The sequence below is a fragment of the Dermacentor andersoni genome, chromosome 1 (genome assembly GCF_023375885.2).
Source record: "Dermacentor andersoni chromosome 1, qqDerAnde1_hic_scaffold, whole genome shotgun sequence".
Classification (NCBI taxonomy): domain Eukaryota; kingdom Metazoa; phylum Arthropoda; class Arachnida; order Ixodida; family Ixodidae; genus Dermacentor; species Dermacentor andersoni.
In genome coordinates this window covers 398,099,003-398,220,898 of record NC_092814.1, presented here as the reverse complement: position 1 = coordinate 398,220,898, position 121,896 = coordinate 398,099,003, and the positions used below count along the sequence as shown (strand labels likewise).

At 46.1% G+C, this 121,896-nt stretch overlaps 2 protein-coding genes and 1 long non-coding RNA gene across 3 annotated transcripts; 1 reads left to right on the top strand and 2 right to left on the bottom strand.

Annotated features, from left to right (window-relative positions):
* Positions 1-2,829: 2,829 nt before the first annotated feature.
* LOC126518587 (splicing factor C9orf78) lies at positions 2,830-115,032 on the bottom strand. Its single transcript, XM_050168364.3, has 9 exons — positions 114,773-115,032; positions 96,532-96,646; positions 89,755-89,816; positions 59,305-59,388; positions 58,097-58,165; positions 35,292-35,423; positions 14,954-15,087; positions 10,597-10,734; positions 2,830-3,033 (listed from the first exon to the last, which is right to left on the bottom strand). The coding sequence occupies exons 1-9, from the start codon at positions 114,901-114,903 to the stop codon at positions 2,936-2,938; spliced, it is 963 nt and encodes a 320-aa protein (XP_050024321.1). The 5' UTR covers positions 114,904-115,032; the 3' UTR covers positions 2,830-2,935.
* LOC129381771 (uncharacterized) lies at positions 15,094-26,127 on the bottom strand. The gene is made up of 4 exons (XR_008609893.2): positions 25,908-26,127; positions 23,156-23,322; positions 22,466-22,628; positions 15,094-18,802 (listed from the first exon to the last, which is right to left on the bottom strand). It is a non-coding gene; the product is annotated as an uncharacterized lncRNA (long non-coding RNA).
* Positions 73,882-74,435, top strand: LOC126518589 (tigger transposable element-derived protein 6-like). The gene has a single exon (XM_050168367.3). It carries the CDS (start codon positions 73,902-73,904, stop codon positions 74,433-74,435), a length of 534 nt encoding a protein of 177 aa, XP_050024324.2. The 5' UTR covers positions 73,882-73,901.
* Positions 115,033-121,896: the final 6,864 nt, after the last annotated feature.

The following is a 121,896-nucleotide window of genomic DNA, read 5'->3' as shown; positions in this document are numbered from 1 at the left end:
CACGTTCACAGTCACAGTACTCAGTCGCACTCGCACTCACCTCCACTAACACTCACTGGCACTCAGCCGCACTCGTACTCCCCTCCGCCACACTCGCTGGCACGCACACTCGCACTCACCTCCGCTCACACTCACTGGCACTCACTCACACTCACCTCCACTCACACTCACTGGCACTCAGCCGCACTCACCTCCGCTCACTCACTCGCACTCACTTCCACTCACACTCACTGGCACTCAGTCGCACTTGCACTCACCTCCACCCACACTCACTGGCACTTGCACTCACCTCCACTCACACTCACACCTTTGAAATGAGTGCGAGTGAGTGTGACTGAGTGCACTCATGCGTGAGTGCGCCAACCTATGATCACAAGTGTTGTGCTCGCCAGTTTCTTCAAAAGTGTCAAGAAGGAAGGATTGTTCGACTCCATTGTTACAGGAGACGAAACGTGGGTGTTTCATTTCACTCCCGAAACGAAGCAAAAATCCAAACAGTGGCATCATCCAGAGCCACCATTTGCAAAGAAGTTCAAACAAACTCCTTCTGCTGGCAAAGACACAGCCAGCGCTTTTTGGGATCGTAAGGGGATACTGCTGATTGATTTCATGGAATGTGGGACAACAATCAACTCAGACAGTTATTGTGCAACACTAATAAAACTCAGGTGAGCTATCCAGAACTGCCAGCGAGGACAACTGGCAGCCGGTGTAACGCTTCTTCATGACAATGCCCAACCTCACGTCTCCCGTCAAACCCAGGAACTTTTGACAAACTTTGGGTAGACTGTCATGCCCCACCCGTCAAGAAGATAAGTGCAGTGCAGACCTCGCGCCTATTGGTTATCACTTGTTCCCCAAAGGGGCACGCAGTCTTCAGGGTCTTCCTCAGGCATATACATGAACCACCTAGTTATACCTCAATAACTCTGGAACTAATAAACACATCTTCACGAAAGTTTGCAGTTCCTCATAGTGTGGTGGTGTGAATGTACCCTGACAGTTTCATCCAGATATCTAAACAAATAAAAAAGTTCGATCTCCAGGGTAGCCTCTCCCCTTAAAGGAACATTTGAGTGGCCAACACTTCCGGAGCAACGATGAAGTCAAAGAAGTGAAACACTTCCTCAACGGGTTGGCGGCGGAGTTCTACGACATTGGGATACAGAAATTGGTGCACCGTCTACAAAAATGTGTAGAAAAAACTGGCGATTATGTAGAAAAATAGAACAATGTTTAATCTTTCCAATGATGTAAATTTCTATGAGAATAAACAATGTTGTCTATTTCTAAAATTGATGGGAACCTTATTTCTGGATCAACCCTCGTATGTGTTAGTCTACGTCATGAGCCAAAGAAAATGGCAGGATGTTCAGAACAGACTCTAGGCAAAGGCAATTGGTCAAGGTGATTCGCTGACACATGTATACATGTTTGAGAGACACTTGCTGCCACAGCCTTGACTTGTCACTGACCATGAATATGTGGTAGCATGCCATTTCTGCACTAGTTTGCAACAGTCAAAAAAGAAGCATGTGTTCCAGTTTCACAATGCAAGCAGTAGAAAGATGTATACAGTCAAACCTGTTTATAACAAAATCGACAGTCTTGCGAAAAGTGATCATTATATCAGTAGCATGTTATACATGGAGTCGCCTTTACAAACGCGCAAAAGTTAACTGCATTGCAGTTACAATTCGGTAGCACTTTGGTCCGAAAACCAGATTTGCAGCGTCATTTTTGTTCTCGGTGCATTCCCCCACCTAGCCGCAAACTTCCATTAGAAAAGTTCATCTAAAGAATGAAATGTGGCGTTACATAGCTCTTTCAAAGCAGCACCTTGTTCCGATCACCCGTCATTTTGAAACTGCAAGCATAACCACCATTTTTTATTCAAGAGCTTGCGATATATTTTACTACCAGCGGGACATTTACTATATTCTGCACAAGAAAGTGAAGTGTTATAGCTGGCCGGAAGCGTCAACTATGGAAACTACTGCGGGGTGCTCTCATTCTGTGAAGGTCTCGGACATCATGGTCTTGGCATTACGACTGCCCGTCAGACAAAAGAAATTCAATGTTCGAAAGGTACAATGTCACCGCGTACCGTTATCAGCAATTGGCAACGTGTAAACGAAATGCTGCTGAACTGTGATCTCCTAATAACGGTGCAGTGAGCGCCGATCCTTTGCAACATTGTGTGGTGGCAGCGTGTGGTGCAGCGTCCAACTCAGGTCGCGTCAACAGGAGTGCTTGAGTGGCTGTTGTTCCCATAGTGGAAGCACAGAAATGGTCGTTCCAGATTGTTGAAGCAGGCGCAATGCTGGTGGTGCTACAAAACAAGAGTGACGTCGTCGTAGCATCCAATATGGAACCAGGGCATGGACCGGTGCATGCCATGCAGTCTATGCTGGAACGCTTCCTCCCTGCGTGCCTTGACAGTGTGCGACCTTCTTTACCGCTTGAGAAATCGGTGCGTGGCAGTCGCTCACTCATCTTGAAGGTCGTATCATTATCGCGGTTGGAGCACGCGCTGCCGCGCACCAAGTTGGTCATGCTGCCATGCTATGGTACTTGGTGTGTGCCTTCCGTGACCAGGTTCGAAGCGATCATTGTAAGAGTATAGCAAATCAAAACTGTTTGTTATTATCTGAAAGCAGTTTCAATAGGCAGGGTCAGAAAATCGTAAATGCACTGAAATATGGCCATCATAAACTATAGATTGTTACATCTGGGATCATTATGGATTCAACTGTATAGATTTTAATGCAGGGCTCCTCTAGGCGTGAAGAGGCCTGGTTTGAGTTCACAAGAGACGTGAAACAAGAATGAGACTGAATGTAGGGTTTATATCGATACCTATTTACACAATGATAACTAAGCAATGTGCCTAGAAAAATGTGCTAATTCTGTGTCTCTTATCTGAAGTGGGCAGTTAGTAGCGTCTGAACTGCTTCTTGAACTTTTCAAAGTGGAAGTCATCGGTGGCCTTTTCATCGTCATTTCCTCTTGACCTGGACGATCCTTTGCCCCCTGCATGGTGAACAAAAGTGCATTGTATATGTATTTTTAATGCAAGACAGAAGCTAGACAGAAGCTAGACAGTGACTAGCAGAAGACACATCGACGTCTATGAGCAACTGCATACTTGGCACAGTGCCCAGCACGACATCTTTGAAGTGACTAGTGCAAGATGCGTCAACGTCTGTGAGCGACGGCCTTTTTGACATGGCACATATTAGCACGAAGCAGAAGGCCCCACCAAAAAGTTCTTTAAAGGAACAAGCATCTCATCAGAAAACAGAGCAATGCACACACGCAGCACTGATTCGCTAATGTCGAACTTCAACATAACGAACATGGAAATAACACATTAGCAAATATAACAAAGTAAATTTAAAATCTTTCCCGCCAAAATCAGCATGACCACCAGCACATGCTTCTAATGAATACTGAATATAACAAAGGTGTTTTCTGGCTGGATGTGGCTTCGCTATAACGAGATTCGACTAGATGGGCTTACGGTAAGTTGCGATCCAGTACTGCCACCGAATGCAGTAGCTTGTTCTAGCAGAATGTCTGATCAAATTGCCCTGATTTCAATGTTGGTGAAACAGTGTGCAGGCTGTCACAGCAAACTTCCATTAATATGCAGATGGAAACAGGACAAGTTAAAAGCCTTCTTGCACTGGTTGTCTTCTATAAGATTACAATTTAGTTGAGATTACTTACAGAACGGAAATTAAAATGACGATTATAGGGGTCATTTATCTCAACAAGCACTATAAACCAATTACGAAAAAATCCACTTCGGTTTCTAGCATTCCTTTTTTTGGTTTTCTTCTTTTTATTGTTCAACAGAAAACACTAACAATTTTTATACCTATACTTCATACTTGTTTACATGACTGAAAAATCACGAAAAAATAATCAAAACTGCTAACAATTCGTAAATTAGTTCCAACCATGAAAAACAGACCAGTCACATTCTTTTGCTAATTATCACAACAAAATGTATCAAAAGTGGTGTTGCACGAAGAAGATGACCATATTACAAAAAGTCTCACTTGCTCAGAATTTCTCAGGCCAACAGTATCATGCTAGAATGCCGTGTGACTTCTTCCAGCATATCATTAAGCCCACCGCATCTGTGAGCGACCACATTCTTGGCTTAGTACCCAGCACGACATCTTTGAAGTGACCAGCGCAAGACTCATCTGAGTCTGTGAGTGACTGCATTCTTGGTTTAGCGCCCAGCACGACATCTTTGAAGTGAATAGTGCAAGACGCATCAACGTCTATGAGCGACGGCATTCTAGGCATGGTACACGGCACAACTTTTCTGGAGTGACTAGCGCAAGGTGCGTCGGCATCTGTGAGCGACTGCATTTTTGGCCCAGTGTCCAGCACAGAATTTTTGAAGTGACTAGTGCAAGACGCATCGTCGTCTGTGAGCAACGGCATTCTTGGCATAGTACCCAGCTCGACATCTTTGGAGTGAATACTGCAAGACCAATCGGTGTCTGTGAGCGACTGCATTCCTGGCCTAATGCCCAGCACAACATCTTTGAAGTGACTAGCAGAAGACACATCGACGTCTTTGAGCGACTGCATACTTGGCGCAGTGCCCAGCACGACATATTTGAAGTGACTAGCGCAAGATGCGTCAACGTCTGTGAGTGACGGCATTCTCTGCATAGTGCTCAGCACGACATCTTTGAACTGACTAGCACAAGATGAATCGACGTCTGTGAGCGACGGCATTCTTGGCATGGTGCCCAGCTCAACATCTTTGGAGTGACTAGTCCAAGACGTGTCAGCGCCTGTGTGACGGCAGTCTTGGCCTAGTGCCCAGCACGCCATCTCTGAAGTGACTAGCACAAAATGCGTCCACATCTATGAACGACGCCATTTTTAGCACGGCACCGAGCACGACACCTTTGAAGTGACTATTGCAAGACGCATCGATGCCTGTGATCGATGGCATTCTTGCCATTCCATCTTTACATAGTGGAATGCTTGTAAATTTTTTCACTCCTTTTGGATGGCGCTAGTTATAAGCATCTCATGGGGTGTGGAGGCCAGTTTTCTCATCGATTCGGTGCCTAAGCGATTAACTCGAGTTCAGTTGCAACCATGCATTCAACGATCATGCGCGTCGCTGTTGCTTCATTAGTTTAACCTTCTTTGACTGATCCAGGAAAGGGACTTGGTTTGTGGTCAGCTGGTCTGTATGCTCGTGGAACGAGTTGTGGCCGGAGAAAACGCCAGTTGCATTTAACTTCTCCTTTTGCTTCATTATTTCCTCGAATGACGGCTCGCAGCGACGCTGCCTGATCTTTGGAACCATATACCTGGGATATGGGTTAGATCAGATGGAAATAAAATAATGCCAAACAGTGTCCATCATCAGACCCTGCAGTAACCGTTAAACTCATAGGCAATACCCGTTACCTCGTCTGGCTTTTCCCTAATTGTACAGCACTTTTTCGGCAAAATTGGCAACTGGAAACAAGAGTCGCAACGAGTTGAGAAATTAAGCGATCTACTAAGGCAGAGGGCCAAGGCAACAGCCAAACAGGAAGGAAAAGCGAAAATTAACAAATTCAACCGCTCTTTGTGAAAATATTTATGGATCATCATCATCAGCCTGTTTTATGCCCACTGCAGGACGAAGGCCTCTCCCTGCGATCTCCAATTACCCCTGTCCTGCGGTAACCGATTCTAACTAGCGCCCGCGAATTTCCTAATTTCATCACTCCACCTAGTCTTCTGCTGTCCTCGACTGCGTTTCCCTTCTCTTAGAACCCATTCTGTAACCTTAATGGTCCAACGGTTATCTAACCAGTGCATTACATGACCTGCCCAGCTTCACTTTTCCCTTGATGTCAATCAGAATTTCACCTATACCCGTTTGCTCTCTGATCCAAACCGCTCTCTTTCTGTCTCTTAATGTTATGCCTAGCAATCTTCGTTCCATCGCTCTTTGCACGGCCCTTCACTTGTTCTCAAGCTTCTTTGTCAGTCTCCAAGTCTCTGCCTCATATGTCAGCACTGGTAAAATGCACTGATTGTACACTTTCCTATTTAGTGATAATGGTAAGTTTCCAGTGAGGAGCTGACAATGTCTGCCATATGCGATCCAACCTATTTTTATTCTTCTATGGATTTCCTTCTCATGATCAGGGTTCCCTGTGATTAGTTGACCTAGGTAAACGTACTCCTTCATAGACTCTGGAGGCTGACTGGCGATCCTGAACTCTTGTTCACTTGCCCGGCTATTCATCATTATCTTTGTCTTCTGCATATTAATCTTCAACCCCACTCTTACACTCTCTCGGTTTAGGTCCTTAACCATTTGTTGTAACTCGTCTGCATTGTTGCTGAACAGAACAATGTCATCGGCAAATCAAAGGTTGCCGAGATATTCGCCGTCGATGCTTACTCCTAAGCCTTCCCAGTTTCATAGCTTGAGTACTTCTCCCAAGCACGCAGTGAATAACATTGGAGAGATTGTGTCTCCCTGTCTGACCCCTTTCTTTATAGGTATCTTCCTGCTTTTCTTATGTGGAATTAAGGTAGCTGTAGAACTTCTGTAGATATTTTCCAAGGTATCTACATAACTGTTCTGTACTCCTTGATTATGTAATGCCTCTATGACTGCTCGTATCTCTACTGAATCATACGCTTTTCCGTAATCTATGAAAGCCATATAGAGTGGCTTATTGTGTTCTGCGGATTTCTCGATAACCTGATTAATGACATGGATATGGTCCATTGTAGAATATCCCTTCCTGAAGCCAGCTTGTTCCCTTGGTTGACTAAATTCCAGTGTTGACCTTATTCTGTTGCAGATTATTTTGGTAAATATTTTATATGTTACTGGGAGTAAGCTAATGGGTCTATAATTTTTCAATTCTTTAACACCTCCCTTTTTGTGGATCAGTATAATGTTTGCATTCTTCCAGTTTTCTGGGACCCTTGCGATAGACACTTCGTATAAAGAGTCGCCAGTTTTCCAAGCATTATGTCTCCTGTCTATGTCAGTGTATCAACATCTTTTTATTTAAAAAGGAAGTAGAGAAAATGCTGCCGGAAGTAGAAAATAAATTCATGTGTTTTGAATGACGCTTCTACAGTTATCACTCAAGCCGCCTGACGTAGCTACTTCTATGCTGTGCAAATGTGGGTGTTTTTCTGACCTTCCGCGGTGGGCGCAGTACGTCTAGAACCACAGCGCCCTGCGCTCTACGGGGTTGTACGGGACTGGTGACCATGCATTGTTACGCAACTTCCGAAATAATAACACGAGTCTGCTTTGGCATTTAACTTGGTAGAGCAGTAACCGTATGACTACCACACCAACAAATGAGCCTGGATGGCCGGAAAACTCTTTTCCGAGTGGCTCATCAAACTCAACGACCAAATGAGGAGGGATGACTGAAGAATTCTACTGGTTGTTGACAACTGCTCTGCTCACATTGTGAATGTTCGCTTGATGTACGTTCGCTTGGAGTTTCTGCTGCCAAACAACACGTCCTTGCTGCAACCCCTAAACCAGGGCATTAGAAAGAGTGTGAAAGCAGAATTCCGTAAGCGCCTTGTGCAGCCAACTGCAATCAATATTCATCAGGCGGCGGAAGCGCTCAAAGGAGCTTGGCGAAACTGGAAGGTGTCCACCATAAGCAACTGCTGGCGAAAAGCAGGGCTTGTCAAAGCATCTGCGCAGCTTGAAGATGATCTGGAGGTGACTGACAACAATTCAGGAGACCTGTGGACCCAGGTTGCGGAACCGCTGCCCACCATCTCTTTCTTCAATGACTCTGTGCAGAGCGACAGCGCAGCACTAACGGCGGCGGACCTGACAACCCAAGAGGTTGTTAACTGTGTTCCCGACGTCTCCAGTGACGATGACAACCCGAAGGAAGATGATTGGGTCACCGAACACAGATGAGATCGTATCGAACATTGATGTTTTAGTGCACATGAACAAAGTCCGCAGTTTCATCGCTCGGTGCAATGACGTACCCGATAAGGCAATGCGCAAAGTGGAATATGTAGATGCATTCCTAATTGGTCATGCATGCTGCACGCGCCAGAAGAAAATCACCAGATTTCTTCAAATAAAGTAGCTTTGAAGTGAGTGAAATATTTTTATTTGAGAGTATACTTGTCTGCACCCGCATCTACTGCCAAGGTGCGTCATTTTCATTCCTAGGTTTGTCCACTGGCTTATAACCGCAAGTTTTTCATTACAACAATATTTTAAAATAACGAATGATTTTCTGCAGTCCCACGTCATTCGTTATATCGAGATTTGACTGTACTTTTAAAACAAAGCTACTGTTTAAGAGGGTACGGTTCAATGAGGCTTTACTGTACCGCTATTTCTGCTTGACTCTGTGGCCATAGCATACAGTTGTGCAGTTGGAGCTGTAAATTATAGTACAGCGCGCTGCAAGGTGCCAAAAATTTCAGTCGTTGTTATACATTATGTCTATAAAGCCAGTGGTGGTTCCGCGAGGCTGTCCAAATAATCAAGCATGTTTGAATTATCGCTGTCAAATAATCAGTCGTTGACTGTATTCGGTATACTCAAAGACCCAGCCAAGGTTGGTGCCTTGACACACGCAGCTGCTCCATGCCGCACAGCTTCCGTCAGTGCAATGTTCATCCAGGTCGACTGAACCGAGCGAAACAATTCCCATAGGTGACACGGACAGAGGGAATGGCAACAAAACTAACATGTATGGAAAGTGCCAAAGCACGTGCAAAGTGGGATTGATTAGCCACCAAAGGCATGCAGATGGTATCGGATATGCGTGTTCAAGCATGCAGTTTGGACTACGAACTGGTGTGTGAATGTGTGAATTTGCAGAGCTTTCCGTTTACACACGGGCACACAGATGAACTTGTACATGTGCCCATGGTAGTTGCCACGCCGTTGTCTATGGACTCAAATGGCGCTCCAACAGCTGTCAAACCACCCGTCGTGGTTGCTTAGTGGCTATGGTGTTCGGCTGCTTAGCACGAGGTCGTGGGATCGAATCCCTGCTACAGCGGCCATATGTCGATGGGGGCGAAATGCGAAAACGGCCATGTACTTAGATTTAGGCGCTTGTTAAAGAACCCCAGGTGGTCCACATTTCTGAGGTCCCCTACTACGGCGGGCCTCATAATCAGATTGTGGTTTCGGCATGTAAAACCTCATGAGTAAAAAAAAGCTGTCGAACCAGTACACAGTAACCTGGGTTTTGGTTGTTCGTGAGGCACCTGTATGGACGTATTAGCGGCAAGCTTTCCGCGATGGTTTGCAGCCCACATAAGTCGGCAGTGAATTTGTGTCACGAGCAAACAGCCTAGGCATTTCGGCCTAATCAGTACTGCTTTGGTGGGTGTTGGCGACTATAGTTATATTTTGGTGCCAAATCAACACAAGTCTATTAAAGCAGCAGCATGACACTTGGAAAACCGACAAACCACCCTGCCACCGAAAGTGATTGTACGAGATGGTACCAACGTTGTTCACGGCTGCCATCTTTGCGACACACAGTACAGATGGTGGCTACTCATTCCGGATATTGCTTGTAACCATACATCGGTCTCTTCTCGTATCGAGCGAAACGTCACATGAATAGTTTTGAATTTACATAGGGTGCAAATATGTTGTGTGACTATAGTGCACTGACTGTCTCGCTACAGACGCATTTTCATGGACTGCAGGTAGATGCAGATGGAGTAGGGGCCATTGTGTGTACCTGCCATGGCCCTCCTGATTTCAGGACCTTCGACAGGCAGCAAACAATGATTGGCCTGTGCTGTGCACACGATTGAACGGTGAGGTCGAGGCACGTGATGTGTGGTCTGTCGCGCACGTTGGCCTTATAACGGGCTGCTGATAACCCACAGAAGCCACCAGCGATAAAGATGAAAAACCCCTTTTGTTTCTTTGGAGAAAGACCAAAGAGTACAACTTTCTAAGCAATAAAAAATTGTCATAAGGCATAGTATAGCCCACTAAATTGGAAATATTTAGGACACAAAGCTTCACTATTTCTTCAGCTTCATGGGTAAAAAGCACTTGATTGTGTTCAACAGACATTCTATTGATAAAAAAGTTCCAGGCCTTCATTATGAAATGAATCGTAATTAATGCTGGCATACAAATGTGGTGTTCCCTTTTGTAACAGTAGGCCAATCTCAATTTCAATGTTACTGATAGCTAGCAAATTTCTTGCCATGCAGTGAGCAGACTCACGAGCATAAGCAGCATGTGCTTTCTATCTTGTACAAAATTTGTAAGCATTACCTCGTTGTGTTAATTTTTCTGATATTCGATGCTCGGTTAGAAATCTACTGTTGAGTATTCGCACACTGCTAGTTATAAATGGTTTGACCTGTAGTCCTGCTTCCATGAAAATGGTCTGCAGAGAGCCAATTCTCTCACTGCCAAATGTAATATACCACATCTGCCAATTGGTCTTGATGGCAGTCATTGCTACAATGTGACCCTCAAGCAGGCAGCGCAGTGGGCTTCATCTTCTGGCATGCAAAACAACTGATGCAAATATCTGCAATTCGAGAAACATTCCGTACCTCTGCCCTGGCGGCCTGGAATCTGGTCGGCAACTCCTTCAGCTTCCGCAATGACTACAACCGGCTTTGGGGGTGGCGGCTCTTTCTCACGAACAGGGCGCCGCATGTGCCGCGACCGGCTGCCATCGTCAATGTTGACTGTATGAAACAAGGAAATCATGACAGATGGGCCACCAAACCCCAGAAGTACACATGGCTGCTAAATTGACATCTTAAACAAATGGACAGCACCTGAAGAATCCTCAAGTGAGGCCTTCCAGCATAGGCTGCACATTTCTTTTGTACATTACTCGCTTGTCTAGTGAAAGGAAGTCCGAAATATAAACCCTCCTACTACAGTATAATCTCTTTAAAGGGACTTGAGGTCAACAGGACTTGTGTTCACTGAGAAACACCCTCTTAATACTGCTAGATATGTTAAGTCAATGTAGCAGCTAGTTTTTCCCGTGGTTTGGGTGGAGAGCTACCACAGGTTGACTTGGGTTTGCCAGATTTACTTTGGTAGGGGCCTCAGAAAAGTATCAAAGCAAGAACATGGCTGCTCCAGTTGCTGGCACACACATTCGTGCAAGGCAGATGCTTATATTTGGTCACCTATGGGGGGAGAGTGCCACAAAGGTCTGTACACCAGCTGTGATTAAGTATCTATCAAAATTTTGATTCCTTGAGCCACCACTATTTAAGGATGTATTTCTGGATAGAAGACAGTGTTGCAAAAATACATTTCAGATCCTGCCTCTCTCAAAAAATCCTTTAGAGCTTCAAGAAGGTGGCTGCTTGGGCTGGTTGGTGCAACGTTCTTCAGACAAGGAAAAATCCTTTGTGCTCAAATTGTAGCAAGGAAGGCATAATGAGGTGACAGAGCTTGCTTCTGTGGTTCTGTTCACGGAGATAATGTTTATTCGCATTTGAAAGTTTTTTTGCATTACACAAATATAACACCAACCAATTTAGAACCTCTTGTTCTGTTTAAGCAAATTCTATATAAATTCAAATCACGACATAACGAACATCAATTTACCGAAATTTGTGATGTTACAAACTATTTTCATTTCCCAATTTTAGTTCCATTAAAAACAGTGTATTTTTTTTCCAGTTTTATGAAGTAATTTCGTGACGTGGTTTCGAGTTAGCAAAGTTTTCGGTCATTTCATGCATGTACTTGGAGCCTGTATTGCTAGTAAGTATAGCAAAAGTATAAAAATGTCAGTCGAAGCTATTTCAAGCGTCCTTACGCATGACAAGTTTGAGCAACAAAAATGCTGTAAAAGTAGGAGCGCCAGGATGCAGTAGGCAGGAAGCCCCGCTGTCGCACTGGTAAACCATCTGCAATGGCCGCTGGGGCACACGGCAGCTTGCAAGCGTACCACGAGAGCCGACGCTGTGCAAGAGGGCTGAACGCATCGTGGCCGAGCAGGCGCTAGAGGAGGGGCAGGATCACCATCTGCCCTATGAAGGCCATGTGGCACATCTTGGAGGTGATTGGCAAGTACAAAGCAAAAGCCACGATTGTTGGTGCACCTTGTGTTCCCACGAGTCTAGTGTCGACAGTCCCGTAATGTCAAGCGTTCACGACACGGTGTGAAGCGTTGGCTCACATTGTGACAGCGAGTTTGTGGTCCTTAAGTGAGATCTCTTAATGTTTGCCTAAGCACATGTGACACCGATAAAACTACAAACCTTACTTCATGTTGTCTCTTTGCTATCACCATCAATGCTCCACCTTTCTGGCAAAACTGTGACTTGTTTTTTCATTTTGCTCAAGACGAATATCAGTATCCTTTTACACCTCTGTTTTTAATTTTTGGGTGCCAGCTGGGGGGCAACAAGCGTGGTCAGCCATGGGGTTCAAGATTTACAGTGGTGCACAATGCAACATGCAAATCTCAGACATCGCGAGCCACACCAACACTCCTGGCACCATCTGCACCGTGTACACTGGTGCTCATAATCACGCTATTTATGGCCCGAACTTCTTGCAATTTGTTTCTAAGTGCTTACAAGATACTATCTACCAGGAATGCAGTGGGAATTTGTGAAGCTGTTTTTACTGCTGAAACGTTAAAACCTAAAATTAACGAAATGCATGATTTAACAAAGTTCTTCGTTGCAAGTACAACTATGTTATATCGAGGTTTAAGTCTACCAAGATTCTACTGTTTTGATAATCAGCTGGGGCTAGTCGAAGCAGAGAGACACAGCACCTGTTAGGGGAGAACACATGGATTGATCACCCACTGGTGCAAGAGATTTTATTGGAGTGATAACACACAGAAGCTACAGGTGAATATGCTGTTCAAAAAATGTTTCATCCATAAAAACCTTGAGAGTGAAAACACTGGTTTGCAATACCATGAGACTACTGCCTCCAATTGCAATAATAGCAATTGCAAGGATAGTTGAAGAGCAGTACTTGGGACTGGTTGTATTACTTGGGCTCCGTATGATAATTACAGCGTTATAGTTACATTGTATTCAGTAAAAAATACTAGAGGAATATTTTGTGTCTGTACTCCTTTACTCTTGCACCTATCGTCTTAGCAGCAATCCCAGACATTTGTCAGAGGTGGGTTGAACATGTTATTGTGCGTTTTCATACTTGTAAAGGTACAGTCAGCCAATTCTTTAACAGTACCGTGCGAGCGTCGACTGGTCGGACGGTCAGCACCTTCTAATGGCACGAAGCGATGAGATCAGCAAGAGTAGCGCATGCACACAACTTCACTCAAAGTTTCATCTGCTAGGCTCTTCCCACAGACATGACACTGCCCCTGTTGCAATTAACTAAGTGGAAGCTTCCCTGCTTATCGGAGGCAGCAAGTACGCGTGAACCCGGACGCGTCTTTGTATAACATATGCTGCTGTAGTCCACATGAACTGTAAGATAAAGAACAAAGCACGCAAAGAAAGGAGAAATAGCTAATGCAGCATGTTTTTCTAAGAATAATGATTTTAGTTTCAAACTTCTAGCACATTCCTTGGTGCACATGTTTAAAATCAGATTCTCGCAGACATGTCTTGCGGCTTAGTAGGCCTTGGCATCGGTTCTTCACAATTAGATGCTGTTCCACAGCTTGAACTAGCATGAAGAAAAAAATCATGGTTTGTAAAAAAAAGTTAGTGATGTTTCACTGCGTGAATGCGGGTTAGATGCAAGCAGATGGGTGCTGTTGTGGAGTTTCTAAGCTATGCCGTCTTGCCTGACACACCCGCATTGTCGCAAGCGGCCTAGCACGTTCATCGGTAGACTCCTAGGCACAGGCTAGTCCTAGGAACGGCTAGCCCGTGCCTTTTGCTGGTCTCCTTCAGCTTGTGCCAGGCGCTTGCCGGTGACTTCGGGGTCGGTTGACTAGCACTCGGCTTGCCACCACTTAGGTTGCTGTTCCGTGCTTCTTGCTCGGCCTCTCGATTGCCAGATGAACCCGGTACATTCATAGCGCAAGCAGAGTCCGCAGCAACTGTCAATGGAAGTGAACCCAGCACACCTCCACCCACCCTCTTTCTCTGCGGCGCTCTGCCTCGTTCCGCCCCCTCCGCCGTGCACTCCTCCTCTCCACCTCCAGAAGCCATCCTCCTCCAGCGCTCGCCTCCTTCTCGCAGCTCGGCAACCTCCAACTTAATCTCACAGATTTCACAGATAGGGCATGTGTGTAAAAACACATTTAGTAAAGCTAGAACTCTCCTTCCAACTGAACAACACCAGCCATACTCCACAGCAGTGAATCATACAGCGCAGGCACAAGGTTCCCATCACTTTTTAGCCAGGGGAAAGCAATATGTGCATGATAGTTGCAGCATGATATTTGACGTATTGGCACTGCATCTTACAACGGGCCAAAGCTAGTGCCACGTTTGGAGCTAGATCGAAAAGTTGATAATCCCCTTTTGCGCTACTCTTCATTGCCCCTATGATATAGTTGCACTGCAGCCTTACATGTTTTGTTAATTATTTTCCTGTGCATGCGCACTAGAGCAGCACATGCCAATAAAAAAAAAAAAAGGAGATGCAAGCCAGGGGCACGAGCTCTTATTTCCAATAAGCCGGGAAGCTTGCACCGAATTAGTTGTGCCAGGGGTTATACATGCTGGTAGGAAGAGCCTAGCAGACGAAACTTGCACTTCAAGTGAACTTGGTACACATGTACTATTCTTACTGATCTCGTCGCTTCATGCCGTTAGGGGAGACTGGCTATTTGGCCAGTCGACACTCTTGCAGTACCGTTAAAAAATCAGTCATCTGTACATATCCAGGCTTAAGTCTTGACACTGGAATGACCCCCTGGTGACAAAATTCTTTCTCCACAGCCAGGTTTACTACACTTACTTGCAAGCTAAGGGCTGAAATGGGAAAACTCACATCGGTTGTGCTGGACAAAGTTGACGGCCATGTTGGTGGGCACAAATGATGTCTCGCGCTCCTTCCGGGCCATCCGATCCCGAATCAGCTTCAGCTTGGCCTCTTCAGTTGCCTCAATGTTGCGGATGCGCTCCCTGCATGTTCCCCATAGGGACCAAGCAGCTCTTTCACAATGAACTTATTGCGCTGTGAGCAACCTGCTTGCATGAGAAATAACTCTTGTAAATTCTGAAAATGCTTTTTCTATGCCATCTATGGATTTTGTAGTGCCCATTATGTTGTCATTTTCAATTTCCCCAATTTTTCCAGGTTTTCCCTGACAGTTGTGACAAAAATTATCTGGCAGTTTATAATCTCTGGAGTTTTCAGCACAATAAAGAAATGGTGGTTTATAGCTAACCAAGTTACTGCCAGTGCATAACTCTGAACCAGCAAGAGATTAGTCAGTTGAAATGCACAATCAGATTCGATTGAATTCTATCTGGCCTTTGTGCCATAAAATGCTATACATCATCAGACTGAATGATGTGTTTTGTAAGGCTGACAAGGGCTTGGACAAGTTGACCATTAATGGCAAAATGAGCACAGCATGGAAGAGACAAAAAATAAACATGGCACTTATTAGCGCTGTGTTTCATGCTTGTTCCAGCCACAAGGCCAGATTCACGCTCACAAAACCAGCAAAAAACACAATTTGCGGACTGCATAGATTTGGTTGAGGCCATCATTTCCTTCTGCCGCACCACTATGTTAACTGTAACCTGTGGGTAGCAGTGTCCTCGATTCAAAGCAGAGGTGAAAAGCCCCAATTACTTCCCTGAAAATTCCAAGTTTTCCCTGATGGTATAACCCTGATTTTTATCCTGATGGTATAACCCTGATTTTTATGCACATGCCTCCTCCAACTTCAATTGTGGCCAGTACCTCTTGGCTATGCTCATCCTGCTGCTGTTTATTGTGAGAGCACTAGAATGAATTTATCGGGTTTTACCCCCCCCCCCCCGCTTCCTAGTGGGGGCTACTAAGTTGGCCTGTCAACAAGGTGTGCGCGATCCGGGTCCTCACTAATATGCAATCACTGCCCTTTACCCAACACATTTTGTCATATGCGAAGAAGACGACAATGCCACTCGGTGAGAGTGAACAAGTGACGCTAGAAGCATGTGAAGTGGGTGAGAAAAAAATGAGGAGAAAAGGAGGCGAAGGTGGCTGGGCTGTGGATGAGGAGCAGTGCAGACACATCTCCAGCTGTGCTCTGGAGACGGGAAACGACAGCTTCGAGGACCACGGACTGGTGAGGGGATGTCCAAGAGTTGGCCGGCGACAGCTCTAGGGCCTGAGCCCCGACGATATCGCCGTGGCAGTGCTCCATGGCGCCAGTCAAACCCCACACTGTTATAACCAGCGACTATCCCGTGCCACGGTGGGGCAATCACCTGGTCACGTCAGCAGCACAATGGCCGACTGGCCTAGACCGAGTCCTGTGCCATGCAGGTCTGAGGACCACACCCATACCACGTCGGAACCATGCAGGCCAATGTCATATGCCACACTGGACCTCCGTCTGACACCACTGGTGACGGTCAGAACGTTCGGTTTCTTGTGACTTCGTGTTACTTGTTTAGTTGACCGGAGGGACAGTATATAGCCAAGGGCTAGTTTGGTTCTACGTATATAGTAGCTAGTTTTATGAATTTCTCTTGTGTGAATATGATTTAAGCTATGCGAGCTTACTTTGCTGCTCGGTTTACTTCATTAGAATTGTTTTTGGGAATAAATGTTTTTAATGCATTTGCATTGTGTCTCTGTTTATTACTGGAACACTGAAATTCGTGACACACTTACATCCTGCAAAATACAAGGCTGGGTCAGCACAGAGTAAAAAAAAAAAAAAAAAAAGTCTTTATTTTCCAGCTTTCTAGATCCACAGCCTACTACTGTGTTTACCGAAGAAAGTAATAATTAATTATTCGTAATCAATTCCTTTCTCCAAAGCCAACCAATGTGCAGTGAAATATCAATACAATGAATCTCATGAGAATGGCAAAAATTATTCGATAGTTTAAACATTGTCACAGCCAAAACATGCACATTGAAGTAAAAAATTTAATCCAACAAAAGAAATTGCCTACATTTGCAAGCAGTACATCCACTAATTAGTTTATGCTGGTGAATGGCAAAAACAAAGTGGAAGGACTCCCCACGAAAGAGAATTCAAGTGAAATCATCTCTGCCAGGAGCGCACATGTTCACACAAACCCGACATTCCTTAAACATCACACGAGCGTGTGCCCAGCTGTACTTTATTCGCATCGTACTGACAGTGTGTCATCAGCAAGACTGCATGCCACAGCAGCGCGGAGCACGTTCCACCTGCAGCAAAATGAAATGCGGCAGTGCAATGCAGAAGCAAATCAGTGATCCTTGAGTGCATGCTGACAAGACTTCTCTGATGTAACCTGAGCTATCATGCATGCTACGCTTAAAGCTCGCTGATAACGCTGGCTGCTGTCAGCAAAGCAGGGAGCAAGCACTTACATAATTGTTTCCCATAATCTGCACATCTGCCATTTCACACTGTCACCAAACATTATCTACAATAAGTTGTCTCAGGAACTTGAATTACTCGCATACTTTGCTGACCTGATGATCAAGCTCAGGTTTAAGTCACCTGTTCCCCAATATTCAAGGTTATCGTGACTGTGACTGGCACAAAGGCACACATAAAGAGCAAATTTGCACATGTGGCCATTGCTGTCAAACAACTGTAGGTGATAACAGGACTGGTAGGGATTTGAAATCACAGCCGGATTGTACTACTAGTGGTGGCTGTAGACACATGGGCACACACACAGCCTTCCAGCCTCATAAGCCACAGATGTCCAATATTTCAGGCTACAAGTTCTTTACATTCACGTGCCACAAAGAATGGGTGAAATTTCACCCATTATTTTGCAATGCAGTCACTCACTGATTTTTTGGATGCCTGATTTTAAGCAGAGCTTTCTTTGCCAACATTCCCCTGGTTGGCCTGGCTGCCTGGCTGTTGGTTTGGTGGATATATTTATGGATATATATACAGTCGCCGACTGCTAACTCGGAATCAACAGAAACTGCAGCCGCTGTCGATGCAATCATGAAGGCACACGGCCAATGCACGCACCGTGTCAAAGTGAAACTACCATTTGCTGCAACAACTGTGGACGAAAGCGCAGTCGCTATCAATGCAATAATGGATGGTAACTATGCAGTTTCGAAGGCACACAAACAGAGTCAAAATGAACCTTTGTCTCCTACCTGTCCCCCTTTATTCATGCTCCTTACTTAGCGCCCAAAACATGTTTAGCAAGAAACTACTGTTTGGCGTAAATGCTGCAGAAGAAACTGTGGCCACTATAGACGTGATCTTGGATGGGGACCTTGCAGTTTTGAAGGCTCGTGGCCGACGCGCGCACCAAGTCAGAATGCAACTACTGTTTGCCGCTATTGCTGTGGACGACTCGGTCACGGATGCTGACTATGCAGTTATTCAATTCAGCTTTATTCAACATCTGTCTGATGTTTGGAGCATGGACAAAAAGCCTGAAAAGACTCGACTGGGTTCGTGCACTAGAGCATGGCATACAGTGGTATCAATTCCACACATGTACAGGCACGGTCACTGCTAGTAGGAACACGAATCCCATGGCATTGCGCAGTGACATGCACCTCATGAAGTCTTGCGGTGGAGGCGCAATCCAAGCAATTGGCAAAAAGCCCAGGGAGTTGTCGTGAGTCACCTGCCAAGACTTCGTGTTCGTGGCGCTCTGCGGCCACGGGCTGCCGTGTTCCCACTAGCAGTGCCCGCGCCTGTACAGGAGAAAATCAATATGCAGGAAATGCAAAAACTACAAAACAGTGCAAATAAGGGGCAAAATGTGCATAAAGAAAATCCATAAAATATACAAACAAACTACTGCAAGAAAGTTCACTGGACCAGAAAAAAAATAAGATAGAGAAAACACAAAAGAATGGAGAGTTATATGCTTCGTAGCTCATTCAAGGAGATCAATTCTACCGCTGTGCCACTTTTGGCCAGCTCATTTAAAAAAGTTAGTAATGCGTACCTTGGCATTTTCTCACCATAGGTTGTGCAGCATTTATCAACTTTCCAAGTTTTGGGATGGCATGTGTGGTGTGTCGGGGAATTTTTGTTTCGACCTCATCAGTGATTTCAGAACGCAATTTTTCTTATTTGTACTTAAATTAGGTTGCCGAAGTACTAGTCTGAAATTGTACATACATTGTACATTAACAATCTTAAGTTTATTGAACCTGTCCTCTGTGTGACTTAGGTAAGGAGCTTTAAAAACTAGCTGCAATGAACACTTCTGAAGTGAAACAAGTTTCCTCACACTTTTCTTTTGTTGTTGTTTGCCAAACTAGTGCACCACAGTTTAGTGTGGAAGAAAATAGAGCATTGTACAAAATATTGTGAACCGAAAGAGGGAACATAAAGCAATGTCGATGCACAAGACCAATTACTTTGGACAGCTTTTTTTGACAGGTAATTAATGTGGGCATTCCAGGACAAAATTTTGGAGAAAATTACGACAAGTGTTTTAAAACCTTCTACAACTTCTATTTCAAAATCGTTTAGCAATAGTCGGGGGAGTTAGCAGGATTTGTTTAGTGGTTGAAACAAAACTGTCTTAGTTTTACTAATGTTTAGCTTTAATTAATTATTTGTAGTCCACAAGTGAATGTGATGAAGTGTATAATTTGCCAAAGAAGATGGGCACGTGACATCCGAGCCAGCAAGAAATAGGCTAGTATTGTCAGCGTATAATATATGCTTGCTCATATGGTCAATGTTGTTAATGTAATGAACAAAGAGAAAAGAACCCAACAAGATTTCCCGTGGAACACCTAAAATAGTAGGCTTGACTGAAGAAGAGTGACCATTAATCATAACAAACTGCAACCGAGGCTGTAGGTGCAATGAAATGAGTGACAGAGCTTTCCCTCAAATGCCATAGTGCTCAAAGTTTTTAATATGTATGTTGTGATTAATACGACCGAATGCTTTTGTGAAATTTAAAAAAAAAAATGCTGAGGATCAAGCTCTGACTTTCAGACATTTCAAGTATCTTTTTTGCATGAGCAATGCCAGCTCGGTATATTTATCTTTTCTGAAGTTGCACTGCAACTCAGCGTGTTGTAGCGATCAGTAAATGAAATTAAACACATTAAAATAATTTTTTAAAGAGCTTTTGAAAAGATTGGTAGAATGGAGTTAGGATGGTAGTTCGTAAGATCATTCCTATCACCTTTTGTGTAAATCGCTGCAATTTTTGCACGATGAATTTTACAGGGAAATACTCCACCTGAAAGGTAATTGTTAATTATATGCATTAAGCAATGCACAATCAAGTCAATAACGAATTTTAATGGTTTTATTTGCAGATCCATCATAACTATGGCCGTGCTGTTTTTTAAACTAGTGTATGTTGTAACAACTTCTGATTCAGATCCTGGCCGCAGAAACATACTAGTATGCTCACAGCGTGGCTGCATGCACGAAAGGCTGCCACCTCCAGACGATAATGGGAGATCAGAAAGAAACGAATCGTTAAATGCATTTGCTAGTTCTGCTCCAGAAATCTTCACATTGTCTTTCAATATCCTTGTAATAGGTTCAGTACTTCTCCCAAACATTGTATTTACTTTGCACCACATGTCTCCAGAGTGCTGATATGAAGAAATTAAGTAGTTATAAAGGTATCTGTTTCTAGCAGCCCAAAGTTCTTTAGTGACATGATTTTTATGTTTTCTGACAGCACTAAGCACATGACGACATCTAGTTTTAATGAATGTTTTGTACAGCTGTTCACGTTTTCTTACTAGGTGCAAAATGTCAGTCATTAGCCTATGAGCTTTCTTTGGCCTGCAAATTTTTTTTTTTTGCAGAAAGCGTGAATTGCAGATAGATGTAAACATTTCTAAGAACCTGTCGTAGGCAATTTCTGGATTACGTTCAGTCAGAACATCATCCCAGTTTACATGTGCAATATATTAACGAAAAGTGGTTAATGTGAAAGAGTTCATTAATCTGTATGAAAAGTGTACAGTAAAACCTTGCTAAACCATAACCACTTAAACAGTAGTTTTGCTTTAAAAGTAGTAAAATCAAATGCCCAATTTAGCGGCCATTGAACATAATACATTTTGTATCTGCACAAACCGTACCAGCTTACTGCGCACTCACCAGTTAACACGTAGTGTTTCCACTTTTCGTCGCACAATCACAGTGGTGCACTGTTCCCCTCGGGCGGCCCAGCCCAATAACAAGCCTCAGGGATTGGAACAACGGCCTCCGAGTACCCTCTGCGTTTGCGCGTGAAGCCACATCAACATCAACATAATTTCGGCGCCGTGCAAGAAACTGTTGTGGCGTCGTGCAAACTAGGACTTGCATCAGCCGAAGCTTGGATAAAAAACACCGGGTGCTCATCATAGAAGAAAAATTGGACATCGTTCGTGCTATCGAACATGGCATGAAGAAGTAGGAACTGGCATGCGACAGGGATCTACCGTTGATAACGGTGTGTGGCATTTGTAATACAAAGAAGTTGCTAAGCAGCACCACTGCGACTGCGAGAAGATGCCCAGCTACGAGGTTCGACTTTTCGTCATCGTCGCCTCCATTGTTACCGAAGTGTCGCCTAATGACAGTGATGAGGACGGCATACAAAGCAACAGCACGGGCGATTCAGTCCCGACAGTAGCAGAAGCTGCGTGTTACGTTAGCCAATCGCCGCGGCAAGAACAGCACTTCTGCTGCACTACCGCACCCGTGCACGGAGAACCTGCAACATCAATGAGGAATCTGCAGCGCGAGCATTTGCGGACAAGCGGGGGTGGGCTGAAAAGGTGGCTTGCAGCTTTAGTAAGTTTGAGGCCACTGCCATCGCTGCTAGGCCGCCTCGGCACCAAACGAAAATAACAGACTTTTGTCGTGTGAAGAGAATAAATACTGCACGCTTTTGGCCTTTCATCGCACTTTCTCTGGGTTACGTTTTTGACTGGTAAGCGGGTGATCTCATGCTATTTCGGTTAAGCAGTACTACCGTTTCGTACGAACTTTTTCCGAGCTCCAGCCAACTATGGTTTAATGAGGTTTCACTGTACTACTGGTGTAGAGTGGTCAATAGCTTTAGAAGATTCACTTACAGAAATAAATATTAGAAGATGGTCACTGAGGCAATAGTTAATGACGCCAGAGTGCAGACAGCGCAAATCAAGATTTGTGATGAAGAGATCAAGATGCATTTCTGTGGTAGTTGCCAGCCTCGTTGGTGAAGTTATTACATTTTGGCGATTGTATATATCTAAGAAAGACTCAGACAGCTTTATTAGGATTACAGTTGAACCTCGTAACAACAAAAACAGTGAAATTCGCCTTTGCGAGAATTTTGTTGTTGCAAAATGAGACAGCACAGATAGGTAATGCGTCGCAGAATGAAACTTTACCATCAAAATTCTGTTAGCCTACTTTGGCAAGCTTGCTCGAGGACATAGAACCGCACTGCCGAGGAGCAACAGCGGTTCACACTTGCAGCAGCATTTCTCCAGCGCATGCTGTCGCCTGCAGGCGCTGACACACCCGGTGCCGAGCGCGAAAGTGATTGTATACCTGAAAGCAATCGATCGAAATTATGACCCCTTCCAAAAATCTACATCCAGTGCCGAAACCGCATGCGATGCCTGCCGCGTGGCACCAAAACCAGCGTTCTTGAAGCAAGGAATGCGTGTTCCCGGACGATTGCTCAAATGCGGCCCGATGCGTGGATGCTCGGACTGCCACTGCAAGTGCCATAAACAATTCCGTATTGATGGGACGTGGATTTACTTGTCTTTGCGGCCTTTTTCTCACCGAGGCGCACATTACGCACTGCACTAAGTGTGCAAAAAAAGTCGCAACATGTCGGTAGAAACATGCATGCCGCTTCAAACAGGAGATCAACAAACTAGATGGCAGCCATGATGTGTTTCCAACACATGCAATCACTTCCGGCACTTGCTTGTTTTTGTAAACAAAAATGGCAGTGCCCACGCAAGTGTAATGTAGTGGTATTTTTCACAATTTTAGTGCAAACAAATCACATTTGAGCACATTTCAGCGCCTGCTAGCTCTGTGCGAGTAGTAATATACGGGCTTACGTTCCAGCAAATTTCGTTGATGCGGGATTGTAGTACAGCGACATGTCGTTGTCGAGAGGTATGAAAAGAATGGAACCCTATGGGCGTTCGCCGGGGATACGAAAATATTTCGTTGTCATGAGAATTTCGTTGTTGCAGGATTTCGTTATTGCAGGTTTCGACTGTATCTGCAAGTAAACCAATATTAAAATTGCCACCTAAAATTATTTTATATTTACAATAATTTTCAAATTCCAGGAGAATTCTAAAGAGCTAAAAAAGGAGGAAACGTCACCGTGAGGTGGGCTTTAGAAGACACAGAATAAAGATTTCTATGAGTTGATAACAAGTGCTTCATAGTGAGGAGCAGAACAATAAAATTCAGAAAGTAATTCTCACAGCACTTCATCATCATCATCAGCATGGTTATGCCCATTGCAGGGCAAAGGCCTCTCCCATACTTCTCCAACTACCCCGGTCACGTACTAATTGTGGCCATGTTGTCCCTGCAAACTTCTTAATCTCATCCGCCCACCTAACTTTCTGCCGCCCCCTGCAACGCTTCCCTTCCCCTGGAATCCAGTCCGTAACCCTTAATGACCATCAGTTATCTTCCCTCCTCATTACATGTCCTGCCCATACCCATTTCTTTTTCTTGATTTCAACTAAGATGTCATTAACTCGCGTCTGTTCCCTCACCCAATCTGCTCTTTTCTTATCCCTTAACGTTACACCCATCATTCTTCTTTCCATAGCTCGTTGCGTCATCCTCAATTTCAGTAGAATCATTTTCGTGAGCGTCCAGGTTTCTGCCCCGTATGTGAGTACTGGTAAGACACAGCTGTTATACACTTTTCTCTTGAGGGATAATGGCAACCTGATGTTCATGATCTGAGAATGCCTGCCAAACGCACCCAAGCCTATTCTTATTCTTCTGATTATTTCAGCCTCCTGCTCCGGATCTGCAGTCACTACCTGCCTTAAGTAGATGTATTGCCTTACCACTTCCAGTGCCTCGCTACCTATTGTAAACTGCTGTTCTCTTCCGAGACTGTTAAACCTTACTTTAGTTTTCTGCAGATTAATTTTTAGACCCACCCTTCTGCTTTGCCTCTCCAGGTCAGTGAGCATGCATTGCAATTGATCCCCTGAGTTACTAAGCAAGGCAATATCATCAGCGAATCGCAAGTTACTAAGGTATTCTCCATTAACTCTTATCCCCAATTCTTCCCAATCCAGGTCTCTGAATACCTCCTGTAAACACGCTGTGAATAGCATTGGAGAGATCGTATCTCCCTGCCTGACGCCTTTCTTTATGGAGGACTACGGTGGCTGTAGAGCCGCTATAGATATCTTTCAGTATTTTTACATATGGCTCGTCTACACCTTGATTCCGTAATGCGTCCATGACTGCTGAGGTTTCGACTGAATCAAACGCTTTCTCGTAATCAATGAAGGCTATATATAAGGGTTGGTTATATTCCACACATTTCTCTATCACCTGATTGATAGTGTGAATATGGTATATTGTTGAGTAGCCTTTACGGCATCCTGCCTGGTTCTTTGGTTGACAGAAGTCTAAGGTGTTCCTAGTTCTATTTGCGATTACCTTAGTAAATATTTTGTAGGAAATGGACAGTAAGCTGATCGGTCTATAATTTTTCAAGTCTTTGGCGTCCCCTTTCTTATGGATTAGGATTATGTTAGCGTTCTTCCAAGATTCCGGTACGCTCGAGGTCATGAGGCATTGCGTATACAGGGTGGCCAGTTTTTCTAGAACAATCTGCCCACCATCCTTCAACAAATCTGCTGTTATGATCCTCCCCAGCTGCCTTCCCCTTTTGCATAGCTCCCAAGGCTTTCTTTACTTCTTCCGGCGTTACTTGTGGGATTTCAAATTCCTCTAGATTGTTCTCTCTTCCATTATCGTTGTGGGTGCCACTGGTACTGTATAAATCTCTATAGAACTCCTCAGCCACTTGAACTATCTCATCCATATTAGTAATGATATTGCTGGCTTTGTCTCTTAATGCATACATCTGATTCTTGCCTATTCCTAGTTTCTTCTTCACTGCTTTTAGGCTTCCTCCGTTCCTGAGAGCATGTTCAGTTCTATCCATATTATACTTCCTTATGTCAGCTGTCTTATGCTTGTTGATTATCTTCGAAAGTTCTGCCAATTCAATTCTAGCTGTAGGGTTAGAGGCGTTTCTTGATCAGATCTTTCGTCTCCTGCGATAGCTTACTGGCTTCCTGTCTAACGGAGTTACCACCGACTTCTATTGCGCACTCCTTAATGATGTCCATAAGATTGTCGTTAATTGCTTCAACACTAAGGTCCTCTTCCTGAGTTAAAGCAGAATACCTGTTCTGTAGCTTGATCAGGAATTCCTCTAGTTTCCCTCTTACTGCTAACTCATTGATTGGCTTCTTATGTACCAGTTTCTTCCGTTCCCTCCTCAAGTCTAGGCTAATTCAAGTTCTTACCATCCTATGGTCATTGCAGCGCACCTTGCCGAGCACGTCCACATATTGTATGATGCCGGGGTTAGCGCAGAGTATAAGGTCTATTTCATTTCTAGGCTGTCCCGCTTGCGGAAGTAGGTATTCATTATCCGCATATTATTCTGTTCTGCAAACTCTACTAATAACTCTCCCCTGCTATTCCTAGTGCCTATGCCATATTCCCCCACTGCATTGTCTCCAGCCTGCTTCTTGCCTACCCTGGCATTGAAGTCGCCCATCAGTATAGTATATCTTGTTTTGACCTTACCCATCGCCGATTCCACGTCTTCATAGAAGCTTTCGACGTCCTGGTCATCATGACTGGATGTAGGGGCGTAGACCTGTACGACCTTCAATTTGTACCTCTTGTTAAGTTTTACAACAAGACCTGCCACCCTCTCGCTAATGCTATAGAATTCCTGTATGTTATCAGCTATATCCTTATTAATCAGGAATCCGACTCCTAGTTCTCGTCTCTCCGCTAAGCCGCGGTAACACAGTACATGCCCGCTTTTTAGCACTGTATATGCTTCTTTTGTCCTCCTAACCTCACTGAGCCCTATTATATCCCATTTACTACCCTCTAATTCCTCCAATAGCACTGCTAGACTCGCCTCACTAGATAGCGTTCTAACGTTAAACGTTGCCAGGTTCAGATTCCAATGGCGGCCTGTCCGGAGCCAGGTATTCTTAGCACCCTCTGCAGCGTCACAGATCTGACCGCCGCCGTGGTCAGTTGCTTCGCGGCTGCTGGGGACTGAGGGCCGGGGTTTGATTGTTCTATTCATATAGTAGGTTGTGGCCAAGTACTGCACCAGGGTGGCCAATCCTGCTCTGGTGAGGGAGTGCGTTACCAGTTCTGGTCACCGGGATCAGGCCACACTCCAGGCCTGTTTATGCAATTTTATCAACACGCGGATTTTTTTAAAATCTGGTGCAAAATTGTGCAGCACCGGGATTCTAACCACGCTTGTAATAGTGGTTAACAAAGTAAGACTTATACCTGTATATTTCAAACACATCCTCTTCACAAGTAAACTACATTTCCGTAAACATCACAATATCAAACACAAATTTTAACCTCGCTAAAGAAACATTTAATGTCGTCATACTTATTGTGACTGGATATCAAGTATTAAGATGCACACAGTTGCAGTACTGCGGAAATTCAGGTGGACAACCCACTTATTGCCAGATTTTGACGTCGGAAAAGGGCCGGGCAGATCGAGACCAACTTGAAAGAATGGTTCTGAGGGCACATTGATAGGGTGAAGGTGTCCAGGAGGCAGCACAGCAGGTTTTTTGCAGTGCTGACAGAGCACACAGGCTGCAATGTAGTGGAGCACAAAGTGGTACAGGCCTGGCCAGCAGAAGTGGTGCCGTACGCGGTTGTAAGTACGCGAAACGCCGAGGTGGCCTGCAGTAGGGGCGTCATGCAGCTGCTCAAGAACTGATGTTTGGAGATGGCGTGGTACAAGGAGTGAAAATTCTGGTCCTTCAGGGTGTAAGCTGCGACAGTAGAGAATGTTGTTGTGGAGCACGAACATGGGCAGCGTGGGCTCCGAATGTCCAGAATCGAGACGATCAATGAGAACATGTAAGCAGTCATCACGCCGTTGTTCAGTGCAGATGTTGCACAGATTAGAAATGGCTAGATTGCAAGAGTCGGTGTCATGCGCATCATATTCAAGCCGGTCGACAGGATCACGGGAGAGGCAGTCGGCGTCCTTGTGCAAACGGCCTGACTCGCATGAAACAGCAAATGAATATTCTTGGAGCCATAGCGCCCATCTACCCAATCATGCAGTGGGGTCTTTAACCCTTTGACGGTCAATGACGTAAATATACGGAGCCGTGAACAAGTCCGAAAATGGTCGATGCCGTGTATTTACAGTGCCGTCTGTACGTTTAAAAAGTGCGCCAATTTCTTAACTTTTTCTTTTTTGTCATGTGCTGCCACTATGTAGGGATACACGGAATTTTTTTCGCGCGCCTCCCTCTCTCGGTTTTCGTTGCATGGTTTGTTTTAGCGCTTGTTTGCTCCCACGCGTCTATATACTACCGCTCGTGCGTTGGGGTGTGCGCGGGCGGCTGTTTGGATTTTGTTTCGTGGGCGGTTTTGTCTTTTTGCGCTTGCGAAACTGATGGCTATTTCGTTCCTAATCGCTGAAAGGGCGACCACTTGTTTCTCGCTCGTTTAGCGCTCACAGGAGTGCGCATAGGAAAGATGCCGCTGTACATGCGTTTCCGTTTCTTTTCTTTTTTTTAAGACTCGCGAAAACTAATTGCCCTAGCTGGTTGGCGATAACATGAAGATTAGCAGAAGTTTGTCACACGTGTTGCTTTTCTTGATGGGCACACAACCAAATATTTTTCTTGAGTGCGCGCACCTACGCAGTTCGATTACGCTATGGACGTACATATTAGTGTAAGAGCAGGTACATTTGAGGCTTGCGAAATATTCTCGTGTGCGGATTTTCAAAGCCTTGGACTATGTGCATAAAAATGCATCAAATTTTTAATTCTGATAAGTTTATTTCCTTTTTTTATTGTTATTAATGAATGAAGAGTGCATATATACCAACGCAAAATATTTTTTTCTCACTTTACGGTCACCCTAGAAAAATTATGGTAACTTTTTTTCAAAATAAGTCCCTAGAAAGAATCGGAATCTGTTATAAAAAAAATCGACCCTGGGCGGTCGCATATGGTGAAAAAAATCGACCCTCAAAGGGTTAAGTGAGCAGAGCCAGCACTAGGCGTGGTGATCGGTAACCACGGAAAATGTGTGGCGGTACAAGTAGGGGTGGAATTAGGCAACTGCCCAAACTAAAGCCAGGCACTCCCGTTCGGTAATTGAAAAATTCTTCTCGCCGGGTCACAGGAGGCAGCTGGCATATGCAATTACGCACTCTGCGTTATGCTGCCATTGAACAAATACAGCCCCAATTCCATGGCCACTGGCATCCGTGTGAAGTTCAGTGGCGGCAGATGGATCATAATGAGCCAGCCCTGAGGGAGCCGTGAGCAAGTGTACGAGGGCAGAGAAGGCTTTGGTTTGAGCAAGTCTCCATGTGAAAGCAATGTCCTTGTTAAATAAGTTGGTGAGTGGGCATGCGGTTTCGATGAAATTCTTGATAAGATGACGGAAATATGAGCATAGCCCAGCAAAGCTTCTTACGTCTGCAGTGGAAGACAGAACAGGAAAGTTCTGGACAGCGCAAATCTTATCAAGATCGGGTTGAACACCAGTAGCACTGACGAAATGGCAAAGAATGGTAATTTGACAACGTCGAAAGTGGCATTTGGATGAGCTCAATTGCAGGCCGGCGTGTCAGAAAACAGCAATAGCCAAAGATGTGTTAGATGCCTCGTGAAAGTTGGTGAAAAGACTATGACATTGCCTAGATAACACAGAGAGGTGGACCATTTATAGCCGTTAAGTGAGGAGTCCATCATTCTTTTGAAAGTTGCCGGGGCATTACAAAGGCTGAATGGCGTAACCTTGAATTGGTAGAGGCCATCAGGTGTTACGAGGGCAGTTTTCTCACGGTCCATGTCATCTACTGAGACTTGCCAATAGCCTGATTGGAGGTCTATCGATGAAAAGTACTTGGCTCCACGCAAGCAGTCCAAGGCGTGATCAATCCACAGCAAAGGGTAGACATCCTTGCGTGTGATTTTGTTGAGGTGTCTGTAATCCACACCAAAGCACCAACTGCTGTCCTTCATCCTGACAAGGACAACAGGGGATGCCAATGGAGTGCAAGAAGGCTCGATAACACCTTTATCAACATCTTATCGAATTCTTATTGTATCACTTGTCGTTCAGCATGTGAGACACGGTACAGCCTGTGGCATATCGGATTGCCGTCTCTGGTGTTAATACGATGGTTGACCCCCAATGTCTGGGCTAAAGGGCAGCCGTCCAGGTAAAAAATGTCGTGGTATGTTTCCAAGAGATCGCAGAGGTCAGCAGCTTGTGCTGGAAGGCAATCAGGTGCAACCATCTTGCTAAGTTTGTCTGTGAGAGTAGGTGAATCTGAGGTTCCTGTAGAAGGCGACGGAATTTGTGCATCAAGAGCTAGTATCTCGCAATCGTTCACATGAAAGATGTCGCCCAAAGATATCCCTCTGGGAAGAATTTGAATCGAGCAGTTAAAATTAAGGAGAGGGAGCGAAGTCTGATTGCCTGTAACTGTGAGTACAGAGTGGAGAACAGCCAAATTTCTTTTAAGCAGTATGTCAGCAGTGGGACATAGTACCGTATTTACTCGCATAATGATCGCACTTCTTTGTCAGAAAAAATTGACGCGAATTCAGGGGTGCGATCATAACGCGGGTTAAATTTCCCGCGAAAAAAAAAAAAATTTTTTTTCGTCCCCCGTTTGCTGCGGGATGCGGGTGCAGGACACCAAAACAAAAATGGCGGCCGGCTGAGCAAGCCGAAAGCGCCGAACGCAATTTTTTTTTCTTCTCGTGAGTACATTACATGCATTGAAACAGTTTTTTCCGTATCAGTAATGAATAATATCATTATTATCGGCAAGTTTGCGGCAATAACGTAGCCATGTCCACTTTGAGGGGGCAGAAACAGATGGGCGCGCTTAGCTGCCAGTGACATAGAAACACATGGCAAGCATGCTGCGGAAACTGCGGCATCTGTCTTCACTACTATCCTAATACCGCACGTTTGCGCTAAGGGTGGGTGAATATCTTAGCTGTGTTACAAGCGTTGGCGTATGAATAAGGTACACTTTTAACGTATCAGTGTAAACGTGGCTACTATTGTTGCCGCTAGCGATTTGTTGCTTGCCCACGAGTGCAGATGAGAAGAATCAAACGGCGCCTTTTTTGTTGTTGACCACAACCATTATAAAGCCTACACATAATAAAGGAAAGTTTGGTTGTACCTCTTTTTGTCATGGAAGTGCGGAAAGTGATGAAAGTAATGAAATGAGGCATCTACTTATGAGTGTTTGGCGCGTGCAGACCGCCTGGTTCGTCTTGAATAGTCGTTCGCGTAGCATTCAACAGATGGCAAGCGCAATCATTATTAGCTAGACTTGGCACACGACATATCGCTGCGGCAAGTTCGGGGTGCGATCATTACGCGGGAAATAAAAAAAATCGAATTTTGACAACAAAATTTAGGGGTGCGATCATTACGCGAGTGCGATCAATGTGCGAGTAAATACGGTACATAGATGCCATCAGGAACAAAGGGGAACGACAGTAGAGTGACGTACGTATTGGATTAAAGGGACCCTAAAACGATTTTGACGATTTTGTACAAACATACCGAGTCATTAGAGTAGGCTCTTCTGATCATTAATTGACGTATCTAAGTGCTCCGTGTATTTATTATAAGGTTTTAAAAATATACATTGCTGCTGATCGCAGCATATCGCTCGGGTGAATTTTAAGCCACCCCTACCCATTTGACGTCATTTACTCCAATGACGTTAGTAGGGCGAGCTATCCGATTGGCTGGCCAGGGCATGTCATCAATAACTTTTCCAACTTTATGGTGAACAAATGTTGTTCATAATAGTTGGAATGTTAGTTAATTTGTTTCTATAAAAGGAAAGTAACAGAAAGAGAATGTACAAGAACCATTTCTCACTACACTTAAGCACTTCCGGCACACAGCAAGCGTCCTCCGCTTGTGTTACAACATGCTCCATTTTGACGAGAGCTCCGCGATCAGAGTCGGTCTCAGTCTTTTTGCAAACACCATGATTTGACTTTGTTGCATTGTGGGCTGCAAACGTAGCGACTAGCAATATGTCAAGCTGCGACATCGTGTCCCTCTGCAAGGCAGCAGACGAGCGGACTGGCTGCAGCGCATTGGACTGCCGCTATCAGATCGGCGCCAGGATTTGCGCGTTTGCGGCCATCACTTTACAACAGAGGATTACTACCGCAATAGCGTTTCGTGAGTCCGGTATTCGGGTAAAGGCAAGCGCAAGAGGACAGGGCCAGGCCATCTGACTGTGCCGTTACACGGGATGAGCAGAAGCGCAAATGTGAACGGTCTGCACAGTGCAGCCACCAGGTGGCACAGACCTCAACCAAACACAGCAGCAGTAACGAAATGCATTCTTCTTTGCTGCTGGTGTAAATTTTTCAGAGAAGTGTAATCATCAACACATTGTTTTTGTAAATGTTTATAATGTTTTACACTTGGTTAGAGCAATATTAGCGCTTCGTTTGGCTGGTTAAGCTTTGCGCCACAGGTGGCTGGACAGTGCAGACTAATCAGGCTGCTCACGTATGTCTATGCTAAAGTTCCTTCATCCGCTTGAGTTTATGCCTCCAGCCATTCGTCGAAACACCCAGCTCGCCTGTGGTTACCGGAATACCAAACACGTTAGGCGCTGCGACAGAATGCTCGCAATGCATGCTGCTTCGATAGATTTCATTTGGGGTCGACTGCCAAGCAACTGGCAGAGAGTTGGGAGAGGCTTCGCGCACTCCCTTCTAGAGAACCGGAAGTCGACGACCCGACGTGCCATCATGATGCAGAGCCAGTGAAGGCGGAGTTTAGCCCCGATCACTTGGCGAACGGGTTGAGGAGAAAATGCATGACTATGGAGGAGGGTAACTTATAATCAATTGTCTGTAGCTCTCTTAATATGAGATGCTTCACACAAATTGTGGTGCAAATGATGAACTTTAACTGTACCCTATGCGTCTACAAAATTTGTCCACACCGTTTCAGGGGCCTTTTAAAGCGACAGGCGGACGTCTTCGGGAAAGCATAACCCTGCTTGTGTGACTGGTGGACGATAGCAGCCATGGGGCAGTTCAAGCTGAATGGCACCAGATGCGTAATCAAAGAGGGCTGAATGGGACGATAAAAAGTCTAAGCTAAGTACACTTAAACCTCAATATAATGAACTTTAACATAACGAAATTCTCGATATAACAAGGTATTTAACTTTTCCTAACCTCTCCTCATAGAACACCATGTATTTAGAAGCTCAATAAAACGAAGTATGTTTGTACACGATTACAATATAATGAAATTTCGCTTCCGCCGCAAAGGAATGCAAAGACAATAAATGGAAACTTCCGTGGACGCAGATTGTCAAATCGCTGAACTACAAGCGGCTGCTTACAAGCACACTTCTCAAATCATGCGCTGCACGACCAGAGCAACCGCTGAAGTGGAGCCGCATCATGTTCTGTATAAAGTCCAAAAGCGATATGATCCTATAGCGCCTTGCACACTTTGTGCTGAAAGGTGTGAGTGAAAGTGTGCGAGGCTGAGATGTGTGAGGCGAGCAGCAAGCGATGTGTTCAAAGACCAGTGCAAGAAAGCAGGCACACACCAAGTCGGTGCGCCTGCACCAAGCCACACCGAATCAATTCAGAAGAAAGAAAAGCAGCGACAAGCGATTCAGAGGAAAGGAAAGCAGCGACAAGTGATTGTATAAAAGCGTAGTGCAATAACCAGACGCACACAAATCTGCGCTCGAAAAAGCGATCGTGTAAAAGCCTAGTGCAGAAACTAGGCGCACATTAATCTGCACTCGAAAAAGTGCGTGCAAGCACGTAGCGAGCCGCGCCAATCCAATCCAGAAGCCAGAGGAGGGGGGGGGGGGGGGGTAATGTGTGACACTAAGCTCAGTGTTACCCTCATCTGCACTCATGGGCACGCAAGAAATTGAGAGAGGCAACGATAGTAGCCACGTTTACACTGATATATTAGAAGTGTACCCTATTCATACGCCGACGCTTGCAACACCGCTAAGATATTCGCCCACCCTTAGCGGAAACGTGCCGTATTAGGATAGTAGTGAAGACAGATGCCGCAGTTTCCGCAGCATGCCGGCCATGTGTATCTATGTCACTGGCAGCTAAGTGTGCCCCTCTGTTTCTGTCCCCTCAAAGTGGACACGGCTACATTATTGCTGCAAACTTGCCAATATTAACAATATTATTCATTACTGATATGGAAGAAACTGTTTCAGTGCACGTAATGTACTCACAAGAAGAAAAAAAAAAAAATAGTGTTTGGCGCCTTCGGCTTGCTCCGCCGGCCGCCATATTTGTTTTGGTGTCCCACACTACACACAGCGGCAGCCGCCTATTTGTTGACCTGTTGTCATCCCGCAGCAAATGAGGATGAAAAAATTTTTTTTCTTTTCCCGGGAAATTTAACCCCCGCAATGATCGCACCCCTGAATTTGCGTAAACTTTTTTGACAAAAAAGTGCGATCATTATGTGAGTAAACACGGTAATATAGAGTCGAATCTCAATAATTCAAACTCGAATGGACCCGAACATTTGTTCAAATTAAAAGGACTTGTTTTTGAAGTATTCGTCCACCATAGCACAATGCACGAACGGTGCAAGTTGTGAAACATCGTGGCACACAAGCACACGGCGAGTGAGGGCCACAAAACTGCCCCCGCCAGCCAATGCTCGCTTCCTGACACGGCAGAAAATGAAACTTCAAGGAGCGGGCTAAACTGGAACCAGGCCGGCGAGGCTGGCGGCGCCAGCGCGGCAGCGGGCACCCTCGGAGACCGTTGAAGATACGACGGAGGGCGAGGAGAGGCGAGAGGGAAGCGGATTTGCTTTCCTGCCAGCTTGCTGGATGGCGCTAATTACCTCTACCACCTACTAGCAGAGTTGCCGAGGCCGGACTGGGCCTCCACTGCTGCTTCCCTTTACATGCTCTCGTTTTTTTCCTTCGCCTGCTGACAGATCAGCGCTGTGTTTACGTTCTTCGTCCCGAGTTCATGTGAGTAATGTCTTATCAAGATGACGAAGTCGTTGCCGCTGATCATAATCATGTTGGTGTGCTCCCTTCTGCTGCGGTGTCGCCTTCGCATGCTTGTATTCGGGGTCTGTCTTGTCGTACAGAATCGGATATGGTGCATTGTCTCCAACAACCTTTCCACCGGGACGTCTCAGTTTAGAAGTGTCATTGTAAAAAAAATAGGCGTGAACGAGACCAACCAAGCCAGCCAAAACAAGCGCGAGCGAGAGCCGACACGAACAGATAATAGTGCGAAACAAGCGGCCCAGCTGAACCAGACATGAGTACGAATAGAGCGGTCGGGCGGGTCCGCATGATACCAGTTTCCCGCACTTAGGTCACTGTAGAGGCTACTCTTATTGGTCCCCTCCTCTTATGGCTCGCTTGCTGTGGCGGCGAGCTATGATAAATCAGCCCAGGACTGATCCCTCCCATGGCATGCATTTTGCAGCTAGTGTGGCTGCGGCATTACAACACAATGCAGAAATGGCGACCTCACCATTTGAGAGAGGATAAAACTTCTACGTTTTTTTTCCCCTGCATGCGGCGTTGATGGGTTTCTCCTAAGCCTCACCTCTATGGCGGGGTTAGAGCAATGCTGGTCGGAGGCACTGCCGCGTGATTTGGCGTGCTGCTGAGAGCATTGCCAGAGAGCTGTATGTTCAAATTAACCATCGCAAATGCTTAAGCGTTAAAATTACTGGGCGTTTTCACCCACTGGAATACACATGACTTTGACAGCATCACGGCGGCAGTTCAAATAAACTGGAAGTTCGAATTGAGCGTGTGTGAATTTACGAGATATGACTGTATTTGTGGAAAAATTAGCAAAAAAAAAAAAAAGATTGAGAAACTAAACAGTTTCCAAGGGCACTCACTCAATACCAAGGTCAACTTCCGGGATGCCCGAAAGCATCTGATTTGACAGCATCTCTTCGGACTTCTTGGACGTTGACTTGCGCAGGTGCTCAGGCACATGGAAGAGCACATCCTTTTCATCCACAGGTTTCCTGCACGTGCAAACAGTTATGCAACAGTATTCACAAAGGGCCCCATGGCTAATATTTTTAGAGTATTATGTTGCAAAAGTACACTTGAGCCAAGAGGCAATGAAAAGAGGGCAGTGTGTTTTGAAAGTATACAATCCAAAGTGGTGCTGTAATACAAATAAGTCAAACATGAGCCAATACCTAGCGGCCCAAGCTGGTAGACAACTTGGGCCACTGGGTAAGAGGATAGATGGATACGCTCAAAGCGACCGAAGTAAGCAAAGAATGCTAATAGCATTAAAATGAACAAGTTTCAGCCGGAACTGAACCTAGGTAACCCACGCACGAGTTGAGTATCTTGCCACTCAGCCACCTAATGTCAACCTAAAGTCAATCTTCTTAATACAGTGCGAAACTGAATGCAGCTACAGAATGACTACATATTTGCACCTATTCAGTGCTTGGGCAAGTTCTTCGGGGCTCTTTCTCCCAGTGACTTTCACCTTTCCTAGCAAATGTTGTGAGGCAGAGACAAAAGAAAAAAAGATACATATCCAGCAGCACTGAGTTGCTCTAACTGTGCATTAAAACTAGCTTACATATGATGAGCACATGACTTCACCATAGCGGAATTCAGGCACAACATATATTGTTCATGTGTTTGCATTAAAGCTTCAGTTAACACATGGCACCAGTGATCATCTCTTCTTTTTCGTCCGTGTCTAGTTGTTGCACTGACGAATCATTATTGCATTCCAACTCCTTCAGTTCTCGCTACTTGTGCAGTACATTTTTCATTTCATTTATTTTCACCTTAAAGGCCCGGAGGCATTACATAAGGGAGGGCTTTAATCCTTGTAACAATGTTAGAAGAAATGTACAGAACAGTAAAGAACAACAATAAACAAATACAACTCAGGAACAATTGTGAAAAAGAAGGGAACATCGTGTTAGAGTAAGGGTTGGTGGAATCGGCAATTAAGCAGTGTGGTTATTTAACATTTCGCGGAACGTTTTACAGTCAGTGCATGTCACCATATCTTCTGGAAGATGGTTCCAATGGGTTATAGCGTCGGGAAAGAATGAAGTGTTCATGGCAGATGATCGGGTGTTAATGTTTGCTATGGGACGACTGTGGCTTAAGCGAGAGGATGTATGTAAGGGTGAATTTAACAGGGAATGCCTGAAGTGTGGATGGTAATAAAAGGTGTGAAGCAAGCAGAGACCAGAGATGATGCGGCGGGAAGCAAGTGATGGTAGTTCAAGTGTACGTTTTAGTGCGGTTATGCTGGTATCACGAGAGTAATTGGAAGTTATAAACCGAGCAGCGCGATTTTGTATTGCTTCTATGTCATAGGTTAGATATGATTGGGAAGAGTGCCAGATAGATGACGCATATTCTAACTGCGGACGTACGAATGTTAGATATGCTAGCTTTTTTATTTCTGGTGATGCGGCTTTTAGGTTGCGTTTTAAGTATCCAAGGGTGAGGGAAGCATTAGAACAGATGGTGTCAATGTGAGTTGCCCATGATAGTGTTGATGTCATGTGAACGCCGAGATATTTGTAAGACGGGGCATGATTGATAGGAGCTGAATTTATTGTGTAGGTGTGACTGGTTAAGCTGTGGTTGCGGGTGAATGACAGAGCTTTGCATTTAGTAAGGTTAAGCGGCATGAACCATTTCTCGCACCATACTGCGATGGAATCGAGATCCTGTTGTAGAGCGGCGATTTCAATCGAGCCTTTTATTGGGGAATATAGGACACAGTCATGCGCGAAAAGACGTAATTTGTTCTTAATGTTAGCAGGTAAGTCATTGATGTAGATGAGGAAAAGTAGAGGCAATAAACCAGCGCCCTGTGGCACACCCGATGTTACGCTGCTAAGAGATGAATTATGGTTATTTGCAGAGGTAAACTGTGTGCGCCCTTTTAAGAAGTGTTCAAGCCAGGTAAGCAAGCTATTTGGGATTCCGATAGATGCAAGTTTTTGAAGTAGGTGATTGTGGGAAATGCGGTCGAATCCTTTTGAGTAATCCAAGAAAATGGCATCAATCTGCAAATGAAGGTCCATGAAATGTAGAATGTCATGGGTGAACTCGGCGAGTTGGGTCTCGCATGAAAATAGTTTTCTGAAGCCGTGCTGGTGAGGGTAAAAGAAGTTGATAGATTCCAGGTGAGACATTAGGTTGGATGAGATTATATGTTCTAGAAGTTTAGACGGAATGCTGGTCAGAGAAATTGGTCGATAATTTATAGCACGGGAGCGGTCGCCAGTCTTGAAGATTGGTACGACATGGGCCTTTTTCCAGTCGTCGGGCAAGCTTTCAGTATTTAAGGATTACGTAAATATTAGATGTAGTACCTGGCTAGAAATGTTACTGGTGTTAACTAGTATTTTCGCGTTAATTCCATCACACCCGGCTGAGGTGGATAGTTTGAGTGAATTAATGAGGCTACATATGCCATCAGGGTTGATCTCGATGTCTGGCATTAAGTTTACTGGGAGTGGTGGTATTGGTTCAATGGGAGTGTCATTAGTGTTCGAGAAAACTGAGATGAAGTAGTCGTTAAGAGCTGACGCGCATTTCTCAGAATTAATGAGATTACCATCCGGATCTGTTAGTTCAATCTGTCTAGAATCTGTCTTTACTGAAAGTAAGCGCCAGAATTTCTACTTAACGTCTGTCTGTCCAATCTTGCATATCACGTAGATTGCGTAATCACCTCGGCTTTATGCACCATTCGCCTGTGGAATGACCTCCCAGGTTTCATCATCGCCGAATCTGATAATAAAAAATTTCACCAGCATATAAGCACGCACTTGACGAGATGATATTGACGAGTAGCTTTTATTGGTTCTTTTTATGCGTCTTTAGGGTTCATTCGCGTTGCTAAACATGGAACAGCTATGCGTACCGTACAGAAAAACCTCGTTAATATGTACCTGCTTACTAAGTAATTCTGGTTTAAATATAGTAGCGATGAATCCCCCATCCTGTCACCATCAAACCTAATGTATTGGTTGACCTTTTAAGCTGTAGCCATTGCATGCCAAGTGGTTAGTGCATAGTATTTAGTTCATTTTTCAGCATGTACAAGCATGGAATCGGTGCAATGTTGTGCACGCAGGCAACAGATGGCTAAATTGCGGTATACGGACCTTTCCCAGACTACGATCACTATCGATAGTGACATCAAAACATAGTAGCCATGACATGTTTCTTGATTCCACAATTCCCAACGCTTCCACGTCGCCATCAGTGGTTGATGACACTTCCATATTAGACGCGGCTAGTGCATTGACCGTCATGAGGGTGTTTTCGAAGAAGTGGGGCCTGATGAAGGAACTGGCTCATGAACTTCCTCATGAATTTCATGAGGAATTGAATTTCATGAGGCTCATGAATTTCACTCATGAACTTCCTAGCAATCATTCCATCAGGTTCCTAGAACTGCAACTAACATTCTTTGACGACGGGCATTTGTGCTGGATGTTTTCACCTAGGGGCAAGAAAGCTCTTTTGCCATTTGGATCTGCACATTCAAAGATTGTAAAAAGAGGGATTGCAATGAATTGTTTCCGCAATGCACTTGAAACAAGCTGTCACCACGCTATTAAAAGTAGCTTTGACGCACAATTCCAACGTTTAAAAGCCGCAGGGTTCCCTCCGCCTCTTTTGAAAGCGGTGGCTGAATCGCTGCTTCAGAGGCTAAAGAAGGAACGTACGAAGCTGGTAGATGGTGGGGCAACTGAACGTAGGAAACTTGAAGTTATGCCGTATGTGCATAAAGTGACCCACAACATCAAGAAGGTTGCCGCCAAGCAGGGAGTAACTGTTGTGTTTTCTGCCCCTTGTAAGCTTTCGGGTCTGTGCTCGCGCATTTCTCGAGGCAGGGCAAGGAACCACGTTTGCACAACGCAGCATGAAAACCGTTTTACGGCATGTGCTGCAGGGGTCGTCTATAAGTTCTCTCTCACATGCGAAAGATTTTACATAGGCCAAACCGGTCGATGTATTAATGACCGCCTGTGTGAGCACCACTCCTCCCTGGGGTCAGATAACGGTGCAAACTTGCCTCGCCATTGCAATGAGTGTGGTTGTTACCCTTTGTTCAGCAATGTGACGATTCTTGGTAGGGGCAAGGGAAAAGAAGAGCGAGAAATCTTGGAAGCGTACTACATCAGTTTATTAGGTGACGACTGCGTTAGTACAACCTCGGTGCGCTTACTTGAAAAAGAATTTGAATTTCTAGGTCGGTCACGATAGAAGCGTTTCTTGGCTTTTCATGCTGTGTGATTAGCGATGATACAGTTGCGCATGCTCTGCTGGCCTTGCTGGGACTACACGGATTCTAATAAAGCTCAGTTGATAGTCCAGTCGTTGTGGTGTGAGCCTCTCCTCTTGTCCTTTGTGTTTTTGACTGGTTTTTTGTTCAAGAACTGACTTGTGGCCTTGCCGAGTATGTCGTTGTCACTGCAGGGCTTCCACGGCAGCGAGTGAAAAATCAGATTTTTTGCTGCATGCTCCCAAATAAAACTTGTCTGCATGTGCTTGAGTGATAATTAGCAATGTTTTTTTGGCTGGTAAGTTTACAGCCGCACAACTGCCATTGTCGGTTAATTAGTACATCACTTAGTGCATATCTGATCCACATTCCCCGCCAACTATGTATTAATGAGGTTCTACTGTACCCGGAACTTTTTTTGTATGTTTCCATATTAACTTGGTTCTCTCACTTAGCACATTCGTTTGAAAGTGTGTTACTTTTCTTATCATACATCTCCAGATAGATCTCACATATTATATAGCTTTTCACTTGATATGTATGAATTTATACCTATAATTTCTTTCTCAAGTTTTAGTGGTGTCTGTATTCTTATACGCAGCTTGTTCTAAGTCTTTTTGGTTTTGTTTTGCAATGCAATTTTATCGTACTGTCCCCCTTACCCAATGCCTCAAAGGGCGTAAGGTACTTGGAATTAAAAAATGTGATGTGGGATAAACACGCTGAGCTTGTTTCCATGCGTGCCCTCATTAACGCATGCGCTAGTCTTATTTGACAATATGTTACGAGAGCTTCATGGCGCCGCCGTAACAGTGTTGCAACGTGCAGGAATAAAGCACCATTAAACAAGGCATGGTACACAATATATTCCTTCAGTGAGGTCTCCGGCACTAAAAAGACAGCTGCGCTTTCCGTGGCAGGGGTTGTACCCTTACTTTGAACCATGAGCACCCAATCAGAAGGCATCGAGAAGCTTAGTGGCCCCGTTGCCACCAAAATTCTAGAAGTGAATGCCAAAAACAGCTAAAAATCTGTTCGTTCACATCCTGCCGTTCCTGCCCACATACTTCGATGGCCACCTTTTAGCGGTACCACATTTGGAAGGCTTACATTGTTATAAGATAGGGAAAAGAAAACACAGCACCAACTGTGGGCACATGCATTCATAAAATAGGCTACACTCATGTGATACATGGTAAATAAGCACTCTGCACCATTTCCCTGCTTTGAACACAAAATTGCTAACCGCTTGCATATACAACTGCAGAACTATATGATCACTAAAAGATCTCTTTACGTGTATCATGCATCTGTGTGTGCAAGGTTTCGCTTGGGCAGAACTAACCCACTGCATTGTTATAAACTTTAGTGAACACCAATCATGGTTTGCGTGTCATGAACACCAAGAGTTGCATGCAATCATCAGATACTTGATTAATGGACCTAGCGGTTCTCTTCTTCTGCAGGCTGATTTTACTACATTATCATCATGGTGTGACATGTGGCTAATGTAGATTAATGTTAATAAAACCAAGGCAATGACATTCACTACACGCCGCTTGAAATTATAATTTTCTTATATTAACAATGCTGCCATTGAGCCGGTACAATACCTCGGTGTCATCATGTCAACTAACTTAACATGGAATCAGCACATACAATACATCCCCAGCAAGGCGAGTAGAACACTAGGACTTTGTGGGGATGCGCGACTCTCACACATCCCCTGATATGTTGGTTTTCCCGCACGGCTTGCGTGGCCTGGCGCACGCGGCGGTCGGAGTGGTTCAAGCGCGGTGCGAGAGATGGCGCGAGTGTCGCGCCGCTGCGGGGTTACTTGGGTGCGGGGAAGACAAGGGCTGTCTCTTTGATTCGGGACTGCGAGCGGGACGGACCTGCCGTGCCGCGTGTGCGCCAACCCATGCTTCTGCGAGACCGTCTCGCGTGGCCGCCTTGGAATGCGCCACCATTCGCGTGACCGTACACGCAAACGACCAGGCGTTGGGATCCAGCATGGGGGCGAACATATTCGCTCGTTTTCCGGTCGCGGTGAGTCGGACTTCTAGATTTGTCGCGCGCCCATCGGCATGTTTTGCGGATAGCAACTCGGCTAGCAGGCATTCATCTATGAAAGGCGCAATAAATGCCCTTGTGATTGTTTGCACTACTGTGTTGTCGTTCCTTTGTCCCAAGAGTACGGAGGAGAACCCCATTTCTCCCACAACTTATACGTAAAACACTTTACATGGCTATGCCTGACACGAAGCTTCTGGTGTACAACACTCTTGTCAGACCGCAGCTGGAATATGCCTCTATTATTTGGAATCCGCATCAGGCTTACTTAACGCAGTCACTAGAATCATTACAGAATCGTGCAATTCATTTTATAGCAAGCAACTACAGACACGACAGTATTACACACCTTCGAAACACCTTCAATCTCCAAACACTTTAGCAATGATGAAGTGTTTTTTTACTTCATTACATCATCAAACTCTACCACAGCATTTGTACTTTCCGACTAGAACATATTCATACATCTTCAGATGCTTCATAGATCTCCTGATCATCCACTCAAAGTATACCTACCCCATTGCAGGACTAACTTGTTCAAATTCTCTCCTTTGCTTTTTAGCTATTAAACTTCGGAATTAACTGCCGAAAGACATTGCATCTATCAAGAATTCCGATGGCTTTTGCGCCGCTGTATTTTCTATATAAACCTGCACCTTTCTTCTTGTTTTTCGTATTATCTTTGAGTATGCAATAATGTTTTCCCCCCTTATGTAATACCCCTGTGAGGTCTTTAAGGGTACTGTAAATAAATATAATAAAAAAAATAAATGATATATACAAAATGTATAGCCGTATAATGGCACTATCTCCGAAACAATCTAAATTTTTCCTTGAGGTATTCCACTACAAAAATTTAAGTGCAGTTTGGAGTGCGGGGTGCGGCTGCCGATGTGTCAAAGTCCAACAAAAAGGCAGCATTCTCAGACTCGCTGCTGCTCGATCCATCAATAAAATCATCCGCAGACACAGCAGAATCACGACATGTGCGATTTTTCGAAGCACACACACCGCTCCCAGAGGGGGCCATTTTTGCTTTCTACTTGGAAGATTGTGAAACTTCAGAGTGCGTTCAGAAATAAACGCTTGACAGGGAAAAAGTGAACTGCTTCGAGAACAACAATGTAGTTCTCCTCCTTCACGTCCTATGGCGCAGAGTGTCCGTGAGTGGCACAGGTGAGTGGCCGAATGGGCACAGTGCGGAAAGAGTTCTTCATGTCTCCAGGGCAGGACCAAAGAAAATCATATGCAACACTGTGAATTGCCAATACATCACTGGTAATACATCACTGGTTGTTATGGTGGTGTGTGATCATGCGTGTGCTGCCCCGTAGGTCTCGTACCGTGGCAAAGACGCTGCGAGTGCAGCATTGCGTTAATCTCTGATTTATTCCACTGTGCTACTGAGAGCATGCTCACCCGGCTGTTGTTGTGGCCAGGTGGGACTGGAAGAAGTAAAAAGCGTGAAATGAGTGCGCATGCAACGCCGTACACCATGTACTATGCCATGGACGATCTGGGAATCAATTTGCCTTGTTTGGTGGATTCATGCCAACGTGTCATCGCAGACTGAAACAGCTGTGCTTCAGAATATTATTATGCTAAAGCGACAGCAAGGACAGAAAAAGAAGGCACCCAGGCTGTGGTTGTTGCACTGCTCTTCCCAGAAGGTGGCCAGGTCGGGAAAAAGAATGTCGTCGATGGCAGCCAGAAACTCGTTTAAATTGTCGGCGTCATGTGCAGTTGTTGGTAGAGGGAGGCTCGAAAGATAGTCGGCGTCTGCACAATGGCGGCCACTCTTATAACGGACTGCAAAGTATAATTCCTGCAAATGCAGTGCCAATAGAGCAAGGCAACCAGACAGGTCATGGAGACCAACCAACCAACATAATGAATGGTGATCAGCAATGATCATAAAGGGGCGCCCATAGAGATATGGGTGGACCTCATGGACAGCAAAAATGACAGTGTAGTTCTGTTCAGCCTTGCTCATTGACTGCCTGGCATAGGTAATGGCATGCTCAGCATCCCCAAAATGCTGGACAAGGACGGCACAAAGGCTGATTCCACTCGCGTCAGGGTGCAATTCTGTTGTGGCAGAAAAATGACGAAGTATGGGTCTGGAAGAGAGTGGGAACTTCAGTTGACGAAACGAAGAATCACAATCTGCTGTCCAAATGAAAGGCTTACCCTTGCACAGTAATGAAGTCGGAGGGTAGGCAGTATCGGCAAAGTTGGGCACGAAATGTTGGAAATACGAGCAAAGACCGAAGAAACTTCTCAGCTCAAGTTGTGACTTGTTGTTTGAAGTTGCTAACTGCAGCGACCTTTTGTGGGTCTGGTCACACACCGTGCTTGTCCACTAGATCTCCCCAGTAGCAGTGCCTCTCGTTGGCCGAAGTGACAATTCTTTGAGTTAAGGGGGGACCCGGGTCCCGAAAATCGGCCCCAAAATTCGAATTTTCAATTTTTATTTTCTGTGTTCTCGACGCGTTTCCGCGCCTATCTGCAAAATTTGGTTACAAAATACTGCACAGTTCTTTCGTTATCGTGATCTAAAGATGAGAATCCACAAGCATTGCCCTTAAAATTGGGGAAAAATTTTTTAGTTGTGCACAACTAGATAACTACGCGCTCTGCCAGTGCCGTTTTGGTATCATTCGAAAGCTCACGTTTGTGGCTTTCTTTATTCGTTGGTCGGCAACAGTGCCACCGCTGCGGTCACGAAAAAGCAACAGAAAAAGAAATTCGCGGCCTACGCTATTATTGGCTCCAAGGACCATAAGCGCTTAAGCAATGAAAACAGCCGCCATTTTGCCTTAGTCTTGCGACTGCGACACTGGATGTGCTGGAGGTCTGACAAAGTTTTGTTCCGTGAATCGTTACGGGCAGAAATGTACGAGAAGCATCTAACTTCCGAAAGTGATTATGATTATGTTGTCGCAGTCGGCACAGGATACCCGGCAGCTCACTGCTGAAGTCATATTGCCGCCAAACGTTGACGCCTCAACTGCTTTGCCGAATTACGTATATCCACACGTCGGTTACACTTGCATAAGAATTGAACACAGCTGTCACAATTGAAGAGGAAATAGATAAGAAGAGAGCACATGAGAAAGCTACGCTCGGCAAGATTGCATCTACGACGGCCACAGAGCGAAAGAGTCGGCATTTTGTTGATGATCCGATCGCCGATAGTGCAACAGCCTCGATCGCGAAGCCCACTACTCCATACGTTGTCGTCGGACTTGCAGCAGTGAACAATCTTCTCGGCGTTTTCTCGTGTAATATTTGCGGTAGTTCTGCGTAGCTGGTGCAGAGTGATCAGGATTACGGTCTTGCTACTAAACTGACTGCGGTTTGCGAGATCTGCGGTGAAGTTGCGTCATGACAGAGCTCGCGGGAAACCGAGGGCCCAAAAACGTGTAATCTTTTTAAACTGAACATACTCGTAGTGCATGCTATGTCGTCGACCGGCAACGGCCAAACAGCCATGAATTATACCTAGTGCCCACTGATGACCTTTAATGCCATTTTTTCAGACTTTCTTTCAATATGTCAGTTGTGAAATGTTTCTTGTTATTTTCTCAAAACAACAATTTTGATGATGCCATATTGGCAGTGCATTCTCTCTGCTTCTACTTAAGCTATCACTGATTCTTTTTTTTTTCATAAAGGCAAAGCTGTGTAGAGTGCAAATAAATGAAATAACGTTGCATATATTGGAAAAAAAAAAATGTTTCTTTAGCAGTTAGATGGATTTCTCTCACTGAAGTTTGCAACATTCTCATTTGATAGAAAATTGGGTTAGAACAACATACTTGCTTATTTGCACGTTTTGTTAGCTCCACATCATTTTCATATGTCAATATTTGTTATGCCATGTATAGTTTGGTAGATAGCTCACCTCCAAGCAAATTATGCAATAAAGCTGAATTTCTTCAATTTCTGGAAAGTTATTTACTCTGCAAGAAAACTGGATTGTAATGGGTGTACTGAACAGTTCAGATGGTAGCATCTGTTCATAACCGAGAAGGCAGGTGATGCAGAGCAGGAACAGCTGGTTGCTTGAACGGCTCACACTCGTGCTAAGCACTGGCGATCCGGCTGGCCCACTGGTTGCACTACAGGCATGGAAGAGACGATCTGGCAGGCCTTGTTCTTGTGCTCTTCTTCTTCATTACACTTACCCCCAGTGCAAAAGCGGAGCCATCCTGGCGACTTATGACGTGGAGACGAGCGGGTCATAGAGTTGTTTCAGGCGGCGAACGTGAACATCCCATCCACGGCGGCGCTTGTCGGATGTCGACGTAAGCGGCTCTATGACATAGTTGACCAGAGAGGTGCGTTCGACGATGCGGTATGGTTCATCATACAGCGAGATAAGTTTTGTCGAAAGTCCAGGCGTGGTAGAAGGCACGGACAACAAGACAAGTGTGCCGATAGCGAAGTTCGGATTTGTAGCGTCGCCATCACGATTGGCTTTTTGTCGTTGTTGGTCACCGGAGGTGAACTTTCGGGCTAATTGACGGCATTCCTCGGTGTATCAGGCGATGGCTGAAACGGGAGCACACTTTGACGTGTCTGGTGTATAAGGCAAAACCGTATCGATGGTATGGGAAGGATCGCGACCGTAGAGAAGAAAGTATGGAGAAAATCCTGTAGTACTTTGCGTAGCCGTATTATATGCGTACCTGACAAATGGGAGGATGATGTCCCAGTTTGTATGCTCCGATGAAACGTACATGGCGAGCATATCACTAAGGGTGCGATTGAAACGCTCTGTAAGCCTGTTAGTTTGAGGATGGTACGCCGTGGTGGTCCGGTGAACTATGCGGCACTGAGCAAGCAGAGCTTCAACCACCTGCGACAGAAACACATGGCTTATATCACTCAGCAGCTCCTGAGGTGCGCCATGATGAAGAATGACACGATGGAGCAGAAAGGATGCAACATCACTGGCGGTCGCTACAAGTAGAGCAGCGGTTTCAGCATAGCGTGTAAGGTGATCAACTGCGACAATAATCCATCGTTTTCCAGAGGGTGTTAGCGGTAGCGGCCCGTACAGGTCAATTCCCACACGGTCGAAGGCACGAGCAGGGCTCGGAAGCGGCTGTAATAAACCGTGGGCCGGATGAGGTGGAGATTTGCGGCGTTGACATTGCGGGCACGAGCGGAGAAACTTTTGGACAAAAGTAGACATTCCTCGCCAGTAGTAACATTGCCACAGGCGCTCATACGTCTTCAAAACACCTGTGTGTGCACATTGTGGGTCAGTATGGAAAGACGCGCACATGTCGGAACGCAAAGTCCTAGGGATAACCAGGAGCCACTTGCGACCATCGGGCTGGTAGTTGCGTCAATACAAGAGGTTATCCCGGACAGAAAAACAGACAGCCTGGCGACACAGGGAGCGGGAGATGGGAGATGCAGGCAAGCCAGAAAGGAGGTCCAAAAGAGAGGCCACCCAAGGATCCTTGCGCTGTTCTGATGCGATGGCGTCGATGTCGACCGAGGATACCGCCTTAATGGTGGAGAGGGAGGCCGTGTCGGCTGGCAGCGGAGAGCGAGACAAAGCGTCAGCGTCAGTGTGCTTGCGACCTGAGCGGTATATCACGTGTATGTCGTATTCTTGAATGCGCAGAGCCCAGCGGGCAAGGCGTCCAGACGGGTCTTTTAAAGAGGATAACCAACAAAGGACATGATGGTCAGTAACCACATTGAAAGGCCTGCCGTATAAAGAAGGGCGAAACTTCCCAAGTGCCCAAACGATGGCCAGGCATTCTTTTTCTGTGACGCTGTAATTGCGTTCCGCTTTGGTCAGCGCACGACTGGCGTAAGCAACGGCGTACTCAGAGTAGCCAGACTTGCGCTGCGCAAGGACAGCGCCAAGGCCAATACCACTGGCAATATGCACTTCAGTTGGGGCGGTGGTGTCGTAGTGTCGCAGTATAGGCGGAGACGTCAGGAGACGGCGTAAGGTCACGAACGCGGTGTCGCATGCAGGAGACCAGGAGGATAGGTCATTGGCGCCACTTAAGAGTTGTGTCAGAGGTGTTATTATCGAGGCAAAATTGCGAACAAAGCGTCTGAACTAAGAACAGAGGCCGATGAAGGCGCAGAGTTCTTTGAGTGTCTTAAGTTTTGGAAATTCTGCCACAGCGCGAAGTTTTGATGGGACGGGGCAAATGCCGTCTTGTGATACGACGTGACCTAGAATCATGAGCTTGCGCGCGGCGAACTGGCACTTTTTCAGGTTCGGTTGTAAGCCTGCGTTAGTCAAGGACGTCAACACTTGCCTAAGGTGAAGAAGATGCGTGCTGAAATCAGGGGCAAACACAACGATGTTGTCCAGGTAGCACAAACACGTGCTCCATTTTAGGTCGCGCAAGACATTGTCCATCATTCGTTCAAACGTAGCAGGCGCATTGCATAGGCCAAATGGCATCACATTAAATTCGTATAAACCATCTGGAGTAATGAATGCAGCTTTAGGGCGATCAGCTGCGGACATCGGGACCTGCCAGTAGCCTGAGCGTAAATCCAACTTAGAGAAGAATTTAGCGCCTTACAAGCAGTCCAGAGCATCGTCAATGCCCGGTAGAGGGTAGACGTCTTTTCGCGTTATCTTATTAAGACGGCGATAATCGACGCAGAACCGAATGGAACCATCTTTTTTTGTGACGAGAACCACCGATAATGCCCACAGGCTATTGGAAGGTCGAATGATGCCGCCCTGAAGCATGTCGTCCATGTGCTCACTGATCACCTGACGCTCCTTGGCGGATACGCGGTACGGGCGCTGCCGCAATGGCGCGTTGGAGCCAGTGTCGATGTGGTGGCTGACGGTTGACGAGCGACCCAGATTAGGCTGAGCGACATCAAAAGAAGAGCGGAACTGGGCAAGCAGGTGAAGAAGCTGGGAGCGCTGCTCGGAAGTAAGGTCATTGGCAATGAAAGGTGTGAAGAAGTCAGGTGATGGCGGAGCAGAAGTGGAAAGTGCACAGAAGTCAGTGAGCTCTGCATATGAAGCATCCGGCATGTCGGTTGTAAACATGTCATCAAGAGGCTGAACATGGCCAAGTGCTTCGCCGCAGAGCCATCAGGGCTGTAGGAAGCGAATTGCAGACAACGATGGCGCTGAAACCGGCTGAAATATCAAGCGTGGCGAAAGGTAGGGGAACGTCCTTGCGGGTTATGAAGAGTTCCGAAGGAGTGAAGAGGACAGCGCCTTCAGAGACAGTGCCACAGAAGACGGGAACAACGGCAGACGAGTACGGCGGTACGGCGGTATGGCGATGTCTTCTCGAAGAACTAGCTTAGCGGAAAGAGAAGTGGCGTCGACGAGTGGCACGTCACACAGAGGAGATAATTCGACTTCAGCATGGGCACAATTGATGACGGTGTTATTTCGTGAAAGAAAGTCCCACCCAAGTATCACGTTGTGAGAGCAGAACTGCAGAACCACAAACTCCACAATATAGAGAACGCCCTGAATAACGACTCTAGCTGTGCATGTTGCTGAAGGCTGAACTGGCTGGGCGCTTGCTGTGCGAAGAGAAAACCCAGAAAGTGGCGTCGTAACTTTTCGTAAAACGCGAGAGAGGCGTTTGTTTAGGACAGACATGGCTGCTCCAGTATCAATTAGCGCAACGGTAGGGACGCCGTCAACAGTAAGGTCGACAACGTTCGAAGGTGACAATGGAGGACTTGTACAGATCGATGGCGACGCAGTTCCTGCCTCCTGAACCACGGCGCTTAGTTTTCCTCTTGCGTGGGTGAAGAGCGCCGACGCATGGAGGACAACGAGTGGCGAAGTGGGGAAGGTGAACGACGTGTAAGGACCGGGCGCTCGGCTGGTGGCCTGTTCGACTGCCGACTAAAATAAGTGTCGTGGAAAGGCTGCACGTTGGCGTAGGGAGGCGACTGCACAAACTCATCAGAGTGCAGCATGCGGCGGCGGCAGAGCCGTGCAACATGGCCGGGAATACTGCGGGCATAACATATGGGCCTGTTGTCTTGGTTGCGCCAAGGATTAGTAAAGGCAGGAGCAGGTCGATGAACGGGATGGTGAACGGGTGGTAGCGGCCAAGGATGTAGCGCAACGAGTGGTTGACGAGGAGGCTGCATGGTGACGGATGCGTAAGTAAGTGGCGCGGCGACAGGGTGCTGCTGATGCTGCATTGGTAGAGCCTCAGCAACTTCCGTCTTCAATAACCCGCAGGAGCGTAGGGGCGAGCTGTGTAGGAGGCTGTTGTTGGTGTAGCTCAGCGAAGGGTAGCAGAGAAAGCTGACGTGCAACTTCCTGCCGCACGAAAGCTTGGATTTGTGTGAGCAAGGGGGAGCGATCAGAGAAGGCTGTCATGGAAGAGAGGGCCTCGTCAGCCACTGAGGGGCACCTGGTCAACTCGCGCTGCCTCCTCAACTCGTCGTAGCTTTGGCACAAGTTTATGAGCACAAGTTTATGCTACGGTGCGTGGACTCTTGGCGATCAACATTTGGAAAATGTCATTGGCGATGCCCTTCAAAATGTGCTTCAATTTGTCATTTTCGGGCATAGAAGCATCCACAAGTTTGCATAGATCGAGAACCTCTTCGATATAACAGGTGAATGTTTTACCGGGTTGTTGCGCTCGCTCTTGTAGCCGCTGCTTGGCGCGCAACTTGTGGACGGCGGGGCGACCGAAAACTGCAGCGAAACTGGTCTTGAACGCGGACCAGGACTGAAAGTCGGCTTCATGATTTTTAAACCACAGGTGAGCCACTCCCGCAAGGTAGAATATGACGGCATTTAACTTGGCGGTATCGTCCCATCGATTGTGCAAGCTTACCTATTCGTAAGTAGACAATCAGTCATTGACCTCCTGTTCATCCGTACCGCTGAAAACCGCTGGATGGCGTTGCGGGACAGCGCCAGAGCAGGCAACGGAGGGCGGCAGCGACGTCGGCTGGGGAGGGCCAGGCATGACGGTAGGCAGAGTCCGAGACCGGAGTTCCAGGGTGTAGATGTTCTTGAATACCCAGTACCTCCACCTCCACCAATTGCAATGGGTGTACTGAACAGTTCAGATGGTAGCGTCTGTTCGTAACCGAGAAGGCAGGTGGCGCAGAGCAGGAACAGCTGGTTGCCCGAACGGCTCACACTCGTGCTAAGCACTGGCGATCCGGCTGGCCCACTAGTTGCACTACAGGCATGGAAGAGACGATCTGGCTGACCTTGTTCTTGTGCTCTTCATTACAGGATGTATATTTAAAACTAGTACATTGAAATACATAAACTCAGCCAGTTTCATCAAGATCGACAAAAAATTAAAAAGTTTTCAGGCTCAGGGTCCCCCCTCAAGGGTAAGAGTAGCTTGTTCAAGGCACGTCAAAAAAACGTCAAGTCGACGATTGTGTTCTGTGAAAGTGCAGCCAAAAATGACGATATCTTCAAGATAAAATAAACAAATCTCTCATTTCAGGCCGTGCAGTACCGTGTCCATAAACCTTTTAAACGTCGCAGGTGCGTTGTACAAACCAAACGGCTGTCAAACAATTCAAACAAGCCGTCTGGTGTCACAAAGATGGTTTTCTCTTTGTCGGCTGAATGTATGGGTATCTGCCAGTAGCATGATCAGAGGTCTACGGATGCAGAATGAAGTCAGTTGACAACGTCATTCATACGGGGAAGTGGATACACATCCTTTTTCGTCACACAATTGAGATGCCGGTAGTCATTACAAAACCTTCAGGACCTGTCTTTCTTTCTCACAAGGATGACCGGCGATGAGGCCCAAGGGCTAGAGGAATCTTGGATGATGCCCTTGGCTAGCATGTCATCAAATTGTTGAGTGATAATCTTGTGCTCTGATGCGGACATGCGGTAAGGCTTCTGCCTTATGGGATGCGCGGACCCTGTGTCAGTACTGTGGCGAGTCCGCGTAGTTGGAAGGGAAACTTAGTTCGCATGCTGCGTGAAATCAAACAATGAAGAATTATTGCTAAGGACGCTGACCAGGGCTTGACGCTTCTCTGAATACAGTGACATGGTCATTTATAGAAATGGCAATGAGTCTTCAGCGACACCGGGGCCAGCCCTGTGCGCTAGGCTTCGTGCAACATGTCATCAGTTAACATCTATGTTGAGACTAACTAGTATCCACTTCAAAAGAGGCAACTCGCATACCGCTGGTTAGCACAACAGGCTGGCAGGATAAAGTTGACACCCACAGTGTAGTTGTTCCACAGGCCACAGAGAGGACACATCGAGGTATGAGCACACTTTTCTTCACAACTGCCAAAGGCACAGGCTCAACAATAGCGTCAAATGTATGGGCATCGACACCGCAAGCAGCAACTCGAACTCTGGATAAGGAATGTGCCGGTAAGACGGCATCTTCAATGACGGCAGGAGTGTGTGAACAGGCAGCAGGTTGGTCGGCAAGAGGAGAGAGGAAAAGCTCGCCAGTGCCACAGTCAACAGTGGCACCGCACTGTTGCAGGAAATTGTACTATAAATGCTTTGCAGGTTAGTGACAGCTGTGCAGTGTTCCTGCTTTTGACAGTGGACAATGCATTTGTGATTCTTAAAGCAGCCATGTGGAAGGATTGGAAAGAAGTGCCTGCTGTGAACAATTAAGGGACGAACCCTCCTTACTGCAGATATCTGTGTGCTTGAGAGGCACAGGAAAGTGAAGGTTGGCGGATGCAGTGTAAGAATAAAGAAGGCTTGCCAGAAGGTGATGGCCGTAAAGAAACAGGTGATGGTCGTACACAGGCCCGGTCAACACGCTACCTGCACGCATATCGTATTTACTAGATTCTAAGGCGCACCCGTTTGGCGTGTCCTAAAAAAAGAAGTCTTTCCCAGTACTGCGCACCTCATTCTTTCATACAGAAATAAAACTTTCTCTCATTTGGGAAAAAACGAAGATTTACTCGCAATGCACTAAAGTTGCGATAAATAAAACAAGTCGCAGTTTCGCGCAAAAGGCGAAGCATCGATTACAATAGCAAATTGGTAGACAGCTACACGAAAAGTAAGGATAGTAGCTTTAGCGGCCGTATAAACTTTTAAACATTCGCTTACTAACTAAATTAACAAGCATAGTGTCACGCACACACAAGCATGAACACGTCTCACTCAATGAACACGTAAACTCTTTAAATGGAAACTCTTTAAAAAGTGCGGTAGCAGGAGCGAGGGAATTGACCTTTGTGCGGCCTCTCGCTTCGACATGAACTAAGCAACGAGAACACAGTGTGGTGTGCCTAAGATGCGTAGACTCTTGTCTCCGTTGCAGTTCGCTTTCAAGATGGGGGCCGCACAGACGCGCCGTACGTAGCAGCCGGCGGTGTAGAACACCTCTTCTTTTTACGCCAGCCCCGCACGCAAGTTTCGGGAACTCTGAATGCTTGTTATGTGGCCCGATTTCCGTCCGTCTCAGCACATGTGATCACTTTCCTTTTAATTGCGGCATTGTGATGAACTCGGCATATCTTTGCAGTCAGCCCTTTCATGCTGATAGAGCGAACGCAGAAAACGGGAAGACTGACAGTGTACTAACCTAGGCCAAATGAAGCATTGCCTAAGCACACATATTACAGCACATGGAGAAAGCTATGGCAGCTAGGCTCGAAGCGTATACAAGGCGGCCATTTTGAAATGCTGATGGCAGTATGGTAAAGAAGATTTAGGGTCATAGTACTCGATTCTAACGTGCATGCAATTTTTGGACCCGTTTTATCAGAAAAAAAGTATGCGTTAGATTCAAGTAAATACAGTATATACGCTTACTGTTCGGCACTGCAGAACTTTGTTTCCATGTGGCCTCATTTACCGTGAGAACAATATACCTCAGGCTGCAGTCGGTGTATTTAAAGACTTTACGACGTTCTCCTCTACTGGCCTTTTCAACGGCACGCTGTGGCATCGTCAAAGCTCTGCAGCACGTGGCCACCCGAAACGTGTTCAATAAAGCAAAATGATTCCTATAAAGCAACAACCAGCATACATGTTTGTTCTCATAAGCTGCAGATGGACTGGCCATAGGTCGTGATGGTCATAAAGTGTGCAGCCAGTCAGAGCCTGTGCATCCTTGCAGTGCAGCGAGAATGCAGATTTATTTTCAAAGAATCTGGCAAAAGTAGCTGAGGACCGGCCTCACAGTCTAACTTGCGGAGTTCATTATGAACTCCTTTCAAAGCTAGAGCACAATACTCGGACAAAATGACTTGGACAATGGTATTGTGAAGGTATACAGCGTGAGTGGATCTATCGGTCGGATTACTACAGCATGCGCATGTCCGTGCAGCCTGGCGTGGTTTCTGCCCGAAAGCGAGAAATGCAAACAAGAGAGGAAAACCTGCCCTGACAAGATGGTGGAGTAATGCCAACTTCGGGCGTTACTGATAGTATCTTTGACTGGTTGCCTCCATCCTCTGAATCAGTCGGGCAGATCTGGCATTCCTAGATCTCGGAGAACAAGCCCACAAGCCGAATGTGTGACCCGCTTTGGGAGGAGGAAATTGCAGATGCAAAATCATGTTACTGTAGAAACTGTCCAATTTCGCCTGGCCAAAGCTCCCAGTGCTGCCGCAAAAAATGGCGGGCACAGCAGTAGGACGAGAGTCCACTGAGACACAGCAGGTAGTGATTACGGTGGACTGTTGCCAACAGCGGCGACACTGTAATGGTGACGTGGTGGGAAACGCTTTAAATCTCGACGACCACTTCAACAACAGGGTTCGGAGCGCCTGAGAGCGCTCTATGTTGGAGGAGCACAGTCGAAAAGAACGAGCCAAATGCAAGGCATGCAACCTCTTTCGACCAGTCAAAAACAACACTGCTCGTGAGAGCGGTCTAGAGCACTCCAATATGACCAGCTGAAGGTGCCATTAGCTTCACACAGAGCTACGTCACGGCCTCTCCTTGGCTTTCTCTTCCTCCATGGTTCAGCAGCTTTTTTTTTTATGGTAGTCCAGATATAGCGATGATTAGTAATAATAATCACACTTTTCGTTCTTCTTGATATCATTATAAATGGACTGCACTGTATACCATACCGTAAAAACCGGAATATAGGCCGAACTTTTTTCAAAAAACCACTGCGAAAAGTCGACCCTCGTCTTTTATACCAGACATTGACGGAAAAACTACGAAAGTCTTGCAACAATGGGCAGATGAAGTAAAGAGCCGCCTTCGCCATCGCCGTCAGCAGCAGCACGGCGTGGCGACATTGTGGCACCGCCAATTTGTGTTTACATTGTCACAAAGGCTGCTTTGGATAAAGGCTGCTTTTTCACATTTTGTTTCAGAATGAGCGGAAGCCGACGGCAATTCACCGTTGCCTTCAAGAAAAAGGCGATTGAGTGCGCGGAAGCCCACGGTGTCAGGATTGGGGGCTCAATCCCATCGCCCGTGATCCGTTGTCAAGATTGGAGTCGGGCATGAATTAGAAGGTAGCTAGCCCATGCCGTTGCCCAACTTATCCACGCTGAGGATGTTGATAAAGGGAAGGACTGCTTCTCATCGAGAACGAGGAATATGGGTTTATTTACAGTATTTATATCAGTCTAACATGACTGTTTGAGAAAGTACATCAGCCTAACATGACTGCTTGAGAGTGAATGTCAGTCCAACATGACTGCTTAAGAAAAGTGTGTGGAGCATCTGCACAACAGCAGTTTTTAAACACTCGGTCCTCCCGCGATACAAGGCGACGCGAACGTTCGTTTGGTGATCGCAAACTAGCCACCTCTCCGCAGGACGGTCTACACGCACAAAAGCACACACGTTCGAAGGTCCGGAACCGACGTAAGAGGGGCCCCGTAGAACTCGGAGCCGTTCCGGGTAGCGCGTTGGGGAGTTTGGGAACAATAGTTGGCCCGCCGAACTCATTCCGTCACAAAGTCGATTTAGTCACGCTGTGGCTAGAAGTTGGCGGCGACGCTCCCGGTATGTTGCCGTCATAGTCGTAAGTGGGTGGCAATCTTGCACTGCAGCTCGCCGTTCTTAACAGCGCCGGGATGTTGCCGCCTATAGTCGTAAGTGGGTGGCAAACTTGCACTGCAGCTGGCCGTTCTTAACAACGGCAACCTCGCGGCACAGCCGAATTTGGAGGATCCGAAAAGAGCATTCGGTACTGGCAGAGGCAGAAGCAGCAAACCAACAGAAAACATCATTTCGTGGGCCGACCGCAGAACTGGAAGACAAGGTTGCGGAGTTCGTCCGGGAGCTGTGTTTAAGATCGCGCGCACCTCTGGACTGGGCAGAGAGAAGCACTCGTCATCTGACTCTAGTTCGGACGACACTGATCAAAGGCATTGCTCTGGTTCGGAGTAGCGCTTGCGCACTTCGTGCCCTTCTGTGTACTGTACACCCGGCCAATTTTTAACAGTATCGCGTGACCATTGACCCGCATGTTTGTCAGCACCTTATCATCATGCCACAGAGTGGCGAAATAGCGAAAGTAAGCGCATGTGTACACATGCGCGTACCTCGTTTGTTTCGCCGCTCAGCGCCGTTAATAAGGTGCTGACAAGCACGCAGGTCGATGGTCGCGCAATACTGTTAAAAATTGGCCGGGTGCACATGCGAGCAGCATTTAAATAAATACTGTCACTATTGTGCATGAGTCGCATTTGTTTCAAGGTAAGGATGTTTTTCGGTACGTTTGCCATTGAAAAAGATTTTTTTCATTTTTAGAATTCGTTAGTTGGAGAATCAACCTATATTCCGGTCCGACCTATAGTCCAGTTTTTACGGTAATGCAAGCCCACATGCCCAACAGGCAACCTCTGGCTGACTCTAGAGTCACACAGTAATTCAGTCTTTCGTTCCCATCTGTTTATAATGTATGTAACCATTTGGTTGATTCATTGCAACATTCATCTTATCATGAGGCTGCAGGATAAACACAATGGTGGGACTCCACGGCCATAAAGTACCCCTGGGACAGACGGCAGCTTCTCCATAGAGGTGTAAGAGTTTCTCACTGTATTACCTAGAGGGAAATCAGATGCTGCTGCGCTCTTGTATGCATGGGAATGCCGAGATATAGTGGCCTCGGATTGGCACCATTCTCGGAGTCAGGACACGTTGAAGACGTGCCTGGCTAGCACCTGTCACAACGGTTCCTATCCTACTAAAACTGTTTTAACTCTACTATAACTCAAAAACATGTTCTGTTTAATCATCAAGACTTTTTCTTGGATGCACAATTATATGAAATGTAAGAAGTATTGGCAGGCCGCTAAGGTTGGAGGACATACAACAAAGTCTGCACTCACTTGCGACAGTTTGTCCTCTGTTCTTGCTTTCCTTTGCTAGATTATGCATTCCAGATACGTAAACTTCAATTGAAAGATGAAATATGGGTGAATAAAAACCTTTTATGAACATTTCATTTTTTGAAAATATTATGGGGCTTGACATGCCAAAACCATGATCTGATTATGAGGAATTGCGCTAGCAGGGGACTCTGTAAATTTGGACCGCCTGTAACGTGCACCTAAATCTAAGTACACGAGTATTTTCGCATTTCACCCCCCCCCATGAAATGCAGCCACCGTGGCCGGGGTTCAATCCCGCGACCTCGTGCTTAGCAGCCCAACACCATAGCCACTAAGCAACCATGGCGGGTGCTGTTTAGTTTAGGAAAGCTTTGCCTGTGCAGCCTGATCCCCGTTTTAGGCGAAGCCTCACTCAGCCCCAGCCAGCACAAGCCTTGCACACCTATATACCGTTATTCTCATGACGGCACAATGCCTGTTAGGAAGCTCGCATAGACATGGTGCCCCCTCTGGGTAATATTGTGAGAAACTCTTGTGGTTCACACACTATAGCCTATGATCGAGGCACACACTGTTGCTCACATCAGTCACAGCTCATCTTCAGCTGCGTAATGAGCGATTCCCTCACACTCTCCCAGACACTACTGTTACATGTACACACCCCCATGAATTCTAGGAAATACTAACACATTGCATAGTGAAGCATACTACATCTCCAGACACTTTCAAAGGTGTACTGCTCACATGTCTCAAATCCTGTGTAAATAGTTGTGTGTCCTACTTTTAATCAAATAAGGATTGCATAGATTAATCTGGCGATAGTACCATATAATTATTGTCACAATAAAGCAATACCAATGCTCATTAACTAGTAATTTATAACTATTGACAAACTGCAATCTTCCGTTTTTTTATTGTTTTGTTTGTTACTGTTTTTATTGTCCCGTCAATTTTCCAAGCAACTGAAATACATGCCTCCCCTTATGCCTTCGGGACACTGAGGTGACTATATATGAAATGAAACAAGGAAACCATGGCTCTGCCTAAACTTACTGTAATTCTGGCTGAGGCTCTTGGACCCGACCACGCCGTTTGGCTAGTTCTTCTTCAATGTACTTCATCCTGCAACCAGCATGCCATTCACGTTGGGAGAACTGGGTGGCACACAACACACACAAAGTGAATGCTATGTAGAACAACTGTGATGGGAGTACATGAAAGGGTGGCATAGTATCAATTTTGAGTGATCACTCGACTATGTGATAGAGAAGATGGGACACTGCTTTTTATATTTTGTGGATGCTACAAATTCAATAAATAGGCTGTGTCTGAAAGCAGGCTACAATCACTTTTGTATGAAAATCAAATTTCAGAATAGAAAGCTTTGCAGTTGCACTAAAACAGTTAGAGAGTTTCTACTAGTTTCTACTACTTAACACTGGTTTTATTACAAACTTTTTCTCGTTTATCAAATCCATAACCGTATCGAATTGTTTCATCTGGTTGTATGTAACTGTTTGTAACAAGTTGATTTCTATATTGCTTTTTCCTGTACATTCGGTGTATTTATTCTAGACATTTGTAATTTGATAGCATTTCAGACATTCATTTTTTCTAAGTAACTGTTTTGTATGTATTTTTACGACGACTGTAAAAACTGCCTTAACTTCTGTATTACCTTAACATTTCCTTTACTAAGTGTGTGCCCTATAGTACTACGCTGTCTGTTTCAATTTTTGATTTATTTTACGGTAGTGCGGTTACAGCTCCGAAAATTTTTTATGAGGCTGTGGCCTAGTCAAGCTGTTCTGAAAAACAACTTTTTGTCACAGTCCTTCTTTCTATATCATTGACAGAATGAAAATAAAGATTGATTGATTGATTCTCTCAAATGCCACAAAAGAAACCACGTTACAGAAAAGGGTTTGCGATTAAAAGGAAGAAAAAAATACAATGAGAGATGCACATCAAGAATAACTCCTGTTTGCACAAATGCAAGCAGCACGACCATTTCAACATAACACAATCAGAGATGTACATCAAGAATAACTCCTGTTTGCATAAATGCAAGCGTCCATTTCAACATGCGCCAAAGCAGCAGCCAGACTTGTGCCACATGGCAGCAGCAACTGTTGAGGCCTGAGGCAAATCGGTGGCTTTACCTCGGCCATGATTACGTGCTGGTCTCCCAATATTGCTCTTGTCTGCCACGCAACCAGCTGGGGTCCCCACAGCTGGTCAAAGCCACCCACACTACTCACATGTCAGCATCTTCGTCCCGCTGGTTCGTCTCCACTGAGAATGTGTTGCCCAAGTTAACAGCATCCAATTCCTCCATGGTGACCCTGCAGTTGAGTGAAAAATGGGCACATGGGGTGAGCTTGATGGCACACAAATACAGTCGAACCTCGATATAACCAAGTTGTACTTGCAGTGAAAAACTTAGTTAAATCACAAATTTCGTTAATTTAAGGTTTTAAAATTTTAGCATTAAAAAAATTCACCAACTCCCAGAGCATTTCTGGTGGACAGCATCTTGTTAGTAAGCACTTATAAACAACTGCAAGACGGTTGGGTCATGATAGCACAGTTATGAGCCCCAGTGTGTACGGTGCAGCTTAATGCATCGACGCAGCTCACACATCCGAGTATTGCGTGTGTCGTACGGCACAGTAAATCTTGGACGCCATAACTGACCGCATCTAGTGCCCACAGTCATCATCATCATCAGCCCATTTTAAGTCCACTGCAGGACGAAGGCCTCTCCCTGCAATCTCAGATTACCCCTGTCCTGCGCCAACCGATTCCAACTGGCGCCTGCGAATTTCTTAATTTCATCACCCCACTTAGTTTTCGGCTTTCGTCCCGGGCTGTCAACTCAGGATGCTATGCTGCTGATCAAACACCAACTTATAGAGCTCAGCCCAGCGCATACGAAAGCTCTTTTGGGATTGGATGTGGAAAAAGCTTTTGATCGTATAAAGCATAAGGCAATACTTGGCGTCCTCTCGGAGATGGGGTTAGGTAAGAGACTTTTTAACATGATTAAGGACTTTCTTAGAAATAGAACTGCACAACTCATGCTGGGTGAGCTTAAATCAGAAGCTAAGAATATGGGAAATAGGGGCTCTCCACAAGGGGCTGTGCTCTCACCCATGCTATTCAATTTAGCCATGTCCAAGGTTGCAAGAAATCTGGAGAAAATTGAGGGTATACATTATGTGGTATATGCCGACAACATAACCATATGGAGTGCCAAGGGTAATGTAGGACAGACAGACCAGATTACAGGAAAGTTTATATGTTGTAGAGAACACACTGAAAGACATGGGGTTGAAATGCTCGGCAGCCAAATCAGAACTCTTGTTCATTAAGCATCGCAGAAAAGGTCGTAAACCAAGAGATTACATTCCAGAAGATGAGCCAAGAGTGTGCTTATACACTCATGAAGGATCCGCAATCAAGCTAGTTGAAAAAATCAAGGTTCTTGGGTATCACATAGACGGAAACAATGCTAACTATAGAACAATACAACATATCTCGAATAAAACAGATGAAGTCATTAGGTTACTAAGGAGAATTACCAATAGACACAGAGGATTAGGAGAAGACAGCGCTTTGAGGCTAATACACGCCTTTGCTCTCTGTCACTTCACTTATGTGGCTGGATTATTCAAATGGAAGCAGGCAGAACTTAACAAACTTAATGTGATGCTCAGGAAGCTCATTAAAGTAGCCCTAGGGATACCCAGTAACGTCGCAACCGACAAACTCATGAGTCTATGGGTGCACAACACAATGTAAAAATCGCGGAGGCCCAACAGCTTGCGCAACACGAAAGATTGACAAAATCACGAGCTGGCAGGAACATATTACAGGCAATAGGTGCAGAACTGAATACATCAAGGAGCCCAATAGAGGCTGAAGTAGAATTAAGGACTGACGTTAGGAACAAAATCAGAACCAACCCTCTCCTCAGAAACATGCATCCAGAGTATAATGTCGAAAGGAGAAAGGCAAGAGCTAAAGCACTCTTGCAGGAAATAGAGCAGCAGAACCAACTGGCAGCTATAGTTGATGCTGCCTGGGTGAAAGGTAAAGAAGCATATACGGCCATTGTCTCAAATTATCAAGGGAAGGTGCAAGACGCTATCACTATTGTTACCAAAGACCCCATGGTGGCGGAACAAGCGGCAATTGCTCTAGCCATCAGGAGTAATAAGTGGGCCTGCATTTATAGTGATTCGAAATCTGCTATAAAATGTTTTGATAAGGGCTATGTAGCTGGAGTTGCAGCTAAACTTTTTGAAAACATTGGGATTATGAGAACTGAAATCCGATGGTTTCCTGCACATATGGGGAAAGTGGACGAGACTCGGGTAAACCTCAATGAGGTTGCTCATGACTTGGCACGAGGACTTGCTAACCGTGACAGTCACAACCGAGCCGTTCACCATCAAGCCAGGGAATCTAGAGATCATTTAATAACATCCAATGACATTATCAAACACTACTAGTATTTAGGACGCAGGCAATTCCCATTGCCACATTCAAAATTCAACAGGGCTCAGGCAGTCTCACTGTGCTTATTGCAAACAGGCACATATCCCACACCGTACACCATTAATAAAATATATCCAGAGAGGGAGATTAAGATGGACTGTAACGATTGTAATGGCATCATCAGAATCAGACATATGCTGGTGGGGTGTCCCGCGACTCTCCCCAACCTCGTTGAAGAGTGGACACAGTGGGAGAAAAGGATTCAAAGACCATTGTTTCAGAACCAACTAAGGGCCGTCCAGAGGGCCCATGATGTCGCTGAAAGGCTTGGCCTGTCAGTGCCAACGTAGGCGGCCCGCCTTGGCTTAAGAAGTCGAGCCTCCGGACCTCATTACAATAAAAGTTTTCACACACACTTAGTTTTCAACCGTCCTCAACTGCACTTCCCTTCCCTAGGCACCCATTATGTAACCCTCATGGTCCACCAGTTATCTAACTTACGCATTACATGACCTGCCCAGCTCCATTTCTTTCTCTTAATGTCAATTAGAGTATCGGCCACCCCTGTTTGCTCTCTGATCCGCACCGCTCTCTTCCCGTCTCTTAACGTTATGCCTAACATTCATGTAGGCGTCCACAGTGGGCACTTAGAAATGAAAAACTAAAGTGTAAAAAGATACAAACTATCGTCCTGAGCAACAAAAAAAAAGGTCAATTTTGCCAGAAAGACTGAGCAGTGATGGCAACAGCAAAGAGGCAACTACACAAAGTAAGCTTCGCAGCTTTATTGGTGTCACACGCGCTCAGGCGAACGTTCAGATTTCACTTGACAACCACGAACTTGCAGTGACAACGCGAGCAAGTGCTTCCCACCTTGTCTCTGAAATGCGAGATTATGCAACTGCCAACAACAGACGTGTGGGAACAACAAAATGCATGTGAAGGCACCAACCATTTCGGCTCGCCCTTTGCATTTTCTGTGTTACCTCCAAGGTACGGCGTGGGGCCCGCGCACAGGGAGGAGATGGCAGATAGGCACCCATAACTGCCCACCCTTGCCCTCCTGTGCCGAAGGAATCGTCAGCTTTCGTTTCTTTCCTGGTAATACGAGCTGCTGCGCAGCCTCGGCAAGTTGTTTACCAGCACGAGAAACGGTGCAGCAGTGTTTCCTGCCTACCGTGTCTCGCCGCGTGCGCTTAGACGATGTTTTTGCCGCTCAAACTTTTCATGCAGAAGGACGCTTTGCCATGGCTGACATTTTTATACAGTACCTCAGTTGTACAAACGTTGGTTTAACAAATTTCATAATAACAAACTTTTGGAAGATCCCCAGTGGGTTTTCTATACATTCTATGCAAAAATCTTTCAGTTAAACGAATTTCTGAATAGCGAATATCTGAGTTGAACGAACCTGAGGTTCCTGTTGGACAGTGTTAAGAACGGCCAGCTGCAGTGCAAGTTTTGCCAACCAGTTGCGACTGTGGAAGCAACATCTCGGGAGCATCGCCGCCAACCTCTAGCCAAGGCGTGGCGAAGTCGACTTTGTGTCGATATCAATACGCGCATCCTTCACTCTCCGTCGGTTCAGCTAGGAGCCATTGTGACGGAATGAGTTCGGCGGGCCAACTATTGTTACCAAACTCCCCAACGCGGACCTGATCTGCTACGGGTGCGCGAGTTGCCGCGGGAACGCCGTTTTGCGCTCCTTCCCACGCCCCAACCAAGACGCAAGACAACGCGCTACCCGGAACGGCTCCGAGTTCTATGAAATTCGCGTGGTGTCGGTTTCGGACCGTAAACACGTGTGTGTGTGCATGTGTGTGTGTAAACTGTCCTGCAGAGAGGCGGATAGTTTGCGATGACTAAACGAACGTTCGCATCACCTTGTATCGTGGGAGGACTGAGTGTTTAAAAACTGCTGTTGTGTGGATGCTCGACACACTTCTCTTAAGCAGTTATGTTGGACTGAGACTCTCTCTCAAGCAGTCATGTTAGACTGATATAAATACTGTAAATAAACCCATATTCCTCGTTCTCGATGAGAAGCAGTGCTTCCCTTCATCAACGTCCTCAGCGTGAATAAGTTCGACGACGGCATGGGCCAGCTACCTTCGAATTCATGCCGGACTCCAATCTTGACAACGGATCGCAAGCGATGGGATTGAGCCCCCAATCCTGACAACTGGCTGACAGCGGTGGGATGGACTTTGCGACGTGGTGCTGTGACTGCAGTGAGTGCTTGGTTCTTGCTTTGACTCTCTAGGCGTCATTTTGTGGTTGTTCTGTTTAGAACAGTAGGGAAGCTAGATTGTTGAGTGTTAGCTAGGTTGTGTTTTCCTAGCTAGATTTAGCGAGCAGGACCAAGGCAGTAAAGCAGCAATTATGGAGTTAAGGACACTGCCGAGAGACGAATTGTTGATTGTTGGTGAGGAACTTGGCCTAGATGTACGCAAGGAAATGCTAAAATCGGAATTATTGGAGCTAATTTCCGAAAAGGCCAGTGAGGAAGAAATTGAAATGGGGTTTGAACTTCTGAAAAAAAGAGAGAAACGGGACAGAGAAAGTGAAAACGGGACAGAGAACAACGGGACAGAGAAGAACGGGAAAGAGAGAGAGAGGAACGCGATAAAGATCGCGAGTTAAGAAAAATGCAACTTGAACTTGAAAGCAAACGTTTGGAGTTGTCTCAAGGAAGTGAAGCCACTCTGGGACGATCAAGTGAGGCAGAATCGTACCGCATGGACACGCTATTAAAGCCATTTGAGGTCGGGACCGACATAGGCTTGTTCCTAAGCAATTTTGAAAGGACTTGCGAAAAGATGAACTTCGGCCTGAGTACATGGCCACAGCGGTTGCTGTCTATGTTGCCGTGTGAGGCGGCGGAAGTAATCGCCAGACTGAGTGCACAGGATGCATATGATTATGCAAAAGTTAAGGCTAGTCTCTTGAAGAAATACCGCTTTTCAGCCGAAGCTTTTCGGCAAAGGTTTAGGAGCACAGGCAAGAAAGATAGCGAGGGATATCCGGAGTTTGCATATAGCTTAAAGGCCAACCTAGTCGAGTGGCTTAAAAGAGCGGAAGCGTACAACAGCAGAGACATGATTATTGAATGCATGTGTCTAGAGCAGTTTTACAAAACCATCCCCCAAGCTGTGAAACTGCGGGTGCAAGACAGAGGGAATGTAAACACTGTGGAAAGGGCGGCTGAATTAGCCGAAGAGTACGCAACCCGTAGAAAGTTGAACGCCGAGGACGGAAACTTGGATGGTCGAAATGGACCGCGGAAACCAGTTCTGTTCAAAAAGGGTTCGCAGACTAGACGATCGGAGCCTGTAGACATGGAGGAAAAGCCCGCAGAAAAGAGCGAGGAGAAACTTAACGGAGAAACTGCACAAAAAGAACAGAAAAAGAAATTCGAATCTTTTTGACCAATTCGCTGTTACAAATGCCACAAACTGGGACATATAGCTGTAAACTGCGGGAAACCTAGTGTAGTTTTCTCCTACGTAGAGGAAAAAGACGAGAATGTGGAACTTTTAAGTCCATATCTTCACGACCTGCAAGTTAATGGGAAACCATGCCGAGTGCTAAGAGACAGTGCCGCCACGATGGACATTGTCCATCCGTCTTACGTGATGATAGATGACTTCACCGGAGAAGTAGCATGGATCAAACAGGTTTCAGAAGAACACAGTGTGTGTCTGCCCATGGCCAAAGTCAAAATCAGTGGACCATTCGGTGAGCTAGAGACTGAGGCTGCAGTTTCCAAATTTTTGTCACTGCAGTACCCTTGCATCTTTTCGAATCGTTCGAATCAGTTACTGCGTGACAAAGGGCTTAAACTGGGAGAGGGCATAGTACAGGCATTGACCCGAGGCCAAGCTCGTAAAATCGCGTCGCTTTCGGCTGAAAATGCACAAGCTCCTCCAGCGGAAACAGAAAAGGGGATAACTTTAATACCCAAATCCGAGCTAGGCTCGAGAGATGAAAAAACAGTTGAGGAAAGCCTGCCAGCTGACTAGTTCAATGAGAGCGTAGCACTAGAGCATCAAAGTTCTAGCCTGCAAGAAGAGCAAGCTGACGCACTCACAAGCGAGACAGGGTCGTTATTATCACCGGCCTCAAAGAACTTTGATCAGCTCTTACGTGTGGATAGAGAGTCACTGGTAGCCGAGCAAAAGTATGATGAGAGCTTAGCTAAATTACATGACACAGCTAAAGAAGGCATTGCTAGGTGCAACGTGACGATACATGAGAGAGGAGGATTGTTGTATCGCCACTACAGAGATCGAAAGGGTAGGATTTTAGATCAATTAGTCGTACCTACTAAGTATAAGGAGGACCTTTTGAGTCTCTGTCATGGAAATGGGTGGTCTGGCCAACTAGGCATAAACAAATCAAAGGAAAGATTGCTTATGGAATACTGCTGGCCTGGCTGTTTCAAAGACGTAGAAAACTTTGTAAGATCATGCGACGCCTGCCAGCATTCTGGTAAACCAAGAGAGACATGGAAAGCTCCACTGAAGGTAGTGCCCTTAATAACAGAGCCTTTCAGACGACTTGTAATAGATACAGTAGGGCCCCTTCCAAAAACAAAATCAGGCTACAGGTACTTGTTTACCATGCTGTGTCCGGCTACAAAGTTTCCAGAAGCAAACCCTCTGAAAGAGCTCAGCTCCACCGAAGTAGTAGACACGCTTTTGACAGTGTTTGCACGAGTTGGGTTTCCAGCCGAAATTCAGGCAGATCAAGGGTCAGTATTCAAGAGCGCACTGACTTCCACATTCTTGCAAAAGTGCGGGGTAAAGTTAATACACAGTTCTGTCTATCACCCTCAGTCAAACAGTGTAGAGAGGTGGCATTCGGTGCTTAAGCGAGTTTTGCGTGCGCTCTGTTACGAGCACAAGGAGGACTGGGAGAACTGTCTGCCGGCAACTTTGTTTGCTTTGCGAACGGTTCCACATGAAGCGACAGGGTTCTCGCCAGCAGAACTAGTGTATGAGAGGACACTCCGTTCTCCACTGAGAATGCTAAGAGAGATGTGGGAGGAAAGAGGGGAGAGTCCAACAGTGGTGGAATACCTGCTAAATTTGCTGGAACGACTAAGCGCAACCCACGAACTAGTCGGAAAAAACATGGGAGTAGCTCAAAAGAACGCCAAATTCTATTACGACAAGAATGCGAGGCTTCGTACGTTTAACGCCGGAGACCAGGTAATGATCCTCAAACCTTCAAGAAAGAACAAGCTTGAAGTTCACTGGGACGGGCCCGTTAAAGTGTTGCACAAACTTTCAGATACTAACTATGCTCTGAAAATGCCCGGTCGCAGGAAGGAAGTGAAGATATATCACTGTAATTTGATGAAGCTGTGTGTAGAGTGGAGCGGAGTCGTTAACTATACCATAAAAGAGCAGGATGACACTAGTACCAAGTTTAAGGAGTATAGGGTGACCTCCAACTCTGAAATCGGCCTAGAAGAAGTAGTAGAACACTTGGTAAGCTCGCACGCTCTAAGACCCGAGCAGCTATACGAGCTAAAAGGGGTGTTAGGGGAATATCTCGACAGGTTCAGCGATCGGCCAGGTAGAACCGAACTAATAACGCATGAAATAGAGCTGACATCAACCGAACCAATAAGATCAAAGCCTTACAGGGTGCCTCCAAGACAGAGAGAGGTTATGGAGGCAGAGATACAACGCATGCTAGAGTTGGGAGTTATTGAGCCCGCTGAGAGTGACTACACGTCACCGCTAATACTGGTAGAAACCCCTAAGAAGGGCCCTTGTCCGTGTGTTGACTACAGGAAGTTAAATGCCATCACTAGGGATCAGCTGTACCCAATACCCAACATTGAGGAACGAATTGGAAGAGTTAGCGCTGCTAAATACATTTCAACTATATATCTCGTGCGGGGGTACTGGCAAGTTCCCCTTTCAGAAAGTGCCAGCCGCTATGCCGCATTCATCTCACCTGTAGGCACTTTTCGCCCTCTCGCACTCAGCTTCGGGCTGAAGAATGCGCCGTTTGGCTTCTCTAAGTTAATGGATATTGTCCTAAAAGACTTGCAGGAGTTCGCCTTGCCCTATCTTGATGATATAGCAATTTTTTCGGACAGCTGGGAACAACACGTATCGCACCTCAAACAGGTGTTCTCACGGTTGAGGGAAGCCGGGTTAACAGTGAAAGCGGAAAATTGTAGGTTTGGTTGTTCACAGGTTACTTATCTGGGCCATGTTGTCGGCCAAGGCATGAGACGGCCGGCCGAGCTGAAAATGGCTACGATTGAAGAATTTTCTCAGCCGCGCACGAAAACAGACCTTCGTTCATTTTTGGGATATGTGGGGTACTATCAAAGGTACATTCCGAATTACTCGCAAATGGCAAGTCCATTAACGGACGCCCTCCGAAAGGGAGCACCGAGTAACGTACACTGGGATAAGGACAAAGAGAACGCTTTCCAAAGTTTGAAAACGCTATTGGTTTCTCGTCCTGTGCTTCGCGTGCCAGACTACACAAAGGAATTCATAGTTCAATGCGACGCAAGCGAGAGAGGTATGGGCATGGTACTTAGTCAGGTCGGCAAGGATAACGAGGAGCATCCGATCCTCTATGCCAGCCATAAACTAAATGTAAGAGAGTAAGCCTACAGTGCTTCAGAGAAGGAATGCGTTTGTTTAATTTCGGCCGCCCTGAAGTTGTCGTGTTACTTGTACGGAGCGAAGTTCATCTTCGAGACCGACCACTGTCCTCTGATGTGGCTCAATCAAATGTCACACAAAAATGGCCGCTTGCTCCGATGGAGCCTCACTCTCCAAGAGTACAACTTATCCGTTAGATATAAGAAGGGAAAGTTGCATAGCAATGCGGTTGGTTTGAGCAGACTAATTTGAATTCTGCGTATGAGGGTCCCGCCTAAATTTTAGGGTTACTAGTGTTAATGTTGTTAAGCCAGGAAGATCAACTCTCATTTAGCAGGATTCCCTCCATGATTGCTGAATTTGTCAGCACGAAATTGCTTCAGAAATTGGCATAGCAAAATGCAGAATTTTTTTTGTTTCTGCACTTATGTTTTTTAAAATTTTTTTGAAGCCTAGCGGGTCTAAAGTGAGAGCCAAGGTACGTCATCTCGGTGCAGAGCCGTGTTGTGGGGTTCATTTTGCAGTTGCCTGTCCTTGTTGGATGTTTTGGGGCGGTGACATCAATACACAAGTGGTCGCTGCGAGCCAAGGCATGAATCACCCCCTGGCCACCAGCTGTTCTCTTCCTGCCCAGCAGTTGTCAGCGCTAGACAGTCGAGATTTTCTGGGCCATGGAGGCGCTGTTAAGAACGGCCAGCTGCAGTGCAAGTTTTGCCAACCAGTTGCGACTGTGGAAGCAACATCTCGGAAGCATCGCCGCCAACCTCTAGCCACGGCGTGGTGAAGTCGACTTTGTGTCGATATCAATACGCGCATCCTCCACTCTCCGTCGGTTCAGCTAGGAGCCGTTGTGACGGAATGAGTTTGGCGGGCCAACTATTGTTACCAAACTCCCCAACGTGGACCTGATCTGCTACGGGTGCGAGAGTTGCCGCGGGAACGCCGTTTTGCGCTCCTTCCCACGCCCCGACCAAGATGCAAGACAACACGCCACCCGGAACGGCTCCGAGTTCTGTGAAATTCGCGTGGTGTCGGTTTCAGACAGTAAACACGTGTGTGTGTGCATGTGTGTGTGTTAACTGTCCTGTGGAGAGGCGGATAGTTTGCGATGACTAAACGAACGTTCGCATCACCTTGTATCGCGGGAGGACCGAGTGTTTAAAAACTGCTGTTGTGCGGATGCTCGACACACTTCTCTTAAGCAGTCATGTTGGACTGAGACTCTCTCTCAAGCAGTCATGTTAGACTGATATAAATACTGTAAATAAACCCATGTTCCTCGTTCTCGATGAGAAGCAGTGCTTCCCTTCATCAACGTCCTCAACATGGATAAGTTGGACGACGGCATGGGCCAGCTACCTTCGAATTCATGCCGGACTCCAATCTTGACAACGGATCACGAGCGATGGGATTGAGCCCCCAATCCTGACAACAGTAACACCGGCTACAATTAGAAGATGCTGGCACAAATCCAGCCTCTCCCCCCTGAGCAGTGAAAGCGAACAAGACGAAAAGCACGACGAGGTGATAGACCCCGGTATCTGGACAGAGACCACACCCCAGTGGTCTGTCGTCAGCTGGATGCTGACAGCAACACTTTGTTTAACACCATGTGCAGTGACAGTGAGCTCATTACCCGTGCTGCAATTAGATCTGGAAATTGTTTCCAGCGTTTGTTTTAAAGAAGAGTGTGATGAGGAAGATGCAACAGCAGAGGAAGATTCAAATACTGTAACTCTAGCTGAGCCTGTAGGATGCCTTGGAAAGTTGCAAGACGACTTGTGTCACCATCAAGCGGTGCCAGAGGAAGTGCAGAAAAACATAGACTCTCTGGACAGCCGTGTTACTTCTTGCACTTTATGAGCACCCATGCAAATGAATTTTTTTTTTTTTGAAATGAGATTCGCAGCAACACAACTGTTCCATACTTTATATGTATGTTGATGTACATAACTCCATAAATAGCACTTCCGGCCCATCTGCTGAGCCCTATGCTGTTCCATATTCTAGTGAATATTGAGTTTAGTGAACTTTCAGTTATGTGAGCTATTTCCTTGGGTCCCTTGAACTTCACTCAAGTGAGAGTTCACTGTAGTTTTTGTTAGATTTACTAGCCATACAGGCTCCAAATACATGTGTGAAATGGCCGTAAGCTTTAAATTGAAACCAGGTCACAAAATTACTTCATTAAATAAAAAAAAATACACAGTTTTCAATGTAACTAAGATTGGTAAATTAGAATAGTTTGTTACGTAGAAAATTTCCTTATATCAAGGTTCGACTGTAGTACTTGCAGACAGTGTGAAAAAAAAAAAAAAAAAAAAAAAAAAAAAAAAACCAGACAACGCAAGCACAGGCTGTCATGCTTGTCTGCTGCTCTTTCTCTCTCCTTTTTTTTTTCTGTCTCTACGTACAGTAGACTTGTAATTGCAACTCCAGCATCCAATTTTTCAGATAATTTGATTCTAACTGAAGGTCCCGGCCAGCACCCATACATGGGCCAAAACTAATTTCAATCTTGAAATTGGCCCTCCCTGGATTATTCCAACTTTAGTGGACAGCACGAATGCACCTGACCCCAACTCAATGGTGACCCCAATTGTGACCATCTAGACAGTAATGCAATGATGATGATGATGATTAATTTGGCGTTTTGCGGCGCAAGGGCTAAGTATGGCCAAAGAGCCACAGTTAATGAACTGACAATGGAGCAATGAATTACGGCAGCTGGTTGTGACGTGGCTGTAAAGAGGCCTTTTAAATAAACACAGTTACTGTAAAGTCCATAAAATGAATATGTAATAAAATGAAAATGATCAATGAAGTGTACTATTAGCACAAAAGATAATTTCTGAAGCGATGATAATACGGACTACAATATGTCAGTGAAAATTTCCACAAAGCACTACTGCATTTCCAGAGCCCTTAAAACGCAAGGGCCTGGAAGCATGTGCAATACGAAACTATGATATCGCACCAGCAGCCTCTTGTAAGAGGATGCGCTACGAATTTCTAACGCTTGTCACTTTCAATAATCAAAAATCAATTAAAAAGCTTAAAACTGATTTACTATAATAGAAACAGCTATGGTCCAAGGAACATTGCCGGATGGCAAGAAATATGCTCTCTATAAGAAAAATACTTTTTATGCAGAAGTTCTGCTTCCTGGTATTCCAGCAAAACATGAAGGACAGTGACCCTCTCACCACATCTGCCACAAGTTGGCGGCTCATCAACAGAAAATTTTGGGTGACATACTTATCTGAGTCACAGACTAGGACATCAAGGTGTCGTGTTTTCGTTGTGGAAGTACAAACTGTGGTTTTATTATGTTCGTTTCAGTATCCCACAAGTGCTAACAATGCTTTTCAAGTTTCTTACGTAAGAAAGGCTTAAGATCTTCGGCAGGAACAGCCTCAATAGAATTAACAGCTTCTGATGAAATGACATAGCGATTTCATCGGCAAGTATATTAGCGCCTATTTCTCTATGCCCAGGAACCCAGTATACTATCACATGCTGATGAGATGAATAAACAGTGCACAATAAATGCATACTGAAAAAGATTGTGCGGACACACGAGGACAATGCCGAAAAAAGACAGGGACGAGTGCGAACCCACAACTGAAGTTTATTCCAAACACATACACGAATAAATAAGAAAATCGATACAGAACAAAACAAGGCTATCATTTTGAACATCACATGTTACCCTGTGTACCCGATTGAGTTGACCAAGAACCGAAACTCCCTATCAGAGAAGCGGACTGAAGTCTGACTGATGCACTTATCTCTGCTGATACACATATGGAAGGCTTCCATGAGCTCTCGCACGAGTTGATCCCTGTGCCTGAACCGGATTGTTGTTTTGTTAAAGAGCGGTTTGCATTGGCTCTTTTTCTTATTGTTCTTGCCACATGTGCGACAATGTTTTGGAAGGTTATCAAGGAAATCTCCCCCAAGCAATCTTTGGTGATGATGATTATAGTGTTTTGTGGCGCAAGGGCAAAGTATGAGCAAAGAGCGCCAAGCCAATCTTTGGTGTTCTCCTAATCTTTCATTAATGCATCGTCCGGTTTGGCAGATGTACGTGCGCCACAGGATAATGGCAGCTGGTAGACAACTCCCGTACCACAAGGGACGAATGGGGCTGTGTGCTTGATATTGCAATCATTTTTTCTTTTTTTCTTTTTGCAGTCTTCTTCCTTCTGCCTGTGCACCTGTGAACAGATTGCTGTCAACTTCCGAGGGGAGGAAAACACTATCAGAATGTTGTAACGCCTGTGGGGATATGCGACTCTCACGTGTCCCCTGATAAGTCAAACCTCGATACATCGAACATGGATATATCGAATTATTGCGTATATCGAACAGTTTCTATATCATGTGGAAAATCGCATGCATTTTTAATTTTTTATTTCGAACGGGGCCGGATGTAAAATGGATATATCGAACTCCGCCGCCCCAGACCAAGTGCGCTCTGTTGACAGGAGGTGAGCTTTCCCGCAACACTCTCGAAGATGGCGGCGCAATGGCCGTTCCAGACTGCTGCGTACGACAGCTGCCCACATCGGTTGCGCCGAGGGCGCCATTTGAATGTAGCGGCGGATGTACGCCAGGCCAGGTTGGCTAGTTTGACAACGTCAACGACACGTGCGTCTCGGTGCTGCCGCTTGTGCTACGCCAGTTGTTGTTAGTGTGTGTGTGGCTTAGGCCTGTCGTGATTGGTGTGACGGCTGCAAACGCGAAGAAGCGGACGTCCCTGACGTTTGCTGCGAAATTGGAAGTGATACAGTGCGTTGAAAATGGAGAAAAGAAGTCGAGCATCACCGAAGCTTTCAACATCCCAAGGAGTACTTTGAGCACTCTGCTGAAAAACAAGAGCGACATAAAGGCTAAGGCGGAACAGAACCAGCATTCAGGCACGCGGCGGGTGCGCAAAGCTGCCTTTGAAGACGCCGTACAAATGGTTTATCAACGTAAGGGCCCGGAATATTCCTTTATCAGGACCAATGCTACAGCAGAAGGCCAAGAAATTTGCGTTCATTCTCGGCGCCGAGAACTTTAACGCCAGCAGCGGCTGGCTGCAACGTTTTAAGGTCCGCTTTAACATTCTCGGGAAGACAGTCGCGGGGGAAAGTGAGGACGCCAATGAAGGCGAGATCAAGAAGTGGCTTGAACAAGAGTGGCCTCAGATTCTCGCCAAGTATGAGCCCAATCAGATATTTAATGCTGACGAAATGGGCCTGTTCTGGCAAATGCTTCCACGACCAACGCTCGACACCCGCGGAGACAAGTGCCACAGCAGCAAGCTAGGCAAGGCACGTATCACAGTTCTGTTGGCTGCTAATATGGATGGAAGCACGAAGCTGCGGCCGTTTGTCATAGGCAAGTTTCAAACCCCGAGGTGCATGCGCAACTGCCCCAGCGTTCCGGTTACATATGCCTAGAACAAGAAATCGTGGATGACTCGGGATATATTCCAAAAATGGTTGAAGGCATGGGACTCTGAGCTGGCGTGTCAAGGCCGGAAGGTTTGCCTCATCGTCGACAATTGCACAGCACACCACACAGATGCCCAGCTGAGCAGTATTGAAATTAATTTTTTGCCGCCGAACACGACGTCGAAGCTGCAGCCATTGGACCAGGGCATTATTCACGCTTTCAAGTCCATTTATAAGCGTCAGCTGATCGACATTTTGCTGCTCAAGCTGCAGATGGGCCAAGAGCTAAAGACAGACCTTTTGAGTGCCATTCAAATGCTGAAAGCCTCGTGGGACAACGTCAAGCAGTCGACAATAGTTCACTGCTCTCGGCATGTGGGTTTCGTGAGCCGCATTGAAGAAGCTTCCGAAGAAGCAACCGAAGATTTGATATTGGATGGCACAGAGGAAGAATGCCAGCTCGAAGAAACCTGGAGCCAGTTGGAGCGCTTTGTCGGTGCTGAGCCACACAGCATGTGCATTGAGGACTTCGTTGGCGGTGACGACAGCACCGGAACAGTGGCGGAGTTAACAGACGTGGAGATCGCGGCAGAAGTGACTGCTGAGCGGCCAAACGAAGACGCTGCCGAGGCTGATCCAGCAAGCGCTGATGTTGCCCCGCTCCCGACTGCAACTGAGGCTGTAGCTGCTTTGGCCGTTGTACGCCGCTACTGCGGCGCAATAGAAGGCACTGGACTGTCTCTTGTGGACCGTTTGGACTATGTTGAGGACGCCGTGGTCAAGCACGCGGTTGCCAATATGAAGTAGGCTACGCTGCTTCAGTACTTTCAGCGAACGAAATAAATACTTTGTTTGAAGCTTCATGTGAGTATCTATTGCGCCATGATTGGTTCATTGATTGATTTGTGTTAGTTTTTTACACGTTTTCTACGTGATTTTATATATCGAATTCTGGCTATATCGAACTATTTTGCGATCACCGCGCTGTTCGATATATTGAGGTTCAACTTACACTGTTTTCTCGCATAGCTCCCGTCTCCTGTAATCCGGCTTCGCCGCGTGGCTTTACTGCGGTGGTCGGTATGCTTGCAGGGTAACACGAGAGATGGCGCAAGTGTTGCTCTGCTAACGCCGCCTAACGGCGGGGTTACTTGGGCGCAAAAAGGAGAAGACTCTTCCTCTTTGGCTCGGGATCGGCAAGTGGCGCAGACGTTCCGCGCGTGCGCCGATCCATGCTTCTGCGAGACCATCTCGCAAGGCCTACCCTGGAATGGACGAACACGATCGTTCGAACGCACCACCATTCGCGTGACCGTATGTGCGAACGATCAGGCATTAGTGTCCAGCATGGCGCAAACATATTCGCTTGTTATCTGGTCGCGGTGAGTCGGACTTCCGCGATTTGTCATGCGCCCATCGGTATGTTTTGTGGATAGCAACTTGGCTAGCAGGCATTGGTCTATGAAAGGAGCAATAAATGCCCTTGTGATTGTTTGCACTACTGTGTTGTCTGTCGTTCCTTTGTCCCAAGAGCACGGGTGAGAAGCCCACACGCCCTGCTACATCCTTAAGGCCATGTGCCAATTTGTGCACATATGGTATAGTGGCAACATTTCGACGGCCTGTTTCCTAGAGTTTGGGTCACGAGCCTGCCTTGATACATCTTGCCAGTCTCCCACAAGCTTCCACGATCACATGTATAGGGTACCCACTCCCTTTCAGCCTCTCCCAACTGGAACGCAACACTTATTTATTATTACCCTCAGAGCCAAAGGCATTAAAGAGGGGAGTGGGTTACAGCAAATGAAAAAGGAAACAAATACAGGCAGTTAGAATGTTTAGGTACAAAGGCTTCTGATTATACAGTTTTAGCTAGGGGTAAGAACGTCATAATAAATTGATTGATTGATTGATTATTAATGTTTAATGGCACAAGGGCCAGGTATGGCCAATGAGCACCATTTCCTTGGTGATGAGTTCGCAGTGTAATTATGAGTTCTATGAAATTGGTGTGACGTGGCTGTAAAGGGGCCTTAAAAATAGTTGCACTAAAGTGCGTAAAATCTGTATAATAAGATTATGGCGATGACGTATGACGTGTGCTATGAACATTAAGATGCATTTAAGAAAAATAATACAATGTGTAAAAATATATCCGGTTATAAGATGTGCTAGAGCACTACTGCCTCCTTAGAGCCCTTGAAACACAAGGGCCTGGAGGCATGTGCTATACAGTACAACTATCCCAGCGTCATCCTCTAAAGAGAGGAAGCGCTACGAATGCATGGGACTAATAACATGTAAGACCACATCTCTGAGGAAACCTAGGACTGTGTCTGTATTAAAAAGCAGTTCTGGACCGAGAAACATTGCAGGATGAAGAGGAATGTGCTGCCTGTATGCTAAGGAAAAATGTCTCATTCTCTCAGATTCGGCTTGGAGTCGTCCATCGTGTCAAATATTGAAGATGAGGTCAGTGGCTCTGCTCTGCCAAGGCTTTCAGGGTGGCGTAATGTAATTGGTTCAGCCGATGAGCTTGAGACAAGCATGAGAGAGGTGCCAGCTTTGAACTCGAGTACGGCGAACGGCAGTGGTAGTGAATGGCGGTGAACTAAGAGTTCAGACAGAGCTAAGAGTACTGTGCCGTCGTCTACAGAGTCACAAGAGATACTGACAAAAGTGCAAGACCAGGCAGGTATCACGGTGTCTTCTGAAACAGCGATTTTGCGACAATGGTCCTTATGGTCAGTGATAATATCAGTTGAAAACTGAAACAGCTCGATTTCGGTGTGGGCGCAGTCAATGATCGCATGATGTGTGGAGAGAAAGTCCCAACCTAATATGACGTCGTGTGAACATGATGGCAACACAATGAATTCTATGATATAGAGGACCTCCTGAATTACGACATGAGCAGTGCAGGAGCCGGATGGCTGAACATGCTGCGCGTTGGCAGTTCGAAGAGACAGTCCAGAAAGCGGCGGCGTCACTTTTCCTATCTTCAGGCAAATACAGGCATCTATCGCTGAAAGTGCAGCGCCCGTGTTGACAAGTGCTAGGGTCAATGTTCCTTCGATTGCGACTTCAATAACATTCTTCGGGGAAGTGTGAGGCCTTATACATTTCGCTGGCACCGCAGTTCTCGCCTCCTGAACTGCGATATTTAGTTTTCCTGGCGCAAAGGGCTCCGCCGCCGGTGCATGGGGGAAAGCGAGCGGCGGCGAGGAGAAGGTGAACGGCGAGCGGCGGAGAATGCGGTGTCGATGGCAGAAGGGGATTCAAAGGCGTCCGAATAGTTGCGGCATTGTTGGAAACGTGGCGCATACGGACGCACATTGTTCGGGACGTTCGGTGTAAGCAGGCGACAGTGACGTGCCACGTGTCCAGCACGGCCACAATAAAAACAAATCGGACGGTTGTCTTCCGTGCGCCAGTGGTCTTGAGGTCGTGCATAGTTCACCAGTGGACGGACTGGAGGGGATATGGGTGGGCGCAAAGGTGGGCGAAGGGGGCCATAGGTCTGTGGCGCAGGCCTCACATCGCGGCTTCGGCGTACGTCAGGGGAGTGGCCGTCGGAGCCTGCTGTAGAGAAGGCGAAATGTGGTCGAATACCTGTTCCTTGACAGATTGGAGAGCGGGCGCCAACGGAGTACTCGACTGGCCGTGTGCAAGTGGAATCAAGGAAAGCCGACGAGCCACCTCTTCACGGACGAACTCCTTGATCTGTAGCAGCAGCGAAGTGTTATCCGGGGGCAGCAGCCAAGCTCGACATTGAAGTGGCCTGAGGTGTAGATTGGTGGGGGGCTATGCGTTGTTTGCGCAGTTCGTCGAAGCTTTGACAGAGACAGACGAGTTCAGAGACTGTTGACGGATTTTTCGCCAACAGCATCTGGAAGGCGACATTTTCAATGCCTTTTAAGATATGGCGGATCTTCATGGCATCAGCCATTGTGACGTCAACGCAGTTGCAGGGGTCGACAACATCTTCTATATAGCTGGTAAATGTCTCCCCGCACTGTTGCGCACGGCCACGCAAACGTTGCTCGGCGCGAAGCTTGCGAACCGCGGGGTGCCGAAATACCTCTGTCATGTTAGTCTTGAACGCCGTCCACGTCGTCAGATCACGTTCGTGGTTGCGGTGCCACACGCTGGCGACATTGCTGAAATAAAACGACACGTAATTCAGTTTTTTGGTGTTGTCCCAGTGGTTGTGGATGCTCACCCGGTTGTAGTCAGCGAGCCAGTCTTCTACGTCATGGTCTTCGATACCACTAAAGATGGGTGGGTCGCGTTGACGCAACGGGCTGGGGCAGACCACGGTAGTCACCGGGGCAGCGGGTTGTGGTTGTGGTGGTCCTTCTTCCGGCATAACGAAGACGGGCTGCAGTGTCCGATTATGAAGTTACAGAATTCCCGTTGTACCCCGCACCTCCACCAATTGTAAGGGGGTTTATTCGGCTCGTAGAGCAGCAGCGACAAACTCAGCACCAGCAGGTAGGGCGCAGCCAGCGAAGGAACTGGCTACGAGCTACGCGATGGCAACAGGGCTTTTCAGCCTGCCAATCTTCTTCGTCACAGTGTTCTTTTTATTATTTTCTTTTTTTTTTTAAAGGCCTGTCCCCGTTAGCGACACGGCAAATCGCCGCACGCTGTTTGGAGTTTGCAGACTGCCGGCCAACAGCTGTTTTGCTGGCAAAAGGCGAGATCTGCCTGTCACACAGTACAGAGGATCTCCCTGCGGAACAGCGATGTGGACACTCAGCGACAGAGGAGTGGTCGCGGCTACGCTCACCACCGCTGATCGCTCACTGCCGATATCGTTGCTAAGCCTTTTCTGGCTCGCTACGAATTGGTAGCAAACGGCGCTTCAGAACGAATCGCCAACGCTCCCAAGCAGCAATGTTTTGTTGCTGTTGTTGCCGCTTTGCCCCCTCTTTGCAACAACTTCACAAGAAAACGTCGATATTTGCGGAGCCGCCAGCTGCGATGTGAGCGTGGCCAAGCTGCGGTTCGCTGTCCGCCGTCGAACTGGACTGGTTTTCAGAGTGATGAACAGCACTAACAAATCTTTGGTTTAATAAAGGTCATGTTACATAACATTTTAAATCCATGCCCACTGCATTTTTTTTTTCTTGTGGGAAAATTTTGCCATGCCATCTTAAATTTTAGTGCCGTTCCGGGATAGCACCCCCTCCCCCCCACTTTGCGGTGATTTCGAATTGATTGAGGAGGGTCGCTTGCTCGGAATTTTATGGTAAATTTATCGAGGAGTTTCTTGCATTGTTTATTCATATAATAAATCCACTCAAAGGGGGGAAGGGAGCTTAACTGATTCCCGGCTTCATATGATTACTGCCGCTTCTTTGCATTCCCACTGTGACTCAACTTCTTTTGAAATTGAGAATGGAAGGCACATGGAATAAAAATCTAAGGACACCTAAGCCCTTCATAAGAGTTGTGAATGTGAAAGCATTAATATCCAATTGAACACTGCTGAGCAGTCCTTCAAGTTATGAACTCTTCGCAGGCAAGCGAGCGCACTGAGATGCTTGGCACGTTTTTGATTTGGCCTAACCCATCCGCAGTTAGAACGCAGGTGAGAGCTTTTGCTGACAAGGAATGCGCGGATAACACAGGCTTTATAGAGAGAGGGTGACATAGCGCCGTGACGATGGCCTCACGAAACATGTGGCATGCTGGTGTTCTGTTCTGCATGCTCTGCTCTGTTGAGGCTCTCTTGTGATGTGGCGTCACAGCCAGCAGGAATTTAGGTTTCTACAAATACCTGACACTGGCTTTTTCAGTCAACAAGCCATTTGACGCTTCTGCATCATAATTTTTAAACTAGCACCAGTTTCAAGATAGGTGCCATCAAACTTGCTATAAGAATGCACTTCTTTTAACAACTTGAAGCACAATAACTAAAATGCCGCTGCACTCCACTGCACATTTTGGGAACTGGCATCATGTCTCAAAACTGGTGTTATCCTTAGAATTTGTTACAAATGGATATGCGAACTCACCGGCTACAATTCGTAAATGGCCACATGTGCCATAAAGCAATTACTTTAAAAGTTAATTAGCAGAATTTTGGCACCTGGACGTGCACTTCGATTTGTCATGCAAATAATGCCTGCCTCTTATATCTGCACCAAAATGACCCTCAAATGTTATTGTGAAGTTCCCTAATAAAATGTTTTCGGCAGAGCTGCCACCCATCTAAATGGAATAACACTTGACACGAAGGTGTTGACAACAGCATCTTCTCATTTTTAAGAGCTCATTTGTTCTCAAAGCCTAGGGTTAAGAAAATTGAATGTTTATTCAACTATAGGCTTTGTCACTCAGAAAGCAGAAAAAAATTAAAAGTGATGGCACGTTAACAAAACTAATTTTTACAGCAGTATATCCCCGATTACATCGTACAGCAGCCAGAACCTTGCAAGGTAAAGAGAAACAGAACTAGCTACCGCCACCAAGGTTTTGCTTACTGACGCTGTTGAACCAAATGCACCCAGAAAATGGTTGCGATGTATCTGTTCTTCCTTTAAAAAAGCTATGCAACATATCTGTATAATAGGTTCTGTTGCTGTGGCAACATGTTAGGTTCTGTTGCTGTTGTATGCATGCCTGTGCTGAAGAAGGTATAAAATGGATGGGGAATTTCAAATAAACTTCCAGTTGGCAGTCAGTGCTTGTGTTTCCTTGTGTCCTTGTTTTATTTGTGCTGTTCAACCTCAGTTGTAAACATGAACCACCTAGCCTTCATCAAGATCTTACTGTAGTAAGTTCATGTTCTTTTTTATTTCAACTTTATTAAACTTGTTTCAAAAAGCTGTATGAAATCTTTCCACAATAATTTGTTTATGGAACCTGATCGTTGTTTTTGTGTCTTTCTGTACGATTTTTTCTGTTCTTTTTTTCTTTTTCTTAAAAGCATTATGTAAAACGCATGCTTTCGGTAAACTGCTATGGAGATGCCCTGTGCATGAGGTGGCCAGGTTCCCTTTAAGCTGCAAGCTGCAGCATTTTTACCTGGTCATCCTCGCAACTCTATTGCAGAATAAATTGAATTCAATTCAAATTCTGAAGTGAGCAATGTTAAGGCCCTAATTCCAAAATAAATATGCATTAACACGTTTACTCTACTTTAATGATAGCGAAATTTTCTGGATATTAGCATACAAACCGGCCACAGGCCGGTACTGTGTATGGTTGTTGCTGCAGCGATAGGTAGCATCTTGGTGACGGCGAACGTGAAGAACGGCAGGGTCTCCACTGTGTTGGGGCAATGCAGTCCGCAATATCATGAGTCCGTTGACCAACCTGTGGACGTGGCGTGTTGACGGCGAAGCCTCATAGTCCCAAGTTGCGGTATGGGCACTGGTGATAGAAACCCGCTTCTCCGCAGTGGTAGCAGAGCAGGCGGTGGTTAGGAGTGCGCCATACATCTGTTTTTCCTGGGTAGCTGAACTGGTCGAAGGAAGCGCGAACTGGTGGCTGTGGCGGTGAACAACGGAACTGGGACGTTATCGGGCCCTGGTGCGGGCACACAGGGGGAGTTTGACGGCGGGCTACAGCAGCGTAGGTCATCACTTCCTGCTGATGCCGTGGCGATACGGGGACTCCAAGTGACTGCTTAATTTCCTCTTGGACAAGGTCAGCAATGAATGCCACTGAGGCTACGTCGAAGGGAACATCCTACGCAGTTCTTGGCGTACGACGGTTCTAATGGCCTCTTGGAGCTCGTCGGAGCCTAGTGCTTGAATCTCGTTTTTCGGCGAAAGCACTGCGCGGTTGTATTGGTGGGTACGCATTTCTCAAGTCTTATCAATTGTTGCCTCTGTCAAACTCAGCTATTGTCTTCAGGGGGTTGCGGATCAGTCTGGCAGAAAGTTCTAGCTTTAAGCGCTGCATTAGGAAGCATACTTTTTTATCCTCTGACATTTCCAGGTCGGTGTGTAGGAAAAGACTGGTCATCTCTTCCGTGAAGATGGCGATGGTCTCATTGGGCATTTGCCTTCGGGTTTCCAGCAGAGCTTGCCGTCACTCTTTGTGCACCAAGCTCGTGAAGGTCTGCAGGAAGTCGTGGCCAAATAGGTCCCACATTGTTAAGGTGGTTTCTCGATTCTCGAACCATGTTCTGGTGGTGTCTTGAAATGAGAAGAAATGGCACAGCTTGTCGTCGCTGTTCCAGTTGTTAAATGTAGTGACTGTTTTATACGTTTCCAACCAGTTTTCTGGGTCTTCAAACGATGATATGCGGGAGGTCGGTGGCTCCCTGGGCTGTTGCAGCATGATGGGCGATGCTGGGGCTGCCATTGTGGTTGTTGACTTGGCCACAGTCATTCCGGTTGTCTCAGGTAAAATTCCATGCTCTGCGGCTTGCTCGATGGTCCGAGGCGACACTGATATTGTCTTCTGTACGTGGGGTTGATGGGGACGTGTGATACAAGAACGCAAAAGCACCTCCACCAGATGTCACATTGTAGTGACTATGAAAAAAAACTGTCGCAAAAATGTGAACGGCAAAATTAACTTTTTATTGGGCAAACCTGTGCCCACAAAAGCAAGTTACGCTCAAAGCACAATGACAGCAGCGAACACAGTTGGCGATCGTTGAAATCTGATCTGCGGGGCAAGCCTGTAGTCTTTTATACATGAGTCATCGAAGGTTGCAGAATAATCACTGGTGCCCACGTGTCTTCAAGAAAATACTACACAATTCGCATCGTGCATACAATGAGATTACACACGGTTCGGTGACAACAGACAACGGATAGAACCATTGATACATGCAGGTGCCTCCAGCACTGAGTGATAACGTTTAACCTTTGTTAGCCGGTGAAGAAGTGGTCACCCGAGAAAGATAAACAAGCCCAGGAGCAAAACAGCGCCTGCTACATCGAGACCGTTGCAATGCTGACTTGAGCAAGTTGAGGGAGGTTTGTTGGAGCTGTAAGTTATGTATAAATTATTTTATACACGAGAGACGCTGTTTCAAATACAGTGTTCCCTCACTATAATAAAATCAGCGGCATGGCGAAAAAATTCGTTATAAGCGGTAACTCGATATGAATAACCACATGAGAAAAGCTAAAGCAGTCCAGTTTTAATTGTGCCGCAACTGCGAGGAAGTCAAAATACAATGTATTCAGTGAAGCAAAACATTATTCAGCTGCAAAAAAGGCAGTGAGCTTTAGCTGTTTCAAGTTCTTACAGGGCGCAAGCAACCCCTGCTCTAATTTGACCCAGCATTGCATGAGGTCATGGTCGCCGCCCATGCATTAAACCTTATTTTGCAGTAGGCGTAGGTACTCCCATGTCTGCACCATAATTGGCACTTCACATGGCTCTTCATCCGCCAGCTCTTCGTTTTCATCGGGGCCACCAACAGTGTCAATTAGTATCTCCGCATCTGTCGCTGGGGCAACCATGGGAGCAGCAGCGTCAGCCAATGCAAATGTTTTGAAGTCGCCTTCTACCTCTTGGCCAGCAATTTTATGAACAGCCTCGTGCACATAGCTACAAGTCCAGTCATCGTCAGGCTGGTCATTGTCAGGGTTGCTGACGACGGCGCAGGAAAAGCCAGCGTGCGCAGAGCAGTTGGCGACCTTCAAAGGTGCGAGTTCTTTTCATGAAAAGTTCAGCAAATGGATCGCACCAAGCAAATCAGTGTTGTAGCTCTTGCTAGCACCATATTCTGTGAGCATGTGCTGCAGAAGATCCTTGCGGTACGGCTTCCGGGTGGCCTCAATGATGACCTGATCCATCGGTTGCAGTACCACGGTTGTGTTTGCAGGCAAAAATTCCACAACGATTGCCTTCAGGTTGTTGACCTTCCCGTGGCTCGAACAATTGTGAATTATGAAAAGCACTTGCCGATTCTTTGTGTCACACTGTCTATCCAGAAGGCACACATACTGTTCAAAAATAACAGCAGTCATCGATGCTCGCTTGTTACTTCTGTAGATGCATTAATTGGGGAGTGTTGCATTTCAGAACCACCGTGGCTTCTCCGCCTTCCCCAGTCTCAACAAGGAAAGGTTGTTCTCGCCTGTTGCATAGGCACCAAACAGCACCGTGGCATGCTCCTTGCACTGTTTTTCTCCGGATGAGAATACGCAAGCGGTAGTGAACGTACGATTCGGTAGCATCTTGTAGAAAAATGCAGCCTCATCAAGGTTGTAGATGTCTTTCTCTTTACACTTTTCAATAAGAGCTTGGAGCCTATGTTAGTGACATATGTCTACAGTGTCACGGTTCACGGCTGTGTTTTTGCCAACAATCAACTTCGAGGTGATGCCACATCGTTTCTTGAACCACTCAAGCCAGCCATTGCTGCACTTGAAATCTATATGGCCCATTTCGAGGGCGAGAGCTTTTGCAGCCAGTCCATGGGAAGATTGGCACTCCTGACGTTCTTCAGCAACTGTAGAAGTGCACCTTCCACTTCGTTGTATTTTGAATCGCGATTGCTCTTCGCTGAGAAGCTCTATTCAAAGCCATCCACACAGCTTCCTTGTTTTTCAATACAGTTGATAAAGTAGACGGCGGTACGCCAAATTCCTTTTTGCGTTGGGGGTTTGCATGATCACTGGGCAATATTTTCCCAAGGTGTGCAGTCGTGAAGTTTGTGCAGCCACAAAGTTTAGGAGTGTTTTTAGCGCACCGTTGTCGACTGCACTGTGCTAATTCTATGGTTCAAGTGTTTGTGTTTGTGCACAGTCACATCCGTGTCATTGACAAATGTCTAAGAACAAAATTCAATGAGCCTACCACGCATTTAGACCGTTTGTCTAAAGTCGGATGGCGCGAATTGAGCATGACCGGCTTGAGAAAATCGCCAGAAAAACACCAGCTTGCGTTGACCCGCCATGTTGATAGCCTGACTCCCTGCTGGTGCACTCAAATTTTTCGTGTTTTTGGCACGTTATCGGTTGATTTGCAGTCAAAAGTGCAACGAAGCTAGGGGCGGTGTTTTATTGCGATGCAGGCCAATTATGGCGAGCGGCAAGCAAATTTCTAGACCAGCTTCCCGAAAGTTGTCTTCCCCATTTGTTAACGTAGCTCCTTGCGTCGAACGTGGCATGTATAATAGGGGGGACACTTATTTTTGTGCTTTTTGGCACATTTCAGCACTAGAAGTGCTCTTGAGAGCGGTAAAACTTTGCTCATTGAGCGCACCCCATGGAATGCTACGGCGCAAGTCTGCCTGCGGTCTTTTAGCCACTTTTCGGCATCCAAGAGACCGCAGTTTTCTGGCATCGCAAAGCATCAGGAAAACTCTATTTTCGTGTGGATTCTATAACGGGGGACACCTGCGATAAGATTGCAACCGAGATTAACGGTTCAGGTGCGCTGCGCCATGGAAATTGACAGCTTCCACTCGCTCCACTCTAAACAGCTGGGAGCATTCGACACTCGCTTGGTACCCGTCATTAGGCGGTTTGTGGACTTGGTGATTTTGAGGCCTGTTCTGTGCCTGCAGGGGACTAATTCGTGGGCGGTACTAATTTAACTCTGCATGCGCAAAAGGGTCGCCGCCGCCAAGTGACTCCGCTCACCCAAGCGGGTCAAGCTCTTGGTGCGCTTCGAAAGAAATTTTGAATACAGCAATATATCGAGAGATTACTGCACTGCACAAGCATCGAGAGTACGCCTTTCCCCGTTGAATGAGTTATGCCAATTGCATTAAGCCGGGATACATGGCTTTCAGGAAAAGAGTTGGTTTTGGCTTAAGACATGACATTTTGAGCAAATATTCCATCTTAACGAAAAAAGGGAACACCAACCAAGACAAAAACGTTTCAGCTCCCACGTGGGAGCCAAAGTGAGCAATGAGAGTGCGCAGAAGGTTATGCAGGCGGAAGCATCCCACATACACATGTGGTAGGCTGCTGCCACAGCAGTCGGGATGAACATGGCGCATGCCTATTTTTCAGTCGCAATATAATACATGCCTTGCCCAAGTCTATTTCACGACTGAAAGATACCGAGTGCTCAGCAATTGCGTTTGAGGCAGTGTTTTTCTTGTTTACATTGTTTGCGGGCTGTTGTAATTTTTGCCTAACATTTCGTCATGCCACCTTCCCGACCAGATGAGATTCCGTCAAACCCTGGATTTGGTATTCAAGCTTGTGTGTTTATGGCAAATATACAATTAGATTTTTTTCTAAGGTAACTAAAAATAAAAGTTAAATTTGGTAGTGTAAGAAATTTGCAGGCGAGATGCAAAAAGAATTTCCCAGAGCAAGAGAGCTAAGATTAGGCAGGTAAGTAACCCACCGTGGTGGCGTAGCGGCTATGGTGTTCCGCTGCTAGGAAAGAGGCCGGCATAAAATCCTGGCCCCGTCAGCCACATTTTGATAGGAGCGAAATACAAAAATGCCTGTGTTTTGTGCATTAGGTCAAGTTAAAGATCCCCCAATGGTCAAAATTATTCTGGAGTACCCCACTACGGTGGCACATAAAACTGAAAAGGCAGCAAAGTTTCTGAATGTCCAAAGAATGCAAATTGAGATTTTATTGTTTGTGTCCATGCTTTAGGTGAAGTTTTGACATTCCAAAGTTCTACATTGCAAGTGTGAACTTTTGTTGGTGACAAGGTTTCAAAATGTTGCTGTGTCCTAAAATACTACAAACAGTCAAATTTCGAATCTTAAGGGACCGCTAAAAATCGTTTGTTATTTGAAAAATACTAATATTGAAAAAAATCTTATTCTCATGGAAAATCGTAAATGCAACAAAAGCAGTTGCCTACCCTTCCTGGGAACATCCGCAATCGCGCTAATGTTTAAAAGCATGGAAGAAAGCACTGAGTATTCGGCAATGAATGCACATTTATTTGAAGAAATGGTGCAATCCCCCACACCTTTGCAATGTCGATTTGCTTTTTTCTAGCTTTCAATTGAGAAAGAATATCCACCTTTTCTTGCAAAGAGAATTGCTCCCGCATTTTTTTTTTTGTGCTGCTTCCAGAGCTCATTGCGAACATATAACGTTTAAAGTGAACAAAACAGCCCCCCAACAAACGTGCCGAAGTACCCAGCTGACAAAACAAAGACGGCGAGGGCCGGCGAGGCACGATTCCATGGAGGAAGGAAACTGAAGAGAGGCCCTACCCCCTCCGCGCGCTAGGAGAAAAGTGTGGAGGAAATGACGTAGTAGGTTCTCTTTTTTGCTGTTTTTTTATTTCTTTGCTGTGGCGGCCACGCCTTTCGGGCCACAATGGCGGCTTTGTTATTGTTCTGTGTGCTCACACGTGTTGCTCCGTAGGTTTCGTACCGTGACAAAGGCGCCGTGCGGGCAGGTTTGCGTTGGTCTCCGTGTTTTGTTGCGCTGCGTTATCTGGACTGTGCTCTACTGGATGTTGCTGTGGCCAGGTGGGACTGGAGGAACTAAAGTTCGTGAAATGAATGCGCATGCAACGCTGTACGCAATGTACCGCGCCACAGCAATGGCTACGGACGAAGGAATGTTCGCGGGAAATTTTGCCCTCTTTCGTGGAATAATGCTAACGTGCTAACGATTGCTTAGTATTGCTGCGGAGCGCACGAATCCGAGCAGCACGGTTGCGCGCAGTGCGGCGTGGTTTCGCGAGAAATGTAAACACGAGAGGAGAGCTGGCCCGATAGGTGGAGCAACGCCAACTACCGGCTTCACTTTAGCTTCACAAAGAGTGACGTCAGGGCCTCTCCTTAGTTTCCTTCCTCCGTGCACGATTCCAAGTGCAGGCAACGCCGATAGGGCAAACCCGAATTTAAAGACGGGCAGGAGCACGAAGAAATATAGGCAGGCATACTGATGATGATGGTAGTGGCACATACGGAGCATTTGTCATCGTTTGTGCCGTTGCGAGCAGATCCTTACGTTCGAAATTCGTTATGTGAGGTGTTATTAAGATACGATGACGATGAAATTCGGTGCATTTTCCTGAAAAATTTGGTATTCTGAAATTCGTTGTAGTGAAAAATTTTTACATTCAACCAATGGGCACTTGGTGGGGGATTTTCAAAGTGTTCGTTAATTTGAAAAAATCGTTAATGGGAGGTTCGCTCTAATGGTACAGTAAAACCTCGTTAAACCGTACCCGCTTAAACAGTAGTTTCGGTTTAATAGTAGTAAAGTCAATTCCCCGACTCAGCGGCCATGAACATAATGTATTTTGTATCTGCATAAGCCGTACCAGCTTATTGCGCACGCATCGGTTAAAACGTAGCGTTTCCACTTTTCGTCGCGGAAACACGGCGGTGCGTCGTCTCCATCGGGCGGCCCGGCAGAACAACAAGCCTCAGAGATCGGTACAACGGCCTCCAAGCGCCCTGTGCGTTTGCATGTGAAGCCACATCAACATCAACATCATTTTGACGCTGTGCCAGAGAGCATTGTGGCGTTGTTCAAGCGAGGACTCACGTTATGCTGTTGCTTAGATAAAAAAGATGCCGGGTGCTCAGCACAGAAGAAAAATTAGACATCGTCCGTGCTATCGAACGTGACACGAAGAATCTGCGCTGGCCCGCAACATGGATCTGCTGTTGACTACAGTGTGTGGCATTTGGAATGCGAAGTTGCTCGGCAGCGCTGCTGCGACCGCGAAGAGATGTCGGCTACGAGGTTCGACTTTTCACCATCGTTGCCTCTGTTGTTGCCGAAGTGTCGACTAGTGACAGTGATGAGGACGACACGGAAAGCGACAGCACGGGCTATTCAGGCCCGACAGTGGCAGAAGCTGCGCGTTACGTTAGCCTCATGAATGCAATCGTCGCAACGAGAACAGGGGTGCGATAATGTAACTATTCCAAACGAAAAGTTTTCCAAACTCCGGCACCCGACAATGAAAAAGCCGTCCCGGCACTTATGCAGCACTACTGCGCGCGTACATGGAGAATACGTAACACCAACGAGGAATCTGCCGTGTGAGTGTTTGCCGAGAGGAGGGGGGCTGGCTGAGAAGCTGGCACGCAGCTTCAGTAAGTTTGAGGCCGCTGTCGTCGTGCTAGGCCGCCGCGGCATCAAACGAAAATAACACTTACGTCGTGCGAAGTGAATAAATACTGCATGTTCTTTCCCCTTTCATCACACTCTATCTGAGTTCTGTTTTTGACAGGTAAGTGGGCGATCTCGTGCTATTTCGCTTAAACAGTACTACCGTTTAGTTCGTACTTTTTCCGAGCTCCGGCCGACTACGGTTTAACGAGGTTTCACTGTATTTCACTGTACCACAGTGGTTCTGCACTCTACGGCTTTCAAGTATACAGGCCAAAAAAGAAAAACTAAGAATTATTTCAGAAATAATTATTAATTAAATAAATTATTCATAACTAAATAATTATTTCAGAAGAACAAAAAACTAAAAAGAGTGAAAAATATATATTTCATGTTACGGGAACAGCTAGCTTTTTCTGAAGCAGCATTTTTGGCCCAAAAGCATGCTGCAAAAATGCTTTTTTTCAAACGAGACCAAGACGAGGCTCTGATAAGAGATTTCTAAAAAGTGAATGGCACAAAACGAGTCATTTTTCAGTACTTTCATGGGCAAAACTGAGCATTTAGTGGAATAAACGCAGTGTTTTTTTGCCCCATCATGTTAAGCTAGTTTTTTTCCCCCAGTAGGTGCACTGTGATAAATATACTAAAAAAAAAATAGAAAACAACTTTCAAATTTTTTTTTTCTCTCCAAGACACTTGTGCCCGCTTAAATAATGAATGATGCTAGAGAAAATGAGATTAGCTGTGTCTGTAAGGTATTATGCTAATGGCATTCGAATGAGAGGCATCACCAAGTTAATGCAATTTTCTGTGCCCACGTGGCACAGGTATTGGGTAATGCAGCCCAAGGAGTAGAATGACATGGGCAACATAAAAAAAATTCTGTTGATGGAAAGATAAAATAAATATTAAAACAAACTTTCAAGCTCAGACAGGTTCAGGGGCCTTTTTAAGCGATGGGATTTTGCATACTTTCTCCCAATGATACATCTCTAACACTTCATTTTTGCAACAAAACCTCAGTGTTGCTTGCAAGCATTGGTTATTAGTAGTACACTTGAAATTAAAACACAAGCATCAATGTCACAATTAAACTTGCCACCAAAAGGGCATGAGATGAACACATATGGCTTACCTCTTCCCTTTAAGGGCCTTCATGTCAATCATGCCTCCTGTCTTTAACTTGAAAGGGTCATCCTGCAATGTTATAAAAAGAAAAAAAACAAACAGGCCCAATAGAAGAAGGCTTGTTTTGAATTGCTGCCACAATGGAAATGTAATCGTAGTTAGCAGATTGCAGCTTGTGCACTTTCCTTTAATCCCATCTTCGTAAGATACTGCCACATTAACGTTCAAAAAAGTCGCAGTTTCCCCCAAAAGGCGAATCATTGGTTACAATAGCAAATTAGTAGACAGCTATATGAAATAAGGACAGTAGATTTATCGGCCATATCACCTTGGAGACGTTCGCTTACTAACTGAATTAACAAGCACCCCACAGGCAAACTTGGAAAACATCACACTTGATGACTGCGGACACTCGCTGTCAAAAAGTGAGCAAGTGCGGCAGCGAGTGAAGGGGCCTTCGTGCTGTCTATCGCTTCAACGCAAACAGCCCCAAGAACACAGCATGCACTAAGGTATCAGCAATCTGCAGAGCGCTTTCAAGAGACGGCGCGCAACCATACACCGCCACGCGAAGTATGCAGTTGCTGGCAGAATAGAAGTTGCCCCCTCCTTCCACACGCGCTGCCTTCCCTCTTTCCTCCCTATCACATGTGAGATGGAGTCATGATTGTCAGTTCCCTTGCGCCCGGTCGCAAAATGCGCAGCTGCTGCTGGAGCCCAAAGCCTCCCTCCCTCCCTCCCTCCTTACATTAGCTCTATGGGGTACGTGGCAGTACCACAAAGGCATCCGAATTACCAGGCATGTCTGAAAAATGGGTCATCGACTGTATTGTACTAACCTAAATGAGGCTTCCTACACATATAAGTAACCACAAAGTGCAACGCTTTGGAGTACATCGCTGTGCTAGAACAGAGTACAGGAGGCAACGTACTTCTTGTTATTTTATCTGACACTGAATTTCTTGCAATCTAGTCTGGAAATTGTTTGGACTGCATAAACTGTAGGGCAGCTCAAAGTTATCATCAGCTCCCCATGAGGTGGAAATGCCACCCACCATTCTGGTTTGCCACCGACCGATCCGGTCGTACTGTCCAGCTCTCTGAAGGGTCAGTTTGCATTTTTTTCTTTTTTTTCAATTCCAGAGTGTTTTCAAATCATGTGGGGACATAGAAATCTGAAGTAGAAGTTGAGAAAAATCACACTCTTCTAGTGTGCTGTCGACAAAAACTGGGCTTTGGGAGATGCCTTGCAGCACAGATAGTGCAGCTTTCTGCTGATGCAACGCCGCCATGGTGGTACATCTGTATAAAGGAGAGATGGGAGCTTCAGACAGCCGCAGCACCGTACTTCCCCGTGCAAAACTAAATGGAAAAGAACCAATTGAAAAGAGGAATATCTGGCGTTGCAATTCATTACAGCTGCCTGTGTGCACAGGAAGCATGTTTCGCATGTATTTTGACAGCAATGAGCTGAGCATTTCTTTATTCTGTCAACAATTAGCAATCACGGTAGGGTGAGGCAGAATGCATGGTCGAATTGAAAATGCAAAGAAAGAAGTCGCACTTTCGCCCCAAAGGCAAAGCACCCATTGCAATAGCAAATTAATAGACAGCTATACAAAGTAAGGATAGTAGTTTTATCGGCCGTATAATCTTGCAAACATTCGCTTACTAACTAAATTGACAAGCATAGTGTCATGCACGAACAGGAAAACATCAACACATATCCTCGATGACCTGATAACTCGATGACAGCAGAAACTCACTGTCAAAACGCTGGAGTGAGGAAGTGCGGCAGCAGCAGCGAGCGAATTGACCTTCACGCTGCCCATCGCTTCAACGAGAACTAACCGTCGAAAGCACAGTGCATACGAAGCTACCAGCACTCAGCGCACTTTGTCCACATCACAGATTGTTTCAAGATAGGACGCCTGCATGGCTGCGCCGTAGACATCAGCCACCAGAGTAGAATGCCAGCCCCATGCCTCCCCTCGGTGCATCGCGCGCGCAAGACTGAGCCACGATTATCGGGTGACCCTCGCAAGTTTCACTCACACATATAGTATTCGGCGCAAAGGCGACGATGTTATTGTGCTTGCACTTTATATGGAACATCAAGGCAACAGCAGAAATCCCCCTAGAGTGTCCATATATAGTTGCTATGGCAATGAAAACATTTTTTCGCATATGCACCCGCCTTTCTATGCTGCATCTTAGGCTCGCGTTTCTTTCATTATTGTTAGGATGGCAATCTGGGTATGTTGGTTTTGCATATTTAGGAGAAAGGTGCAAAAATGATGAAACAAGAGGGATAAAAAAGAACAAGTTCATTTGAATGTGTACTCCCCCTCACCCCCCCCCCCCCCTCGCCAACCTCATGGCTGGTTGCAAAATGTCGACCCCTCAAAGAAATGCTTCATTGGCGCATGCTATCATCTTCCGTCCACTAAAACCACATTTTTATTCAGATGAACTTCACGATGCCATTAATTTCCTTCATATCTGTTTTTCTTCACTGCCTCTGTTCCTACTTGGCAACTTGCCACACATATCATAGAATGCTCAGCCACCGTGCCTATTACCATCCTCCTGTGACACCAGAACTTACACGATATTCTTATAGGCTCCGTGACAAGCTTATACTATAGATAGAACACAAATCTAAGTAACTCTGCAAACACACAACACTTATTTTTGACCCTTGACCTGACCCGACTTCCCCGATAAGCGATCATGCATTTCTCACTTTTTTCCATTTTCCCACCTGCAATGAAAACTAACAAAAGGTAGAAAATTATTGTCGATTACAAGAGAGCTACCTTCAATGCCACAAATTGTGAATTCTCTGAATCTATGGTTGTCGTTTCACAAGGTTTGGACAAGTGCAACATTCAATACACATGGAGAATGCCTATAGCTGAAGTCGAACGATTAACAAGGAAGCCCATCCCTATTTGTATCATCACTTCTAATCCTCAGGCACCATGCTATAACAGTAGCACCATGTCAAACAAAAAGAAGTGTCTTGATCATTTAACTTACCAATCACCAACCAAATCACAATGGGCAAAATAGAATGCTGCATCTGATAGGCAAATGTTAATGCACTAAATGCCACCAAAAGATATTTTTCTAACTAATGTTCTGCTAAACACTAATGTATCCAAATTCTGGCACATTATAAAACCTTCTACAGATGACGTCACCCTCACTCATTGGGTACAGCTGTTCCCATTGACCAATGTGCAACTATATTACATACCACGTTTAGTAAAAACGGTTTGATTGACAATTTAAGATACCATTCATCATAAGGCTACAATACCATAGGGCGAATACCTCCGAGCTTGGCACAATAATAGCAACTAAGCTTTTTCAGCAATCCTTAGACCCATAAACCTTACCCACAGAATAGAAAACCGAGAAACTGGTTCACTCTACAAACTTGGTATTAAATTCTCTCTCACTAATTATAGGCAATATATCTAATGAGCACTTGATTTAAAATGCTTGAAAGTATAAATGTACCGTATTTACTTGCATAATGATCGCACTTTTCTGTCAAGAAAAATTGACGCAAATTCACGGGTGCGATCATTACGCGGTTAAATTTTCCGCGAAAAGAAAAAACAAATTTTATTTCATCCCGCCTTTGCTTCGGAATGACAACAGGTAAACAAACAGGCTGCTGCCGCTGTTAGAGTGTGAGACACCAAAACAAAAATGGCGGCCAGCGGAGCAAGCCAAACGCGCGGAGCGCGACTTTTTTTCTTCTTGTGAGTACATTACGTGCATTGAAAAAGTTTATTCTATATCAGTAATTAACAATATTGTTAATATCTGCAAGTTTGCAGCAATAACGTAGCCACGTCCACTTTGGGGGGACAGAAACAGAGATGGGCGCGCTTAGCTGCCAGTGACAGAAACACATGGCGGGCATGCTGAGAAAACTGTGGCATTTGTCTTCACTACTATCCTAATATGGCAATATTTCCGCTAAGGGTGGGCGAATATCTTAGGTGTGTTACAAGCATCGGCGTATGAATAGGGTACACTTCCAACGTATAAGTGTAAACGTGGCTACTATCGTTGCCGCTCACGATTTGTTACATGCCAACAAGTGCAGAAGAGAAGAATTGAAAGCCGCCTTTTTTGTTGTTGACTACAACCATTATAAAGCCTACAAGTAATAAAGCCAAGGCAAGTTTGGTTGTAGCTTTTTTTTTTTTTTTTCGTGGAAGTGTGGAAAGTGATGAAAGGAACGAAATGGGGCATATGCTTAACAATGTTTGGTGCGTGCAGACCGCTTGGTATGTCTTGGGGCCGTTCGCATAGCATTCGACAGCATTTCACAGATGGTAATCGCGATCATCATTAGTTAGACTTGGCACACGACATATCGCTGCACCAAGTTCGGAGTGCGATCATTATGTGGGAAAGAAAAAAAAAAAATTTTGATGACAAAATTCAAGTCATTACACGAGTGTGATGATTAAGCAAGTAAATACAGTATTTGCCTGAACTTTGTCCTTCTGGCTTCAAATGAATGAATTAATTCTGCAGTTTTAGGTGCCAAAACCACGATTTCATTATGAGGCATGCCATAATGAAGGACTCTGAATTAACTTTGACCACCAGGGAATCTATAACGTGCCCTTGATGCATGGGACATGAGCATTCTTGTATTTCGCCCCCATCGAAATGCGGCCGTCGCGGCCGCGATTCGATCCCGCAACCTTGTGCTTAACAGCGCAACACCATAGACACTAAGCCACCACGGCGCGTTTCTGGCTTCAAATGGTTTTGTGACTTTGCAAATATAAGTGCAATAAATCACAATGATTATACAATTTGCGGAGAGTCTGGTTACGTTTAGAAATACAGAGTCGCTTCAAAGTCGATAAAGTGCAGAAAAATGAAGCTACACAAATGCGACAAGCATGAATGTAAACTAACCATACCTGAACAATTACAGCACCAGAGTACTACCATCTGGCAATTCTTGTACTACAGGTATGCGGCAGGTTGAGCACCTGCAACAGCTGCCACAGCCTGGCCTGCTCAATGCTGTGTGCGAAGGCAAACAAGACAGGGCCCTTTACTGCAATCGATCAGCAGTACCATTTCAAACAGGCAGCCAACATACAAGATGGTGGCCACAACCTGTTTCTGGTGCCTCCAATCTGGTGCTTTGCTGTTTTTGTAAACAAAAGGGTGGCAGCCATGTGCTGTTGAAGCATTTTACGTATTTTAAATGGGCACAAAATGCATTTGAGTACTTCTTAGACTCTGTTAGCATTACACGAGTAGACAATACAAGAACTAATGTTACGGCAAAATTACATTAATACGAAATTCAATTTTTTTGACATTTTGTTGAGATACAAAATGCACTGAATCCTGTGGGCATTCACTGGGGATACAAAAGTATTTCACTGTGGCGAGAATAGCGTTCCCTTGTGCTTTTGTTATCATTGGGTTCAACAGCACAAGCTTACAGCATATGAGAAATCATTATGTTTACGAGGGTTTCAAAAAATAGTGCTCAAAATCTATTACTGCATCAATTCTGCCTCCTTAAGATGTCACTAAAGGTGCAACTACCAAAACTGTGATATCATTGTTCTAAACTGAAAACCAAGTTTATTATTTTTGCAATTTTCAATAATCTTTCTTCAGACAATTGATGGCTTAGTCAAACACCTTCTTCCTACAGTCTTTAGCTGCCACACACCTCATCAAATTGGGCACAGTCAAGCAAAATGATTTCCCAATTTAGATAGAATCTGCTTTCACACTTGGTTCACAGCCATCCTCAGACAACTCGTCATGTTCGCGACCATAGAATGTTCTTTTTACACAAGCAAGTAAGACATTACAATTGTTTCTTGCATTCCAAAACTGCCATAATTTTGCTGTTCCTATTACATCAAGTGGCTCTTTCTGCTTGCTGAAAGTGAACCTGCAACATCCTGCCACAAGACAGAACAAGATGTTCATCTCAGTTACTACTTGCAGCATTCATTTTGTCCAGGTCCAGTGAGGAACTACTTGTAGCAAGGCATCCATTAAGATTTCTTGCACTACTCAAAAGAGGCAATTCTGGGTGAACTGTAGGTGAACTTTAATCCTAAATAAATGCAAGGCACGACAACATGGATGTTAAGGTTCAACATGGATAGGTGTTGCTTTCAAGTGCACAATGGCTGCAGGAAGCAGTTCAACCCATTATGCATGCTGTGTAATTGAACCAGCATTACGTTTACAGAATATGCATATTGCACTCATTCAGTCATTTCCACACAAATTTCAATTGTCGCCCGTCATATCAGAGATAGTGCAGAGCTCTGCAACTTGTTCTAAGCCACCTCGCAAGTTTGTTCAACCTAACCTTGCCTTACAATTTCTCTTCCAAATTAGAACTGCAAATTGTAGAGACATGGATAACGCTGCCTGCTTTCCTGGTGCCCTACTAATAGCATAATAATAAAAGGTCATCACTGCGCTCCAGATAGAGCCACCAGTTTTTGACAGCCTTGACTAGTTGCCCAAGTGTGCTCATGCCAGATCACAGCACCTCAAGTGGCTAGCAAAGCATGAAAGCACGACGAGCATATGCTGGGAACTTGTGCTTGGGCCCAAACACACGAACAACCATTGCACTACAACAAAAGTGTACTGGAAAATCGGTCATATATTCTAGTACAGTCCTCACTGATCCTTTCAACATCAAGAAGTGCAGCTGCAAGTCAGTACAACCACTGGAGTAAAAGTTCCAACTTACAATCACAAGTTCCTCCTTGGCAGTGAGCTTTTTGCCCAAGTTGAGGCCTATGACGCTGACACCATTGGGCCGTTTACGAAGCTTTTGGATCTCCTTGGTGTCTTGAAGAATTTCTCTGCAGTAAACAGAACGCTTCATCCGTGAGGCAGTTTTGCAAGATATCTGAAGCTTATCTAAGGCATTAGGTTGAAAATTCAATTTCTTGTTTCTTGCTTACTTAGATGCGAGATTCACTGGCAAAGATCCCTGCTTCATTGTTCCTTCCAAAACAGATGTAGCGAAAGTTGTCACCCCACACAGTGAAACAAAACTTGGAGCACCAGCTTCATGTCTAACGTGCCCGAACTGTTTTATTCCTTTAACATTAATATGCAGTTTGAACAAGCAGTAAGGGTTTAAACTCTTTTCAGTATGTTTCCACATTAAGCAAGCATAAGCTCACACGTGAAGGACGTACACCATCGCAATTTTAATAACGAGCATTGACTGGAGAGTCGACCAGCGCCATGTAACGTAGCACATTGGTGAAATGGTGAAGAATGTGCGCGGGCGCGCAGCCCAGTGCAAGTGTCCTCGGCTGTTCTGCCAGGCAAAATAACTTCTGCATTATCAGATCACCCTTTTCTATTTTTATTTTTTATGCATGCCTCACACAGCCATGCAGAAAGTGCAAGCATCCAGGAAGTCAAGACACACAGACGTTGCTGTCTTCACTTTTTCACACACTTTTTCTTTTGTGTGTGTGTGTGTGCGCGCACTTGGAAATAATGTTCTTGGACTAGATAACAAATGTCACTGTATTGTGCCAGCCGACACTGTAAGGGGTCATGATCACAGCTTCAGGTATTTAATAATGCCTTTACCATGCAAATCAGCAGTGACTTTTGCGCAATATGAAAAATGCCTTTTCGAGTGCTGAAACAAATGAGAGAGGCTGCAATATATATGTCCCTACAGTGTACATCCCAGAGGGAGATGGCAAACACGTTGGGTATAACGCAAGCCACTGTTAACAGAATCGTGCAGGCATTCAGAGATGAGGGGCACACTGGTGATGCAGCAAGAAATTGTGTCTGCAAAACTATTGAAGACACTGCAGGTTGCCGTTGCTAACCCTTCCATGACTGCTGCTCAGGTCAGAGATGTGGTCGGCCTTGACGCCAGCATAGGCTGGTGAGACGGCTTTTCAAAGCAGATTTCAGAAACCCAAGCGTTGCCAAGAAGCTGCTTCTTTTCAGTAAGGCGAGAGGAAAGATGCTTGCATTCCCTGAAGGTCATCATCCCTGGACTGCAGATGAATGGCGAAACATTGTGCTCACTCACAGAGTCCACATTTTGCAACCGGCGGAGCCAAAAGCATGTCTACCAACCAGACGTCATGAGGTGCATATCATGGCCGACTTTTCATGAAGCTTAATTCTGCGCATTTTTTAAAATCATTCGTACCGTAGTTGTATAGTCATCACGTCTTAAGAATAGCATACCCACAGACATACGTTCAAAAACACAATGTTTTACCTAAGTGATCGTTTCAATATTTTTCAGGTACAACCCTCTTTACTTCAGCAAGTGAGCGCCAGTGATGATGATGATGATGTATGGGTATTTTTTGACGCAAGGGCCAGGGATGGCCAAAGAGCACCAAGAAATGGTGTGGGAAATTCGATCATGTGGTGAATGACAAGTGTCAGATGTAGCAAGGTTGTATAGAGGCCTAAAATATTCCCTGTAAGGTACATAAAACATGCAAGCATTACAATAATGTCAAGAACGAGTGACGTGGGCGATTACTATAAAATACATTCTAAAATGACACAACACAGAAAAATGTGTCAATTCCACTAGCACGGCCACCTCACTAAGACCCTTGAGCACAAGGGTCTGGAGACACATGCTCTACAAAACAGTACGCTCGAAGCAATACCCTCTAGAGGGATGGCTACGAATCTCTCAAGCTAATAACATGCAACACAACATCATGTAAACAGTTCAGCACTGCCTTGGTATCAAACAGAGGTTCTGGGCCAAGAAACAGAGTCGGATTTAAAGGGATACATTGTTTGTATGCCAAAGGAAAGTGCTATCTTCGCTCTTCTTCTGCTTCCCAGCACTCCACCAAGACGTGGAGTATCGTCAGCCTTTCACATCTGCCACAGCACCCGTTACAAGGTACGAATGTGTAGCAATGCACGCCTTATTCTGAGGCAGCAGAAGAGAACTTCAGATCATCATGACTTTGTTAATGACAGTCAGTTCCCTAACAGTGGCTATTATTCAATGTTTGCTCATCCCACAAGTGTTGCCAATAGCTCCCGAGTTGTTTCCATAGAAATGGCTTCGGGTCTGTAGCAGGAATCGGTATGGACGGTTTTTTATGTTTTGTTGCTATGGAGGTTACCATTTTATCTGCAAGGTCGTTAACCTCTATGCACCTGTGCCTAGGCACACAACACTGGCACACAACATGTCATTAACTTAGCCAATGCCGCGAATCAAACCCTCGGTTTTCTCCGCTGGAACCTAAGACTTGCTCCCCCATCAGTAAAATTGTTACCTTATGTGACATATGTTAGCTTATGTTGTGTTTAGGTCGTACATTATGATTTGTATATAGCGCATCTGCACCTCAACATTTTCCAGTGTCGCGCTGTGCCTTTCTGAACTTCTCATGCACCACCCTGAACTGCTTCAGTAGTGGAGGCAAATTAAACGGACCTCTCGTGTCGGACAAGCACTAGCGTGTATTGTGTTCTCTGCGTGGCATCTGCTTTTCGCATTGTCAAAAAGCAAACCTCAGCCAGGTACCCCAATTTAATTAACACACTGGAGGTGGGCATGAATTAGCAAGTGAGAGTTTTATAGTATAGGCAAATCACGAGTGGCGAGCCCACAGATAGTGGATCGGTAACAATAGCAGACATTATGTACAGCTAGACAGGGGCGTAGCCAGGGGGGGGGGGGGGCATATGGGGCTTCAGCCCCCCCCCCCCCCCGAAATTTTTCCGTGCTGCCAATCACCGACGACCAAAACAACCCCTGGCACCAGAAACCATGATGGATTTTGTCTAGAATGTCTTTTTCACGCTCGAAAGGACATTTCAGTGTGAAGATTCCGAAATCGGGCTAGATTTCATGGCAACGCACATGCAGCAGGAGTCACATAACGCAAGGAGCCCCATCCGAGCAAAATTTCCAGGGCATTTTGATGGCGAGCGGACTCGTCGCGGCACCTCGCGAAGGCCGCGAAATCTTCAGAGCGCTTAGATTTCAATTCCGAAACTTTATGGGTATAAAGTGCTCAAACTTTTGATGCAAAAGGTGCATCGACATTTCCAAAGTCATGCTTTATTTAGATTTTCAATTCCGGAGCTCTGTGGGTTTAACGTTGTTATAAACATTTGACGCCAAAGGTGCATTGACTTTTTTAAAGTCGTACATCGCACCATACAACTAGACAAGCCATATGAACACACTATCAGACAAGTTGACAAAGCATGCAGCGAGGTCCGATGAGACGAAGCATTGTGGTGGTTAATTTTTGCCGTCATGTCGCAGAAAAGGATATTGTCATTTTTTTTTCACCTGCGCCAAAGCATCCATGCCAAGACACTTAAGTCAGGAAAGGTAACTACGTTCTTATATATTTTTCTACTTTGACTTTTATTCATAAGGACACATTGAGCATCTTCAATTTTTTGTTCTCGCTACCCACGGGCAGCCAGAACCAGCCAGAATGCACGCGCTTATCTCGTTTTGCCCCAACCACTGCGCGGAGCACTTCGATGCGCATTCGTTTTTCTCTGGTCGAGTAGATTTTTGCCTGGCAGAATTTTGGACGCTTTCTGGCTAGCAGACGAGAAAAAGAAACAATGGTCGCTTGCTCCTATCACTGCGGGGACTCGACGGCTTGAAACACGTTCGCTTGAGCGCAACCTCTCCGGAAAATTTTGTCTCGCTGGATACCGAGCCGCATGCATATTGTTGCGTGAACAAAAGATTAAGACTGGAGACTATTGACAAAGTATACTTACAAAAGGTAACTGCAGCGTTGGCCAGTTCAGCTGATAGCTCGAGAGCTAGAGAGCGTTCGTCTTCTTCGTCGGGGTGCCCACATGCATTGGCCACAAGAAACACGCAATATGCATGTATCATTACCCCCGGAGGCAGAAGCACCGTCCCGGGGTGTCTAAATATCGGTGATAACACAAAAGTAATATGGCTTGAGGCGTGCGACATGCACAACATCAGTGGAATTTGGGCAGATGAGGCACTGGCACTGACTGGGGCGATATCATAGGTAACTGGAGTCACGGCCCGGAGCACGTGATAAGGGCCTGTGTACAGAGACAGGAGTTTTTCTGACAGGCCAACGTGACGAGTCGGGGACGACAGGAGTACCAGAGATCCACGCGAAAAGTGGACGTCTCTGTGTTGGCGATCATACAAGCGCCGTTCTTTGTCTTGAGAGGTCAGGAGGCGAGCGCGGGCAATTTCGTGTGCTTGGGCTGCCCTGGTGATGGCGTCAAGTGTATACTCGCTGGTCTCTGCTGCGGCGGATGGAAGGGATGTGTCCAGTGGCAATGCGGGTTCTCGGCCGAACAGTTGAAAGAACGGGGAATAACCAGCAGTGTCGTGATGCGAAGAATTATATGCAAAAGTTACATAAGGTAGGGCAAGGTTCCAATCAGTATGGTCGGATGAGACATACTTTGCAAGCATGTCTGTTAGGGTGCGATTCAGACGCTCAGTGAGACCATTAGTCTGTGGATGATAAGACGTAGTCAGCTTGTGCTTGGTGGAGCAGCGATGCAGGATGTCGGCTATGACTTGAGAAAGAAATGTCCGACCAGTCTGTGAGCAGTTGGTGTGGAGCACCATGCTGCAGAATCACGTCGCCTAAAAGAAAAACGCTGACATCTGTGGCGCAGCTTGTTGGAAGCGTTCTGGTGGTGGCGTAGCACGTGGCATAATCTGTCGCCACAGCGACCCACTTGTTGCGAGAGGTGGATAGCGGGAAAGGGCCAAGTAAGTCCAAGTTAACGTGAAAGAACAGCTCCAAAGGAATGTCAAGCGTTTGAACGCACCCAGCAGGGAGCGTCGATGGTGTTTTTCGGCGCTGGCATTTTTTTGCACGCCACAACGTATTTCCGGACGACGCGGGCAAGACCCGGCCAAAAGAGGCGTCAGTGGATCAGGTCGTAGGTCTGGGAGATGCCAAGGTGACCTGCCTTTGATAAATTGTGAAGTTCTCGGAGAAGAGCCGACCGGAGGTGCTTAGGAATGACGAAGAGTAGGGCAGGAGCGTCAGGGCGTACGTTGTGGCAGTATAACACACCATCCCGGAGAACAAACAGGTGAAGGGACGAATCAGAAGGCGAAGGTTCCAAGCCATCAATGATGGCGCGCAAAGTGGCATCCCGGCATTGCTCGTCGGTAACGCGTAGCAGCTGAGAAACGGAGAAAACGCAAGCGTCAGTATCGGGGTCAGGGTCACCAGGTGGTTCGTCCACTGGATAGCTTGATAAACAGTCTGCATCTTGATGTAATTGGCCCGACTTGTACACTACTGCATAGCAGTATTCTTGCAGCGACAGAGCTTAGCGACCAAGCTGGCCGGTAGGATCCTGGAGTGAGGAAAGCCAGCAGAGCGCGTGGTGGTATGTGATTACAGAGAAGTGCGTGCCATAGAAGTACGGGCGGAATTTGGAAACTGCCCAGACGAGAGCCAGAGATTCACGATCTATAATCGAATAGTTGCGCTCCGCTGCTGTGAGGAGGTGGCTAGCGGATGCGATAACGCGATCTTGACCCTGTTGGTGCTGGGCTAAGACGGCTCCGATACGCTGACCACTGGCATCGGTACGCACCTCTGTAGGAGAGGATGGGTCAAAGTGGGCCAGTATAGGTGGTGTGGTGAGAATGTTGGTGAGGTGGGCAAACGCGGCAGTTTGAGCGGGGCCCCACATAAACGGCATGTCCTTCAGATCAGTAAGAGGTCGGGCAATCGCTGCGTAGTCTTTGACAAAGCGTCGGAAGTAGGAGCAGAGTCCTACAAAACTTCGGACGTCTCTGCCAGACTCAGGTACAGGAAAAGTCGTGACAGCACCAATTTTCTCCGGGTCTGGTTGAATACCTGAAGCGTCGACGAGGTGGCCCAGCACTGTAATCTACCGACAACCGAAGTGACACTTCAAGGAATTTAGCTGGAGCTCAGCCTTGCGGAAGACTTGAAGAACAGCTGATAAGCGCTGAAGGTGTGTCTCAAATGTAGGCGAAAATATGAGAATGTTGTCTAGGTAGCAGAGGCATGTTGACCATTTGAACCCTTGAAGCAGAGCCCACCGTACATTCAAACGTTGCTGGGGCATTGCATAGACCGGATGGCATAACTTTGAATTGATATAGACCATCAGGAGTTACGAATGCGGTTTTCTCTTGGTCTTTTTCATCCAGAGAAATCTACCAATCACCAGGCCGCAGGTCTATTGATGAAAAGTAGTTGGCACCGTGGAGACAATCAAGGGCGTCGTGAATGCAAGGCAAAGGGTAGACAACTTTCTTCGTAATGCGGTTTAGATGAGGATAATCTACGCAGAAATGCATGTGCTATCTTTCTTTTTAACAACAAGGGCGACACCAAAGGGCTCGACGAAGGTTCAAAAATGCTTTTGGCAAGCACCTTGTTCACTTCATCTTGAATAACCTGACGCTCTGAAGCAGAAACTCGATATGGCCGGCAATGGATAGGACTGGCATCACCAGTATTTATGTGATGCTCAAAATTGAAGTCTGGCCCAATTGGCGATTGCCGAGGTCGAATCTGTCGTGGTAGGAAACCAAAAGGAGACACAGAGCTGCTGCTTGTTCAGGCAATAGGTCTGCAGCAATCATAGGACGAAATGTTGCATCAGGGCAAATAGCATCCTGTGGACATCGTGAAGAATCTGAGCAGACGTCTGCGGAAAACCGTCGTGACGTGGTCCTCTCGGATAGCATGGAGCGTTGCAACCGATATGCCTTTGGGTAGAACTTCCTTTGTCAGCAGGGCGTCTACCAAGTTGACATTTCCAAATTCCCTGAGTTTTCCAGGTTTTCCCTGAGCACCATTGCAATATTCCCTGAATGAGCCAAAACTTTGTTTTATGTCAAGAAAGGCTGACACCATGTTGCCCAATGCTGTCACTCTCTAGCAAGCATGTTGAAACAAAAAAAATGACTTAGTCCAGTTTGAATAGCAAGTAGTAATATCTATTTTATTCAAAAAGAAAACAGAAGGAAGAAAAAAAATGGTAAAACCCTTTCCAAATTCAGTCGAACATTTTCAAATACAAATGAAAAGGAAATGCATACAGAAGTAAATATTTTCGAATATGAGCTATTTCTATCAACTGATAGCAAGCTCATCGGTATGAGGCCTGAACTTTGTCACAACTAAGATTCTCTCTCAGCAGCTGGAAAGTCAACCTTAACTGTCCTGACATACTCTCAGCCCGTACACAACATCTGAGTGTTGGGTTTCACTGCCTTAAAGAGTTTATTTTGGTTTGGATGAGGGTCATCTGCATCTCGGCGTCAGCAAACACTTTGTTTTTTGAGCTCAAGCTCCTTCAAAAAGGCGGTGGCACGCTTCCTTTCCCGTTAATTCCTCAGTGCGTTGGTCCTTTCTGTTCTCATCCTCCTTCCGCCACGCTTTCGCCCCATGGACCATTTGAAGCATCCTCTTGGTCAGTTGTACAGTTAACTTCCGATTTTTCGGATTCCCTAGGGGCCGCGAGAACATCCGAAAAATCGGGCAGTCCGAAAAAAATGAATGCATGTCTTTACCTGCCCTTAAAGGCTCGAATTGCCCCAGGCACGTCCGAAAAAGCTCCTAAGACCTGCCAGTACACTTATTAGGCATATCGGTGCTGGTACTGTGACAGGAGACGGGGGTGCACACGTGTATAATTAAGGAATACATACTGTGTCCCGTGACAATTGCCCCTTCCCACACTTGTTATGCTTCACCGCGTAACACTGCTGTGCAAAGGCGAAGCTAACTTTCGGAGACTGGCATTACGCAACGTGCTGTGCGAGCTTCGAAGCCAATCGCGAGGATTACAAAGGCGGAGTCGGTGCCATGACAGACAGCGGTGAATTCTTTCAATTAAAAACATGGCACCGCACGGCAATGAGCTTAATAGCGAACGTAGAAGCAGCTAGGCCTAACGTTGCTGTGGTGGTGGCTACATAGAGTTTCTCACTATAACACCTAGAGGGAAATCTGGCGCCACCGTCTATGGGAGTTTCTTAAGGGGGCACCGTGCCGTCATGGGAATGACGGTATATGTGTCTGCGAGGCTCGTGTTGGCTGGTGTTGTAAGAGGTTTCGTCTAAAACGTGGATACGGCTACACAAATAACGCGTTCTCAAAGTAAAATCTTCATAAAATGTTTCCATTCACGCATATTACATCTTTACTCAACTACAATGCATGACCAAGCGAAGAAAAGCAAGAACAGACGACCAACTGTTTCAAAGCGAGAGCAGACCTTGTCGTCTGTTCTCCAACTTTAGCGGCTCGCTGATACTTTTTATGTAACATTTAGTCGTACACGCAATAACAAGTTCTCATAGTTAAACAAAACATGTTTTTGTGTAATAATAAAGCTAAAACAGCTTTTCACGTGCTGTTTTAGTAGAAGATGAATCATTGTGACAGACGGAACGGTACTTGCCAAGCACGTCTTCAAGGTGTCCTGTCTCTTCGAGAACGATGCCAATCCGAAGTCACAATATACCGGCATTCCCATGCATACCACCACGCAGCAGCGCCAGATTTCCCTTTAGGTAATGTAGTGAGAAACTCTATGGGTGGCTACGGCTGCCAGCGAATCTGCGTGCGAGAGTGCCGGTTAGAGGCGGCGAGATAATCAAAATGGCGGCGGTGGTGGTTTTGATTAATGCCATTTCAGACCTGCAGTATATGGAGTATGTGGTGGTGCCGCTAAGCTGTGCGAATTATCAGGCATGTCTGAAAAATTGGGCGTCTGAAAAATCGGTCGTTAACTACTCTGGCAATACCTCGTGCTGATGACATGGCGTTAATGAGGATTCATTGCGATTCCTCTGTTACTGGAGCCAGCATGAACACGACTTTCGTTCCCTTTCAATAAAATTCCAGCTAATTTTTCCTGATAGAAGCACAATTCCCCGAGTTTTCCCCGAGTATTTCCAGACTATTCCAATTCCCTGCGAGTTCCCGGTTGGTAGACACCATGGTCAGGCCAAAATTAACGACAGGGAGGCATGTCCGGTTATCGGCGACGGTGACAACGGAGTGGGGCACAGTGATATTGCGCATCAAACAGACATCAGGAACAGGTGTGGCGACGTAATCACCATCCAGCACAGGAAAAGATAGCAAATCAATGAAAGTCAAGGCTTTAGGCGGCAGGCGGACAAAGGCGGTCGTACTAAAGTTGCTCGGCAGTTCGGCACGAATATGTGCGAGTAGGGGAAGTTCGAGGCAAAGGGTACTGGCAGAACAGTCGATCAAAGCTGAATGCGCCGTAAGAAAGCCGAGTCCGAGGATTAGGTCATGAGGACAATTGGTCAGCACTGTAAAAAGAACAGGGACGTGGCGTCCGGCGGTACTTACACGGGAAGTACACATTCCAGTGACGTCAACAGTGCTGCCATGGGCCACGCATACGGCTCGAGTAGTAGGAGGCGTGAGAACTTTCCTCAGTCAATGATGGAGGTTACAACTCATTATGGACACCTGGGCTCCAGTATCTATTAACGCCGTCAAAGGGACACTGTCGACGTTAACATCAAGTAAGTTCTGGTTCGTTGGGAGCGTCAATGGAGGATTTCGACACGACGAAGATAATGCGGCACAACCTCCAAGAGCTGCATGGTCTAGTTTTCAATAAGAGATGGTCCATAATTGGTTGGCGACGAATAGCGGGGTGGCTCGGGCGACGGGGACCGACGGTGCTGAGGTGACGGCGAGCGAGCAGGACGACTGACATCGATGGATACGTCAGAGGTAGGAGGCATACGGCGAGGTGAGTAACAGCGCGGGTTGGCATATGGGCGAGGAGACGGGGAAAAGGAGTTCAAATACGGCGACGTCCAGGAGGTTCGGCAGTGCGAGCGACAGGGCCAATGCGGAGGCAACGGAAGCAAATGGGTTTGTCGTCCGGAGTTCTCTACTCGGTAAGGTTACGGTATCTGGGAGGGAAATGCAGATTACCATGAGGCATAGCAGTCGGCACCGGTCGGGCGTCAGGTCGGGAGACGGAGCAGGCAGCAGGAAAACCTAGGTTTGGAAATTCTTGCCGCACAACTACATGAATGAGAGAGATCGCTGGGGCTGGTTGGTCAATGGTGGGGTCAAGTGGGCGTTGATGGAACGGTGCAGGACTTGTGGCCTCGAGCTTGCGCCGAACGATACGTGTGACGTGCTCATTTAAGGGTGGTGAAGCGGCAAGGTCGACGCAAGACGACGTCGCTGCTGTGTTAGAGAGCTGGGTAAACTGTGGAATGGCGCGGTGGCTTCTGGCGAGCTCAAAGCGGCGGCATTCCTTGACAATGACGTCGATGGTGGACACGTTGTCGAAGACCAACAAGTTGAAGGGGTCGTCCGCGATCCCTTTGAGTACGTGGCCGACTTTGTCAACCTCGGCCATTTTCTCGTCGACTTTCCAGCAAAGAGCGAGCACGTCTTGTATGTACAAGACATACGGTTCAGTAGAAGACTGAACTCGGGTAGCAAGCTCTTTTCTAGCAGCCAGCTGCCGACCGGTAGGATTTCCAAAGAGGTTGACGAGCTTCTCCTTGAAAGCATCCCAGCTAGAGATCTTATCCTCGTGTCCAGAACCAGACACAAGCAGTTCCGCCCAAGTAGTATAGGACATTGGCTAGCATAATGGTAGGGTCCCAGCGGTTGTTTTGGCTAACACGCTCATACAGCCTGAGCAGATCTTCAACGTCGACATTATCTTGGCCAGAGAATATGCCAGGATCGCGGGGATTGGTAACGGTAACGTACGTTGTTGTAGGGGTCACAGGAGTAGGAGGAGACGAGGTGTCGTCACTGGGAGCTATGGCAGAAAGCAGGAAGGTGCGGCTGCTGCGGAGCTCCATGATGAGGACGGGGAGTGGCAGCCTCCACGAAAATGTTACGCGAACAAAGGATTGAGACTGGAGACTATTTACAAAGTATATTTACAAAAGGTAACTGCAGCGCTGGCCAGTTCAGCCGACAGCTCGAGAGCCAGAGAGCATTCGTCGTCTTCGTCGGGGCGCCACATGCATCGGCCACAAAAAACACGCAATATGCATGTATCGGTATGGTTCTCTGTGGACCAAGCGTTTCACGTTTTCTTCTATATTCCTTCCGTAGCCACATCGTGGCCAACATGCTTTCCTTTGGGCTTTTTGTTTCCGCGCCCCCGTCCCACAAAAGAAAAAAACAACATTGTTGCGGTGCCCCAAATTGTCGCATGGTGAAAGTTCGATTTTGTTACTTCTTTTGCGGTAAGTAATGGCTCACGGGATGCTTCAGTTCTATTATTGCGGTAGCAATTATATGGACATTCCAGGCGCATTCCTGCCATCGCCGTCGCGTTCCGTATAAAGTCCAAGGGCGACAACATCGTGACCGCGCCGTGTACTGTATGTGCGAGTGAAAGCTAGGGGTCAAGGGGGGGGTGGCATGGGTGAGCCGACGATGGTGGCTCAGTCTTGTGTGTGCAAGGGAGAAAAGCGGGGAGAAAGTGCGCCGCCTCCTGTCATGCGAGATACATCAAGGGGAGTGGAGGGAGGGGGTGCTGTAATCTGTGGTTCCGCAACATGTTTATCTGCATCGTTTGACGCATTATATACAGTGACTTTTGCTTAGATACGTAGATTTATTGGAGAGTTATACATATATTTAAATATCTTTTTGCTAGGTTTTGTGTATACGTGCAGTGAACTTTGTTTCCAGTGACACTTTTTTGCCCTTTATCAAGCTGTACCTTCGCATTTGTATATTACATTGTATCTTCACATTTCTAATGTACGAGGGCGAGTCAAATGAGTGAGCCAATCCACGCTTCGCAATAATGGTTCGGTTCATTATCTGCGAGGCATGCGCGTAGCACACAGGCATCTCTCATTTACAAAAGTGACACGCAGGTGCGAGGATAAATGTTCTTTACTGCTTTTATACACTGCATGGGTTGAACATGGTTGCGTGACATAACGAACGCTCCAAAAGTTGAACAGCATGGTGTCGTAAGGTTTTGACAGCTGAAGGTGTTTCCCGAAAAGAAATTAGTCGCCGTATGGCTGTCGTGTACATTGAACACTGCATTTTATTGGCCACTGTAAAGCGTTGGAGCAAACTATGGAGCAAACGGTTCAAAGAAGGAGGTGAAAGTTGCAAAGACGATCCAAGACTGGGCCAAAGCCACCATGCAATCGCCCCCAACACAATTGCAAAGGTTCATGAGCTGATTAGACAAGAACGGAGGATAGGCATACATGAATTGGCAGGTTGTGTGATCATCAGTCACGGTTCGGGTTACACCATAATTCATGAACATCTCGGTTATCGGCTCTTGTGTGCACAATGGATGCCAAAGATTTTGAACCACCACCAAAAGACAGAGGTTTGCCTTGACTCATCTGATTCAGTATCACAGTGAGGGTGACGACTTCTTGTCTGCAATTGTGACCGGGTACGAATCATGGTGCCACTACTACGGGCCTGAAACACAACGGCAACGCTTACAGTGAAAACATTCCGATTCACCGCCCCCAAAGAAAGCTAAGGCCGTCATTTCCGCCGGAAATGTGTTTTTTTTAGATCGTCAGGGGCCCTTACTGCTCGAATTTGCTAAACCTGGAGAGACTATCAATCGTGTGCGATATTTTGAAACGCCGGATCGGCTGCGTGGCGCAATCAAAAATAAATTATGTGGAAAATTCAGGAATGGAGTCATCTTGCTCCATAACAATGCCTGTCCCTACGTCGCTGATGTGGTTATCATAAACTGGCAAAGTTCAAGAGGGAAACGCTGCAACATCCGCCATACAGCCCAGACCTGTTGCCTTGGGACTTCCACATTTTGGGGCATTTGAAAAAAAAAAAACAGCTCAAAGGAACCAGATTTGTGTCGGACGATGACGTGAAAGAGTCAATTGCAGAATTTTTGAAGCAGCAACCCAAGGAGTTTTACGAGATGGGACTCGCACGACTCGTTAGTCAGTCGGACACATGTCTAAATACTCATGGAGACTACTTTTTAGTAAAGCACCCTGTTTGTCATGTATTCGCATTGGCTCACTTTCATTTGACTCGCCCGCATATATTTTCCAGAACTCCTGCTTCTTAAATGTCCTCTCTGCGGCGACTATAATTCCAGTGCAATCACTCACAATACACGACCGATGACAGCTGCTCCTGCGCAATACATTGGAACAAAGAACAGCGTCATTGAGATTTTTCCCTGGCCGCTGCAAATGTACAAAAATGTTAACGAAGTTCTTGAATGGCAAAGTTTCACGAAAATATTTGTCCTCAACTTGTTCACTAGCCTTTACCTTTTCCACATCAGTGGCAAGCACTGCTTTGCTGGTTTCAAACTGTGATAACAGAGCGATGTGACTGAGTTGGCTATCTTGTGCGCATGTCTTCCGTGTTAAACCCGTCGCACGTGTGCCGATAAGCGATACATCGTGCCTACATAAACCCTTGTTTTTTGTGCAATAAAGGAATCTTGCAAAAGCTGCTGCTGCGTCCACATCGGTTATTACACTGGCGAGGAGGCACGGTTGTGCCCATGCGGGGAGGGCGTTTCCAGCAAGATGGCCTTCGGTGTCCGTATCGGCGAATTTCACTTAAATAATAACTATTCATGGGAGGATTACGTCGAGCGTATAGAGCTATGTTGCACTGCAAACAAGCTCAAGGAAGACGCCGACAAGAGGGCAGTATTGCTGAGCTGCTGTGGGGAGGATACATACTCCCTGATAGCTACCCTCGTCAAGCCTCTCCGACCACTGAACACTGACTACCAGTCCATCGTAAATGCCGTGAAGAACCACATCAACCCGAAGCCATCCGAGCTATATTCAAGGTACATGTTCTCGACAAGCGAGATCAGCACGACGCCGAATCTGTCGCGGACTACGTAACAGCTTTACGTAAGCTAGCCGAGAACTGCGGGTTCAGCGACAACCAGCTTCCTCTTGACGTAATGCTAAGGGACCGGTTGGTTTTTGGAATCTCTGACAGCATTGTGCAGCAACGTTTGTTGGCCGAGAAAGACCTAACTTTTAAGACTGCCTACGATCTAGCAGTGACGGCAGAGGCTGCTGCAAAACATCAAAGGGTTATGGGCGGCCTACGTCAGGACGTCCCAGATTTGACAGCTAAAGTGGACAGGCAACCCATGAAGCAGCATAAGAATGGGCAAGATGTAAAAACTTCAAGCGAGCAGTTGAAACGGTAGTGTTTCCGGTGTTTGGGCAACCACGCTGCATACCGTTGCAGGTTTAAAACCGCGCTATGCTTCAACTGTTCCGTGAAAGGGCACTTGGCCAAAGCGTGTCGCAAGAAACAAAGAGGTCAGGTTAACCACCAGTTAGAATATATGTCAAACTCGGAGCAAACTGAGTATGATGACATGCTAAATATTAGTCAAGTGACTCGCGGTTGTCCCAAGTTTATGGTGGCCGTAAGTATAGGTGGTGAAATATGAAATAGTGCCCATGGAAGTCGACTCAGGAGCAGCTAGGTCGATTATCAGTCAAAACACATTCAGCAAACTGAAAGTGGCAAGGCGCATAAAGCTTGAAGAATCGGACACCAAGCTCGTAACTTGGACTAAGGAAGGATTGGACGTCGTCGGAAAAGCCACACTTCCGGTCAAATTCAAGGAACAAGACTTCGAGCTGCCGATACTCGTAAGAAACGAAGGTAGCACGCTTTTGGGTCGTGATTGGTTCAAGGTCTTGAACATTAATGTCACTGGGCTTCACAGCATCGAACAAAACGCAGAAGCCCTTATCAAAAAGTTTCCGGATGTTTTTGACGAAACATTTCCAGGCACTGCTCTGCCACCCCTACACATCGAGCTGAAGGAAGACGCCCGGCCCAAGTTTCTAAAATGCCGCAGCATTCCGTTCGCACTGAAGGATGACGTCATCACAGAACTGGAAAAACTGGAACGTCAAGGTATTCTGCAACTGACGCAGTACTCAGAATGGGCCACCCCTATGATCATCGTCCGTAAAAAGGATGGGTCATTAAGAATATGCGGCGACTACCGAAGTACAGTAAACCAAGCAGCAAGGAACAACGTTTATCCTTTACCTACTAGCAAGGAACTTTTCGCAAAGTTGGGGAAAGGCCGTATTTTTTCTAAAATTGACTTGACGCAAGCGTACCAGCAACTTGCAGTTGATGACGCTACAGCAGAAGTGCTCACAATAAATACAGTAAAGGGCCTGTACAAAGTGTGATGTTTGCCGTTTGGTGTCTCGGTAGCACCCGGATTATTTCAAAGAGCAATTGATACAGTGCTTGCAGGTCTATGCCAGGTGGCGGCATACCTCGACGACATCCTTGTGGCCAGCGAAACAGCAGAGGAGCACCACGAAATCCTCATGGAGGTTCTCAACCGACTGTCAAAAGCGGGACTGCGTATACAAGGCACCAAGTGTCAGTTCTTCAAAGAGAACCTGGAGTACTTGGGACACCGGATAGACGCCACCGGCATCTACCCGTCAAAGGCTAAAGTCGAGGCGATTCACAAAGCACCTGAACCAAAGAACAAGAAGGAGCTCCAAGCTTTTCTAGGTATGGTGAATTTCTACAATCATTTCCTAAAGGGTTGGTCCGAAGTTGCAGAAGTTGCAGGACGCAAGCAACCTGTTGCTTCTGCATCAAGAACACTCACTAAGGCGGAACGTAATTACGCCCAGATTGACCGCGAGGCTCTAGCTATTGTCTATGGCGTCCGTCAATTTCATCAGTACCTCTGTGGGCGAGAATTCCGCATCTTGACAGATCATAAGCCACTACTCGGTACCTTTCAACGAGACAAGCAGATTCCCGTTGTTTTGTCACCGCGCATGTTGCGATGGTCTTTGTTGTTATCTGCTTACGAATACAAACTGGAGTATAGAAGGACGCAAGATCACGCAAACGCTGACTGTCTAAGGAGGTTACCGATACCCGGTGACAGGAGGGACATCGAGCCTCCTGGCGATGTGCTTTTGTTGGAAGCAGTGGAGTACCCTCCTGTGAGCGCAGCAGACGTCTCATCAGCCACTATGCGTGATCCTTGCCCGTCGCGGGTGAAGAAATGGGTCGCAACTGGCTGGCCAGAACAAGGTGTGCCCCTAGAATATGCTGCCTATCAGGTGAGGCGTGGAGAGCTGTCTTTTCACCGTCACTGCCTTCTGTGGGGTAACAGGGTCATACTGCCAGAAGAACTGAGAGAAAAAGTCCTCGCCATTCTGCATGCAAATCACCCTGGCATAACAGCCATGAAAGCTCTGGCAAGGTCATATGTGTGGTGGCCGAAGATCGATGCCCAGATTGAAGATTTCGTGTGTCATTGCAAACTCTGTCAAGATAACAGGCAAAGCGAACCTAAAACGCCTGTGCATTTTTGGACGAAACCCGAAAGCCCGTGGAGCAGAATTCACATAGATTTTGCAGGGCCGGTTAAGGGCGTTTTCTTTCTTGTTGTCATGGACGCGCTATCAAACCGGGCCGAGATCGAGATAATGCCATCACTTCATTCCTCAGCTGTGATCGAAAAACTGCGAAGCATGTCTGCTTCATACGGATTGCCAGAGTTGGTTGTTTCTGATAACGGCACAGCCTTCTCGAGCAGCGAAATGCAATCTTTCTTGAACAAAAATGGCGTGCGCTACATGTATACTGCTCCATACCATTCCGCAAGCAACGGAAGGGCTGAACGCATGGTTTGCGAGCTAAAGTGTGCGCTTCGAAAGCAGAGCCAGGGCACAGTGGCATGTAAGGTTTCTCGTTTTTTGTTCAAGCAGCACTCCACGCCCCACTCGGAAACCGGGAAGGCGCCAGCAGAACTCATGCTGGGCAGGAGCTTCCGCTCTGTCTTGTCGAGACTGCACCCTGGTGCAAAAGGCCCTGGATGTACGAAGCCGTCATCCTCGAGGGAGTTTCTGCAAGGTGACCCCATGTATGTGCGGAACTTCTCTCGTGGTCCGAAGTGGCTGGCCGCACGGATACTGCGTCGCTTGGGCCACGTCATGTACAAAGTACAGACTTCCGATGGTTCAGTACACCGACGTCATCGCAACCACGTGCGGAGAGCATGGGATGCTATACCGATAGTCTCTCACGCTAACCCCAGGTTCAAGCTTTCAGCGACTGAAACTGCAGTGCAGAGATCGCCTATCCTTCCAGTGACGCAAACTGTAGTGCAGAGATCGCCTAGTCCACAAGTTCCCCAAGCATGCCGTAGGTCTACTCGTGCACGTCGCCCAGTGCTTCGTTATGGCATTGACTACTAGGTGGGAAGGGATGTGATAACAGAGCGACGTGACTGAGTTGGCTATCTTGTGCGCATGTCTTCCGTGTTAAACCCGTCGCACGTGTGCCGATAAGCGATACATCGTGCCTACATACACCCTTGTTTTTTGTGCAATAAAGGAATCTTGCAAAAGCTACTGCTGCGTCCACATCGGTTATTACACAAACTGATATAGTTCTAAAGTTCGTGTGATATTTTCTTTACTTATTAAATAGACAGAAAATATGGAAGCATTGATATCAGTTATTTCGAGCACAATTTTTGAGACGAACGAGAATATTCTTTTATGAAATTAAAAAAAAAAGACATTTTACTGGACAGTGCACAGCGTTCAAGAATTCGTTTGCAGCATCTTTGGCAATGACAATGCAGTTGTTATTCATGTATTTCATCCCTCGGCAAATTTTATAAGCGGTACAGATGCACACGGTACAGATGCACCGTGTGCCAGCCTCAACTAACCTCCCCGCCGCGGCCGGCAAAAGACGTAGGTTAGCAGCATCGCGAGCTGTGGAAAAAATGTCAAACGAAATTTCAAGAGAGTTACAATACTAACCACATTGCGAATATGTACTACATTCAATAGCTCAAGTAACGTTCGAACAAATAGAATTTAGGGATCTTTGAAACCAATTAACAGAAGATATAATTATTAATCCGAATGCACGCCGACTCACCTTGAAATATCGTCTTCTCCATCGCTTCCCGAGCAATCCTCATCTGAAGACTTGCGTTTCCTGAAACACTTGCGCTTTTTCAATCCACTTTTAAACGCAACGCAAGCATCCTCATCTGAACAGTCTGCCATGTTTTGGATTGTTAAACATAAAAAAAAAAAAAAAAAACTACTTGTTGAAGGTTAGGGTTGCCAGATCTACAGAACAAAAAGTGGCCGAAAAATTCTGAAACATAGCCAGAAAAGTCGCCAACTGCGGCAAAAGAGTTAGTCAAAGAGAAGCGTTAATTGGGAGGCAAAAATGTAGCCGCGGTGCGAAAACTTTCAATTTTTGACGCGAAAATAAAGAAGAAAAATTATGCAGATCCCACGCACTGTGGGAATCGATGCTTTCCGTGCTGGATGCTTTGATCGACGATAATTAGCGGGGATGCTGACAGCTAAAGCTTAATTTCTTCAACGTTTAGGCTAAGACGAGAGTGGCGAGTTGATCAGAGGGAAATCTGGCGCTGCGATCGTTCAACCATCATGGGAATAATGGGAAGTACAGGCTACGGATTGGCACCCTGTTGACTGGAAAACTAGTCTACAAGTATTTTTTGGCAGTTTTTGGTTTCGCTCCCAGCGCAATTGCTGTAACAGTGCAACGCAAAGCTCTCTGCCTTTGTTATGTCGCTCGAAGTGGCAATAGCGCGCTGGGCCAGCGGCTGGCACGATGTTTGTGTCGCGGTGGGGTGTCGAAGCCCTGACGAGAAAGCGACGGCATCGTAAACGTGGAAAAACATGTTTTGACCGGCCTTGGTTCTTTAACTGTGTTTGGCTGGCGGTGTAGCGTTATGTGCTTTATGAAACTTTACAATAGGAAAAAGGAGGCACTACTGATACAAGACATAGTTGTACTTCTAGTGGCTTCACAATCAAATTTTATTGAGGGCTTCATTAAGCATTGCTCGTTTATGTGCTCATTGAAATGCGTGTTTTAGGACTTTGAGAACACTAACTTACTTGTGGTAGGAAAGGTTGCTGCTTCCTGGCTGTAGTCTAGTGTCGCAAAATGGGTAAGTTCTTAGCCACGCCATAACGCTTCGGAAGCAATACGCCAATATAAAATATAATGAAACATACTCATAGGAGGCCACAAGCGTCTTAGCTAGCACTGCAGCAGATGTGCTTAAAAGTACTTGAAGACGTTCAGCAACCTTCACCCTACCTTCACAGCCGAAGCAGCCTTTCAAAAGAGCGAGAGAGTTCGCAAGTGCCTGTCTTCTGCGAGAAAAGCCTCGCGTTTGCAGCGAGTAGGCTTCGTAGCAGACGACACTTGTAGCATTCCTCTCAAGGGCGCGCGCAACACTTTCTCACAATACATTTTTATTTCCATAAATACTTGATGAGTATTTTTATATTACTACATGCACGGTTGTTATTGCTGTTGTAAAAATAAATAATTGTTCTCTGGCGTTCAATCCTCGTGCACTACAAGCCTCGTGCACTGAAAGGCGCCACTCAAAGCCACCTAGCGGACGCTTCCAACAGTACACGCGGGAGCAGTAGCAGACGACAACCCTTTGCAGCAAGGATGGCTGAAGTTCGCGGCGGCGATTTCTCCTTTGTTCGGGTGCCAGGCTGCTTCTTCTGCGGTGACAGCTGCAGGGAAGATGCTGATCTCTGTGCGAGTGGGTATGAACACGATGTTACCGGTGTTTGGGACATGGTCCACATACGTGCAAGGTGTGTCCCGCAGACAAACGCCATGAACCCCATTTACATGACGTGGAACTCATGTTCACTAGCCGATAAATTTTGTTGAGTGATGCGATCTCTCGATGGTTTTTTTATTCTACCCTTGCCGGAATGCTGCTTCTGTACCTGAATAATAAGCACCCGTCGTAAGTGCAGACTTATATCAAACAAATCCGCACGGTGCAATCTCTGCATATGCCGTTGTGATTTTTCTGCCGATGAATACATATGACATCGCCGAATAAGTGCAGTCGAAGTCGCCTCAAGAAGAGTAATTGCCAATTTATTGATGGAAACGCGTACACTAGCCAACGAATTCACCAAACACACGGGTTAATAAAAGCGCGTGTTAGTGCTGTACCACCGATGCAATTCTGCTGCATACGCCGATGAACTACCGTTCCTGCTGCAGTTTGTGCAATTTTAAATTTCCCAAGGGAGCTGCTTGGAAACGTACAAAGCTAAAGACTGACTAACTTTTCAGTACTTTTTTATATTACTAGAGAGAGGTGCCACATGATATATTTAAAGGCAGAGCAGCGCCAGTCAAAGTAGATGAGCGCTGGCGGCAAGGCCCGGTTTAGTCGTCTGCAGCGTAAGTATAAGAAAGAATTCAGTTGAGTACAAAACTCACATGCAAGAAGGGACTACGTTGTGAAACAAACAAATCACTCGGCGTGTTAAGTTTGCTCAGGCAGCATCGAGGTGTGATGACTTCCCAAACGGGACGCGAACTTTTCAGCGAGAAATGGAACAAAAATACCATACGCAGCAACTATTAGCAATTCTCGCCCTGAACTACCTATTTTCTAAACACATTTCCAAAAACGCAAACAATATCTAAGGTGCCCTCGGGCGAAAAGAATAAAGCTGGTAAAGAAGCACTTCCTTGGTATCATTCCGATAAGACACAGCGTGATTTATACCCTTTACAAACAAGGCAGGGTGAAAACTTCGCTGCTCAAGAGAATCGACAAGAGTTATGCATGGAGCAACTAGCAACAGTTAAATATGTGCGAAGCCACGCATAAAATAGATGTAAAAACATGAAGTGCGCGACAGCAGGTGCGAGGATTTACCGCGCCGCATGAAACCAAGAATTTCAGTTCTTGCAAACTTCAGTAGTTTTAACATACAACGCAATGCGCTCGTGCAGTCGTGCTCCCTAGCTAGCGCAGCGCGGGAAAGAAGCGGAAAACAATATAAGCGGCAAACAGCATTCCGAACTTTAGCGAAATGCCTTTAAACCTCATGCTGCACTGCAGACGAACTTCGTTGCTGACGCGTCTAACTGTGATCGCGTGCAAAAAAACACCGACGAGACAAAGGAAAGGATGAGAACAAGAAATTTCCCTTCGAAGCGACGATCCATTTTTGCTACCATTGCTCCCGCTGATGAGGCTTTGCCGGGAATGATTAGAGCCGTCTCGCCGGCACGTTTTCACCGGTATTTGAGCCCCCCACCCTGCAACAATTCTTCTTCGACATTCCCTGAAGCTTTGGCCACCCCACACGTGCGAATGGTGTTGCCTATCTTGCTCTGAAGACGTGAATAAGACAGAGAAACACGATCAACGACACAACAAACTACGGCGCGCGCCAGGCTCCTCTCCCGCGTGTTCTGCGCAAGGCCGCCACCAGTGGCGCGTCCGTCGGCCTGCACGGTGGTGCGCCCTGGTGATAAACCATAGTAAACCGTGCTTCAATGTCAAAGTCATACAAAGTCTATGTGGTGTGTTGTACATTATCCCAAGAAGCAGAAAGTCCCCGTTACAAAATCGGTCCGACGCCTCTGGCCGACTGCAAAATGGTTAGCCCGACCTCGGCACCCGATGGGGGCCGGCATCGATGATTGACACTGGCTTCACGTCTAGCGACCATCGGCAAGTGACTTAGGCCCGACCACTGTGCCGACGTGGCCGAGTGCACACTGCACGCGGGCCGACTACGACCCAACATTTCGTAAGCATCGGTTTGCCGTTGGCCATCGGCTGGGTGCGGACGTTTTTTTTTATTAAAAAAACACATTAGGTTCTTTTTTTGCTGCGTTGCGTTTTCAGGTCAACGATATACAGTTTATTAGAGGCGTTTAACTTGCGCTGACAATTAATATACGCGATATGCGCGTAATTCACATGTGAAACATAAACGCCACTAATTATTCTCTGTACTCGTTAATATAAATACGTAACACGCAACAAAAGAAACACATGAACGCAATGTTTTCTCTTTTTAGGTGTTTATTTTGCAACCATAAAATACATTAATTTTTTCTTGTACCAGTGTCAACAATTTGCAAGTAGTTTTTGTGCACTGAAATAGTATGATACAGCTTAAGGACAGTGCTAGTCTGCTGTGAGAGTTTCGCATACTGCCTGGGAGGCTCTTCTTCAGCCGTTCTCATGTTCTTGGCTCTGAATGGTACAGTGTCCGGCATTTCTTTGTCTCCGTCGAGAGTGAAGCTTGGATAGTTACAGTGCTCATACACTGAAAGAAACCAATAAATAAATAATATAATAATATATAACTTTGTGAACTATGCACATGATTTAGGGGACTTTTTCACATAGACATATACTGTGCACTTACAGTGAAAATTAATGCGTTCAACTTCTGCGACGTGATTCACGCTTTAGAACCGTCCAAGAAAACACGAGGACCGAAAGGATCGATTTACTGACTTGGCTCAGAATATCGTTGCAAAATATATACATCAAGAGAGCGTGATAAATGAATACGACAACACACATGGCATGCAGAAACAAAATAGCACGCAGACTACCACGAGATCAAGGTATATAGGTTTACACAACGTCGAGACTGCAGTGACGAAGTTTTACACGTAAACTATGAAAATGCGACAACAGAACAATTGAGGAACAACTTACATATGGGCTGTCCGCAGGGTTTCGCGTACGTGTCTTCTTGTCTGATGTTCCTAGATCTTCTCTAGTCCACATGCGGTGAAGCTCCACACACAATCCATTCTTACCTGCAATGCACCAGACGTATATCGCACAGTACTGGGAATTTGCAGTTTTGTTTTTTCATCTGTGGGAAGGAACAAAAACGACTTCCAATTAATTATGACTTTTCCGCAATGACAACCAGACAAGCGTCTTACCTGATTTCTTCCCGAATGGTGATAACAGTTCCGAGCGTAGCAGGTCATTCGCACATTATGCTTCAATTTAAGCAGTGTCGTCCCAGTGTTTCCTAGAAAAAAATAAAGGAAGATACGCCACGCTGACAAGACGAAAAAATAATGTTAAAAATATGTACCTGAAAGTACGTCTCACATTTCCCTGTCCCAACTCTCGAACGCTTGATCCGTTCTCATGTAAAGCTCTTTTTTTCTTCCTGTCAGAAAAATTGGCTCAAGGCTTAGCTTGGTTAAGCCTGGAAGATTGCGAAAGCAATACCCTTGGCTGCGCCTTGGTTCGGCTGATGGTGTGGACAAGGTTGCCCTTTGTTAAACTTATGGCTATACATCATCCGACATAGCGCAAGGCAGAGCGCCGACCACTGCGAGGAGCCGAGCTGTAGCCCCATTTATCCTCCTAGCGTGACGTCACACCAGCGAGCGCCCTCTCTCGGTAGCGCTGCAGCAGCGGCGCGCAAGGCTTCGCCTCCACCATCGATGCCGCGAGCTGGGGCACGGTCTGGCGGTCTCTCGGTCTGGCGTGACGTCACATGGTCACGTGACGTGCAGCTGTGTAAGGAGGCGCCACGACCACCGATGGGCCGAAAGTGTGAGCAGTATTGCTTTCGCAATAAAAACAAACACAAAAAACAAGGAGTTCATACGTTACAAAACCATTCGCGCAATTTAAAGCTAGTTTTGTTCACTTTACAAAGGCGGTCACGCACTACACAACGTGAAATTAAAATGCCGTTTACGAGCACGCATATGCACGGCGAGACACGGCGGCTCCACTCCATGGAAAGGGCTTGCGCTCTTGTCCATGTCACTTTTGTGTAGTTTGCGTTTATATGCGCAGTCCATGATAGCAGAAATGCACCAACTAGTCTACCAAGAGACGCGAAACGAGCTAGCATTTGGCGCGAACTCGCACCCCTGCTGCCCTCGCGAGCAGGAGGCGTTGGGCCTGACGAAAGCCCCGCTTCGCTTTCTCGCCTCGTTGGTGGGAACTGATACTGACGGAGAGAATCGCCCGTCCCTGCTTTCCAAGAACCTTTTCATTCCTTCTGGGAGAGGGAGATGCGACAGCACAAGACGACCGCGCTTCTCCATACTTTCTTTTTTCGCTGTTTCCTTCTTGGTGCGTGCGTGTGTAATGAAAACCTGCGATCTAGATTTTGCAGGGATTGGTAGCGCTATACGAATATGTATATAGCTAATATATATAATAATCTTGACCTCTTCAATGCGTCAAAATTTTTTTTGGTGCTATGCATGTTGCCAGGTAGGTTCTGTTTTCCTTTTTGTGAATATTGCCTAAATATTGTTTAATCTTGTTTTGTTGTCTTTTGTTCTTGCTCATTATTGTGTGCCTGTTATTACCGTGTGCAATTATCTTTGTTTTAAAAGTCTCGCTGTAAAGGCTCTGCCAAGCGAAAGGGGGCTGCGGCTTTGTCGAGCTGTATCTGACAGTTTTTTCTGCGACTCCGCTGTCTGTACCTTTACAAGGCAGAAATAACTAACTTGAGTTTTAATAAATACTCATATTCAATGCATCGCGTCTATTGTGCACGGAGTTGGATATGTGCGTGCATGCATGCACACTCAGTACATGTTCCAGGGATCTTTGCACGAAAGTGGTAGATATGCCTCACAGAAGACGGAGCTTCAAAAAACACTCATGATGTACCATAACTGCTTGATTGTTGAATGTCATTAGTTCATTGAGCAATGGTTGGAATAATTTGATCTAACTCTAGTTCTTCCCAATCAAATACGCGTCGATAGCAGAAATGTTCCATTTGTATGACTGACATTGATTGACATGCAGCCTTAATTATTCTTAGACCAATTCACAATAGCTACAAAAGTTGCAGATTTTGACATCTCTTCACCATTCGGCTTCGTATAATCACCTCTTTCACACTCCCCAGTGAAAACATCCAACCGAAATGTTTTCCTAGAACTGTACAGTCCACGAGTCGCCTGCGCTTATATCATCTGACGATTTTTCCTGCGATGCGACAGGGCCGTTTACAATTAACATGCCGTTCGCGAACAATTTTGCTTGACTCTTTCCGCTGTGCAGATTACTATTACGAGAACTACCTAGTGCAATATCCACTTGATTAAATTTTGTTCCCCGTTAAATAGTTATTTTCTCGATAGTTTACATAAAAAAGGAAGTAATAATGAACGATATAATAGTGTTAGAAACATATCTGTTTTCGAAGTATTGAAAT

Bases quoted from the DNA above. Each gene is read 5' to 3' on its own strand.
- LOC126518589 (XM_050168367.3), top strand. From the start codon at position 73,902: ATGGGCCAAGAGCTAAAGACAGACCTTTTGAGTGCCATTCAAATGCTG.
- LOC126518587 (XM_050168364.3), bottom strand. From the start codon at position 114,903: ATGGCAGACTGTTCAGATGAGGATGCTTGCGTTGCGTTTAAAAGTGGA. The intron at 58,166-59,304 runs GTGAGTAGTGTG...TGCTGGTTGCAG, and splicing joins CGGGACGAAGATGCTGACAT to GATGAAGTACATTGAAGAAG. The intron at 35,424-58,096 runs GTAAGTTTAGGC...TTGCACGTGCAG, and splicing joins GAGCCTCAGCCAGAATTACA to GAAACCTGTGGATGAAAAGG.